The 144,179-nt window shown below is 38.6% G+C and overlaps 2 protein-coding genes across 6 annotated transcripts; one reads left to right on the forward strand and one right to left on the reverse strand.

Annotated features, from left to right (window-relative positions):
* Window positions 1–5,324: 5,324 nt before the first annotated feature.
* MPC2 (mitochondrial pyruvate carrier 2) lies at window positions 5,325–13,356 on the reverse strand. The gene is made up of 5 exons (XM_080613772.1): window positions 13,036–13,356; window positions 9,147–9,187; window positions 7,337–7,421; window positions 6,128–6,239; window positions 5,325–5,496 (listed from the first exon to the last, which is right to left on the reverse strand). The coding sequence occupies exons 1-5, from the start codon at window positions 13,139–13,141 to the stop codon at window positions 5,463–5,465; spliced, it is 378 nt and encodes a 125-aa protein (XP_080469898.1). The 5' UTR covers window positions 13,142–13,356; the 3' UTR covers window positions 5,325–5,462.
* A 478-nt stretch (window positions 13,357–13,834) lies between these two features.
* On the forward strand, window positions 13,835–99,113 carry DCAF6 (DDB1 and CUL4 associated factor 6). 5 transcript variants are annotated; one of them, XM_080612054.1, is made up of 21 exons: window positions 13,835–14,040; window positions 29,649–29,710; window positions 36,963–37,055; window positions 38,981–39,166; window positions 43,906–44,019; window positions 45,155–45,290; window positions 46,451–46,665; window positions 48,357–48,450; window positions 52,069–52,188; window positions 52,429–52,674; window positions 57,543–57,698; window positions 63,296–63,355; window positions 69,022–69,127; window positions 71,626–71,741; window positions 72,598–72,681; window positions 72,857–73,178; window positions 84,093–84,231; window positions 92,595–92,751; window positions 94,306–94,394; window positions 96,872–96,977; window positions 98,556–99,113. In XM_080612054.1, the coding sequence occupies exons 1-21, from the start codon at window positions 13,947–13,949 to the stop codon at window positions 98,618–98,620; spliced, it is 2,760 nt and encodes a 919-aa protein (XP_080468180.1). In that variant the 5' UTR covers window positions 13,835–13,946; the 3' UTR covers window positions 98,621–99,113. The 5 variants fall into 5 exon arrangements, 4 of the variants coding, with proteins under 4 accessions (XP_080468180.1, XP_080468182.1, XP_080468183.1 ...); XM_080612056.1 differs by lacking the exon at window positions 57,543–57,698; XM_080612057.1 differs by lacking the exons at window positions 57,543–57,698; window positions 63,296–63,355.
* The last annotated feature ends 45,066 nt before the right edge of the window (window positions 99,114–144,179 follow it).

The raw sequence follows: 144,179 nt of genomic DNA on the forward strand, positions 1-144,179 counted from the left end.
TATTCTTTTTTTTGTATCTAGTGTGACAAGAGAGAAAGTGAAAACTCGCATCACAATTTTAGAATATTTTTATCTTGATTATTAATGGAGAAACTGGAAGATGCCTGAAGAGTCTAGATTAACCTGGAGAGTTAATTTTTTTTTTTTCCCCTCCCCTCATAAGCCGTAATAGCTGAAGTGAGTATAAAGAAGAAATCTTCTTTATATTCAGAGTTCTTTGTCTGTACAGGGTATTCATCTTTCCTTGGTCAGATTCTCAGTGCAAGCTGTCTTCTCACATAAACTAGATACTGTTGCTTGGTTTTATAAACCAAAGGTGACTCCTAGCTATCAGAAGTGTATGTCTTAGCAGTATAAGTGAAGAAAATGTTTAGGCCTACCTGACCTGTGTAACACAAGTCAAAGAACCGTTTACTTCCATATTGAGCCCACCTATTCAAGCTCAGTCCTTTAAGATACAGGGATAGTGTTGATCTAACGAATTTTGTGAAATGGTATTTTACCTGCGAAAACTTACAAGCTAGTGAGTTAAAGGGATAGGAAGCTGTAGCTGTAGGTGGTTGCTTCAGACTGTTGAACTTTTCAGTGCTTCTTCCTTAAAGCTCTGTCACTTCATATGTGAAAAAGGGTTCCAAGGAACCTGGAAGCTGTAGTACTCCCTCACCTCTCTCCCATAGCTCCACTGTCACTTCCTTAGAAATGCGTTATCTGTTCTTAAAAGCCTTGTAGTGAAGGCTGAATGACCTCTGGAGGAAATCTAGGGCTGCACTCTTTAATCTTTTTAATGTGTGTTTTTGTGTAACCTATATTTGCACAGAGGATGCGGAGGGCAGTTTATTTCCTTCCTCTCTGCAAGTCAACTACTTGAATATAATCTTCCAGCTTCTTGTTTCCAGATTAAATTCCTTGTAGATTGCTAAGGATCTCTGTCCTCCTGTGCTGAAGAGGATCTTTCTTTAGCTGGCCCATTTGTATCCTGAAATCTAATGCTCAAAGCTAGAAGTGGCATTCTGGCTGAGATCTTAGAGTAGCATATAGTAGAAGGTGCAGGTGCAGGCCTTTGCACTTCTCCTTCTTGAACTTCATGAAATTCCTCTTAGCCCAGTTTTTTAGCCTGCACAAGTCTGTCTGAATGGCAGCACAACCATCTGGTATGCCAGAAACTCCTCCTGGCTTTGTATTGTCTGCAAATTTGTCTTTGCTGAAGTTATGTTATGGCTTTTTCAGACCTCATCTTCAATTTATCAGTTGAAAACTTGAATTCCTGTCCTCCAGTGAGTTTGCATTACTCGTAGCTTGATATTTGTAAACTTGATCCAGCTTTCCACTCTAACATCAAGTAAATAAAAAAGTTGTTTTAGGCTGATGGCAGACCCTTTCAGAACCACATTAGATAATCCTTTAATTATCACAGTGTAACTTTAAGAACTATTTTGTGTACAGTGTTAGTTTTGGTTTTTTGTTGGTTTTTTTTTTTCCCCCAACAAAGTTGGGTAAGCCAATGCTATATTCTTCCGTCAGGATCAGACACTTGCCTTTGTTAGAAGCCTCATTAAGATCAGGATGAATCCTGCTGCTGCTGCTTTCCTTATCTACAAGTTGTTACTTGCCAATGTTTGTTTTACACTTAGTGAGAAATGAATGCTTTTGACATGATTGGTGGGGAAATCTGATTTTGATCTGCCCGTGTTCATCCCTGTGCATCACCATCTTTCTCCCCAGACATTTTAGAGCAAGAGGGAGAAATGTGATTAATGTAGCGATTGAAAACTTGCTGCTACAATACGACAGGGCTGTCCTTGGCTCTGGGGTCTGCTGCTGATGTTTGTTTCTTTTCCTGCTGGAATATACTGGAGAATCTGAGCACAGTCCTCATCTGGTGCTGACTTTTAAAAACATGCTCATCTGGTGCTTACTTTAGGAGACACTCATCTGGCTGGTGCTAACTAATTTTAGGAAACCTCTCTTTTCATTACTTTTGTTTAGCTACAGGTATGTTCATATTGCCTATAGTGAGGAGGCTTTTGCAAGGCTGCTTACACCCTCTTTGTGAAGGCAGAATGAACTTGGAAGTATTTTCTTAAAATGTTGAACATCTTTCTAAAAAGACTTCTGAAGTCCTGTCCCCAGGAATAGCAAAAATCAGTCCAAATCCCTCTCCAGTGCAAAACTGTTGAATTATATATATATAATTCTTTTTTTTTTTTTTGTCATGGAAACATGAACAATGCAGCTGTTAAATCACTTATTTGGGCTGAAGTCAAAAGAACTTGAGGCAATGTGAGACAACACTTGGGAACTTTCTGTCTCTGAGGTTATCTTAGCTTATTTAATCATACCGTAACCTGTGACGATGAAAGAGACTGATGCTAAGTTGGCTTACTTAGTAAAGTCTCAGGAGATAGAGGACTTCTACTCCCTGATGGCCAGCAGGCAGAGATTAAAGTCAGACAGGGTCATCATGTCCTGATGTTATGATGACCAGAAGTTTAACTCTGCTCTGCTGCTCATCTCTTAATTCTCCAATGCTATTCTTTGTCAGTGGAGAAGAACAGCTTGGACTTTGAGGAGCACTGAGTGTGTTATCCTTGTCCTGTCATAGTAGTAGCGATAGCTGTTTTTAAGACCCTCTATTTTAAAAAGAAGTGCTGTGTGGCAGGCTTGCTCAGCTCAGCTGAGGAGTAGGCAGCCTCTCTCGAGGCAGTAGCAAAAGACTAAAACTTAGGTGGGTCATTGCTCTTGGATAGGGAGTTGAGGAAGGTCTGTGTGATGTTTCTCTTTTATTCATCATGCAGACAAGAGTGGGATCAATCTGAAATAAGTTTCTCAGCTGAGGGGGAAAGAAAAGGTCTTTTATGGGTAAAAGTGTCCACCTGCCCATTGTAGGAGTACAGTTTTGGATTGCCAGCCTGGGCTCTGGCAGCTAAGTCAATTGCCACCCTTAGAGCCAGGGATATGAATGGCATTATTCATCTCCCCTGTTCTTAACAGTACTGCTAAGTGGAACAGTTTCAGCTTATTTATTCTTGGCTTTTAACAGTAGATATATTCTTTCTTATTTTTGATTGCCAGAAATTAAATTTGATGATTACAAATAAAGTATCAATCTAAGTAAATTGGTAGCTGTACTCATTACATCAAATCACCATTGATCACAATCACTTTTGACTTCAGCAGTTGTTCAGTGAGGGAGATGGTCGGCATTTTATGAAATGATATCAAGAGCTATTACAGAGAGACAAATATGTCCCTGTAACTAACTGAATGACATTTCATTTATCCAAATGAAACATGTAGAATTGGAGACATGTAGAATTTTGTTTTCTCTCAAAGCTTTAGTGATATTTCAATTTGTGACTAGCAGAGCTGGAATTAGGTTTTTAACTTTTTAAACTCATGAGAATGGTTTAGGTAACCATCTGTCTTGTAACTGCAGTTAAGTGTGTATATGCAGTTTGAGAAGCTGCATTGCCTTAGAGTGGATTCATTGAGGTCAAGTGTGGGTCATTTGATTTATAACCACACCACCTTCACTCTGTATTGAAATCTTGTCTTGGAATTTTACGTTATTAATGTATCTACCTAGGACCTCAAATACAAATTGTTCTTGTGCAGTAGGTGATGGAAATATTTTCTCTTTAAAACCATCAAAACTGAGAAGGTGCATAAGACTTCTGGACCCCTGCAGTGCTTGTATTTGGGTAACATTTTATATGGGAGATCCCAAAATCATATTAATCATATGCTCAGCCATTATACTCTTCTTGAGGCTTCCCTTTTCCTTCTCTTCACTTATAAAGTTAATAAGCCCTTTCATTTAAAGGTATTTTTGCACTCTAAAATGCAGGTTCAATGCCTTTGGAGATGAGTGTGCTGTACAATCTTTTCTGTCTCCCTGCAATACCACTTGTTGTTATGTGGTAAGTGTAATTGGAAATACAGACTGGGTACTTCTCCTTTGTAAACCTCTGTCCTGGAGGTATGCCAGAGAACCAACACCTGTAAGACAGGTGTATAGTCTATGTAAGGGAGCTAGATATGCATTGCATGGCTCAGTTACATGAAGAGCCAGTTCACTGATCATGCTTTTGCCTTTACAGACTCATCTGGGAACAGTTATCTTGGATATTCTGTTCTTGAATTGACTTCCATGTTTTCTGTTGTAATCTTGTGAATACTTTAATACACTTCCCCTCCCCATTACTGGTTTGCTGCATGGGTCTTACCTGGTTAGGGAGTGTGAAGGGAGGGGGACTGAAACACACCACCTCTTTCTGGTGGTATTCTTCAGTCACTCTGTCAGCTCAACAAACAACACAGCTGGAGTGTTGACCATTTGAGAACTGAGAAATGCAAGTGCAATTGTTGGTTGCAAGCAGAACACGTAGGAGAGGAAGGACTGGAGGTGGCAGGACAGCCTCTGAAAAAAAGGGGAGCTGACAGTCTATCAGGTGCATTTTAAGAATGAAAAATGCTTTCCTTAAAGTGCACAAATACTTTGCACAGGATAATGTAACATTATACACAAGGTGAGAAAGGAGAGGACATCAGTGCTAAGCAAGGTGCTGTAGCTCTTACAACTGTAGAACAGTTTCCTGTGCACCTTTGCCATGCTGTAGTGATAACTCAAATGGCACTGAGGGAAAGTAGCAGGGAGAGACTTAGTAACAAGACTGCAAAACTCCAGTATTTCAATGCCTTCATTTTCCTGGATCCTGAAGAAGCTACTGGAGAAGTACCACATACATGTTTCCTGAGTGAACACCTTTAGAGAAAATTTGCATGTGTTAAAGGATGGGGTGGAAAGCAAGTAATAAAAGTTTTGGCTGTTTATTTTTCACATTCCCAAGAACCAGGTACTTAAATGCACCCATTTTCTCCCTCTAGTTGTGAAGGATGACAGAAGCTAGAACACCAGTGGCACATACTAGTTCTCCCTTCTCTTGGTAAAGATGGTAGTGGCTGGGAAACAAATGAAGATATACATAGCTGAGGCTGAAAAGAATATCCTTACACAACCAGGGAAGAGCATCAGAGAATGAAATGCAAATGCTACTACTGGTTACTGAAGTATGGTAAAACCCCACCCAGGTCTGACTGTGACCTGGAGGAAGATAACTGCAGTTGAGGCTCTGACAGACTTGCACTATGTCACTCTCATCACTGTTCAGTGGAGACAGGTAAGGTCAGGCCCAGCAACTCATTCCAGTCACAATCCAGAATCTGTTTCTTTTAAAGAGACAATAACACATGGATTTTTGCTTCAATTTAAAAGGTTGCACTTTATTTAAGTGTACAGAGATACTTTGTTATTTGTACTTAGAAAACACTTGCTCTCTAAACATTTCAATTTCCTCTTTCATTTTCTCAAAAAACATTAAAATTAGTGAAGCTAGGTCCCATGGGGAAGGGTTTGTGCATTGTTGGGTTTGACCTGTGGGTTAAGCATCTCTTTACTGCAGCTAGTCTTGTTTTGCTTTTAGCTCCTGATTATACCTATGGGGGGAAAAAAGAAAAGAAAAAGAGCACAGACTAAGAACACTAGTTACAATAACAGTGTCTTCCTAACAATGTGTTCAGCAGAGGAAGTTTAAAGTTACAACAGACTTGAGGGTGGAAACTCAGGATAGCATAGTTTAGTTCATGTAAGAAGTTTCTACTTAGTTGCTGCAACTAAGTTTGCCTTATTCCTGGCCAGTACTGAAGCCTCAAGAAATAATAATTAAAAAAGAATTAGAAAATGCCGCTAAACTAAAGAACCCTTCAATCCAGCTGGAACTGACATGATTCAACACTGAAAGTGCTGAAGGAGAAGTGCAAAGCTTATGAGGAGGAGAAAGTCTAGGCTGTCAGTCATACCTACAGTTTTTAAAGAATGCCTCAGACCCAGAAACTACAGCTTACATAGCATATTCCTTAAAATGTGCTCTAGCTATGCTGAAAATATTTAAAACTTCACTCCTACCCAACTGGGAAACTAACAATGAAGCAAAAAAAGTTCTGCAGTGTTTAATTGCTCAGCTCCTCTTGTCTGTTGCACTGACATGGAAGCTGGTAGAATTTATAAACTCCTGCTTAAGATGAGGTGGTGTGTCCCAGGATGTAGAAATTCCTGCTGAATACATACCTCCATATTCGGTAGAGTTGAGAACCACCAGCACAGCCAACAAAGAAGTTTACAGCAAACAGACTCCAATTCTTAGGAATAATAACTAGAGAGTACCTTGACCAAATAAGGCCTGTTGAATGAAAGTTTAAAGATGTTAAGTCTTTAAAGTGAAATATTCAGACATTCTCTTAAGTTTGGAGGCAGAATCACGGGCCAGTTTAAGCAAACAGATTTTATAACCTCATGTTAGACAACTGCTTTTCTTATACCTAGCCATTTCTCAGTTAAAAGCACATCAAGTGGCAGTGGGACAGCTACTGGTATAGAATCATAGAATAGTTAGGGTTGGAAAGGACCTTAAGATCATCTAGTTCCAACACCCCTGCCATGCATTTTTGCAAAAAACTAGATAATAGAGTCAATCATAGTCTTAATAGCAAAGAAAGATCCTCTGTACTCTGCAGCAGTCTAGACCTTAATTCTCCAGCACAGTTGCAGGGTAGTGTCATTTTGCTGTAGTATACCCAGCCTCCTGCAGGGTATTCAGTTTAGACATTACAGAATCCACCAGTCAAGAAAGGTCTACATATCATGTAAAATGCACAGATAAAATAAAGTCTGGAGAATGAAGGTGGCAGCTGTAATTTTGATTTTCAGCTTGAGCTGCTACAAGTCCCACCCCTGACAAGATAAGGTGGAACACTTTGAATACAGATTGTTGTTTCTGCCAGCATGAAAATGGATGACAGACAGCAGTGCAGCAGTCCGTGTACCACTGCTTCCAAGTTCACTTAACACATAGGAGTTCTTTCCAGTTATGTTAGTGTAATCGCCCTACCACTGTTTAATCCCTTAAACTCTGTTCTAAAAGAGTCACTATATCCTGGAGATTTTAGAATTGCTTCATCTGAAGCAAAGGAGGTCACTTAGTGGAATAAGTGGTATAATTGTAATTTAAGGGATGAAACTCAGAATTCTAACTCTTAACAATTTGCTCTGGACAATTCCAAATTAAGACACGTGCAGAAAACTAATATAATCACAGAACTCTTACAGTTTTAATAACAAGCATAGGCCTGTCCTGGAATTCTCATCTGACAGCAACACTGAAACTTAGTGTATTATAGTTAAGCCTTTTCTATAGAAGCAGGTTAGTACTGATGGAGGATTCTGGAAGAAGTTTTAGAGAGGGTGCTGCATAAAAGCATAGAGTAACTTTGGCTTTACCTGTGGCCATTAACACTGCAGACTGTGCTGTGCTGAGCTTTTCTGCTGGTCTGGTCATATCAGCCATTCCTGCACATACCAAACCCTGTAAAGACAAATTTGGTGAGCACCAGTCCAGTATCAGGACCTCCTTTAACAGACCTCCCTCTGCTTTACAAGGGGAAGTTGCTTCATAGCTCAGTACTTATTCCATATGCATTATGCAGGAAGTAGGATGCATTACACTAGCAGAGTAATTAGACTCTCGGAGACACCATCTACTTCTAATCCTTTGTGCAAGGAGTAAGAACACACTTATAAGGGGTGCACTGGAATTTTATTGGCTTGCAGTAAAATTCCAGACAGTGGCAATTTTGTATTAATTTAAGAACAAGGTTAATTTAAGCACAGCTGCTTAAGAAAGCAGCTTCCTAAAGCTCAGGCTAAGATACTGCTGTTAAAGATGTAGATGTAGTCTTCACTGAGGAAGTAAAAGTGCTGCATTTTAAATATAATTTCAGTAAAAGTAGAAAACATCTAGGTGAAGGGAGGAATAGCTAGGCTGATGTGCTTGACAACTTTGCTAGCAAATGTGCTTGATTTGATTCTTGTGTTATTGCCCTCTACTGGAAATACAATTTCATGCTACAGGAGTTCACAAAAAAAGAAAACAAAGTCTCACAAATAAGAGAGTCCTAATGCTTTTAATCCACTGACTGCCATTAAGGACTCCTTTGGCTCCAATCAAGAAACCAGGTTTTAAGGGTAGAAAAGTCCGTGTGCTGCCTCACTTATGGGATTGATGCTGTTGTAGCAGTGCCATAGAGGTACAGGCTTCCAGCACACATAGGTAACTGCAGTAAATGTACCTTTGCCATGTAGGGGAAAATTTATTTTAACTTCTCAGTGAAGAACTTCACCATTTCCTGCATGTTCATAAGAGAAAAAACATCTGTGTATATGCTTTTTTGATACAGCAGTTGTCGATACCAGCCTGCTCAGAAGAGTTGCCTGTATGCTTAGGCTCAGGAGCATGTCACCTGGAAGAGCCTCTGAGAAAGGGGAAGGTTAACCATGGTTTCTGCAGCTCCAGTTTAGAATGACAAAGAAACTAAACTACAGCTTAGAGCATAACATGTTGCCCGTGGCCTATAAAAAGTTGAGGCTCACAAATGGGAAACTTGGGAACCAGCTGGCAATAGGAAGAGCAGGTTATATCCTTGCTTGTTACCAAACACAGAGATCAAATTGCTTTATGATTTAGAGGTCATTTATCTATACCAATACAATTAAGAGGAGTACAGTGATTTAGGAGGAGACGTTTACTTCACCTGTGCACAAACATAGCTAGGGGGTGTAACCAAGTAGGAAGCAGAGAGCTACCAATAGCCAAAATGGCAGCTGCCTTTTTTTTGTTTTACTTTTTCTCAAGATTACCTTGCACTCTGACATGCTTTAACCTGTCTTCAAATTATGGTACTTTTCAAATTCCTCAATCTCAGACAAAATGCATACTTAAAGAGTTTTGAATTATGCCAATTCATAACTCCCTTAAGAAACTGTTTCACACGAGAAAGTCTTTGTGAAACTTTCAGCAAAAAGTACAGTTTTTTGACAAAGCATTTCCCCCCTCCCTGCTATCTCCCCTGCACGTTGTTCTGTATGTTATTAATGCTAGTTTTGTTCTTCCCTGCAAATTAAAAACTAAAGCCTCGGTATTAAATCTTTCTGTAGGTTCAGATATCTGCTGGGAAACCATTGCTTGCTCAATGGGTCGCTGCAGATTGCACTTTGACAGACATCCAGACACTAGCTGGCATTTTATACTTACCCATTTCATAAGAGGTGCCCAGAAAAAAACTGTTTTGGGGCCTGAGGGGAGGAAAAAGAAGTTAAATTATTCAGTGAGATGCGGCTGGTTTAATACACATAGTAAGTTTTGGTTTGTTTTTTTAAATAATGAATTGTGTATATTAGCAGTTTCTACCACTGTACAAGCTCTAGCATCATCCTTCAGCTGTGTAATCAGTCATCCCGTTTCTGCAACAGGTGAGTAGGATTTTGTTATTTCCATTTTTAAGAAAATAAGGACACTAGAGCAGGCAAAATGCATATATAACGAAGAAAGTTAAGATAAGTCCTAGAAATAGTGAAGACAGTGTCTGTAATGATTAAAAGCTACTCTGCAGCTACTCTAACAATTAGTATTTGAAATCTTTGTGAACTGAATCTTGTAAAGTAAACCTCCAAAATACCTTATTACTGGTACTGTAACAAGTCAGTCCCTCCTGCTCTTCCTAAATCATAGCCCACCTCTTCACACTGCAGAAGGCACGCAGCACAGCAGCATTATAAGTAAGGGTACAAATTGCAAACCTAAGCAGTAGTAAATGTCACAAGGAGAGCGTCCTCATTCACCTCCAATCTGCACCTCTGAATAACCATGTCTTTCTAGCAGAAACAATGCTTCCTACACAATCAACCCAACACCCCAATAATCTACCAATAGGCAAAGGAGGATTGTGGGTAAAGAAAGCAAAAACCTACAGAAAGAAGGGAGAAAAGTCAATGGAATAAGATCTGGGAAAACCATCTCTTTTGCAAATAGATCTCTTACAGCAGTGGCAAAATGGCAAATGGTTGGTTAAAAGAAGGTACTCTAATGCCATACCTACAATGTGCAGATGGCCAACCATGCCAGAAATCATTAATCCAGGACTCCTGACTGAGGTCTTAAAAGAGAGACCACAATCCAAAGTATCAACCCACCACACTGGGAGACAGTCGGGACACTCGTTCCAGTTTCATCAAAACATATTAAGGTTTAGGTCTTGCTAGGCCACTGCTCAGCATTCTGATAACATGCAAGGTGAAGCGAAGTTTTCACTGTAATATGTTACATATTATGAGTAAAGTTTTTAAATATAAATGACAACCGCTAGGACTTTGGTTGCTTTCTTTTTGCGTGAACTGATTTGTCACTAACATTTCAGCCTTAAAAAAGCCTTTCAGTAACTATTTATACTCCCTGGTTTAGGAACCCTCAAGTTTAAAACTATGATTTGGAGAAAATTAACTGTCACCTGTGAAGCAACTCATAATTTGGGGAATAACACTGACTTACAACTACCGGTTGTGTCATCACCCTAAAGCCAAATAAGCCCTATAAAAGGGCAGGGCAACTGCAGCACAGAAAGCAATAAAAAGAAGATTGGCAGCTTTGCATAAAGCCCTCTTCAGACCCAGGGCACTCATGACAGTGATCAAATTTCAAACTGCAGTTAGTAACTACTAGCATTACTTTTTGCTTGGGTAACTACACAAGTGTTTTTTTGTTTTTTTTCGTTTTGTTTTGTTTTGTTTTTACAATGTCTGGGGTTGTAAAGCTGCTAAAACCATCTAATATTGTTGAATAAATACAGCTGACTGTTCATCCTTTCAAGACATAAACTTCAGTTGCTGTTCTCTTAGCCAGCTACTTAGAATGTCAGTATCAGACTGCAAATACAGCTCTTTATAAATCAGTCTTACAGAGGTCCCACAGATGTAGCTTTAATTACTGCCATCTATTTTCTTCTAAACATTCAGATTTGGAGGATTAAAGAATGTGGGCTGAATATATATTATTAAATTGACATTCCTTAAACAGCTTGTACAGTTTTCAAGATGACTGACTAGTTTTTATTAATAATAGATAACCCGGTAACTGCTGACTACAAAAGTAAGAAACAATTGAAACAAGTAAGGTACAGAGCCAAGCTTGTTGTAAGGGAAGACTGTCAAATGCCTTAAGCAGATCACCTCTCCTGGAGGCATTCTAGTAAGCACAAAGCTAAGGCGCGAGCTCTTGCCAGATCCCGATACCTGGATGAATTTTTCAAGTATGACAGCAGCACATACAGCAGCAGGGGCATACCAGAGGCTAATCTGGATATCGTGGGTGAACAGTTCATAGAATTTATGACTTCTGTTAAGTATTAAGTCTTTGTCCTAGACAGTTTAGTTTAGTTAGGCAAAGTGAACAAAAGAGGCCAAAGGGGAGCATAAGCTCAACCCACGCTTCCCCAAGGCTGCCAGGAGCTCTGTGGCAGCCTGTACTGCAGGCCTTTCACTGCCCTCCAGCAGCCTCATGCTACACAATGCCAGCCAAAGAAGCAGCTTTTCAGACCACACATCAGTTATTTTACTGGAAGATGTCTGTGCCAGAAAAGAAGTAAACTTTTTCTTAATTTCTGACAAGTGATTTATAGTTCCATGATAATGATGCTCATATTCCTAAATTAGACTCAAAACTTGGATATCACCAGGGATAAAGTGTGAGCTTTTCATTTTTAACCTACTTGTTTTGCAGGCAGAGTGACATCTATTGCATAACTTTTTCACAGAACCTCCTTCAAGACATTTAAGGCTTAAACAGAAGTGGCAGAGGTTCAGCTTTGATGAAGCTATTCAGAGGTTCATGCTTCCTCTGTGGCTTTTCTCATGCCATCAGTATGGATTATAGCAGATATATATGTATGTATATATATGTATACATTCACACAGAGTCCCTAAAACTGGATTTTTTAAAAAAATTAATTTCACTATTAAGGTAGTGAACAAGTGGCCCACAGGCAGTACTGTGAAAAGGACTGCAAGAGAACATCCAAAGCCTTTTTCCATTAGTACCACAGTTCTGACAAAAGAATGAACACAGATATTGCCAGTGCTCACCATGTTTTGTTTTCAATAAAAGCAATTGGAAGCTGCCACATTTCACCCAAGATGACTGTGGCACTTAGACGCTTGGCACCTTTATAATGGAAGTGCTGGATGTACTGACTCTTTATACGTAAAAAATACTTTAATGTTAAATATATATATTGATCTAGTGAATTAAGTGCAAATCAGACATTCTGATAACTGCAGTTTTCACTCTTTGATTGTGACTTCTTTAAAGCAATAGTTTTCATTTCCAGAAAGGACTGTTAGAGGAAGACAGGACAACTGCCTAAAAACTAAAGTCCATTTTCAGAGTGCATATTCCAGGTAGGTGAAGAGTCAAGGATGCATACCCCACTGAAACAAAACAGTGGGAACGACAGCCTATGGAATTTCAGGATTTTATCGACCACTCTTTTTAACTACCCTATGCAATTTGTTTACATGACAAACATCACCTAAATGGCACTGAAGAGGATAATTTTACAAGAGGTTTCTCCCTAATAACACAAAATCCCATGTTTGCTCAAGTAAAGATAAGATGTAGGTCAGGTAAAGGTAGCTCAATTCAGGATAACTCAAGCCCTTCTTTTCCCACAGGAGTCTTTCAACTACAAGAGTGGCACCAGTTGACTTCGGTTGGAATGCCTGATTCGGCAGAAAGAAAATGAAGCAAACAGCTGCCGGACTTAAACCAGAGTACACTTCAAGATCAGAAATCCTTATAGCGCTCCACGCTATTTTTTCAGTGCATCCATTAGCAAGAAGTGACTGCTGAAGCCTTCGGGGCCCTTCGGAAACCACCACATCCCCTAGGCTGGGGCTCGGCTCAGGCAGCCCAGCCGCTCCCAGGGTTCAAACCGCAGAGTAACAAGCAGGAGCCCACTCATCAGCAGTTTTCCCCATATCAGTTATCCCCGTAACCCCAGAATCGGAGTAACGGAGGGGTACGACACCGCTGCCTCGCCCCCTGCTCCCCCCGCCTCTTCCTCCGCGATCCCAACTGGCGCGGCAGTTACCTGCCGGGTGGTTGTAAAACGGCCGGAACCGCGGCGGCAGCATGAGCTCGATGCGGTCGAGCATGCGGTGGTAAGAGGCGCGGAGCCCCGAGGCGGCGGCCGCCATGTCGGGAGGGCGACGGAGGCGCGGGAGCCGCGCAGCAGCAGTGAATCAGCGGACAAGCAAGTACCGACAGCTCCCACCCTTCACGACCCACCGTCCTTCCACAGACCCTCAGCCAGCCCCACCCATCTGTCACCCCCAGGCCGAGGGGAGGAGCGCCGCTCGCTGCACGCTGATTGGTGGTCTCTGCAAGAGGCGTGGTAGGGCTGAAGGCTTCGAGTAACGCTATTGGTTAGGGCGGCTTACTCCCGCCTCGTGAGGAGAGCTGATACCACCGCGCTCTATTCCGGCCGTCTTCGAGAAGGGCACGAGCGCCCGGATGAGGGATAACTGCAGGGAACCGCTTCACCCTCCCATTCAAGATGGCCGACGTGCGGAAACCGCAACCCGCGACTGTACGCCCAAACCCAAGATAGCCACTTTGTAGCTTTACAGCTGGGCTCTAGAGCCGGTTTGGCCGGCGAAGCCGAGCGCGTTGACGTTATCCGTCATTTCCACAACACCCCATTCGGGGAGGGAGAGTGCAGACGCTCACCCCCCCAGCGACGCTGCTACCGGCTCCCGCGAGAAGCCTGTAGTCTCGGAGAGCTGCCGCCCCCAACTTCGCGGCGGGGGCGGGGCTACGCGGGGGGCGGTGCCCCATGGAGAGGGGCGTGGCCGAGCGCTGCTGCTGGCGGCTCGGTTAGTTCACAACGGTGTCTCGGCGGTAGCCGACTGGGCGGTTTCATGGTGATAGCTCGGAGCGCCCGGCATCACCGGAGCGCCCGGCCTTACCCTGTCCTTTCGCCGCTCCCCTTTCGCGGGGGCCATGTCCCGCGGGCACTGCCACCACCTGCTGTGGGACGTGCGGAAGCGTAGCCTGGGGCTCGAGGAGCCTGGCCTGCTGCGGAGGCACTACTTGGGTAAGGGCGCGCGGGGCAAGCAAAGCCGTCCCCTGAGGTGAGGGGGAGAGGGAGGGCGGGGCGCCCTTCCCAGCAGCCGCTCCCACCTTTCTCCTATGCGGGAGAGCAGGTGGTAGCGAGTTCTCTTCCCCCACCCCTGCCCGTGGGGTGAGCGCACAGTGGCGGCGGGGGCCGGCCTGTCGGTGCTGTCCCTGGGGGGGCTGGGCGCAGCTCCCTCGTCCCGGTGCTGCGGGGTCGGTTCCGCCTTCACCTTCTCTTTTTCTTAGGAGCAGCTGGCTCCTAAGTTCCCTGTGTCGCGCATGGGGCTATCTCCTCACCGGACACGGCGGTACCCCCGCCCGCCCTCTTCCCTCCGCCTCTCCCTGAAGGAACTGTTGCGTGAGAGATCGCGGCGGGGAAGCTGGGCGTCGGGCCGGCGCCCAGGCGGTGGCGGCGCCTTAAAATAGACTGGGAGCCGCGTATTTGCTTCCCGGGGTGAACGGGGTTGACCGGCCCTGAGCCTGTAACGACTGCCTTACAAAAGCTTGGAAACGCCGGGATAACAGTGAAGATCTCGGAGTTCCCTGGGTTTTGGAAGCCGAGCGCTGGCCTGAGCCACTTGAGCAGCGTGTTGTTGAGCGGCTTGTTGAGCCGGGCTTTGTGTTCGCAACTGCTGGGCGGGGGGAGTGGTGGCCCTTAAAAGCGCTGCAGTTCCGGCTCCTGGCTGCTGCCTCTGTTAAACGCCAGTTACTTTCTTCACTTTCTAAGCTCTCCAAGTTAAAAATAGCGTTAGTTTCAGTTTACGAGGCCACAGGGAGGTTTCTCCAGCGTGACGAAGCTATTGATGTTCTTTGTAATGGCGCAGGTTGCATGTGTTCTGCATCTTACCCTTCCCCAAAGTATATATATTTAAAAATATTTACTCACTTGTTTTGGGGATGTGGTGATCTATCATATATCGTAATGATGCTCCAATCTGGGGGACTGAGATGGCTCTTCAGGAAAGACGGTTTAATGGTGGCAAGCATGTTCTTTTCTGCTCGTGTAGCAAAGTAAATTCCTGATTTTGAGCCGAAACATAGAGGAGGAGCTTATTTACAGTGTTGTAGAAAGTGTGTCTGTTTGTAACCCCATGGCACTTCTAACTGTGGTTAGTGTTGGTTTTCATTAGGTTTTCCAGTGGAATTTAAGATGGCATATCACATTACCAAGTCTAATTCGTTAGTTTTCTGTCTGTGGTCCCTGAGCAAACAGTCATCCACAAAAGGTAATTGAGAAAAGCAAGGTCATTGCTGGTAGACTTCCACCTATTATAGAGACAATGTTTGTATGTATAGCGCCTATGTGCACGTAAGTACTTTGGGAAAAAAAGAAAACAATAAAACAAACCAAAACCAAACCCACAACCAAAATAATGAGGCCCTAAAATTTTTTAAAAAAAAAGAAGTTGAAAACTAATGGTCTAACTGCTTTTGGCTTTTGTTGTGTCTTGACAGCTGGCCAAGTCCTAGCTGGGGATTGTTCTAACATTCAGTGATCAAACATGGATATCCTTCTGACTTGGTTCTTAAGTGTAGTGTGTAAATTTTGAAGAAGGACCGTAAAACTTTTGTTTTTCTTCTACATGATTGTGTCTCTGACAGTTGAAGTATTAAGGTTTGATCAGTAGAAATAACTCTCTCAGATTTAGTAAGATGTTTTTTCTGGACAATAAGATGTTTTTTCTTTCTCCAATAAAATGTGCATAACTAGTTAAAATCCCTTTGCTGACTGAGTTAAGGTCTCATATTTACTGTTTTCCATTTCATCTAAACATGCTCAGTAGCTTTATAGCCTTGAGAAAATAGGACCTGAGAGAGGCTTCCCACTGAATTGATGTTAAGATCTGCATTGGTGGTGGCAAGGGTTGCTGAAGCCTTATTGACAGGCTTTTAGCGAAAGAGGTTAGTACATGGTGTGCTTGCCTTGTGGAGCCATCACACTTGTGTTCAAAATGGCATTTATGGCGATATGGAGGGACTCTTCATTGGGGACTGTAGTGATAGGACAAGGGGTAATGGGTTAAAACTTAAACATGGAAAGTTTAGATTGGATATAAGGAAGAAGTTCTTTACTCTAAGGGTGGTGAGGCACTGGAAGGGGTTGCCCAGGGAAGTTGTGAATGCTCCATCCCTGGCGGTGTTCAAGGCCAGGTTGGATGAGGTCTTGGGTGGCATAGTTTAGTGTGAGGTGTCCCTGCCCATGGCAGGGGGGTTGGAACTAGATGATCTTAAGGTCCTTTCCAACCCTAACTATTCTATGATTCTATGTTACCGTTTGTTAAGAATTCCTGCTGTGGTGGTAGAGGGAAAATGCGAGTCTTACATACCTGTTAGCTATGTTTTGTTCTGCATTTGTAGGCTAATTAGTCTCAGTTTCAGACAGCATTTGTATCTGAAGTGTCCAGATAAAGCCAGGCCTCGGGGAGGCTCACAGTAATATTCTTTTCTTTGATTCAGTTTGGGCATTCAGTCCTGTCTGCTACTGGATCATGGATGGAAACTGAGTTTCAGTTGTTAAAGTCACAGTGCTTTTACAGAGAAAAACACTGGTAGTAAACTGGAGTATCCAGTTTAAATTTTGCCTTGAAACTGACAAATATTATTCAGTCATGATATTTTCCCAGACAACCCCGGTTCTTTGTTACAATTTTGTATCATTGTGGCCATATTTCAGTGACTAAAGAACATACCAGTTCCAATAGCAGGTAAGTGTCTGGTGCCATCACAATAAAGGCTTTTATGCAGATAAAGTATAGCATATCATAATTGGACTAGAGAAAGAGTAGCATGGGTTTCTTGCAAGAAAGAAGTGAGTCCATAATTCCTCTGAAATATTTAATGTGATAGGTTTGATGAGTTGGTTTGCTTTCCTATGAAGGGTCATGCTGCTGAGGATGGCTGTTTAGCCAGGAGGAAGATAGAGTGTGTGTGTGTATGTTCAGGGCTTTTTGTTTGTGTGTTTTGTTTTGTTAACTGACATGGCAGGTATCCAAAGCAAATCTGTTAGTCTAGTTTGCAGACAGGAACTGATTCCATTTTTTAGCTCAGAGTGACTGTTGGAAGTTGTGGTGCTTGACACAATGGAAGCAAGTATCAAAAGAAGTCAGTTGTCTCTAATCTCTGGTATCCTTTTTCACATACTATTTTCTAACACCATCTTTCCTTGTGACAGGTAATTTTTAGCCTTACCAGATTTCTTAAAGATAGTGTTGTGATGTGTCTACTGGTGCGTACTGGTCCGTACTGCTCCATACTGGGATGTGTAAATTTGCAGATGACACCAAGTCTGGTGGAAGTGTTGATCTCTTGGAGGGTAGGAAGCTCTGCAGAGGGATCTGGACAGGCTGGATCCATGGGCTGTGGCCAGTGGGATGAGGTTCAACAAGGCAAAGTGCCGGGTTCTGCACTTGGGCCACAACAACCCCCTGCAATGCTCCAGGCTTGGGGAAGAGCAGCTGGAAACTGCTCATGGGGAAGGAGCTGAGGGTGCTGATTGATGGAGCTGAGCATGAGCAGCTTGTGCCCAAGCAGCCAGGAAGCCACCATCATCCTGACCTGTGTCAGCACCAGTGTGGCAGCAGGGCTAGGTCAGTGATTGTCTGCCTGTGCTGGGCACTGGTGAGGCTGCACCTTGAATCCTGTGTCCAGTTCTGGGCCCCTCACTACCGGAGAGACATTGAGGTGCTGGAGTGGGGCCAGAGAAGGGCTGCGGAGCTGGTGCAGGGCCTGGAGCACAAGTGGGATGGGGAACAGGTGAGGGACCTTGGAGGATTTAGTCTGGAGAAGAGAAAGCTCAGGGGTGACCTTATCACTCTCAACATCTGCCTGACAGGAGGATGGGGGGGGGGGTGTCCTGGTCTCTGCTCCCGAGGAATGAGGGACAGGACAATAGGAACAGCCACAAGCTGCACGAGGGGAGGTTTAGATGGAGATGAGGCACAATTCCTTCCCCAAAGGGAAAGGACTCGATGATCTTAAAGGTCTTTTCCAACCTGGTTGATTATATGATTGTATGATTTCTGAGCTCCACTCCCACTCTCTTTAAAGACTGTTTCATATCTTACTAAGTTTTTCTCATCCAGTTTTTCAAGGTTTTGGAAAAGTTTGAAATCTGTAAATCAACTGTAAGGAAACCAGCAATTAGGTTGATTGTGGCCAAATTTTGTAAAGTTTCAAAAGCTGTTGCTAAAAAGAGAAAAGTAAATATATTATTATGTAGATAGTAGAGTAATCAGGTGTCAGTTGATCCCCTTCTTTACTGATATTAACCATAATAGACCCAGAACTAATTACAGTTTTGAAGTTAGTTAATTACCCTGTTCATAGGTAGGGCTGAAAAACAGGATAGTTGAGAGCACCTATTATGTGTATGGACAGCTGATCAGTTCTGATATTGACTGTGTTACATTCATAACCTTACTAGTTTATAAAACTAGTAGTGGCTCACTGAATGTAGACAGAATTGGGTACTGCTTTTGGAGCATTTAATTCTTCCTAAAATACATTCCCCAGGGTGCGAGAGTGAAACTGATTCCTTAAAAGATAGAAAAGTTTTATTCTCTGTTGCTTTTCTGTGGATAAATAAACAAAACCACAGGTGGAAATTCAATGTTAGGGATATCAACCAGAAAGAGATGTGTTATTTTCTGCAGTTTTTGATCCCAGCTGTATTTCAACCTGTGATATCTTAGTCTTTGAAAATAATGCAGAATAAGAAGGGTCAGCCAGCTTTAAAGAAAGCAAGCTGGTGCTCTTGCAGACTTTGAGATAGTCACAGAGCATTTAATCAGCCCTTCTTTAATTCTTTGCATAATACTTTTGATGTTTAGTTTTTCAGGTGCATTGTTACATTTCGTGTCCTAAACTTCTGGCATTAGTTTTCTTTTCCAGCATGAATTAAAAGCGCTCATCTGTCACAGCTAAAAACCCAGAATTTCGGTAGACGTGGTTTATGTTGGTTTTTCTTCTATAAGTTTAGCAAATTAACTTCTGCTTGAAAAAGGACCATTATAAATTCACCTAGTTGTCTGGTTCTGAGGATGCAAATGATTAACTGCTGGTTTAATGTAAACAATGTAGCTTCCTGATGTGCAGCATCTTCCACTGCACTTTGTTGTGTGCCCAGCATAGTGACGTATTCTGGCACACACCAAACGCACTTTGTGAAACAAGACTAACTGAAGATTTCAGAGAGATACAGGTGAACTCCCCATTTATTTTTTTTTTTCACTAGTGATATTTTCTAAATAATGGAAGTTGGTAGAGTCAGAATTGAAGATCACAGTGTAATGAAAGAGAGGAAAATACAACTTGGAAACAAACCCAAACATTCTTAACATTCTCAACCTAATATGTATTAGGCAATAAATGAGCTATAGTCGTTGGATTTTCAGCAGTTGGATTGAAAAGTTTAAGATGTATTGCACTGCAGAAAAAAGTGCTACTTCCTAATTGTAAAAGCCAGGAGAGAGTACAGGGATCAGGTATTGCCTTAAACTGGGTATGTTTGGGTTTTTTTTCATTTGCTAATAAAAGCAAGACTTGACAACTATAGTCCTTAAAAATTATGGATAGACAATTGAAAGCTGAATGTGTCATCAAGACCTGTTGATATCAAATTGAATTTGGAGGAGTTTAATGAAGAGGTTAGGTCTGAAACAAGTTTCCTGGTACCATCTCATTTAAATTGGTTTCAAGGAATAGAAAGGCACAATGCATGTGTTTAAAACAGCTTTTTAAAAGGAAAAAAAATAAATTGTGGGTGATCCTAGCACAGAAACATTAATATGTTCTTTGTTTTGTTTTGATAGTAGCACACTATCAGTGGGGTGGGGGGAAAGAAGCATAGCATAGCAGAATCATCTGGACAAGGCACCACGTACAGAAAAGCTGTCTGGTTACAGTTTGGTACATACCAGAAAACCAGAAAGAGGTGAAAGATGGGAGGCAAGGTTAAGCTTGGCTGGGTATTTCTGTGATGTGAGTGCTAAATACTTAATTTCAGTTTAATCAGTCTTCTGTTATTTTTGGGATTATTTCACTCATAGTCTAACTGAGCTGTGGAAGTGTAAGTGCAGAACCCAGCTGCACCTGCAAGTTGTACAGCTATGTAGCGCTATTTAAACTTGATAGCTTGATTTGCTACTGTCTCGGGAATCTTTGCTTGTAGTTAACAATATCATTGACCTTTTCTCAGTTGCATCTTTCGTGTGTCTTCTGTCATTTAATTGCTGTAGTTTGTGATACTGCTTCTCTCTTCTCAGTGTTGGCCCACCTTTCTCCTACTCAGTGCTAAAGTGTTGACAATCACTTTAGTATACTAAAAAAAATAAATCACATTATGTTCTTTGGTGAAATTGCTCTGCTGAAACTTGATTTTTGGGGCTTTGTATTTTCTTTTTTCGTTTTTTTTTTTTTTTTTTTTTTTTTAATTTTTATAGTACTGTCTATATCAGATGTTCCATGAACCTGCTTACTGAGTTTTGATTTTGAATTTTAGAAGTCACCAACTTTTTTGGTGCTGTTGTATCTTGACATATCTTGACGGGGGGTTTCCAGCATTGCACACAGACAGCTGAAGTGGAGCTAGAAGGAAGTGATCAAAAATAGGTACAAATGTATCAGATTATTGATCTTCTTCAGAAGTTCAATGGGCCTTTTATTTTGTCTGCAGTTTTGCCAGCTTTGCTTGCCAGGGGCTGAGTTACAGAGATACACTTTTTGTTTTAAGGGGTTAACCTTATGTGCAATATCTGTGCAGTAAACAATAATTATGTGTTAGTAGTTGCAAAGTATGTATGTATGTGTGTTGTAGTCCCAAGGCTTTGTATATATAATTATATTATTTGAATTAGTCTTAGAATGCAAATGTATTTGCTTTATATCCTTTCAAGTCTCAGTCTTCTCATGCCAAACAGCTGGAGACTGTAAAAGATTTGTGTGCACTTTAAGTATCTTTTAATTTTTGATTGCAGTATTTCATTGAATTTACATTTATGCTTTTAAATACAATCTTTGTACAAAGAATGCATTTGCTTTGTAAATAACTGCCAATGTTTTGACACAGAGTGTGTCAGACAGCTTCAGGGTTAAATTGCACCTTGATCTTGTGGTAATGAGCTTTGGATATATGAAAGCTGTCTCTTGCTGCATAAACAAGTTGGGTGCTGCATGCACTGGATTTGTATTTCAGGTTGAGGCATTCATGTGGGATCATTTGAGATCTCTCTCTCTTGTTTTTTAAGTATTTATTTTCCCCGTATCCTTCTTCCAGTTGGATTGCTTCCATTAACTCCATTAGAGTAAGAATCTCTGTGTTCAGTCACTTTGAAGTTGTTGCAGAGCAATGCTATGAGTTCTTGTGACTTTGCGTGTGATTCGTGATCTTCTATCCTTGAATGTCCCCAAAATAGTCTAGTGGGTTATAACTGATCATGTATCAAGAGCTTGTTGACCCTTGAGACTAGTCCTGTCTAGCAGTAAGGAAAAGATCAGATTTAAAGTATGCCAGCCTTCAAACAAAGCTGGACTTTTCACTGATTAAGTGCAAGTCACAGCATTTTTGTGTCTTTAGGGCTTAGTGAGTTGCTGATTCAGGTATGTCCCAAATACATGTGGAATCATTAAATATTGAAGGTGGATATAGTGAGATGGAATCTGAATCACATTAGTGAATTTTAATATCTCTTTATTTACCTCATTTTGTTCTTTGAGGATTTGCAAGCTTTTGTCATGAAAATGAAATGCATCATTAATACTGCTGTTTGCTACTTAGCAGATACCATGAGGAAGATGGGGATCCATCCTTTCCTGTAAACTGAATGCATTGTGGTGCTTGTTTAGTCTTTATTGGACTACTGAAATGTTACCAATACAGAAAACTATTGTACAAAGTCCAAATCTCCTCTTTGTTTAGGTTACGTGGCTTTGTTATTATATGTGTTTCCGTTGTTTACCTTTCCTAGGAAATAAGGAAAAATGTGGTTCCTTTTAAATTTGTTTTTATTTTAGAAACACTGCTATGTCCTGAAAACTCTAGTAAAAATGGAGACTCTTGAGTTAAACAACAGGGTTTTTTGGTCATCTGGGATGAATATGTATAGCTTAATGCAACAAAACTTTTAAAAGTAAGCTTTTTTCATTTGTTTTCAAATGCTCAATGATAATTCAACTTATGTCACAGTGTTAATTTAACAGTCATCTACTACCAAGACTCAGATTTCGGCTTTACCTTAACTTTTCATGTCATCTATCTTTAAACTCCTGGTCAATTTCCAAGTATTTATGCTTGTAATCTCAGGGGGTGATGTACCTATATCTGTTACGGTGTGTATGTCTATATCAATTTCACATCCTCCCCCAAACCTGGCAGTGTATAATTCCAATAGTACCCAGGATTAAATGATATGTTTGATTAGGTAGGAGTGCAGAATAGTAAATGCTTTAATTCAGTTCTGCCTTGTCCAAATTCTCAGTTTCATTGAGCCATCCTTGTGGGAAAGACAGTGCTTTTTTTGCTAGAAGACGTGTCTCTTTAGATATGCTGGTGTAAGCTTCTATTTAATCACTTCTTAATATTTTTTAAAATGAATATTGAGTCAGCTTAAACAATTTTACATAGTAGGCTTTTATTGGTCCCAGACCATTTTGTCCAAAATGGGCTATGGGATATTCATGTGCATAGTCCTGTTGGCTGATTTGATGAAGCAGTAGCCTCTGATAGACTCATAATGGAAGGATTGGCAGCAGTATTGGGTGCACACACCTTCAGCCGTAAGAGGATGTGTCTGCTAGAAATGTGCTTCTCTTAAGAGCAGGTTCCTGTAACTTCTTTTTCTTTCCTTCTGCTAGTGATTTTCCATGTTCTAGTATTATTTTGTCTGAGTGCTTGGAGATGATAGGTCATGGTTCTGCTGCTAGCTGTCTTTAACTTTCACACTGGGGCAGAGTCATAGCTGTTTCAGCTTCTTACACATTGTCCTTGCTGAGAAGTAGAGCTCCTAAATCACCTTGGGTGTTACACAGATAAGTAGCACTTGAGAAAATAAAGCAGAATACCTGATGCGATGTGTACTTCCCAAAGTGTTGTGAGGATTGTCTGGGTTCCTATGTTAATACCATTTTTACAAAAAAAAATTCAGCATATGTTACTGTTGCACATACTATTTCAGATGAGGACTTTTCAGAAAACAGCATTTCCAAAAACACATTGAAACCTATAACGCTGCATAATACTTTTTGCCTTCAGTTAATGGAAGCCTCCTTTGATGAGAAGAAAATAGGGCTCAGGTGTATTTTTCTAAATCTGATGACTGTTCAGCTTTGTGTTGGTGTATCTTTTAGAACTTAAAGTTGCTTACTTGGGGAGACATATTTTAGTGCTTGCGGAGAAAACAGAAAATGCTTTTCCAGTTGGTTAATCACACATCCAATTAATCATGCTTAAGCTATATCAGATAGTTTTGTGTTTAGAAGAGTAAGGTGCTATCTTTTTGCCTTTAGTTGCCTTTTACATAGATACAGCTCCCTTTTTTTTTTATCACATGGATTTTTGTCCTCTGCTCTGTAGAAATTAGATATATTAGTGCCATAATATAAAAAAGTCAGAATATGAAGTACTTGTGAATGTATTAGTCAGCGTAGCACACTCAAAAGCTAGCACTTGGAATATGCAGATAAAATGCCTTTGCTAAGACAGGTAGTCGTGCTTTATGCTACATTTTTGCTGCTGAGAACACCTTAAAAATTTGGTATTAATGCAGTGGAATTTTATGTATTATGTATTTTTAAAGCATAAAACATTAGGTAAATATCAAACAAAAATTAAACATATTGGTTTAAAGCTCAAAGGCTTGGAGTCTTACCAGTGATGAAGCCCAGTGGAAGCTTACATTCATGAGTGGGTACTTTTAGTATGTGAAAAATGTTTGCTAATTAATTACAGGCATTGCTACTAATGCAGACAAATCTTATCTGTGCTGTTACCTGTAATAACTTACTCTTTCAGGTTTGTTAGAAGGAAACCTAGACAGAATTCTTTTCCAAAATGCTTATTAATTATCTTAAGCCATAGAGCATTGCTGAACTTTGTTTTTTTACTTTAGCAGATCTCTTTGTGTTTCTTTTGAGATCAAATTTTATATCAATATACTCACCAGGATATATGATAGGCTTGCTGAATTGTAATTCAGAGCACAGTGTCTTGTCTTCCGTACTTTCTTAGTGTTAATATAATAAAAGGAAAGTTTTGTGTTTCTTACACTTCAGAATAAGCTTCATAATATTACCTTTGGATTTGAGTGCAAGCTTGGTTAGCACCAAGTTGTTTGATGCTGGGTGTTGAGTAGCAAAGCTGTTGACAATTGAGTCTTTTCATAAAAATGCAAATATTTTGTGTTTTCCATATAGTGTTCAGACCTTCAGGCTTGATAATGTATCATTAAGAGCAGAGAAAAATTTGGGTTACCTGTTTTGATCTGAAACAATAATGAAATAGTTGTCCAAAGTAAGTTGAAAGGTAATCTTGTAAACATTGACAGAACCAAGAGCTACCGTATTTTGGCATTTATACAATACTACAGAATAGTAAGGAGATACAACACAGAACCTTGACCAAAATACTGGAGGTCACATCAGTGGATTTGGTTTTTGACAGTATTTCTGATTCACTCTTTCTTTGATATATTGCTTCAGCTTCCTGTGTCACAGTTTCAGCATCTGTAAAATGGGGCCACTGTCAAGTCTATGTACCTAACAAATGCCTTTTAAAATTTTAATTCATCTTCAAGAATTTTAACATAGCTTGATGAAGGTTAATTCAGTGGATGTTGTGTATAGTTCTGTTTATTGTAAAGTGTTTGGAGAATTCTGTTTGCTGGATAAACAGCATGTTGAGACATCGATTGAAAGTTACCTTGGCTCATTCTGCGGAGTTTGATGTAGTCAGTCCAGAAATGTATACAATTTTTTTCTACATACAAATGAACTGGACTCACCATCTTTTCATGGAATGGCTTCAGGAATAGCTGGTTTTCTACCCTGGAAAATCAAGAGTAGTTTTCAAATGTTCTTCAAGTGCAAGATAACAGGTGCTCTGCATTGGGAACAGAAGCTGGCTCCATTTCAGTTTTAAACTAGGGCATTCCAAATGTCACATTAAGGTAGTGCTAAGGGACTTGGCCTTGGGAAGAGCCAGCTTGACATAAAACAGTGTTTGTTTGACAAACAGGATCTATTACTGCTTTTTTGAATAAGGGATGTCTTTTAATGTCTGGTATCATGGTGGTGCTGCTTTGGATCAAAGTTTCGTAGTACTTTAAAGCTAGACCTTCATCATGAGATGATTTGTACTTTTTCAATGGGAAATTCTGAAGTGCAGTTTAAAATATATGAAGGTTTTACATGCCTTGAAGCATTAAGCCTCACTGCTGTCATTGGTTCTGAAGCAGCATTGACTAAGTCACTTACAAAAGAAAGGTGCGTATATCTCTGCCAAAATAGCCGTGTAGAAAGCAATTCCTAAACTGAGCATTGTGACCATTTATGGTGTCTTAACTGCTGTGAGTTAAGGGACACTGTGGTATTTTGATATTGCTCCCTGAAGTAAGATTAGAGTTATGCGGTTGTGCCCATACACCAGAGTTAAGTAATTCTTCAGAAAAGAGTGCCAAAGCATCATTTGATTTGACATTGTGTGCAGTGGAACATTTTGAAGAAGAAAGTTACAAGAAAGCAGCTGCAGTTTTTCTTTTGCCCACTTCTTAATATATAAATTCATATTAGGAGTGACTCAAGGCATTGCTTGTTCCATACACAGAGTGTGGCCTTGGAAATGGTCCTCTAGTCTTTAGCTTAATATAAACTAGAAAAATTATTGATCAGTGTACTGAGGGAGGCATTGTACTTTAAGGCTTCAGTTGGTGCATAATGTCTAGTGAAAATTGATAGGTGGAGCAGTAGCTACATAGCTTTCCAAATTACACCTATGTGAACACTTCACTGGAAGGTCATCACTGCCATTTGAAATTCAACAGTGCTTTTATGTCTTGTTTTATCCCTGTTGATAGTTGCACCAATTTCAAAGCAAGCCTCATGTATGTTTCATTGTCCAGTGAGATATCATGGTGGTGACAGATTGAGCACTTGATCCCAGGCCTTATTTGAATATATGGAATTACATATTGAAGCATCCTCACAGAATTAAATTATCCATTTCTGGTGGCATTTAGTTAAGGGGAAAAGTAAACAGTTTCTGGCTCTTACAGAGCCTATACATAATACGGGGAAGAGGTGAAGATACAGGAATGACAGGACACACAACTTGGCAGAGGTCTTGATGCTGATTTTGGAAGAAAAAAAGTACTCTAAAGGGTTTTGTAGAAGGTCTGGGTCTCTTCCATCATCTTCGCTGGAGGCCTGCCTTCAGTGGAAGGTGGAGGGAACAAATATCCACTAGATTAGATGAATAAGAATTAAAGATTGTGAAGATTCTTGTCACCTGGGAGAGAGGAGTCCTTGATGTAAGAGAATTTGCTGTTAGAAAGTCTAGCAATGTAAGTTCTGGTGCACCTGAAGAGTAAAAAAAGGAATATAGCCTACTAATAAAGCAGTTAAAAGTAGTATTGTATTTTTATTTTTTTAATGTGATTAATAATGGGGAAGTGACAAAAATATTGAGGTGACACAAATATCGGAAAGCTGTAGTACTTACTGCTGAGCTTTTTTGCCAAATCTATGAACTTGTGGAAGTAGTTGCTGAAGTACAGAGAACACAGATTTACTGACTTTACTCAACTTTAACGGCAGCAAATGCAGAAACAGTATTTTCTTCAGATCAGTTTGATTAGTTCTGTTTTTTATTTTAGAAATAAAAACATTCAGGATCTGGTGGTTCTAGTTTTGAATGATAAGCTAGAATCAATCCATTCAATTGTATTATCATGTACTTTAACAAATAGGAAGGTTCTTTGAGGCAAAATATTTAAGCTGTTTGACCCTTGCCCTCTTTTCACTTCAGGGAATAAGGAAACTCACTGAGTTTGGCTTAGTTTTTTGCTTGTAGTTTTGCTTGTATTTATTTCCTCCCTCAGTACTTACATAAATAGTGATCACATGATAACTAATCATGTATGTAACAAATTACATATGGGAGCATGTGCAATTCTATTTTTTTTTTCATGTTTCAAATGGAGGAGTGAAAGTGTAAGAGACACTATATGTCTGTATTTCAATGTAAACATTTAATGCAACTCGTGTAGCTACTTTGTTCTTAAGACCAAAAAATCCTAATCTAACAAAACCAAGAAGTTAGCTCATATCTAATTTTGTCATTAGACTTCTTTAAGAAAATAAAAATTGCAATTCAAGATGTGATTAGAGCACGTTTGCTGTTTCTTGCTTGCACCCTAGAAGCAAATTTTTAGGTTTCTATTATGCAAAGTGATATATAAGCATACAGCACATGGTATTTCCCACCTCAGTATTCAAATTTACATACAAGCAAGCATTGTAGAAATCAAATTGATCTGAAAATAGGATCCTCCATTGAAAATACATTTATCGTTTGAATAAGAAAGTAGGATTTAAATTAAAAGTACAATAAACCAACTGTGAAGGACCTAAGTTCAAAATCTGTCCCTTACGAGGAAAAATGGATAAGGAACAATGGTAAATAGTAGTGAACTATGTAGATGTATTCCCAATTCAAGAATATACACATTCTTGCTAATAGTGCATGGTGCGTAAGATTAAGATTGTTATTTTAATGGCTCTCTGATGGCTTTCCTTGTTAATGGAAATTGTAGTACTTCTGAGATATCACAGTTTCAATGTCTATAAAATGGGGTATAAAAAAGTATGCTTTTCATCTTTTTAAAGCTAGATTATGTGTGCTTTAAAAGCAAGCACTCTATAACCATTTCACCCAGTCAGTACTTCCTCTTAAAAATGAAAAACTATTTTGCCAAATTATGATGCTTATGTAATGTGGTACTTGAGGTGTGTTATGAGCAGTTTTGAACTTTGGAGGTGACCTCTATAGTTCCAGGAAAAACTAGGTTACAAAATACACCTTTTCAAGCAGGGAAAGCTAAATGAGCACTGGACGAGGTGCAGGTGTACCTGTGGTATCTGGTACTTCTTGAAGGGTTTCCTGGTCTTTGGAGGAGTACAGCAGGGATGTTCAGTGCCTGCTTCTCAGTCTGAGGGTTGTGCTGTGGCAGTCCGTGACTGTGAGGGACCAAGTATGGGTATCAGGTGTTCTTTTTCAGTCCTGGGAGTATATGTGACAAATAAAAGGTATTAAGAGGAAACAAGTGGAGAGAGGAGAAATTACTTTTCCAAATCTGTGCTACAGTGCCAGAGGTGATACTGGGCTCTGAAATGCTTCTGCCTTGTGCTGAACCAAGACAAGTTCAGAACTGCAGGATTTTCATATGTGGAGAGAGTTCTGTTTGCAGTTCGTCTTTCCCTGACTCTAGTTTTGTCAGAGGAAGGCAAGAAGGTTAATTTTGTGTGAGTTTAGTAGGTTTCCTATTTGAAAATAGTGCAGCCTAACAGGCCTACAGTCTAATGTCTGGAATTTTTATTCTGAGAGCTGTACAAACACAAGGCAAAGAGATAGTGTCCTTGAGTTTAAGTGCTTTTAGGATTTAAATAAAAAGTTTATGTTTATAATAAGTATTTTTATTTTCTGAAAGTGCTTTCTGGGAATTATTAGGTTCACTATAACTGGCTTTCATAAAACGGAGGCACTCTAAATGAAAGTTGAAGCTATTTGTTTAGACATATAGTTCATGAAAGACTGCATTGTTTTCAATATACTCTATTTTTCCTTCTTCATTTGTATAGTGCATTAGTGGTTGTAAGTGCAGTGGTAAGTAAGCCTGTATATAAGGAATAAGGACATAAAGTTCCTGGATTCTTGCCTTACTTGATATGCATGTGTAGATTTCCTTTTTCTCCTTCATTTCTTCATTTCATGCCACCTTTCCAAAAGTTTCCTTTGTGTTTTTTCCCTTAAGTATGTATCAAATGGAATGGTACTGGCCTTCAGTTTTACTATTCAAAATGCAACATTAACGATGAGACTGAAGTTGGGTTTTCTCTGGTTTAAGAGGAGATGCAGAGTTGTAGATAATCTTGGAAGATCAACTTCCAGTTCCTTGCTGAAATTACCAAACCACATTTTACTTTCTACCTGAGACCTAAATACATTCTTCTTTATATTCCTATACAAAAAGTCGTACTTCTTGAACTGGTATACTTGCTTTCAGATAAGTTAACCAAATGGTTATTTTTCTGCTTGATAACTATTAGTTTTAGAGGAAACTTCAGCGTGTGAACTTATGAAATGTTCATTTTGCCATTTCTGCTCTCTTATTAGAGGTGGTGAAAGAGCTAGCAAATGTGATGCTTGTCTTATTGTTTGTAAAATGAGAACCATATGAATTGTTTCAAAATTTATGTTTGTATTCTGGTTCTTTATTATTTAGGTTTTTGCCCATTTGTACCTATTAGCAGGGTCTTCATTACTTCTTCAGTGTTATAATTTTTTTTGGAAGAGTATATAATTAGTGTTTTTCTTCACAGGGAGAAGAGAATTTATTCAAAGATTAAAACTTGAAGCAACCTTGAATGTGCATGATGGATGTGTAAGTCACTTTTGCTTGTTAAAAGATATTAAATTGTGATTTTGTTGCCACAGTAGTATTTCCTCAACTTAAAAGTGCAAATACCATGTATCAAAGCTGAGCTGGGAAACACTGCTTGTTGAGACCTAAATCTGAATTCTCTAGGTATTTTTCTTCTTAAACATCTGACACTTTACCTTTGAAGCAAAACAAAATACCATTCCTGTACCTTAATACTGTGTCCCACTGCTGAATGAATTAATCTTCTGTGCCAGGAAAACACATGTTTATCTTTTCAGTTAGAACTCACCTTAAATCTTTAAATGGAATATTTAATAGTTTTGTGCTATGTTAAGATTATTTTTTTTTTTTAAACTTTAAAGTTACGTTAGTATTTTGAATCATTTATTCTCCAAGTCTAAAAAGCAGATTATCAAGTACTTCATGCTTATTTAAAGAGACAATAAAATCCAAAATTGCCATCCAGAGGGGACCTTGACATGCAGGAGGGGTGGCCAATGCCAACCTCATGGAGTTCAACAAAGTGAAGTACAGGGTCCTGTACCTGGGTCGAGGCAATCCCAAGCACAGCTACAGGTTGGGCAGAGAAGAGATTCAGAGGTGGACTTGGAGGTGTTGGTTGATAAGAAACTGAACATGACGGGGGTTGGAACTAGATGATCTCAAGGTCCTTTCCAACCCTAACTATTCTATGATTCTATGAGCTGGCTTCAGTGTGTGCTTGCAGCCCAGAAATCCTCTGTGTGCTGGGCTGCATCAAAAGGAGCGCCACCAGCAGGTCAAAGGAGGTGATCCTGCCCCTCGGCTCTTGTGGGACCCCACTTGGAGTACTGTGTGCAGTTCTGGTATTCCAACATAAGGAGGACATGGAGCTGTTAGAGCAAGTCCAGAGGAGGGCCACAGGGATGATAAGGGAGTTGGAGCACCTCCCATACGAAGATAGGCTGAGAAAGTTGGAGCTGTTCAGCCTGGAGAAGAGAAGCTGTGTGGAGACTTCATAGCGGGCTTCCAGTATCTGAAGGGAGCCTACAAGAGTGCTGGAGAAAGTCCCTTATGAAGAGTCTGTAGCGACAGGACAAGGGGGTATAGGTTTAAACTTAAACAGGGAGACTTCAGGTTATATATAAGGAAGTTCTTTACTGTGAGGGTGGTGAGGCACTGGAACAGGTTGCCCAGAGAAGTGAATGCTCCACCCTGGCAGCGTTCAAGGCTAGGTTAGACAGAGCCTTGGATGACATGGTCTAGGGTGAGGCATCACTGCCTATGGCAGAGGGCTGGAACCAGATTAAGGTCCTTTCCAACCTGAACCATTCTATGATTCCGTGAAAATAAGCCTTCCCTGAAAGGCAATAACATAACTTGAAATATTGCTTAAGCACTTACTGAAAGTGGTCCAAATACTGAAAGTCATATTCTACTAGGTACAGAGCAAAGAGATTGCCATATTGTCTTTTGCAAACAGCAGAAATTTTTGATGGTTAAAGCATTGTCTTTGTTGTACAAGATACCTGAAAAGTGAAAGGATACTAGATGTGCTGTAAAAAGTGTAAATTTTCTGCTTTAATGTGTATTTCGAAAGATGCTCAAATGTAAAGACTTATCTTGAGTTACTTGCACTTTTAGGTTTAAATTAAGGTGTGTTATAATTGTTAATTAGCACAGTACTTTCGAAGGAAAAGTGTTAATAAAATCTAGCCTTTTGGCTTGATATCAGAAGTATGATTTTTGACTTTCATATGCTTTTGAAGGACTAGAAAGGCTGGAAAAGGCAAGGATTAGAATTGCTATATGTAAAAATTCAGCTGCTTTTGTTATACTAGCTACCATTAAGTTTAATGTTCTGGTACAGATGGTGTTTGACTTAAAACAAAAATCAAAGCATTAATTGCCTAGTCTTTTTCAGGAAATGTTTTAAGAATGACAATGTAAGGTCTCTTCAAGCCCAAACTATTCTATGATTCTATGTATAGAAAGTTATTTATCAGGTTTTGTATTAAAGATTGTAACAGTGATTTTTAATTTAGAATTTCTTTTCTGTACTTAAGCTGAAATTTTTCAAGTTGCTTTTCCTGAAGTTGGTTGGGATTTTTTAGTAATTTTTTCTTTGTTTTGTAAAAATAGTCAAGTTTGCTTGTAAAACAGAGGACACGACAATAGTAATTCTTCACTGCTAGTTAAAAATTGGCTGAATTTGTTGTCTGTTTTAGTTAATCTCCTCTGTGTCATGTAACAGAGATTGCAAATTTGGTGTTATCTATTTGGTATTGCTTGGACCTACCTGGTGGATAATGTATTTGAAAATTCATTTTGAATTGACTGCATTAGCTTTTAAAGTATGCTTTAACCTGTGGTCTAACTTTATTGTTTTAGTGGGTGGAGAATGTTTTAATTGTGAACTTGTAGCACTATATGTAGGTGTTTAAAATAGTGCTACAATTTGAAAACTGTCTTTAGAAATTAAATTTGCTCAGAACTATCCCCCTTTAAAGAATGGGGTATTAGGAATTCTTACCTCACTTACTATGTGGGGTTTTTTTTGAATAATCTTTTATAGCTAACAGCAATTCAGTAGAATTTCTTACTTCTTGCTTAGAAAAAAAAATCAGTGAAATAAAAGTAATTGAAATTACAATGCTCTTGCTGATTAAAATGCTTATGCCATCAATGGTAAATGATCATGACTAATGTCTTCCCCCCTCCCCAGTTGCTGAATCAGCATGTATTTCATGTGGGAGGAATGAATGCCATAGATGTCTTCATAAGGTGTTTCTGGATTTGGTTATCTTGGTGTGGTTTTTTTTCCGGAGGGCTGGAGGGTGGGGCTTAGTTTGTTTTGGGGGGGGGTGTGTGTGTTGTGTTTTTTAAGTTAAAAACATTTGCATTCTTCTGTGGAATAAGTTATGACTTGTATTTTCTATACAAAGCAAGCTGTGTAATTGGACACGGTGGACAACTTAAGGCAAGAATTTTTTTTTCTCATTGAGGATAAAAGTAAATTCGAACTTCCTACCTACCATTTGATCTATGTTACACCAAAGAGAGATCCTGTGGGAAATACAACTATATATAATCATACTTAGGTACAATATCTTTGTAAGGAATAGTTCTATTAATTACTTCAAGTGTATGTGCTTATGTAGCAGTAATATTACCATAGTATATTTTTGTTTTGAATATTTTCATCTCTGAGTTTAGGTACCATTGTCTTTGAAATAGTACAATTTTCCACTTCATTTGAAGACGCAGTTTCTAGCAATAGTATGTAAAGTAATTAAATTAGTTTCCTGAATCATTGATGTCTGCTTGTAGCCTTCCAGGGATCTTGTTGAAAGATTCACATTGTCCAATTCAGTGAGGTCATAATGCATGCCAGAAGTTGCCATTTTCCATGTATACTCTAAAGGAAGCGTAAGATGATGACAAAATCTAGAGTTAGGTGAGATGCTTTCTGTATGAAGTCGCTAAATCCAAGGGAGAAATGTTGGAATAGAATCACTTTGGACCAGCAGCAATGAAGTGGGAGGAAAATAGAGGGAGAAGCAATTCTTAAATTATATCAAATTGGAGTAAATTTATTGCTTATTTTTTCTCTCAGTTCTGTTCCCGTGAAAGCTGAGGAAGGTAGAACTGTGGAACGCGTAGGTGTATGGAGCCTTTGACATGAGCAAATACTACCTTTTAAAATAAAGGAAAAAATATTATCTGGAGGAATAATTTCTCATGTCTATGTATAGACAGTTCAGTAACAAACAAATACCTTATGTGCCATACATCTCCTTCAGGATGGCTGTTGTGGTTAAACCCAGCCAGTAACTCAGTACCATGCAGTCACTTGCTCACTCCCTGCTTCCCTTCCCCTTCCAGGGTGGGATGGAGAGCAGAATCAGAAGAATGTAAACCCCGTGGGTTGAGATAAGAATAGTCTAATAACTAAAATAAAGTAAAATATAATTATAATAGAATACCAATAACAACAATAATGATAACAATAGGAAACAACAAAAGAAGAAATGAAAGCTCAGAAAACACAAGTAATGCATGATACAATTGCTCACCACCTGCTGACTGATACCCAGCCCCACCCAAGCAGTGATCGGTCCCTTTTGGGTGACTCCCCTGCTGGGTTTATATACTGGGCATGACATGTTGTGATATGAAATACCCCTTTGGCTAGTGTCGTGGTTTAAGCCCAGGCCGTAAGTCAGCTACACAGCCCTCTTGCTCACTCCCCCTGCTTTCTTCCGCTCCCCCTCCCTGCTCCCGGAGGGATGGGAAGGAGAACCAAAAGAATGTAACTCCCACGGTTTGAGATAAGAACAGCCCAGTAACTAAGGTATAACACAAACCACTGCTGCTACCACCAATAATAATAATGATAAGGGAAATAACAAGGGAAGAGAATACAATACCACCCGTTGATACGCAGCCTGACCGAGCGGTGTGCTAGCCCTTCCAGGTAACTGCCCATTTACATCCTGGGCATGACATGCTGTGGTGTGGAATACCTCTTTGGTTAGTTTGGGTCAGGTGTCCTGTCTCTGCTTCCTCCCGGCTTCCCCTCCTCCCTGGCAGAGCGTGAGACTCACAAAGTCCTTGGTCAGAGTAAACATTTGAGCAGTAACTAAAACCATCAGTGTTATCAGCGCTGTTCCCAGGCTGAAAGTCAAAAACACAGCTCTGCACCAGCTACTAAGAAGGAGAAAAAATGACTGATCACTTACTAGAAAGTCAGTGAAGGTGGTGTCTTCTGTAAAAAAAAAAAAAAAAAAAAAAAAAAAAAATATCAAGGCTTATTCCAGTGAATGAGTTTGTTGATAGTAATGTTGAGAAGGTGATCTGGTACAGAACAAAAAGCCTGTTTAGTTATAGACCTTTAGTATACATTTGGTTATGTCATCTTCAGGATTTTTTCTGAAGCAACTTTAGCCTGGGTGGGGTGTATCGAAATTGCTCAACTGAGGCAATCAGTGGAATGAAATCAGAATTTAGAAGGAGAATGATTGATGTCTTGTGTAGGCTTGTGACGCTGTAATTTAGATAATTACGTTCTCTTTTTCCATCTTTTGCTTTCTCTGCTATTCTGCCCTTCAGATTTTGTTTTTGCATGCATACCCACACACCTTAATTGTTTTAATTTTTGTGCTAGCTGTTCTTTCTTATATCATATTTTTTATTTTTTTAGCAGCTTCCTTGGTTTTTTAGTGTTTTGCTCTTGTTTCTATTCTTGTATCCTTGTATCAGCATTTTGGGTTTTTCTATGGCAATGGTAATATTTTTCTGCCTGAAAGGAAATATAGATGAAAATGAACTTCCTTGGGTTTTGTGTTTGCACTAGCTGTAGTACTGTGCTGTGTTTGACAGAACTCCTTACTTCAGTGGTAGATGGATCTGGGGGCTAGCGGAATGCATGGTTCTTTGTGATTGGCAGCCAGGGTTATAAAATCATAAAAGCAGCCATGCAAGGTCATATGAATACTCAGTCGAGCCTGAAAACTTGGTCCTGAGTGGCCAGTACTAATTTTTGAGGAAAGCTGAGACAGTTGAGACAAGCAGATAGTCTTGAAGGGTGTTCCAGAGAACATGTCACACACTCTAATGGACAGAGAGAGGTGAAAGTTGCAGTTTTGTTCCTGATCATTTTTTGTTTTTCTTTGATGAATATATGTATTTTCCCACTTCTGATGTTTTAGGACATTCCATGGCAATAAATCCCAGTTTCATTAAAATGCCATGTGGTGGTTTTATTGAAGGCCTTCCATTTCCTGTACTGTAAAAATCCACAGAAAATTGTTTCATTTTCCATGTCATTCATGATTTCGTACGCTTCTGTCATACCCCCTCCCCAGAGTAGTACAAATTAGTTGCTTCCTGCAATAAAAGGTGTTTGATATCTGTGATCATCCTAGTAATTAATTTTTGTAATTTCTCTTTTCACATGGGCAGTAATAGGAATGGAGAATATGGGAGTGGGATATGAACCTAAACTGCAGAGTGTGGAAGACACAAATTTGCTATGCATGGATGTGTATACACTGACAGAATGATGTTTGCTTTTCTGTGCATTTCCTAATGATTCCTAATATTATTTGACTGCTGCTGAGCATTGAGTTAACTCTGCCATAGGCATATCTGTTGTAACACAAAGATCTCTTTTAAAGCTCTACAGTGAATATGTCAAGATGTTGCCCATATGATCCACATAAAAAAGCTAATTCTGATTTTGCAACGTTGCCTAGTAAAGGATAATAACTAAATAACTAAACTTGTGATTAAAATTGTAACTAAAATGAGTGTATTTATTTTGAACAAAAAGATTTTTGTCTTTTGGGCTCAGAGTGAGACATTTGAATCAAAAAAAAGGCGTAAGAAAAGAACAAAGTGGGATATTAACTAATTATGTAGTTCACTCTGATACATTACCCTGAGGCAGTTATTCTGCCAGCAGAATATAGCCAACAGAAGATGCTGATGGCTGCAGTTTGGCACTTAAAGCTATTTTAGAGGCTACTTGAAATAATAATGGTCATGCATGCAATCTTTGATGCTTGTGCATGAGCTGCTGCTTGAACTCAAGTTACTGTAAGGATACTTTCTGAGCTTTCTGGATTTTGAGTGCTTTTACAGCTTTATTTCATTGATGCATTATTAAACAGTTGTGTGAAAAGGAGAATTGATAAGGAAATATGCTGTAAAGTTCTCCCAATGCAATTCTGTACCTCTCTGTAGGATTCTTTTTTTCCCAGCATACTCACACTTCTCAAAAGGCATCTGGGATGGATTCTGCAGTGCTTTTCACATGATCCCTGAGAAGGTGTGGTCACTGAAAAGCATACAAAGTAATGGATGGTCACAATCTGGGTATGGTAAATATACAGTAAGGAGAGCATTGTTATGCCCTCCAGTTCAAATTTAGAGGACTAGATTTGGAACATTAAAGCACCTGAAGACATAAAATTTTGGCTACTGACGCCTTTGTGGGAAAGCTTAATAGCTTAATTTACCTGATGGACTCCTCAGATGTAGTGGAAGTACTGAAATGCCAGAGGTGAAGCAGGTGATTGATTCCCTTATCAATTTGTTTTAAAAACACACAATTATTTATTTTTTTTTTGTGCTAGCTGCTTAGAAACAACATCATTTCAATTGAATTTGTTAACTCCTATTTATGTAGTGTTGGATGAATATTGATGATTTAATATTCTGAAAATCAAATTAATGTATGTCTAAATTAATTTGTTGTTCATTCACACAGGTGAACACAATTTGCTGGAATGATACAGGAGAGTATATTTTGTCTGGTTCGGATGACACCAATCTGGTAATTAGTAATCCCTACAGCAGAAAGGTAGGCTTGTTTCTGGATAGTCAATAGTTTTAAAACAAGATTATTTTTCAAGATATTGAGACATTTTTCAAGGTATTTTTCAAATACTAGTTGTTACCTGACAGAGATAACATCAGGCCCTTTATAGTGTTTATAAGTGTGAATAAAACTTCACAGTGCTTTAAAGCCTTAGTATGCTAATCCCTTGTGACATAGGTATTATCCCATTTTACGGTATGTGGTCTGGCACAACAGGGACATGGTCTCACAACAGATTAGTGTCAGAATTAGGAATAGGATTCAGTCATTCTTGTGAAATCTTATAGTCAGATAAATCGTTTTCTGTTTCATTTTAGTTTTAAAATATTGTATTAGCTTTTGCTGTATGTAATATACGTGTTGTCTTTCTGTAATGTGGTTGAAGCACCAATCTTGATTAAAATACTTTATTGCCATTTGAAATTACATTGCCTTGTGTGTGGCTAAAGAAGAATTTGAACTGGAATAGGGGAAGCAGGCTTATGAAGGGGAAAGTATTGTAAAGAAAGGTCTCTGCTTTTCCACTTCCGCACTCACATGGGTTGTGATGCAGTCGAATAGCTTCCAGTAATGTCAGCTATCATCCATCACATTGCTTTTTAAGGAGCTGCTGATAGTGTGATAGAACAGATGCTCTGAACTGTGTCCTCCAGTGCTGGGGATGCTGTGCAGCAATGTTCAAGTGAAGTCCTTTCTTCTACACTTTCTCAGAGGTTGAGAATTAAGCCTTGAAGACATGCTGAGAAAGTAAATGGGGAAGGGGGAGATCAAATATGTGACTGGGGTGGTGGAAGAGAGTTTGAATAGAAAGTTATGGAGGCAACAAAATGTTACCTTCCTGAAGAGCTGTGCTTTGACTGGAGGTAAAGCTTTACCAGCTTTTATCTTGTGTATATTTCAGGTTATGTAGCTAGACTGTTAATCTTTTTTTTTATTTTGTTTTGTTTTTTGTTTTGTTTGTATGTGTGTGAATTGTTGAAAAGGTGTGAAATAGCACTCATGAAATATTAAATGTAAGCTTTCACTAACAGAGAAATTTCATCTACATAATGTTTTCTTTGAATTGAGTGGGAATTTTGAAGTAATTTTTATACTGTAAACAACTTAGTTATCTTTTTCCTATTAGTGGTGAAAATACAAATGGTTGGTTTAAATGCTGCAGATGGGAGAAATAAGGTAACAAGAGAATGTTCACTAGTAGGTTTTCAGTTTTGGTAGACTAGTAAGAAATATGTTAGGAAATACAAAGAATCATCACAAAGCATTTAAAACCAACTATGATGATGAAGTAAATTATATGCTTCTCTGCTGTACTGTAGATGAATGACACTTATTGAGACTAAGTCTAGTCTTAGTTTGCTGCCCTTTAACCGTGTTCTTAAATGCTTATTTATTTTTGACTGGTTTCAAAGTCAAAAATATGGTTCTCTCTCTTAAAGTGAGTTCTTTTTAAGAGTACTATCAATTTTTAAGCTCTATAAAGTTGGTTTGTATTACAATGTCTTATTTTCTTGACCCATGATATTTCAGATCTTCTAAATTTCTCCTCACTGGCATGCTGGCTGGCTGCAGTATCAGTCTGGACCAGTGTTTTACTTGGAAAAAAACCTGATGTGATATGTAACTAGCATTTTCCAAAATGTGGGAGTTGCATTCCAGTCCTTCCATTTTGCAGACTACTTTGTGCAAGTGCAGAAGTCATAATAATATCTTCTGTAGAACTGCCTTATTCTTAGAAGAAATTTGGTATAAAACCAGCTTCTTCATTCTATTGTATTAAACTGTAGATTACTAGCAGCCTGTACATTCTTGATGTTCTATAGTACTGAGTCTGTATTATTTTCCCATTTGTTATTTGCTTTGAAAGTATTAACCTGATACAGCATTCTTTTTGCTTTCTTCCTTAGGTTTTAACAACCATTCGCTCAGGACACAGGGCCAATATTTTTAGTGCAAAATTTTTACCATGCACCAATGACAAACAGATTGTATCTTGTTCTGGAGATGGAGTCATTTTTTACACTAATATTGAACAAGATGCAGAGACCAACAGACAATGCCAGTATACGTGCCACTATGGAACTACCTATGAGGTACCTCACAAAAGTATATGATAATTTTAAGATAGATGGAACACATCTTTTCTTGTATTGTTGCCCAAGATTTTAACCAGACGGCTGAGAGCTTTATTTCAGTGCAAATTAAAGAACCTTTCTTTTAGCTTTTTTGTTTGTTTTGTGGGGGTTTTGTTTCGGTTTTGTTTTTTAAATCTTAGAGTAGGATTTAAAAGCGAAATATGTTGACTAAATTAAACGGAAGACTTTCTCAAACGTAGTGCCATTAAGATCACTTTCTTTGCAAATATAATAGCTGAATACACCTTCAGTGAAAGAATCCTCTGCAGCGCAATACTGATTTAAATTGTACTGTGAATTTCTTTTTTGAAATAGGTTGGGAGGGGGCAGTGGTTGTGTTTTTCATTTTGATTTTTATTCTTCCCCTCCCCTCAAAAAACTTTTCAGCATCAATGCCTTTTTCACAGTTCTTCCAAGAAATGCTTATTTCAGCATGTGTGAATAACTTAATCTGGAAAATGTATTTACAGTTTTATGTAATTTCTCATTTGTATTCTGGTTAACTCTGTGTAAATTCAGAGCCAGTGTTTTCAGTCCTCCCTTGCAAGTTTTGTTCTTATAAATAGGCAAGTGAAGAAGCAAAGTGTTAATTAAGTTAGGAAGATAATCAGGTTTATTGATCTGTTTATTTTAATGTAAGCAAAATCTGCTGCTTGTAGAACTTACCATGCTTAAAGTGGAAAAAATACTGCTATTTCCTTCTCAGGTTATAACTATTCCAGGTTTGAGTTTGTTTGTTTTAACAATAGCATAGTGCACACACAGAGGGAAAAAAATCCCAAATCCATTGCTTTCTTAACTATTTAGCTCAGATTTCATAGTAAGCTTTTAAATCTTTTTCATGGTATGTTAAGTGAACAAAATATTTAAAAACCTATGCTAAAAAAACCTAGGGGGTGTGAAAAGGTTGTGTGAAAAAGGAAGATGGCCAGAGTCAATTTTTGATCATGTAGTAATAGTATCCTTATGGTTGTAATCACATGTGTTCCATTAAAGATTCTGTGAAAAACACTTCCAATCTGCAGGGTAACTTTGTAAGTCAGTTGAGCTAACCTTGTAGTATTCACTGTGTTTCTGGGATTTGTGGTTTTGGTTTCGTTTTGCCTGGGTTTAATACAAGACTACATTTTCAGTTTTGCAAAATGTGATTCTGGATCCCAGGCTTACATTGTCTGCTTTTAAATTTGAGATTTGTTTTGATTGAGAAACTACTTTCCTTTAAATAGCATCAGTCCTGATGGTTTCCAAACTGCATGAGTTCTCACTGAAATTTACTATATATATATAGTGGGTTCTGCAAGTTGATTGGATGTTCTCTGTATTTCAAATAAAACCTTTCTTATAAGAGCATCTAGAGACAGAGACGCTACATCTTAAAGCTGAAATGTCTGTGTTGAGAAGTCTATCAGGCATTGCATTGTAGCTTCCTTAGGAAACCCCTTGCTGGCTGGCTGCAGGCTTTAGGGACAGCCACTTACCGGCTCAAGTGGTACCTCTGTTTCCTTTTAGCTTGTGTGTTTTGAGTTTGAAAACAGGTGGTTATGGACACTGTGGGAAGGAGACATAAGGTAGTGGTGGAAGTGTCATTAGAGCAGTTGTTTTGAGTGCGTGAAGTTTGGGGTCGTGGGCTGGGATGATCAGAGTGCAGCAAATGAAAGAGTTGGTGACACCATAAAAATCACAATGAGAAGTCACTGTGGGTGTCTTAAGGTTTGATCTGCCTGAGGGTGGGTTGACCAACAGTTTGGTTGATTGCATGAAGTGCCTGACACCAGGTGGTGCTGCAAATCAATGATCAAACTGGCTAAATTCTATTAGGCAGTTGCCAATTGTGCTTGTGGGTCAGGAGTAGTAACACATGCCAAAACTAACACTTGTAACCTGTAATATGAGAATGACCTTTGTCTCTTTGCAAGGTGGTGTCCTCAGTGATGATGGTATGCACATTGCGAGCTACTAAACCAGATGATAAAATATGAATTTCATAGATACAACAAATTAAACTTGTCAAAACAGACAGTATGAGTTGGAAAAATATTTTAGAAGAAATATGGAGAGCCCAACAGCCCTGCAAATCAAGCTGCTAGTCTCGTTGTTGTCCATATAGGATGGCTGTAACTGAACAGTAACTAGTTGTACAAATACAGTAAATACCTTTGAAACCATTAATTGAAGAGAATATGGACATTTGACTGCTATATTGCACAGTCAAAATGGTGGTATTGGGGATGACTTTTATTCAGCAAGTAATGTTAACAAGAGGGCAGTATTGTTTTGAATGACAGTAGTGTGATACTGTTTTGGTTGTTTACACTGTTTTTAAAGACCATTAATGGGAGGAATCTCAAAACCCTTGTTTGACATTGACTGTTTTAATAACGGTGTCTCTTTTAGATGTTATTTTTCTTAGCCTGTTTTGCACTGAGCTTTAACATATCTAAACTTGAGCTCTCTTCAGAAAGTCTTTGAAAAGATAGGGTTATTAAAATATCTTGGAAGGTACTTTATAAAGATAATCAATTCTGTTACTGTGTCATAAATCTGATACTTGAACATTAAATACGTGTATTACTGTGTGACATAGCAGACCTTTTTTTGAGCCTCGGCATATGAAAGTGTAGTAGAGTAAATAGGGCTTTTCAAGCAAATGGCTGAAATGCAGCTTCAGCTTCTGACGTAACACAGCTTTGTCACTGAGAGGTTTCTGAGTGGGAAGATACTGTGATGTTACTGCCTAGCTGTATTGTAACCACATCATCATATTAAATACAGAACTTTGCTTGGATTCTCTAAATAACAAAAGCTAACATCATCTACCCTGAGGTATTAATTCTAAATGGGAGTGCGGCTTGAATTTATACTGTGCTTTAAACTTGGAGTTTGTGACAGTTCAAGATGTTACAAAAACATTCATTGAAATGGAGGAATGTGGAAATTTGTGTAGTGGTTATGAACTGTGAGAGAATCGGACAATTGTTTTTAATTGTGGGAGAGAACAGAATAAGTAGGGTGAGAGAAATTCTTGAAACATGTTTCTGAAGAATTGGTTGTTTATACAAGTATATATATTTATATATTTTTATATATTTTTATATTTATACATGTTAATTTTTACTCAGCCAAATGCTTTTCATTGCCCTTCATGTTAATGGCATTTCAGAAAGAATATACTTTTATGAATAACTCTTATCTTCATATTTTCAATACAGTATAATAATATAGCTATATATTTTTAAAGTTAAATAGAAAACAATTTTTTAGTGAAAAAGGATTTCATATACATAATGTGCATTTATTGAACATAAATATAGTAATTATTGGAGTTGTTGCATCTCGATTTCTCTATTTGTTTATAAAGTACTTAGTATGTTTTTAAATACTGTGTATAAAAATTGTTGTGCAAGTGGATGTATGTAGTGCACTACTACATGTGTATTGTGAAAATAGTATCAGTGTGAACAAAAATAAAATGTAGCTGCTAGAAACAAGAGCTTGCTGTGTTAAAATACCACATTTAGCAAGATTCTTGGAACAAAATAGATTATATAAATGAAAGCTCTGAATTGAAATATAGTAGAAATGCTTGAAGTATTTGGTGGATTGAAGAACAATTGCTGGCTAACTGTAACTACAGTAATGAAATCAATTTGAGTGAATGGGTAGTGCAAAACACTAATTTCCATATGTAATGCTAATTTATTGAGGAATAATAGTTATAGCTTAGATATTTGTTGTTCCATTGTTATTAAAACCTTGTCTTTGTTTAGTCTGTTAAACTTGTCTGGCAGCAATAAGATTTGGCATAGCACATGTTGTCTCAGTTAATATACTGAGATGACAGCAAGAAATGCTGAATCCTGCAGAGATTACATTTTAATCCCACTTTAGGTAGAGACTTACAGATATTCATAGTTTCTACAGCATTCTCTGCCTTGCGTTTAAAGGATAGAGTGTAAAAGCATGATATCTTGTGAATGGCCTGTGGAATTCAGCCTTAACATTATGGTTAACTTTTTCATTTTTTCTAAAGGAGGCCTTCTTGAGTAACACCATACATATGAAACTCCATCTGACTCTTCCCCAGTTTGAGTAGGGCTGAGGTCAGGAAAATGTTGCAATGCCATGCCCTCTTAAGAAGTAAAAATAAATCAAAATAAAAAATAAAGTGCAGGGAGGGGATAGGTTAGTAACAGCCTTTAATGCACAGTGCATCAGGGAACTAGTTTAAATGTAAAGGAATGGCCCAATGAGAATGAAAGCCATCTAGTATTTTCGTGTCATTCTGATTTCTGAGGGTTTTGTCTGTTACTGTCTTCTGTGAGTTGATGGAGAATAAACTGAGTGTCTGTTAAATTATTGCAGCAAATTGATTACTTATCTGAAACCTGATTGCAGTAAATGTGTGTTCCTTATTAAAAGATAACAGAAATATCTAAGTTTTGACCTAGAAATACTTAATCCTATGTGAAATTCCATAGCTCGTTTTAATTTCAGTAGTTCAAACCTTTTCTTGAAAATGAAGAAACATCAGCAGTTTTTCAGTTTTCCTCTTTATTTCAATAGAAAGTTTGACTTCAGTCATAATTGCTTCAGTCTTTACTGATGCTCAAGATGTTGATGTTTTTATTTTCAAATTAATGTTATTTCTGGAAATATTAATACCTTTTTTTTCTTTTAATCCTTTGGTTTTTTATCAGATTATGACAGTACCAAATGATCCCTATACTTTCCTCTCTTGTGGTGAAGATGGCACTGTAAGATGGTTTGATACTCGAATCAAAACAAGTTGCACAAAGGAAGATTGTAAAGATGTAAGAGTGAAATCTTTTAATAAAGATGACCTAAATGTAGAGCTGTACATCATACAAACATAGGATATGAATTCTGGTAAGGCTTTTAGAAATAATAGATTTCAGGGTCGTTGGTGGAGATGACAACATGTTTCCCGAGAAACAAAAAAAGTTTGGGGAGTCTTTTTTCTTTCTACCTTTTTTTTTTTTTTAATGTATTTTATTTTAATTTTAATATCTCCCAATTTTTTATTTTTTTTATTTTTTTTTAGTTTATGAACTTTGATGTGAGGCTTCAGATATGGTAGAAAGGATTCCAGTTGAAATTAAATCTCTTGGTCTGGTTTACTTTAGTTACTATGAAGTGTAGATTTGAAGGCAAAAAATGAGCCTTCAAAATCATCTGCAGCTGTGTGTTCTTGAGCATCGTTTGTCCGTGTGTGAGAAAAGATTTGGCAATGAATGATACTAGATCAAATTAGTCACTGGTATTACTCCCTGGAAGGTAAGGTATTGGTGGTGTCCACTGTGTTTGGGTTTCACGAACAGTTTTAATATTGAAGAAAAACTGATGCCAAAGTATGAACTACTACTCCAAATTAATTTTACTCAGCTTTGTGCATATTTATCAATTTTAGGGTTTTCTTTCTTTTTTCTTCCTCAATACAATTACCTATTAAATCTAAATAGATTAAATCTATTCTGATCCTTTATTTATTTAAGTATAAATTAATTTATACTGTTTCTACATATTTGGTACTCTTCTATACTACTTCTACTCTTCTAAAACAGTTACGTGTGTTTCCATAGGAAAATCCAAGGTGTGAGCTAGTTTATAAATCTGTGGTTGTTATGCTTATCTGTTCTTAAATGTATGTTGTCTTGTTTCTGTGGGTTTTGTTTGTTTGTTTTTTTCCTGTGGTTTGGTCGGTTTTGTTTGTTTGCTTTTTTAGTTGGTCTCATGCTATATTTCGTTCTATGATAGTTTTCCTTCTCTACAGTGGCTTTTTTGTTTGACATATTTACAATCTGTTTTCACAAGGCCAGAACTAGTTTTCTTAAAAACTCGTTGACTAAATGTCCTAAAGTAAAAATTAGAATTATACGTCACATATTCAGAGCCATTATTTGAATGCTATATTTCTGTTTGTTCCAGGATATTTTAATAAACTGTCGGCGTGCTGCCACTTCTGTTGCTATCTGTCCACCAGTCCCATACTATCTTGCTGTGGGTTGTTCTGACAGCTCAGTAAGGATATATGATCGACGAATGCTTGGTACAAGAGCAACAGGTAGGAACCTTACCTTACAGTAAGCTTTTATAACCATTTGCAGTTCTAGTTTCTATTCTTTTATCCCAAAATAGATGATTAATAACTGAAATGTAATATACCAAATGAAATGTAGCTTCCTTCTCTGAGAACTATGCTTTGTAATAATAGAGTAATTTCACTCTAATATTTGCTAATACAGAAATCTTAAAGTAAGTAAACTTAAATCTCTTAATCCATCTTAGAATACACTGTATACTGAATGCAGAAAAAGACCTTTCATAATGTCTCTTATCTTATCTTGAAGTGTGTGATTCCAAGATTTTAAAAGCTAGTGATAGCAGCCTGCAGTCATCCACCTGAATTTTAATGAAGTCCATATATTCTTGTACTCTGCCATGCTGGAATGTGTTGCTTCTTATGGGAAGGGGTCTTAGTATCATGGAATATGCTTAGCTTTGCAGTAGTTGTTGCTGTATCTAGCATAATTTCACTGAAGAGCTACAAGTGCTTCAGATGCTTATCCAAGGATTTTATGAAAAAGATATGGGTGACAAGCAAAAATGTGTTACATAGTTCTAACATCTCTTTCTTATAATGTATGATCAGTGTTTGGACACATGAATTAATAAACATAGCTGTGCACACACATTCATGCAAGTAAACTGTCACACAGTCGGTCATTTCTTGCAATGTTTTCCTGTTGATGATTGTGGTGGAAGAGAAAGGGATAGTATTATTATGTCTCAAAGAAAAAATAGTATTTTAAACAACATTTTGGGTAGCAAATATGTGTCCTAAATTTTCAAAACTTCATATAATGAAGTCCTTCCTAATTTGTGTGTAGATATAGATATGTATTATTACTCTGTAAATGTTCTTAGTTTCCAAAATTTCCATTTGTGCTACATTTGGCAGCACCAATATACCATCATTTGATAGGTATGTGTTCTCATTTTTTTAATTATGTATGTAGTGTTCGTAAATAAAAATACAAATTACTAGTAAGCTCTGCCACTATCCAGATCCAATTTAATGCAGAAGCTACAGGATACTTATCTTTCCCCTGATCATCTTTTGTTGGATGTTAAATAAGGAGTATATTGAAGTAGTTGGCAGTTTGCAATAGTAAATGTCATTTCTTTCTCTCTGTCTCTCCTCTCCTTTTTTTTTTTTTACAGGAAATTATGCCGGTAGGGGCACTGTTGGAATGGTGGCACGTTTTGTTCCTCCTCATCTCAATAACAAATCTTGCAGAGTAACATCTCTATGTTATAGTGAAGATGGACAAGAGATCCTTGTTAGTTACTCTTCGGATTACATATACTTGTTTGATCCCAAGGATGACACAGCACGAGAACTTAAAGTTCCTTCTGCTGAAGAGAGACGGGAAGAGGCAAGTGGTTAGGATGACCTGTTTTCATGGTTTTTGGGGGTTTTTTTCCTCATGGCACACTTTGTATTTCCCTTTAAATTAATCTTATATTCATTTTGGTTCTCATAGATGGAGATGTGACAGGTAGATTGTGTTACAAAATCTGCATGTTTACGATCTATTTATTTATATATTTACAGTATTTTGTCACTCTGGTTTTTTCTTGTCTGGTTTCCTTCTCCTAAAGATAAGTCCATCTGTGTGAACCTCAGGTCATAAGACCAGGAAAGGTGGCAGGTTACTTTGAGGTGTATTCTCTGTTATTTTCCATGACACCAGAAGCATGTTCCTTGAAATAAATACTCTTTGCTAAAAGTTGTCATATGACGACGGAGATGCGGGGGTACAGAATGTTTAGATTGAGGAGGTAAGCCACGGCCACTGAGCAGTATTAAAAAAGGCCTGTTACTAGCAATGACCATCCTGTATTTACTGGGCCACTAGGACAAATAATGTTGATGAGAAGGAGGTGTAGATTCATAGGACTGAGGAATAATGTCCATTTGAGTTACACCATTACCGCACTGAGGCAGGAGAAAGCAAAGAGGAACCCAGAAAACTGTGATGTACAAATTGTTCTGCACTTCTCCCTTTTTCCTGTGTAATGTTGATCTGATGCGAAGTAATTTAGTGGAGAATTGACTGCCTGGTTACTATGGAGAGAAGATTGTGACCACTTGTTCATAACACATCCTATACATTCTTTTATTTTGTAGGCACAGAATATATTCTGTAATCTCTTCTTGCTGGATGATTTCCCTTAAATGCTATTTTATTTTCACCCTGTCTTTAAGTTATATAGAGTAAGAAGGAATGTAAAGCTTTCTTCCTGAATCTGCTGGCTCCTGAAAGTTAACACTTTAATGTGCTTTCACCACAGGGGTTTTGCATTTAATTTAAAATTTTCAACACAACTGTTCACCTTTTTTTCTCTCTCTCTCTTTTTTCTTCTTTTTTAAGACAGAAGCATCCAGCCAATACACTTAATTTCAGGCTCTGAGCTGCCTTTCTGAATGTTCAAAGCACTAGCTGTTTCTCTTCAAGTCACAAAAAGTAATACTACTTATGTAGTACTTGTTTTGTACTTCTTGCTGCAAAAAACTCTGTTATAAAAAAAAAAGCCACAGGTTAAAAATAAACTGAAGTTTATTTTCAAAGTATTTCTTTTGTCAATGTCTAGTTGTTTTTTTCCTTTTGTTTAATATCATATCCATATTGCGTTAAACTGAAGCTTCATTTTTGACATGAAGAGACTTTAATTATTATTGTTCACTATGGAAAGCCTCAATTAACATAGTAAAGTTAATATTGCATAAAATAAAAGCTGTGTTAGTTTTGAGAGTCATTAGGTTAGACTGTTGAATTTCTGTGTAGCTGAAACTCATGAATTCTGTTGATACAGTGTTGTGCTTATTCATGAATGTTCATGAATGAATTTCAATGAAATTCATGAATTTCAATGAATTTCAAATGAAATTCAAGCTGACATTACATATTTTGTGATGGATACAAATTTATGTAACTTAAGAAAATGGAGATGCTGCACTTACATTTAGACTTCAAATTCTGTACTGTCCAACATAAATAACTTTGTAATACCGTTCTTGTTCTTACCCCTCCTCTTGCCCCCCCCCCCACCTTTTTTCTTCTAGTTACGGCAACCTCCTGTTAAACGCTTGCGACTAAGAGGGGATTGGTCAGACACTGGACCAAGAGCAAGGCCTGAGAGTGAACGAGAAAGAGATGGTAAAGTGTTTGCAGTTAGAGGGGAGGGTGTTACCTCTGCTTTTGTGTTTTGTTTTGGTTGGGGTTTTTTATTGTTTTACCTTTTGTTTGGCTTGGGTTTTATTTTTCAGTTCTTCTCAAATATTCCTGAAATATGTAAGTGCTTCAGATTAAACTGTCCATATTTTAAGAATCAAACAGGTCTTAAGATTTTTTTTTTATTATTTTTTTTTTAGTATTTAACACAGAACTGCTGTTCTGCAATGATTTTTTTAAAATGTCAAAGTTGAAAATATTCTTACCAGAAAAATTATGTTGCTTCAGTTAGGCTGATGTAAATCAAGGGGAGCTTACTTTATTGTCATTGGTCATGTAGTAACACAAATGCATATTTCTCTTTTTGTAGTGAAGACTCATGCAATCAAAATTACAAATGAAATGCTCTGTAAAGTTACATTAGGAGTCTGAAATTCAAAGCAATAGGATTCTAATATCATTCACTTTTTAATAAAATACATGTAGTAACTAAATTTTTATGTTTATCATTTCATGATTGTGATATATTACTCAATTCCTTGAGTATTTAGTAACTAGAACATTTCCAAAGCTATGCTTTAGTGTGAGAAAATGAGATACCAAAGCAGGGCAGAGGATAGTTTGTCACTTACCTTCCTCTTCGTCTGTTTTTCTGTTTAAATCTAACATTGTATTTGTTCTAGTTCCCTTTTCTGCTTACCATTTTCCTTTCTAGATTTTCTGTGTTGGTTTTCTCATCTTCCTGATTCCCTAAACTAGAAGCGTCTAGGTGTATCAGGCTAATGGTCCGTGTAGAGCAGGATTCTATATCTGACACTGACAATAGGAGATGCTGTCTGGGGAGAGAACATTGAGCCTGTTGTCTTATCTTAGTCTCTTGTCTTTGTTGCTCCCCCAGTATTCAAAATTACTGGATTAGAAACCTTAGAAAGTACATTCCTACCTGTTCCTTTAGAATGTGCATATGGTTCTATTGCCTGTGAGTTTCTGTAATCCTTTTTTGAAACTGTTGGTAATATTTCCAATGGCAAAAAAATCCAGAAGTTCACCCACTGTATAAGGGAGTACTTTCTTTGCTTTCTTTTAAACTGCTCTCTTAATTTCATAATTTCTTCATGTGCCTTCATATCCTAATGTCACAGGATTTGATTATTAACAGTTTTACATTCTGCTTACTTGATGCTTTCATTCCAGACACCATATTTGTATACTTCCTCATATTAGGGACACTTCAGCTATCATTTTTGTTGCAGGTTTTTCCCATCAAAAGTAGTGGTGGCTTTGCCTTTGCACAAAGTTGCTTTTGTTATTTTTTTTTTTTTTTTTTAAAATTCTTTGCACAGGGTTTCTGGCAGCAGAGTCTCAGATGCCTGATTCTTAGGAAAATAATCAAGCAGTACAGGAATAGGAACAGCTTGAGCTTGGGTGCCTCTGAGGAAGGAGCCAGAACAAAAAAATTCTGGGTCTCTGTACCCTTACATGCTGTGCACCTGACCATCACAAACTGTTCACATGCCTTGCACATGTCTTGGTCCAGTGGTGAATTTCGGTCTGGGATCTCCTCACCCATTGTTCGATTATTTTGTGTTCTTGAGGCCACCTGTAAATTACTTATCTCTCCCAGTTTGTTTCTCCTTGCTGACAGATGCAACTCCTTTATCTTCCAGTTTACACTGGTCTCGAGGCCTTTGCTTACATAACTAAGCACAGGGTGTAAATTAAGTTCAGCTTTATCTAGTTGGGAGTTAGCTTCTTGCAGCATAAGGCTCTAGCCACTTCAGCTTCCCATGCTAAGTGACTGCTCAATGCTAAACAAAACTACCCAGTAAAAAAAAAACTCAGTTAAAGGAATTCAGCTAAATAAACTTTATCTAAATTCTTTCTCAGCTAAATGTCTTCAGTGTCCTTCTAACTATCATTTCCCCATTATATCAAATAAATCTGCTGGAGAAAAGGACTCCTCTAATATAGACATTGTCTAGATTTTTATTTTCTCAAAGCAAAGCTTCAGTATCAAATAACACACAGTAAAGATACAACTCTGTAGTGACTGAGAGATAATAGCTTTATCACATTAGTTAGGCATGTGGTGCTGACCAGTGACTTACTTTCCTGTTCATTGTCCTCTCTTCCCATCATTAACTACCTTTTGTCTGTTTTCTTCAGCTGTTGCTTTTTGGTTTTGTGTGTGTGTTTTAAGCTTCCGAGGTCAGAGCTGCTCTGTGTGGGGTACAGGAAGGGAATGAAGGATCCCAGAGGAGGGTCAGAGACTTGCAGTGTGGAAATGAGGGTAGACAAAGGCATTGGGGCAGATTTATTATAAAGGCAGACAGATTCAGAGGCATTGTTTGGGGCAGGTGATGGTGGTGTGTTACCCTTCCCTTTTCCATTCCCAGTAACATCTTTTAAACTCAAGCAAATAATCTAAAAGCAAGGTCTAGTGAAGATATATTAAAGCTATATCCTAGCAGTGAAGATTATATGCAGTCCTAAAAGATACTCAGTTGCTCTGGATATTTGTTTAGTCTTTCAGCTTTTATAACATCCGTGTGGGTAGCAGCACTGCCATGTTCTCATGGTACATGTTCTTCCCAAATACGCTCCAGAATCTTTCAATGTTAGCTTTCGTATGCAGAGTGGTTGGGGTTTTTTTTGTTGGTTTTTTTTTTTCACATCTGTATTTTGATAAGTAATTGTACTTCACAGGGATTCTATTCCCTAAGGTCTTAAATTTCAAAACTATTCCAAAAGTTCCTTAAACACCATGTACTTCCAAGATGGTTAAGGAGGGGGCAGCAGAAGCTCTTACTTCAGTAAGAGTGGAATGGTCCAGTCCAGAGGAATGGGCTTCTACTGAAAAAACCCAATGTGTTAAAAATAATGTCAAACCAAATAACCTCTGCCAAAGCATCACATTTCAAGAATACAAAAAGCACTGAAAGATTAAAATATTCTATTTCAGCCCTTTACAAATGGAATTTTTCTTACAGTCTCTCTTGGAACAAATTTTGTTTCATATGTAATAAAATATAAAATGAGAATAAAATGTTTTATGTTGAAAGTATGTCAGAGGTTTTGCTGCTTGACAGTCTTTTGAAATCCTAAGATTAGATCCAAAAGGTGTGAAAATAAAAAACCCTAAAAGAACACTGCTATTGTATTAAATTGTGCTTATGAGGAAAATCTTAAGTCATGAGGAAACCTTTTGGAAATATTAAAAACCTGCCAATTTTATGTTAGTCTTTTTGCTCTTTCATTGTTTAATGATAAAAGTGGTTATTTTGTAATTAGCTGGAAAAAACATAAAAATCTAGGCTTTCTTATTTAACCAGCATTTAAAACTGAATGACATAAATTTCACAATGTCACGTGTACAAGAGCTCCAGATAATTGTATAACAGAAAAGGAGGAAGGACTGTTGGTTTTTATGTGGTGCTTTATTCAGCTGCCAATTCTTGCTGGACTGTTTTGATGAAAAAGGGATATGATTCAGGGAATTATAAATTGCAGTGTAGGGCTTTTTTTTAGTGGAAGAAAAAATAAGGGGGAAACTGAACATTTTGTAGACTTGTAGATAAAACTTTTGTATTACTTGTTTTACAGGGGAGCAAAGTCCTAATGTGTCTCTAATGCAGAGGATGTCAGACATGCTGTCAAGATGGTTTGAAGAAGCTAGTGAAGTTGCACAAAGCAATCGAGGAAGAGGACGATCGCGGTCCAGAGGTGATATCCTTCTTTTCAAGAATAATAATTTCAACACAAAGTATGCCTGTACTGGATGTACAGGCCATGAATATCAGCCTCTCTGAGGTGTGAACTAAAAAAAATGTAGTGTACTCTGAAGAACCAAGCACACTTGTTTGCCATACGAATAGTAATGCAAATGGATCTTTAGAGATGGAGTAAGTTTACCTTTGGGCTCTTTATTTTCTTCGTTTCTTTTAATTTTATTTTTAATCAAAGGTGGGACTAATCGGATAGATGCTCCTGCTACTAATAACGTGCCACCTACTACAGAATCAGAAACTGCAATGGAATTAGATGGTTCTGAACCACTTCCATCATCTTCCTCTTCTACAATGTCAGCCCAAGCTCCTTCAACGTCGTCTTCAACAGAAAGTCCCCCTTCAACTTCATTATTGTCCTCTCCTGATAATGAACAAAGGCCTTCTTTAGGGGCCTCAGCTCAACCTGTGCTCCATCAGTCTGGTGAGAAGAAATCTATCTTGTAATTGTTTATGTAAAATACTTTCAGTGAGAAGCAATTTTATTTTAGGATATTTTGGGTAATTGATCTCAATTTGTTTTCTTCCTTCCACATACTTAATGAGTCCAGGTATTTTATAATTACCAAGTGACTGCAGCTCTGTGGTTTAAAGAAAGAGCACAACCTCCAACTGTATACATTTATTTGAAGAGAGAATCCCAAAGGAGATAGCCAATATTGTCTTTTGAAGTAGAAATAAAAAAATATTGCATGATTTTTCTAAACTTACTGTTCTTGTCATGGAGTATAAGTAACATCATGGCTTCTTCATGGCTGTAGCAGCATCAGTGCAATGAATAGTAGAACCTAAGCCTGTTGTAATCAGAGGGAAAAAGAAAAAGTAGAGAATGTCTCCTTCAGTAGGAATCTACATCTTCAGAGTCAGCAATGGTATTTTTTGGCTTCTCAAAAGTGTCTGGATAGACAGGGATCACCTTGCATGATATTCCATTATTGTTTAATAAATTGTTGATTTTTAAGTTTGTGTATCTTGAAGAAACTCACCTCAGTTTAATACAGACTTACATTCTTATTGTGGGGAAAAAGAAGAAAGTGTATTCCACTGTTAATGTCAGAAACTTATTTGGATAGTAAAAGACAACCTTATGCTTTGACTTGTACTTTTCCATCTCTATTCAGTAAAAGATGCCATGCCCTTTAGAGTTAAGTATTTGCACAAGAGTTTACTTTTACTTTTTAAAAGTGACTTTCTAGGCCTCATAGTTGAGGTGGAAAGGCTCATGCAATCTAAAATGCCTACAGGTTTGGACCTGATTATTTTAAAATCCAGTGGTGTTTTCATACATTTGCCTTTTGTCTTGTAGCAATTCTGTTGGGGGTGGTGGTGAATAAAAAATAATCAAGGTCTTTGTCATTGGAAAAGGCCCTAAATTGGATGTTCTGGAGTAAAGGAGAGATGGAGATTTCCCAAGGAGATTTGCTACATTCAGTGTACTGTGGCTGCTGCAGCCAAAATCTTTGGGACAGGTGAGAAATAATTAGATATCTGGTATCTGAAAGACAGGAAAGATAAAAACATCAGATGAAATTCCTTAGATGTATCATTCTCACCCTTTCAAATCTTACCTTAGTCTGATACTTGTTTAGAAGAAATATACAGTGAGCAGAAGCATTTTAAGAAATGTATGCTGACCAGAAAAAGTGTTTTATTCTTGTCTCTGAGTCTGTCTGAATTTCTAAGTAAAAGTTTATTCTGCTAGCATGAAGTTGAAATTGTCATTTCTTAATCCTGCTCTTCTCTAAATGTATTTCCTCTTTCCCTGTGTTACTGTGGACTTAAGACTTTTCATATATTCAGTTTCAAAGGGGGAATGGGGTAATGGTGGTTGTTTTGGTGACAGTAGATACTTTCTAATTTACTGTATAATGTTTGATAGGTTCTTCGAGTACACCTAAACAGGCTGTCAGATTAGCCACTGGTTCTTAAAAGTTAAAAAAAAAAAGAAAGTTGCTATAGCACACACTCCAAACCCACAGAAATAAAGCAAAACTTCATCTGGTATTCTTTATTGCTGTATGCGGAATTTAGTATTAGGATCAGGTGTCACCTTTAAATTGTCTACAGGACTCCTGCAGGAGTAAACTTAATGTAAACTTATATGTTTGCACAGCTAGTAAGCATCTTATCCAGTTACACTGCTTTTAAAACACATTCCTATCAGGCAAGTCTTTGGGTAACACGGGCAAGTTCAGGGAGAGGGGAAGTTCCTGGGCAGAGGGAGCAGGTTATGGCAGAGCAGTAGAAGTGGGTTTATGAATGGGTAGGTTTGAATGTGAATTTCCATTTTGGAATATTTGCGTACTTACGTAAACCATGACAGTGCTCAGTTCTGAGATTTTATTTACTCACAGACTCTCTGTGAAAATACTGCTGGCTGCATCAAGAGCAGGGTTCCCTCAGTTTGTTCAGAGCTGAATAAAACCTTTTTGGAATGGCAGGATAGGGAAACTGATAATGGGAATAGTAGTTTAAATACAGTGGGGTTGAGTAGGAAGACTGCATAAAGCTATGTTGTAAAAGATGGATGACTGAGGAAGCATTTTGAGAAACAGAAGAAAGCAAGCAAGAGGCCTTCAGCCATCATTTTGCATGAAACGGTGGTAGATACAAATCTGAATATTGTAGCAAAGACTTAGAAAATGAAGAATATGCTTTTGGATAATGACTTGTTTAGAATTGGAGCATGAATTCGTAGTACAGAATGGAGCAGACTTATAGACAGCTTTCCATAAGTCATTTCTACAGATTTCTGTGCTGAATGCAGGTGCTGGTGGTAATTCTGTCTTTGAAGTAGCAATATCTTTGCATATGTATTATCATTCATATATATTGTTCCAGAAAAATATGCCATGTGGTGAGCATGTGATCTTCTGCATCTGAATTGCTTCATCTCTTAATGTTTTGGAAAAGTACATGTTCAAAATAGTACAAAGATGATTCAGTGCTGTAGCTTGTTGGAATAAGTCTATTAGAATGTATATGCTAGAAGAATAAAATTGAAACATTTGAGTAAGTTGTAAATAATCAACAAGATCAGTGCGAAATTGCAGTAGCCTGTTCTTGTCAGTATGTTTGAATAATCAATTTTTTTAATAATGAGACAACAATCGCTGGAGATTTTCATGCTTGTCACTAAGGGAAAAAATGAAATTTATTTTCTTACACAGCTTGGCCCATTCAGTGGAAACCGTTAATTCATATTTTACATCAATTTTAAGATGCTGTAGTTTTAAATCACAAATAAACATCAGATACAACAAACTGTGAAATATAGTATTCCCCCCCAATAATATTCCAGATACACATTGGTAACATTGGGGGAAGGTGGGGGGGTGAACGGAGACGGGGCACATGACATGGACAGAGGAGCAATTGACTAATTAGGACAAAGCTTAATTTTTATATATGTTCTGATATAAAGTAACTTTGCTTTTAAATTTTGAATGGGAAAGTGGTAATAGCTGGTTTTTTTGTATTTCTATTTCCTCACTCCATTTGTTGGCAAAAATAAACATTTGCTTAGAGATTCTGAACTATGTTAAAAGGTGTTGTCATTGAGCATATTCAGGATAGTAGTTACCTCTTTACATTTTGAATTGTAATTCCTTTTACATCTTAAATTGTAACTGTCTCTGCACTGAGTGGAACTGAATCCGCAGCAAGTATCAAAAACTGCAATTTTTAGACGTTATTGAAATTTCCTTAGAAATCCAAACAGTGTAGAAAATGCTTTTAAGTTCCCTAAATATCCATAGCGCATGAAAATTATTCATAGCAAATCTCTTTGATGCCATATTCCTTCTAGAAAGTATATCTTTTTCCTTCTTGCTAAACCTCATGAACCATGAACTGGCAGGGTGAGTTTCCCAGATGTGGTATTAGATTGAGGACATTAGAGCTCGTGGCTGTTTGATATTAACTGGTGTTTGCCATTGGTTTTTGAATTACTGGATTCTGTCTTTGGGTTTATTTCTCTTTATACAAGAAAATTGAAAATTTGTTTGCTTCACTGCAAGAGTGAGGGTTATGGAATATTTGTAAAGGTTTTGTTTGGATTAAAGGTTATATGCCAATGTAACGCTCCCTAGTATTTTAAGATTTCATAGTGCTGGTATTTTTTCCTTTGCAGATTTTTTCATACATACAGAATACTCCAGAGTGCCCTTGATAGAAATACTTCGAGGATAGGCCTAGGCTAGCAGTTCAAAACAGACTTTAGCTAGAGCATTTGATGTGAATATTTGAGTCTGAATTAGCTTCTCTACTATATTATAGATGAGAGTAGTTCAGTAGTGGTTCAGGTCAATGTTGTGCTCTAGCCATTGCTAATACAGACAGAGTCTGTGTTGTTTAAAGAGAAGCACTTGCTATCCAACATTTGTGTAAGTGGCAGAAATCTTCAAAGAGCAATGAAAGAATAAAAAATTGCTTGGACATCTAGTTTCATAGCAGTTAGCAAAAAGAACCTATTAATCAAACAGTATTTTGGACTGGTATGTGCCAAAAAGGGATAACTGACAAATTAATGAAGATAAAATGGTGAAAACAGTGAAGTCTCTAAAGATGGAACTGAAACAATAGTCTGTTAAGAGAATTATACTAAATTGTTTGTGATCCAATATATTACTTTCTCTGTAGAACTGCTTAACAGTGTTTCCAGACTTTGAATTCTCACCCACTGGGAATGTCTAAAATAAAAAATGTGTTCATAGTAAAGTGTATTTTGGGGTTAGGTGCTGTTCTGCCACCAATTTCTATAATCCTAGTTTACTTTTTTTCACAGGGTATTGTTGTGGTTTTTTGCTTTTTTATTTTTATTAATCAAAATTGTATTGACACACATACACACACACAGAAAGCTGCTGCATTTGTTTAAAAAATTTATCTGTAGACCAAAGTTGCATAATTTTATGCCACAGTTATTCTCATTTGTTATGTGTGTAGGAACATGAAAATGAGTGCTTCTGTTGTTTGCTTTATTTTGAATCAGTTGGGATCTATCTATTTTTGTTAAAAAGTTCTGTTAAATAGTTTAAGTGTTGGAGATGGGGAGGGAGATGTATGACATGAACTTTCGAATCCTGTGACTTATTGCATTTAAGAACAGGAAAACAATTTCAATATTTTGTTTTATAATTTCTGGGTGTTTCTGTTGCTTCTGTCTTTGGTGAGTCCCCCCACCCCTCCTCCCTGTTCTGTATGTTGTATGTTCAATGCTTCTTTCTTTTACATGCCTTTTTCTTTTTTTTTTTTTTTTTTTCCTTCCTCTCCCCCCTTCCTGTTTGTCAGAGTTAATGGGACCCGAGTTAGCTATAATCCGTAGGGGTCTGCAGCGACTGAGGCTTAAGAAGGCAGAACAACAGAGACATCGAGAGCTGGCTGAGGGTTCAGCTCCACAGTCATCCTCTTCTGATCAGGGCTCCTCACAGGACCCTCAGACATCAGGTTGTCATTTGTCAAGGTTTCTTAAGCAGCTAATGTAGTTATAGTTTGTGCTGCTGTTGTTTGCTGAGATGCTTCTCTTCCAGAGCAAGATAGTTAATGCATTTGCTGCTTTTCTTACCTTGCATGTGGTGGTGTTTATCATCACATGGTTAGGGAAAGAGTCATATTGACAGTTTTCATCTATCTAACATGTTTGGATTATATAGCTAAATGATACTATACAGAGAAAGTTTCCTGAGTGCATGGCATCAGGTATATGCAATGTTTGTTAGAGCAGTTGAGCAAGAAATTGCTGTGTCCTGAATAAAGTTCTTACACACTTGAAATTGCGTTTTGATGTTAACTGTATCTGATAGCAACATTTAAGATTTGGCTTTGGTTTAGCAGATGTTCTAAATGAGGATAACAATTCAGTAAAACAGAATTTTGGCACTCTTAAATACTATGGCTTTACAGTAAGTATAGTGAACATACTCTTAGCAGGACAAAGTCTCCAGATGTGCTCTTCTCTTTTGAAAAGAATAACTTTTATTTTCACCATCCCCCTTCCCTTATTGAGATTAAAAATTACTCCAAGAAGGTCTTGGAGATGTTTATAACAAAAAGAGACATATTTGAGAAAGTTAGGGTAGAAGCATGCATATGAATAAAGAGGTAAACCCTAAAGCATAAACTTGAAGTGAACTTTGTCATGGCACCATGTAAAGATTGAGTGAGCTGCATGCTTTGTGAAATATCAGCATATTTTGTCTAGCAATGTTTCTTCTATACATAAATTTTGTGACAGTTGAAGTGTGGCTAAATTGCTTACAAGGATTGTGTCATACATTCACAGCTTAACTTGCTATGGCTCAATCTATTCATTTATCTGGAGCCTTACAGAACAGTTTGATGGAAGAGTGGCTAGTGCTGTAGTTACAATGTATAGTTACCAAGTTTTGAATAACTTCCTACACAAGCAAATTCTACAGTGAGTTTTCAGAATGTTTGGAAATCAGTAAATCCTTGGAGGGCTTTGTGCTTAACCTAGGAATGGCAGCCATATTACCTGTAGGAGGAGAACAAGCAGAACAACTTTTTATGATTTCTGCACTCTGGACATGGAAATATTATTTGTATTCACTCATTTCTTTATAGGCAAATTATTTCGTTTGTTCCTTTTCTGAGCTCCCAAGGCTCATTTTTGGAATACATGTATCTGCAATCTGTTCCTTTGCAACCAGAGCTGCAAAATTTTGATCTCTCGCTTCTCCATAGAGGCAACTGTTTTCCAGCCCTGTGCTAAGCTGGTGTTTCAGAAATGTGGTAGAAGGAAGAAGTTCTTAGTTTGGGGTTGTTTGTTTGTGTTATTTTTTAATAATAAATTCCCATACAGAGACAATCTCTCCTTTTTTCTTTTATTGTTTTTCCCTGCAGGGTTTGTCTTTGCTCTGTCTTGAGGCAGATGTTTAGTTTTCAAGTACATACTAGTTGTGAATTTTTCAAACAGAAATTTAACCCCAAAATGTGTCTGCCACTATGTGAAATGGTATTAGTGCCTCTGGACCAGGGCTGCAAGTTCTCAATCCCTGCTTTGGTAAAACTTGTATAATTTATACTTGCAATTTTAGGGGGAATTCAGTGTGAGACTAAGGCCATTTCTTCTGACCTGTATTTCATTCTTAATCCTTATCTTTGCAATCACAGAAGCTCAATTATAGCTTTGGACACAGGCTGGAGAAAAAAGTACTTCAGCCATGTAATAAATTACCAGTAGAGAATGTCAAGAGCTGAAAGATTTTACAGGTTTAATAGAAAATTAGGCTGTATAGTAGTTATTCTGTCTCCTAGTCTAAGGACTTTTAATAGTTTCATGAGGATTTGTAAGCTGTTTCTGTAATAGTTAACCATCACTATTTAGAAAAATATGGTCAAAAGTTTGTTCTTGAATGTAAAAGTGTATTAACTGAGAATGATTCACAGTGGGCTGGTGTGACATCGAGGAAAAAGATATTTCATCCTCATGTGACTAAAAGAGTTTGTTTTAGTGGATACCTCTTAAGTATTGTGTAAATTTGGTTGAATTTTAGAAGCATTATATGCTGTATCAGGTCTCATAGTCTTCAAGCCTTTGCTTAGATATTTAACAGATTCAGCTTTTTGTGTCTTAGACAATTTAATTAGGGAACTATGGTAAGGTTTTGTTTGGCTTATTTTTATTATTATATACTTTCTCCAACAAAGTCTAGTTTTGACTTACATTTTTGTGGCATTTCATAACATTCAGATCACAGGCAGTATTTAAACAACAACATGTGTTATATGCAAACTACAATGAAGGTGAAACTTTTCAACCTATTGTTGTTGCCGCTCTGCCCAGTGCTGATATGCCATATGTGCATCGCAATTACCTACATCACTCTTCTTTTTGAGAACTTCAAGTGAACTGAATGCAATTTGAGAAGTTACAGAAACAAACATGAACCACCTGATCTTGAAGTGGAAAATAAAACTAAGTCAGTGTGCATCAGGTGTTTCTGTAGTGATCAGTGTGCATAATCTCGCCCACAAAAACATGAAGTAATATGAACCTTTATTCTTTGAGGAAAAATTAGTTTGATTTAGATTGCATTTATTGTGGAATAAAGATACATACATGTGTATGCTAGTATATTGCAGAACCTGTGATGCACATTGGCCTAACTACACAGTCAGTGTCTTTCAGTGGAACAAATTGGACCTTAATTTCTGTCTTAAAGCTTTCTGCAAAGAACAAGGGAATGATTTCATTTCTTATTACTAGATTCTTTGCATTCTTTGGAAATACCCGGATGTAGAAGTGTGTGTATTTGAAGTCCAGAATACCTAACCGAGAGCTCATTCACTCTGCAAAGCAGTTATTCCTAGTTATTAAAACAAGTGTTTCATTTCTTAGATAAGGTCCACTGTATGCACCATGTTTAGGACTTTAAAACCAGGTCTCACTGCATCAGACCTGACTGTCATGCTGGAGCTGCTGTTACAGTGATATAAGGAGGAAGGTGGATTTTTAACCAAAACAGTAGAGATGGCATGCTAGCATTTTGATGAAGTCAGGTACTTATTGACCACACTATAGGAAGATCCCTCAGCATGTAACTGTTGTTGAAATTATCTTCTATTTTCTGTTTGAAGTGCCTCAAATTTATGAATCTCCAGTTCCCTTTTTAAGTGGTGTTCCAGTTTAGAATGCACTGGTGACATTACAACCAGTGGTGAGCTGCACTGGGATGTAGACCCAGCCTGTGAAGGTTCAGGTAAGAGTTTGGATTTTTGTTCATTTTTTTAACTATATGGCACAGTTTTGGTAATACTTTTTTCAAAAGCTTTATCAGAAATGATGAAATTACTTTTTCAGAATTTTTACAAAACAAAGCCATATATTAAAAAAAGAGGCATTTACCTGAACTTCTCTAGGCTGGTTTCTTGCTGATGTTTATTTCCCTGCCTGAGGTGTGGGGTTCTAAACTGCAGTGCCACTTCAAGGGGTGCTGGTGATCTGTGGCTTCAGGTCATTTGGAAAAGGAAAAAAATTGAGTTTACAGTTTCTACAAACTGAACTCTTAACCGTGTTAATGGGAATATGTTGTTTAAAATTTCTCATATTACAAGTGAAATGTATTCACAAAGGTGTAAGAAGACGTCAAAATAATAGTAAAATGTGGGAAGTTTAAGCTTACATTGGCATGGACTGCTACCTAGAAAATTTTTCATTTTTGCTTACTATAATGGTATGATAAACATGGTAAACCACACATTTTACCTACTGTTATATAATGTTAAGTCTTAATAAAATTTAGAAGTGCCGATAAGGGTAGTAAACGTAATTTCTTGAATTTTTAATTGAAGTATTTTAGTTCAGGCGTATTTCTTCTGTTCATCTTGATCTGAATTAAACAGCTGCTGCAGTTAGCTTTTCCAGCCAAGTAAAATGTTTGGCGGCATGATACGCCTTTTAAAAAAGGACATACAGGTTTATAGAAAGAATTGGATTGCAAGAAGAGAGTGTGACTGAGAATCGCTGTCTTCTGTCATATTTCTCAGCTTGCTGTCCAAGACCTCGCCTCCCTTTAGCACTTTCGATACAAGTTAATCCAAATCACAGGCTTCATAACTGTGAGTCAGTGATCAAAGCCAGCCAGCCTTTGAGAGAGACATACCAGTTCCTGTGCTGAGTCAGCTGGAATACAAGTTGATGGTGACGTGGTGCATTTTTACACTAGCATTTTGCTCCAGTTTACATGCTAAAAAGTGGATTACTACTCCACTGAAAAAACTCCAGTGTAAATACTTCATTTCTAAATTAGAAATTATATGTAAACCACTCTTCAGTTTTGGAAAGTGAAATATATTGTTACAAGTCACAGATCACAGAGTCATGAGGGTTGGAAAGGACCTCTGGAAATCATCTAAATCAGCTTTGTCAATTTAGCAGGTTTTATGGTTATACTACAAAATAGGTCATGCTGGTGATCCTGGCCCAAACCTGGAAGTGAGCTTGCTGTAGGAGAGAGTGTGTTATTATTTAATTACTTTCATTGTGTAGGATTTAAATTTATGTTCAAATTCCTTCAGCGTGCTGTGATGGTAGCAAGTATGACTCAGTTTATAATACAGAATATTGAATCCTTTTAGCTTAGCTTGTATTTGTTTATAACAGAAGATTAACAAATGGAAGCAAGATATGTAGCCTAGCCAGTATCTTTGAAATACTGCACTAATTTATGTACATCAGCTTATTTTGAGCTCTTACTTCTGTATTATCTTGTCTTCAGAGGTGACAAGGGAAATAGATGCACAGAAGATGTTGAATATTGAGCCTGTCATTTGTCTGTACAATGAATGTAGTGCTGGTGATAGTTATTAGCTGGTAATGTCCAGTACAAAAAAATGCACTAACTGCTGGGGGTTTAGTTTTGTTTTGTTGTTGTTTGGGGGTTTTTTTGGGCTGTTTGTTTTTTGTTTTTTTCTTTCCCCAGTGATTATGATTTTTATAAGACTGGTGTAGTACTGTGATAAACTCATGAAAACATGTTCTCAGATGCTACTGATTTATATCATCTAGGAATGTAGAATTATCAAACAGTCTGTATGCTGTTATATCTATAAACAGTCTTATCTCTTTCATTTTATGCTTATAGGTTTACATATTGAGTAATTCATGTTGAAGTATAAATATTCTGAAATATACATTTAGCACATGGTTTGAAATACTAGTGTCATTTGGTAGTTATAGCAAAGGCTTTAGGAGTCATGACTCTTCAGTGTTTTTCCTAACATGTTAGAAATTTGAAGGATGTAGTAAAATCTTTGGTCACGGACAGGCATTTTTATTACTGACATTTCAGCAAGCTTCAGGCTTTTCAATAACTACCTAAAGTAATACATAATTATTTGACACAAGTGGCTTTGTTTCTGTCATGTCTAGAAAGTGCAATATGGCTGGCTGCTCATAAAACAAACCCAAAGCTTCCTTATGTTGCTGCTTTTTATTTATTTTAAACTAACATATGATCATGACATTGCTCTGCAGTTCTCTGCTGCTTATGTTTTAAGTTGAAATCTCGTTTTTGTTTCAGATTCTCCTTCTTCTGTGGTTAACAAACAGCTTGGATCCATGTCACTTGATGAGCAACAGGGTGCGTGTGACAGGAAATGCACTATACCCAGCTGTAGTTGATTGCAATGCTTCCTTTTAAAATTGCCTTTCATGATGATAAACAGTGTAAAAATGCTGTTCATCTACATAAAATAGAATTCTATAAGCAGATCTGCTGGAAACTCATAAATTATTTAATTCCCAATATGAGTAACAGAGTAAGGTTAATTGTTTTCAAAAGCCATCTTATTGTTAATGCATTCAGTGGAGGTACCGTAAGTGTCTTGTGTACTCTACCAACATTTAGAATATTTTTTCAAAATGCAAAGTAAAATTAATTATTTAAACAGTCTTTTTTCTGAATGGCTGTTCTTGGATCAAAGTACAAATATCAAGACTGAAGTCACCTTTAAATCATATAATGCCAAATTAATTTATCTTATGCAAGAGATATGTGCAGCTTTGTTATACCTGTATACAGTTTGAGTAACTCAAGAGCGCCTATTGGTCTTAGGTGCATCTTACCTCTGTAACCCGTTGTCCTACATCCCTCATGCTAAATAAGTACTAGTGTTTTTCTGTAGATACCCTATAGGCTGGTATTAGAAAGAATGCTTGTGAGGTTTCTCTCTGCCCATTATTCATTAGTCTTCAAGTTGTAAACAGTGAAGTGTGCCATAGGTGACCCTATACCAGCTGAACCAATGTCATCTGTAGTGAATATTTATGATTGAATAATTAATGAGTGATAGATGGTAATTTAAAAATAGATTTCCATACCTTCTGCCTTATGCTTACTTCCATATCACAGTCTTTGTAGAGATTTAGGAAATCAAATCCCACAAAGGAGCTGGCTGTTTGATCTTGTTTCACATTCTAAACTAGAATGCCGCTTTGAAATCCCATTTATGAAAAATTGCTTAGCAACTGTTGAGATTATGATTTTTTTTTTAAGATGCCAGAACATTGGGAAAAAAAATCAAGTTGTGTTTTATGTTGACAAAATATATTAATTTTGTGGGATTACATTTTGTGATGAAATATCCTTAAATATCAGTGTGTAAATTTGCCAATTATACATGGTTCAGTAGTCTATATCACTCTAATAGCCAGGTACAGCTGGAAAACTTGCTTATAATTAGTGGCCAAGTTGTACTCTTTGTTATTAACTCAGAATAAAGCATTATTTGATGAGAGTAGAATAAACAAAAATTAACACAAAAAGTCTGTATGTTTACTGAAGTTCTTACCACTGCAAAAAAATTTGAAAACTGATAAACTGTTCCATGAAGTTATGAATTAAATAATAACAGAGCAGTAATTTGCTGATGGATTTAATCAAATTGGATTTTTGAAGTTAAACTGCATTAATTTCAATGCATATTTGAATAGAAATTTTACAAAAAGGATAAGTAGCTAATGAAGGAAATAATACCAGTTCTAGTTAATGAAGTCGTATCAGTTCTTTTTGTATATAAGTGCTTCTTATTTCTAATTCCTGTCTTTCCTTAATTTGGTACTGAATCAGCTGTCTTCTGTTGAACCAGTCTCTTTTGTTGGCATCTTCATTTTAAGATTGTTTATGGGTTTAAAGATTTTTTGATACTTACCACATGGATATAAATTTATAATACCATTATTGTGACAGTCCAGCAGAAGCTGTAAGTCCTTCCCATCCTAACAAAATTATTTCAAGTGGATTACTGTGCTCTACACGTTATTTTTATTGTGCTTGTAATAACAGAGGGTTGGCTTTTAGATTTGTTGCAGTGCGAAGGCGATGTTATGACTGTAAGGTTATGCCTGAATTATGATTAAAGAGGAAACCTGAAGCCAGAGAGCTAGCTCAGTAACTTTGAAGTTCAAATGTGTGTGTGCATCCCACACCAATGTAATGCTTCTTCCTACATACACAGAAGCCATACTGATTACTGATATTTCTAGATATCCGCAAGTTAGTGCGGAGGTTTGGTAATCCGTTACGGCAATGTCCGTACCAGACTGTTCAGTGCCATATTATAGATATTTGATCTGGCTCAGAACAAGCTGGTTTGTCAGCTATGGCAGAGTTAGTTACTCATGAACAGTCCTGTAAGTCCTAGGAACTGTATTGGCATGTTGTGTCCCAGCTAATTAGCTCTGCATCCCAGTCAGATAAACTGGTTGAGTGTTGGTCTGCATATAGAGCTTTCCAGACCTATAGTGAGCTCTGCAGGTCCAAGCTCAAGAATTTCAGACCTGTGGTTTGTGCAAGGCACAGCATGGTCTGTACTGCTGCCTTCTTCAGTGAAGTGCAGTACTGCATCTGATTATTGTACAAGTCATCTAGACAAAGCGAGTGTATGCCTTGGGCTGTAGATTAGGTTGGTCCATCCAATTATTTGATTTTTGGTCTTCCCTTAGTCATTGTGCCTTATACTGACTCATATCTGTGTAACATATTCAGTCATTATTCCTTGCTAGACAGAAGGATCTCCACCCTCTCTTTCAAATTCAGCTGCTTCTGATGAATTTTCATGTGCTAAGCCTTCCCATAGAATTCCTAATTTCTGAAATACACCGCTTATTTTCTCCTTTTTGGATCAATTTTTCTTCCCTCAGAAGTAACTCTGTCTTGTTTTCACCAAGAACACAACCTTATCTTCAGAATGTACAAAGTTGCTTTTCTTATGAGATCATGATTAGTGCTGGATAGGAATTATTTGGGAAGTTTTTTGTGAAAAGTTGTCCGCCCCCTTCTTGTGGGGTTACAAATACAGAAGAGCATAAGGCAGCATTTGAGACGTGGGAAATGAGCTTGAAGTTCGTTATAATGTTAGGTTTACAGGTTGCATTACGTAGTTAAGCTGGCTTTATGCACTTACCGCTTTGTAGTTAAGAGATCCAATCTTTGTGAAGTTACACTTACATAAGTTCATTTTCTAAGAGGAAAATGTGTGTATGAGAGGTATTGCTTTCAGTGTATATGAGTGGGGTTTCCTGGTTTGTTGTGTTTTTTTTTTTGTTTCGTGTTTGTTTTTAATAAGGTTATGAATGAAATTTTGTCTTCAGTTTTAAGGGTGGTAGATTAAAAATACTTTCCTTCTGTAGGCACCTAGAGAACAAACTGTTCTTGGGAGTGTCTGTTCTAGAACAGGGTTGCTTATGAAATAAGAATACAAGTTGTTGATAATATCTTTACTTAGATTTTACAGCCAAGCACATTAAAGTTTCAGTGTTTTTTTGAGGAATTTGGAATAGAGTTCTTGTCTCATCTGTCTTTTTAAAAGTTTTTTGTTCTTATTAGTGTTTGATTTTATGCTCTAAAAGCTAGTTAAAAGAAGAAACTGACCCAATCCGAATTGTAGCTCATGTTATTGTAGATTTAAGACAAAGCTATTACACAATATAGTTTAACAGGTATTTCCAGAAATTTGTAAAAATAATTTCTCTGTCCATGTCCTCTTTGCTTAAATTTGCTTCCACCAATTCTAGCTTTTTGAGTGTGAATAAGTATGAGCATTCCTTCTACAGTAAGACAGGAAAGTGTTTTTATGATAATATGATCTGAGCTTTATAACACAAGCCTAATAGCTTCATTACAGGATAGTGATGTTTAGGTACTTTGGTCAGTAATATTAACTAGTTTTGTGCTGGAGCAAATGTTGCATAGCGGTATCAAGTTACAGTGTAGTCATTGTTTGGTGGCTGTCTTGGACTATTCAGCAAGTTGCTTTTCTTTACCTATCTGGGTTCCCAATTCAAAGATATGTTTTCTCGGTGCATATTGAAAGAAAGGAAAAGTCAGCTATGTTATTTTTTACTCTTTCAGTGTCCAGCTCCTGATAACTTGTGCAGTATGTTAGTGATCAGTATTTGTATGTGCTTAGGAAGGGATGCTCAAAGTTTGAACAGAAGTTTATACTAAAAGATGGTCGCGGTTGGATTGCCAAAAAATAGAGAAAGCACCTGTTTAGTTAAGAAAGAGCATGTAATTTTTTTCCGAAAATATCTGTATGTGCCACTAAAATATTTCCTGACATTTGTTTCTTTTCTTACTCAGTGTATTTCAGGAAATGGAAAACTTGCTTTTGATCAGGTTTTTTTTTTTTGCTCTACTCTTAAGTAGAACTGGAACCTTTATTTTAGAGAGTCTATGATCTTGTCATTGCATAGAATGAGGCCCATGCCCTATGTATGATTAGGATCATGGTTGTAATTGGTTAATTCTCATACACATAAATTATTTTTTTTTTTCACATGGGTTTTTGTGTTTTGGATTTTTTTTGTTTTTGTTTTGATTTGATCCCTCTTCAGAATATGTAGAAATAAATATTTAAAGTTCTTTGGTGCAGCCGATCACTGCTCTGATCCTCTGAGCGGGCTTCTGCCTGTCAGCAATTTAAAAATATGAGCATTGATTGTTCGGTTAAATTCTTATGTTCTGTTTCATAAATCCCGTAATTTAACTGTATTTTTAAAAATAAATATTCTAAGGCAGTATCATAGCCTTTACTGTTTTAATAATAGCCTTTTCAGTGGGGGAATTAGTAGGCTTGTGCTTTAATCAAAAGTTAGATTTTAACTGGTGTTTACCAAAGATGATCTAAAGCTTTTTCTGTATTCTAAGTGTCAGTGTGCTATCAGTACTGCAGGTATACTTGTGGTCAAATTTCTGTACTCTATAAATGACAGAAAATATGGTATGCTATTGCCCAAAAAGTCCTGAGATAAAAAGTTCAGCGTTCACGACAAGTGAGATTACATAGTCTACTTAGTGGTCATTTGAGTGACACCTAATACTAAGGAAACTTCCAACTGAGTTCTGAGAGAATGGCACCTCTGTAGTGAGGCTTAACCAGGTGGTATTTTCTGTTAACTATTTAGTATTGCCCAAGGCCATCTTCAGTATTAATGGCAACTGTGCCATGCATATAGATAGGCTGTGACCATTAATTTTATTCAAGGGTGGTGCATGGATAGATATCATTGAACTGTTTTGAAGTAGACCACTGAACATCCTTAAAACTATATATGCAGCAGATGCTTGTCAGACTTGCAGTGGTTTTTTATTTTATTCACTTCTATTACTTTTGGATGTTGTGAATAGTTAATTTTGCAAATACTCCCTTTCTACTTACAGTTGCTGTAATACGAAAGGTTTTTTAAACCCAGAGCTCTCAGAACATGAATTTACAGTGTTTTTATGACAAATAGCTGACAATTTAAAGCAGGTCTAAAGATACTTGTAGCTGACTAGTTTGTAAGAAGGAAAAAAAAAAAAAGGGGGTAGTGATTCTAGACTGTGTCTAGATCTCATAATCTTACATATGTATTTAATGAGAAAAAAAAGACTGAACACTTCCAAAACCACTTTTATTCTTAATATACTTAATAGAAAAGGGATCTGCTGATAAAGGATAATATTGTGTGTAAAAATGTCTATCTGCAATTTTATGTACCTGCATGTTGAAGGACAGCATCTTCTTTGTTTGCTCTTATAAATACAAATCATTGTAGATCATTTTTAAAGCATTGCAAATTTAATGTGTTTATTCTGAAACTTTTTAACTTTTTGCTTGGGCTGTAAGAGATCTTAAATTGATATTCTAGATGTTACTACCACATTTGGCCTTTGTTAAGATAATTAAGTGAATCTTCAGAATTATAACAGCTTTATTTATATTACTGATTGCAATCCAAACTTTATCAACCCCGTATTTACAGAGAGTGATAAGCCACGAACAGGAGCAGGAGAACCGGTTTTAAGTTTGCACTATAGTACAGAAGGAACAACTACAAGCACGATAAAGCTGGACTTCACTGATGAGTGGTAAGAAGTTAATTTTGGTTCTGATTGGTTATTTATCAGCACATATCACTAACAGTTGTCTAGCTTAGATACAGGTAAGTTATTTTTCCATATGGTATATCTGTATTCTTAGGTCTATATACATAGACAATTTGAAATGGCTTTACTTGTTAATACATTCAGAACATAAAAGACATACTTTAACATTAAACCTTTATGCAAAAGGGTGGCTTTTTTTGTGATACTGTAAAGCTTTTTAATTTGAAACATGCTATCTTCATCGTACCCTGGCATAAAATCAGTGTTCACTGTCTTAGTAGAGTAGTACAGTGATGGAAAGGTGGTCCAGGGGCCAACTGGCCTGACTGACTTAGTTTTATATCAAAGTCTATGACTAGAGCATCTCAGGATCTCCCAAAACAAGCACAATCTTTATTTCATCTCCTCTTATTTCTATTCCTTTGCTTATGTTTTCAAAATTATTATAGAAGATAGTAAGTAGAAATGCTTGCTGCATTTGTTACATGGCTGGAGAAAAAAACACCACAAAAACCAACCAAACCCACCAGGTTTAGTTACTTCAAAGTTCTGTGGCTGTAGACATAAAACATACACCTTGCCCATAGCAGTGCAGAAGCTTTAAACAGGGCTTTGTATGTTTTCACATCTGAAATACTACGACAGTTATGTTCAACCAATTTATCAGACTGTATTTCTATTTAGCGACCAAATCAAGCAAGCTTTCACAGAATTTTGCAAATGTTTTGCTTATTTGTTCTAGTTGGGTTTTTTAATGTAATAATAAAATATTACTGCCACTGTATCACAGAAAACAAATATTATTAAACATTGACACTTTGTTTCTGTGTTTATTTTAAAATAAAATTTGAAAAATGCATTTTACACTTCAAACAGTTAATGACTAAGTAATGCTGAAGATGGTAAATGTGCATGAACATCTGCCTCAGAAACAATATTAAGAAAAAGTAGAGTGAACAGGAAATGTAGATTAGGGACAGGAAAATTACCTGTTACAAAAGTCTGTAATTGTGGAAGTAAAGACTACTAGTAGTGAAAATTACTAAAACTTAACTTCACATATATATTCAGTCTAATAGCAGGTATTCTACCAAATCTCTTGGGCCAAAGGGTAGCACCATGTGAATGACAAGCATCAAATATACTATCAAAGGAGAATGAAGGACTAAACATCATGATCTTTTCAGACTAATGGTAGCCATATTCAAGGCTTTAGGACAGAAAGGCATATTAAAACAAGCAGAACACGGGAAATAAATTAAAATGATGGGAAGTAGAATGCACGTAATTCAGTACCTCTTATTTGACAGAATAATGGGTTATAGAAACGTACATGGTGTAATAGAGAAAAACTGTCTGAATTTCCATAAAGTATTTGATACTTTCCTGCATTATGAACTTCTATCCAAGGTGGGTCAGATAGATCAATAAAGAAACTGATCATAGTGGTAAACTAAGTTAATGGAGCTTTTGTAGTGGGTAGTGAGAGGAAGAAGCATTCTGTAGTGGAACAAAGTTGCATGGCATTGTCAGTTCAGAGGCTGACTAAAAATATTGTTCCAAAGAATACAATAATTAAGTTAGGATGCAATTCCATATAACAAAATTATGCAGTTGAGGACAAATATCAAAAACCTGATCTGAAATTTAGGAGTGTTGTGAAAATTAAATGCAGGAAGACACGGACCTACCAGTCACTTCATTCTCAATATAATGCAGCTACTCGAAGGGCAGGTATGATCCTAGATGTTACCAGCTCGGAAATCTCAGCAAAGAATGAGAATTACTGGTGCTGCCGCTCAACTCTGCTTTGCTTTGTGACTTAAAATGCTGTGTGCAAACTTTGTCATGCTTTCAAGAAAACTGATTCAAATTGGCAGGGATTCAATGAAGGGTTATAAAGGGAACTGAAGAAACAGAAAACCTGCTATGGAAGCAGACTGTAGGGCTTAATGTAACAAAAGCACAAGATGTTATTTGGCTCTCTCAAAAACATCTTTTTCACATAACTGCTAGTGTGAAAAATAACACTGAAGTAAAAATTAAAATGCTCAAAAAGTACAGGAATGACTATACCTGGAGAATTTTATCTGAATCAGATTTTTAGTTGGGTCGGTTAAGATTATGTATTAGTGCTCAGCTGACAGCTTGTAATGACTTTAGTTCTTTGAACACTTACACTTGTAAAAAAATGTGTAAGTAGTGTAATCCTTCTAAGTTCTAACAATATTTTGAAAAGCAATGAAGAAATCCTTTAAAGATTCTGTGATGCAGAGGAATATGGGGTGAGTAGTGACGGACGTAATAAAAGAAAATTTTGAAATTGCTGTGAAGGTTGTTAGTTGTAGTTGCTGCCAGGAGCTATTGAATTGTGAGGTTGCAGTGAGAATGGTGATGATGGGTGGGCTGTGCTACTGTAAAGATCTCATCTATTTATATTTCTAAATTTCATTTTTATTTTTCACATGTTATGTTGCCAGGAGCAGCACAAATTCAAGCTCTAGAGGAAGTGGAAGTCATTGCAAAACTGAAGGCCAAGACGACTCTGTAAAAACAAAAGCCTCAGAAGAATCAGTGCCTGAAGATGAGGAAACAAGTAAGATACAGCATTATTTCTGAAACGCTAAGGTAAAAATTCTGCTTTCATATGTTCATGACTATCATTAAGCAAAATGGATTTCTCATATACATGCATATGAAGGCAGAATACAGCCATAATAGAACATGAAATTTTTTAGGAAAGAAAAAGGTACCAATCTGAAATAGTTGCAAATAAATATAAAGAAACTAAACTTATCCTTTCTTTAGTTCTAAAACCCTTATTCTTTTTTCTTAAAGATGTATGCTGCCCCAATTTGTGTAGAAAAATAGAAAACTGCATTTTGAGATCATAAATGAATACTACGTATTTTGTTACATTTCTTTCAAGCTTTCACTGTATTTTGTTACACATGGTTGTCTTGCTCAATTTATTGCCAAAAGGCAAATGACTGGTTCCAACAAAGTCTTTGTCTTCTTAAATCCCTTTCAATAAAGGGGTAATTCAGTTTCTGTCTTGAGAAATAATAGCTTTCAGTAAGCAATCAGCTGTTTCAACAGTATTAACGCTATTTTTGCAGCTAAAGTTCTCATAGCATAGGATATTAAGTATATTAAGGACAAAAAAATAAATACTTCTTTTTCTTTGTTAGCATATTCACTTGGGCAACTAGATCAATTTATATCTATACACTGACTTTTATTAGTATCAGATTAGTATCTGAAATTACAGTAAATTAATACATGGACTTTGGAAGGAATTGATCTAGGAGTGCTAGTATCTAGGACTAGTATCTAGGAGTCTAGTATCTAGTCCTAGGATCTACTAGGACTCCTAGTATCATTTAGATTTGCTTATGTTATAGATGTGCATCTAAATGAAATGTGATTTACTATGAAGTTGTTTAATTCAGGAGTTCCTGATGCATCTCCCAAGGAAGACGCAAGTGCTGAAGAACTGAAAACTACAGATGAAACTGTAGAGACGACAGAAGCATGTATGTATCTGTACTCTTTCAAATATAGTTACATGAAGAAGTAGAGAATGAAAAACTAAATTTTCAATATAATCTCAGTATGCATAATTTAACTTCTGTGACCATTTATAATGTCTTCTGAAATAGGTTAGAATCATTAATGGTGTGACTTATTTTCCCCAATATTTTCTGTTAGCTGTATCAGATAAACCTGGTCCTGAGCATTCTGGAATCGTTCCAGAAGAAAATGACCCCAGTGTTGATGCTGTCTCTGGAAATGTAGAGGAAGAAGCCTCCTGTGAAAAAAGTGTGAATCAAGAAATGTCAAGTCAAAGTACTGACTCCACTGCCAACTCACTTGCTGCAAACAATGAACCTCAGCCACACCCAGAATCCTCAGGGCTTGCACCTCCAGACGAGTCCTCTACTAGGACCTCAGCTCTCCAAGAAACTGATGATAGTGATGATGATCCTGTTCTGATCCCAGGGGCAAGGTATCGAGGAGGACCAGGACACAGGTTAGGGGAATACCAATCTGTTACTGCTTGGCAAAATTTTTTTCCTTACGGAATATCTAGAAACCCATGCCTTATATCCTTAAATAAAATAAGTTATTCTTTGACAATTAGCCAACAGTTGATGGCAGTCTAATTTGCCGATATGTAAGATATTGATATATATCGCTATGTTTTCCCTAGGCAGGCAAGTTCCTACAGATCTAATACCTGCTCTCTTGCCTGCTGAGTTTTGCAGTGCTAAATATTGGTAGTTCATTTTTTAACATTCTCCCTTTAGTGGGAAATACAGAAAGTTTATAGATTTGCATACAGGTACATTTTCTTTTAACCGTACTTCAGGTGTTCTTCAGCAAAGCAAGAGCTTGTAACTGTTGTTCAGCAATGCTGTTTGTCTGTAGTACATACATTAAGAGTGATTTGTTCAATTTTTCATTCATCTTTTTTTCTGAAGGAGAAACTAATACTTTTCCTTTTGTTGGTTAATGAATATCACAATGTACAGCAGTAAAACAAAAAGATAGATTACTAGTTGTTGTGATTAATAAAAGACACATTTAGTAAGCTTGATATTTTTTTTTTTCTTGTAAAATATAAACAACTGGACATACTTGCTTGATCATTCAGTAAACCCCCAATTTGGTATTGGTTTGTTCACTAAATTTGATTCTTGGACTTTGTAAAAGCTGAAATAATTATTTAAGCAACATCTTTATTTTTAGACTTAAGAAAATACCTCCTTTACTTGTTTCAGCTCTTATGTAACATAGTGTCAGATGCTTTACCTTTGCTCCTATCCTGTTCAAAGGCAGCATTATCTTGATATTAATTTCTTATGCTAGCAATGCAAAATCCTTACAGGAGGCATTATAATATGTATTCATTAAAAAATCAGAAAGAATTTTATAGTTGTGTTTAGAAAAGGTTTTGACTAATATGCAGTTATAAAATAAAAAGTCATAAGCCACTACATTGTCAGTAGTGACAAAAATAAGTCAGTGGTTGCTTATTTCATAGCATGAGTAATTCTGTTCAATATATGACAGTTTTTATGAAAGCCAATATATACAGATTCCATCATAATCCATGAATTTTCCATGCAATACTGAGTAATTGTAGGTAAACACCTAATGGCAGAACTAGTTTCCACTACAACACCAATATTCATTACGATCTAACGACTGGAAAGCAAGCAGTGAGAAAAATGTGTAATTTTAATCACGTTGTTTTCAGGCAGGATTCTTAGCTTCTCTTCATGCACCTTATGTTGTCTCTATAATGTAATAATCTTCATAGTAATGTAGTAAGAATGACACTTCCAGGTATCATATAGCTGTTACAATTTCCCACTAGTGGGGATATCTTAGATGAAGTTATACTTCATCTGACATGCTTCTTTTCCTCCTTTATGTGCAGCAAGATTTCTTGCTGTAGCAGTTGAAATTTACTTATATAGGAAAGATCATTCCAAGAAAATTAATGATATTATTAGAATTCTTTATGCAGCCTCCTGTTCTCTTATTCTTCCCTCTGATTTCTGACAAAAGTTGCTGTGTTGTCAGTACTGGTTTAGGATTGCCTCCAGGCTTTCATTATTCAGGTTTAATGCTTGACCAATTCATTTTGTTCTGCTTTTGTATGTGTGCAAGCAGCAAATTTTTCTAGTTTTAAATTCTGAGCAGTCAGATATTATTTACACTACATTCCCTCCTGTTTTTCCAGTTTCAGGAGTTTCTAAATACCCTCTGAGATGCTGAAGTAAGGCATCCTGTGTGTGATCAAAGGAATTTGGATTTCCAGAGGGAAAACAGGCACTGGTGGTCCTAAAGGCTAGCTATAAGCCCTCTTAGTATTTATATCCCGTATGAAATAGAGTGAAAGGAACTAGATGTCTTCTACTACTACTGTGAATTCCTTTCATAAACTGATTAAATTTATTTAAACTCCCTCTGGATCATTAACTAGTGGAAAGATACCTCTATAAACATTGTTGCTATAATGGATGTAAATTGACTAAAATTAGTAATTTTATTTTGTGCTAAGATACAGTTTTGATTGAAATACTTTTTCATGCCTAGCGCATATCATTTCATTAATGTTCATCCTGTCCATTTTCAGCCTGTATCTCACTAGACTGATTGCCAAGTTTTTCTCACTCTTAGCAGTAAAAAAATTGTGGTTTTCCTTCAATCATGCTGATTCCTGTCTGTTCTCCTCCATGTTCCACTTCTTTTGTGAATATGGTAGACCAGAATTTTATGCATACTGCACTGTTTGGCTTTTGCTAGGATTAATGGTATTATTGACTGTCTAAGAGAAGATTCTGTGAGATACAAGTAAGCTGTAGTTACTTACTTCTCCTCTCTTGCTGTCTCATAGTGGTGGCTTGTGGTTAGGCATAAGATCAGTTAGCATACTGAAGTCTTCCTTATTTTGTAATTTCTAATTAATGTGTTCTTATCTTTCACCAGAAGGAAGCTCAGCAGTATATGACTATCGATTTTTATACTACTGAATTTCTACCCACCTCTTTTTCTCAAGGTCCTACAGTGCCCTCTATATTCATAAAGTTACCCAACCTTATGTCTTCAATGCACTGCATGAATACATTCCTACGTTTTGCTCAAAGACTATTAGCAATATATTAAACAAAATTGCCTGCAAGACTGGTGCTTAACTCCACCAGGATGCTTCCTATAGGCTTACATTTTCTCTTTTCTCACTTAGTAAATTGTGTAACCTAACAGTTCCTTTACTAAATCTCATTTTCTGAAGTTTATCTAATAATTTAGTTTCCAATACATCATCCCATAAGATAATTAATGGCATTAATATAGAAGTAATAAAGTAGATTTTTCCCTTGAATGTCTGGAGAGGAGTTGCTTTGGGGCTTGTTTGTTTGGGATTTTTCCTTTCTGGACAAGGTTATAAGACTAGCCTGCAACAGTCTTACTTTTTGTGAGCCTATTTTATGCAGTGGTACAAAAAATATTGACTTCTAAATTTTGTCTGTGACATAAAAAGTAGGCCGTAGCCTTCTGAAACTGAATGCTAAAAGCTGTATGACTAATAAGTCTTTTCCAGTATATGTCATTACTAGTTTTATCAATAACCAATTTTAGGTTTCTTTAGGTCGTGTTTTTTATATACCTAATAACTAGCTATTATCTATATTGAAGAGAAACTGCACAGTTGGGGAAATGAGTATACAGGAAACTCTGAGTCATTTTCCCACTGTGAAGTACAATTTTCTCCACTGAGAAATGAAGGATAGGCTTCTGATTCTCTACTCTGAAATCATGATCTTAAACTTCCTCTTAAGGAAAAGAAATGGCTGAAACACACTTTTTATAGTTCTGTTGACAGTACCTGCAGTTAAATAAATTGAGAACTTCCTGCTGCATCAACTCCACTGGTCTCAGTTTAGTTGTAGTAAGATGGATATAGATTTCAGATTTTTGAATGGAATGTTTTCAATTTTGCAAATCTAATATTTACAGAGCTTCCATTATTTGAATTTTCTCTTGGTACAAATCCAACTTTTAAGGTTTTCAAACCAAGAGTGTGGTCTTTTTTTTTTTTTTTTTTCCTATGGCATAAGCTAAGGATAGATATGAGGGACAAATTATTTTTATGGATGCTTATTAATCTCAAAACACAATGAGGATAGGTGGGTTTTCACCAACTAAGCTGAAAGTGAACTGTCAGGAAAGACTATGCAACAGAAACACAAAGTTTACACCTGCTTTACTATTTTGAGCAGGACTTGGAGTAGTAGCAGCAAAACATGGAAAAACAGCACAATCCTTTGGTTGATAAATTTGCTAAGTCACCTAATGTTGACTAGGAATCAGCTAGAAATAGTTTTAACACTGGAGGACATTTCTTCAAAAGAAATAATTGAGAATGTGACATCTGACTTTTCTGAAGCATTTCTGTAGCCATTGAGCATTGCTATAGGAATGGTGAAGATCAGTAACTGAAAGAAGCTAAACAGTTATTTATTTTTTTTGTCATTGGGCTAGTCAATACATGCTCTTTTCAACAAAATGTATAAGGAGCTGTGCAGGTTATTTCTAAATGAATAATAATAAAAAAAAAAAACAAACCAGAACAAAAAACCAAACCAAACCTGTTTTGTACAGCAGAGCAGTTTAGCTAGATACTCAATGGAGAAAATAACCTTCTGGGTATTTTAGGGAATCCATAGGAAAAGATCACTTTCTTTACAAAGACGAGAAGATATGCAGGTATTTAAATCCTGAAGTATGCACATAGCATATCATATCTTCTTCAAAATTGACAATGTCCAGCAAATTTAGTTGGAAGAGAGATACGTGACTTGCCTTAGCACCATACTTTGTAATCTGGGGGGGAGGGGGGGAATCTATGCAAAATATATGTTCTTCTTAATGCATCGATCTTAATTTTTACAAATTAGGAAAACAGCCCTGATTTGTTTTGACTACTTCAGTGACTGAATTAATTGTGTTTGGACTTTGACAGAAGCTGGTCTATGAGCAGAGGCTAAGCCTGGCAAATGTTAAACTAGTAGGTTAAAATTTCAAACAAAAATGAATGTGAAATGAAATGGTTATGCAGCTGCTTCCACTTCTGCTATGATCTATAAAGAATGACTGCATTTCTAAGATCAACTTTGTGTACTGTTATGTAATCTGAATACTGGTTTTGCTGAATTCAAGGTAGTCTCATATACTAGCACTGAGGAGGAGTCTTCTCAGTTTGAAAACGTAGAGCACATTTTGTAATAGATGCTGACCTTTTAAAAACATGATACCCAGCATTTTTGAATGACTTCAGTTGTTGTTCCCTTTACTAGATATAATATCAGAGGAACAGCGATAGGTGATAGAATAATGAGGTAATTAATTATTTTCTTCCTCCCCTCCTCCTCTTTATTTCCATGTAATGGATTTATCAGGTTCTTGGTTTTCATATCTAACTGGCATTTTAAGAATTGCTATACTTTAAATGCTATGAATAACAGAGCATATTGCTTGAGTTATATGCAGCTGCATGTATTGCATGGAAATTGAAAAGAAATGGCAGCATATATATTTAACAATCTATTAACCTTTTTATTGTGTGCCACAGAAATTAATGCAATTTGAAAAGTGTATAGTTTCTGAAGAGCGAATACCTTTTTTTTTTTTTTTATTTAGCTGCTGAGAAATGTGTTATATTTGCATGTGCCACTGCTGACTTGCTTTGCTTGGTAGTAAAAGACACCCAGTTCTGGACAAAAATATACGAATACATGTACCAAAGACTGTTTCTATTTTTTTCCTGAACAAAGTTATGGAACTGAGCATAATTAATAAAGCTATATTTTATAATAAATATTTAGCAAGATACATGCTAAATCATAATATTTCTTTGAATGAAATTAAAATGTCACTTGCTCTCATATTCCATATTGAAATACTTGAATGAATCAATTGTAAGAACATGTAAAGCAATTTGAGCAATTGTGTTTGGCCACACACCGTAAAAGGAAGAAACTAGCTACCATGATTTAATGCCAAAGGCTATATATAAGGGAAATAGCACAAAACTTCTGATAATGAAAATTAACATCTTGGCTTTGTGTGGCTGGAAAGGAAGAGGCTCAAGATTTGATTAAATAAAAGACTTAGGCCAAGTCCTATAATTTAAATGCCTTCAGGAAAATAGCGCAGACATGTATTTCTTTGTCTTATAGTCCAATCTTAGCTGCAGTTGGAATACATGGATTTAACTTGGCAATTTTCTTAAACATTCAGGAATCTGTGTACTTTCTGTGCTTTTAAGTTTCACGATAGGCATTCTTTCTATATAAAAATGTTCACTATGGAGTTATTTAGCTGTTCAGTACAATCCATGGGCATATTTGTTTCATACTGCTATAAATTTAATATAAAAATAAGTGATGCAATCAGCCAAGAATTTCTTATCAGTATATTTTTCTCTGATTTTCATTGTCATTCTGCAGTATATCAGGTGGAAATTTAAAAATGTTTTGTAGCTGAGAATACTTGAAATATTGATTGTGTTAGAAGGCTGGGAAATGACTTAGTGCATTACAGTAAACATTTTATATGATTAGTGGTGAAATAACTTGGGCTTCAGGGCAAAGTCAGTGTCCTGTTAATGTGATGGTTTTGTCCTTGGTTTTGAGCTATCTTTTGCTTGAAATTTGACAGCAGCAGTAAGTCTTTTCCATAGGTTCAGAGGCTTCTAAAGGAACATGGTTGCCTGGAATTAGAAATTTAATAAAATTTTGATATTTAGGAAAGAGTTCTATTTTAACATCTCAGCTGTGGGTTAACCCCAGCAAGCAGCTCTGCCCTACACAGCTCGGTCACTCTCCCCAAGTGGGATGGGGAGAAAATCTGAAAGGTAAAATAGTGAGGGAACTCATGGATTGAGGTAAAGACCAGTACAATGGTTTATTAATTAGGCACCTTCCTGAGTTGAATTTGACTTTGGTGATGAAAGACAGCATGTTAAGACACATGGTTGGAATTCTTGGGCAGGAACATGGTAGCTGGCAGGTGTATTCCTCTACACATACAGCAAAGAAAGTACTATAAGGCATCAGAGAATTAGGTTCTAAATTAGTAGTTATAAGCCCTTAGGTTCTGTGCAGTTGTTTTGGATGGGGAAAACATTTCAAATGAGGTCAACAAGAGGGGGAGAAAAAAATTAATTGAAAGAGCAGAGAGAAAGAACCAAAGTTTCTGGTACTTAGCAAAAAGAGACAATGTTTGTGTGTAAGTAAATCTGGAAAATGAACAAGTTACAAAAATCCTTAATTCTGGAGGAATCAATACTGTGCTCAATACTCGGTACAGAGCTAAGAGGGATGGTAAAAGGAAGCAAGTACAGGTGAGCTTTGCAGCAGCAAAGGAGATGATTGGTCTGCAATAATGGTGTTTGGAAGAAGCAGGGTTATCTAGGGTATCAGATTAATTTTACGGCAGCCACTACATCTGGACCTTTAGTGAAACAAAATTTGTAGCCAAATTCCTGTAGATTCTTTACAAATTGAGTTGATAGATAATTGTTTGGGTTTCCCTCTATTGGAAAACATACCAGAAATTTTTACTATCTTTCTTCTAACTAGTAGATGATTATAGTTATTTTAAAATATGCTGGGCTAGTTAGCCAGAAATTTTTGGGTAATATAGCTTGGGAACTGAGGCCTGCAGCGTGCTCTCTCTCAAAAAAAATTTTTTAAAGGGCAATATGTGACATACTGTGCTTTAAGAAACTAGTTATTTAATTGTGCAAATTGCATTGATTTTAGTTTGTTGTTGTTTGGTTGGGGTTTTTTTAATCTTTATTTCACTTCAGAATTTCTAAACATACAGAAAATGTCTTACATGTCAATTTTTTTAAGGCTTACCTTACATGTTTACATTTTTTTCCATTTCTCTCTGTCGTGGCTTAAGCCCAGTCACACAGCCTCCCTCTCACTCCCTCCCTTCCTCCCCGCCCTGCTCCCGGAGGGATGGGGAGGAGAATCGAAAGAATGTAACTCCCATGGGTTGAGATAAGAACAGTCCAGTAACTAAGGTACAACACAAATCACTACTGCTACCACCAGTAATAAGGGAAATAACAAGGGTAGAGAATACAACCGCTCACCACCTGCTGACCGATACCCAGCCCATCCGAGCAGTGATCTAGCCCTTCCAGGTAACTGCCCCCAGTTCTACATCCTGTGCATGACGTGCTGTGGTATGGAATACCTCTTTGGTTAGTTTGGGTCAGGTGTCCTGTCTCTGCTTCCTCCTGGCTTCCCCTCCTACCTGGCAGAGTGTGATACTCACAAAGTCCTTGGTCAGAGTAAACATGACTTAGCAGCAACTAAAAACATCGGTGTTATCAGCGCTGTTCCCAGGCCAAAAGTCAAAACCACAGCACTAAACCAGCTACTAAGAAGGAGAAAAATTACTGCTACTGCTGAACCCAGGTCACTCATAGCTGCAGATCAGCCTGCATCACAGGGATTTTGTGGGGTTGTTTGTTTTGTTGTGGTTTTTTGAACCTGTGTTTAGTTGAAATAATATAATGGCATCACTTGTAAATCCCTATTCTATTTATCTAAGGCTTAATTTAAACATTTCATTATGTATGAATACATAATGCAACTATATCAATTGATGGAGTTGCCTGAGGAGTGCATAAATTTCATTATTTGGCATTCCATGCTTGGAAGAGTATGCAATTTGGAAGAGAAGCAGCAGCTCACAGTCAGGCTTAAGTTAGGCTGAACTTCGGAACAGTACAGACTGCCTGGTGTGCTTCTGTTATCTACTTGATGCTTCAGGTGATTAGTCTACTATCTTAGCTTATGTTGGCAGAGACAGCAATTGCTTATCATAAATACAAATGAAAATTAAAAAGCCACAAAACCAAATATGTTGGATTTCTTAACTGTTGTGGGTGTTTTTTGGGTTGCCTTTTTTTTGTGTGTGTGTGTGACTTAAAAAAAAGCATCGGAAATCTGTAGTTACGCAAAAGTTGTAATTCTCAGAGAGGATCCTTTTTCCTGTAATGTTCTTTGTTCTGAAATGTCATTAGATTGGGCTTATATTTGTATTTTCTGGAGAAGACTTGCGTCTGCCAGGTTCCTGCCCTTAGCAGTGTGTTACTAGAGTGCCTCAGAACAGTTTCACAGTTATATGATAATATATCAGCTATATGTGTGTTTGGCTTCATTCTCCTGTTGAAGGTAATCATTGACTTTACAAGGTAACTAAATATAAATCTCTTCATGCCTTTTAAAATAAGACCCCAAATCAGGATTTCAGATTCACAGCTGAGTTTACTCAGTAGATAGTTTTTACCAGAAGTTGCTTTGTGCTTCTACTTTTATTTAAAAATGCATGATTCTCACTGCTGAGGGTTTTTTGAATATCTGTATTCAAGCCTAAGGGGATTTAAAGGAGGAGATTAATTTTACTAGAGATGCTTAGATGAAAAATTATGCCAGAAATGACATTGGGTTACCAATTAGTTACTTTAATGCCATCTTGTAATCCCAAGATTTATTACTGCTATCTAGCAAGTAACTCTTCTGAAAGAGCTAGACAAGTCTACTGCTTTGTCAATCCTAATGATGTTTAACTTCTTGGCTTCTTCACTGCACATATTTTATTATGTAATTAATGTGGATAAATACACTTAAAATACAAGTAGCAATCATAGATAAGTGTAAGGCTAGCAGGCATGCTCTGAAACCAAAAGGGTCAAAGGATCTTACTGTGCTGAAAAGCTGTATGCGTTGTTCCCAAAGCTGTGTGATCACTGATGGGGTTGGTAGGAGAATAGTTCATATCGCATGCTTCTTGCTTTTACTTTCTCACACAAACCATTTTTTCTAAGAGCAAGTGCAAAAACTTGCTTTCTAAAAGCAAGTGCAAAATGTACAAATAATTGCTTAAAGTTTGTGTGTTATGTAGTCGTATCATATAAATGCCACCTTTCTTTTTCCTTCACATAGAAGTAAACTGAAGAAGAGAATAATTATGTGATCTTTAAAGCACAGTAGTGTGGTCAGTTTGTGGTTTGTTTGGTTTTTGCTTTTTGGTTTTTTTTAAATATATATTAATGACTTAAAATATATATATTAATGACTTAAAATATAATTTTAAATATATATATTAATATAAATATATATTAATTTGCATTAATTTTCCTTCTCTGCCTAGCTGTAGGATAACACTTTACCTTAATATTTTTTGGTCCAACTTTCTCCTATGACAAAAATGAAACAAAAATATAAGCAGACCACTGGCTGGGAGAATTAGGTATGAGATGGATCTGGTGGGGGTTTTTTTTCTGGAAAAGAGGACTTACTGCAAGAGTCCCCAGGATCAGTGGCTAAAACACCATACCACATTACTTGTAGACAAATTCAGTTTACTAGCTTTCTGGTAGCAGTGTACTGAGGTTGCACATCTATTCAGTTTTGGCTAAGTTTACTTTTCAGGATCATATAAATTCCTGTAAAAGTTTGTATCCTTGCATCCTGCTAAAATCTGTACTTGCTCCTTCTTGAGAGTGACATTCCCCTTGGACTGTGTTCAGGATCTTCTGTGCAACCCTGACATGCAATAAAAGAATAAAAGAGTTAGGTGCTGGTGCTGGGATGTGATAGTTTGGTTACAGCTGGAATAAGGGGGGATCTGCAAATTTAAGAGATAAACAGGAAAAATTTGGCGCCAAGGTCTTTTCATAGATAATTCAAAAAGTAGATTCCTGGAATTAAACACTCACAAAACTAAATAGACAATTTAGCTATTTTTATTTTGTTATGCTGGGAAGTCTTCAGCTGTATCCCTCACTGCTAATGTATAGGATAGTTGCTATCATAATTTATCTCAAATCATCTCTTTTCTTAGTAGAACTTTTTTAAAGCTGTCTAAATCTTGAGTCTTGTCATATAGAAATAATGAACAGAAATACATGTAACAGAATTTTTGGGAAAAACCAAATCACACTGGAAGGTGCACTAGATCCTTAATAACTTTAAATTTTTACAACTTCTGTTTTGGCATAGATTTTTCGCTTCAAAATTTTGTTACCTCATTATGGTTGGAGGATATCTCCTGCACTGAAGAATAAAATAACATGTGAATTTTGCCAATAGCTGAAGTTTGTTCTTCAGAGGGGGAATAAAATCTGGCATCACTTGACACACCCCTGTCTTGCATGCTATTCTTGTTCGAAGCCAGGATGGAAAAAGTTAGTCTGTAATTTTACATTTGGGATAATGTTTATGTCTGTTCCAAACTTATGGATACTGTGTTTGAGTGCTTAATTATTATGTTAAAGTCTTTCTTGATAGCCCATTTCAGTGTTTATAGAGATGGACTCTCAGTAGTGTTCTCTGTCTGCAATTTTTAGACGATCTGCTGTTGCCCGCATTCAGGAGCTCTTCAGGAGAAGGAAAGAAAGAAAAGAAATGGAAGAACTGGAAACATTGAATATTAGACGTCCTTTAATAAAGATGGTTTATAAAGGTCATCGGAACTCCCGAACAATGGTACAAACTCTTTGTCTGTTTTGGGAACTCAGGAGATTTTATGGTCTGAATCAGTGTAGCTGCCACATGCTTGCCAAAAAGGATGCTGTAATGTATCACAAGCACTTTATTCTTTTATATTCAGTTGGAAGCCACACAGCTTGCTCTAAATGAAAATTAAAATTAGTGTGACTTATGTGTCACCATGCTAGGCATTTAAGTTTCCTTGGGTTTAAGACTCTCTTCCCTTAACTTCCTTTGAAAACTTTGGTATTTTTCTTAACTTCTTTTTCATTTTGTCTGTCGTCTTCAGTGGTATAAAATGTGCCTGCCTTCAAAATTATGATTTAATCCTCACTTTGCCTTACAAGCTCTTTAACATTAAAGATTAAATAATGATTTTGAACAGCTTGGAAGGCAAAGTGAGGATTAAATCACAGTTTTTAAGAGCCTTGACATCTCTGAATTATATAAAAAGAAAGTAGTGCTAGTCACTAGATCATAATCTAACTACTAGATACTCTTTTTCATACAAAATGCTGTATTTTAAGGAAAATAGTTACTGTGTTTGTAAAGCTATGGTGCATGAGAAGCAAATGCTGTTTTCCTTGCCATTTCTTTTTTCACTTTTTACAGTATTTTGAAGATGATGTTCTGAGTACTAGGTAGTATTTTGTAGAAGCAGCAGGTGTATTATTTTGCAGATGTTCTAAGATGTTCCCTCTACCTGCAAAAGCTGTTTTCTAGAGTTTGCTTGAATGGCTTTGATGACACTGAGAAGAATGCTTCAGTAAATGTCTATTTCAGTCTACATAAGCAACAGACTTAGAATAAACTTTTATTAATGACAGAGGTTTGCAATTAGCTTAGAAGTCATAGCATGAAGCACCTTGTAGTTAAGAGATATTAAGACTAAGCTTGCCCAAGTGGTCTTAATTCAGCCTGCATCTGCATATGTGTTGTTACACAGATTACGTCACTAATTTTGTTGTTTGGTTTCTTTGGGATGTGGGTTGGTGTTTTTGCCTTTGTTTCACATGAGCACCTATGACAAGGAACACACACAATGAAAAACAATGGAATTTTGCCTGTTGGTTTCTGTGGTGACAAACTTCCTTTTGATCGATGCCCTCTCCTGCAAGGCAAGGCCTGATGGTATTTCTCTTTTTAAATTTGTGAAGGAGACAGCTTAGAGAGGTGTTGTCTCCTACACACCTAAGCAGCCCAGGGATAAATTTTCAATTACATGAACTATTTTAATGCATACAGATATGGAGAGTGAATTAAGGTACTGCAGACAAATTGATTAATTCTGGTACTTTTGAGAACTTAATTTTGCACTCTTACAGTTTTTTAAATAAACATATTTAAAATGTCATTCTTACATTGTCAGAAAGCAAAAGCTAAGTAGCACGCATTGATGTTTCCTTGCACCATTGGCAGGGTTGGAATGTTTTCCTGTTCATCACACAGATCCTTCATATTTAACCACTCAAATGATGTCATTAGATTCCTGGGTGTTACTGGATTTTCATGAACCAGACCTGGGAGTGTGGCAGCAGGGAGTGTGTTCCTAGTGGGGAATGATGGGGAGTGATATTTCCTGTTTCTCTTGGAGGTAAAAAATGCTTTTGTGAGCCCAAACTTCCTTTTTCTTCAGAATTCATCTTTTGCCATGTGCCTTTGGTTGTTTGTCTCTTCCTCACTATTATGCCCTGCAATCTTAGTCTTACTTCCTTTCATATATGCACTATTCTTCCTCTATTCTGCTCACCTCAAATCCCCCTTTTAAAATGTTGACTTTGAAGAAACTTTTCTTCAATAGAGCATCTTTGTGTAATGAATAAACGGCATAAGTGGTGTATGCATATAGTAGAAGTGTGTATATGAGCTTGAAAACAAAATTTTAAAATGTAGTTTCAAATCTGTTTATTTACGTGGTGCTAAAATTAGGTTTTATGAATATTAGAAATGTAAAATCAGTAGGTATGTAAGATAATAAAAAGGAAGCAGGAAAAAGTTGTAATTGCGAACTAAAATATAAACTTATTTATCATTAGAGATATTTTTGATATACTTCTAATAGGATAATGAAAAATATTCACTAAGAGGAGCTGTAAGACAAAGCTGCCGAAAGATGAGTATATTGGAAACACGTCTTTCACTACAGAATCAGGAATGCAGTTTCTCTGGCTTATTTTTAGACTTCAGGATGACTTTATTGCACTGACTGCAATCATTGGCGCGTATTTTCTATAGACAAAAATCTAGCAAGCCTGAAATTTAAAACTGGGCACACTCATGCTGGAAATAAAGTACATATGTTAACAGCAGTAAGGATTAATAATATGCTTAATAATATGATTCTTTATCATGATGATTTTTAAATCAAGATAGCTGGGGCAAAGCACAGAGCAAGCCAATGTCTCTGTCCTTTTCTTCAGTGCATTTACTGAGAAAACTGTGCAGAAAGAAAGATAAGGATGCAGGTGCTGTCCTCTTTAGAGCTGTATTATGATGTGTTGCTTTGGAAATAATTCCATAGTAGAGTTCTGTGTAAATGGTTTCAAACTCAATTCTCTCCCTTATGCCGGAGATATTATAGAATCATAGAATCATAGAAGAGTTAGGGTTGGAAAGGACCTTGAGATCATCTAGTTCCAACCCCCCTGCCATGGGCAGGGACACCCCACACTGAACCATGTCACCCAAGGCCTCATCCAGCCTGGCCTTGAACACCGCCAAGGATGGAGCATTCACAACTTCCCTGGGCAACCCATTCCAGTGCCTCACGACCCTCTCAGTAAAGAATTTCTTCCTTACATCCAATCTAAACTTCCCCTGTTTAAGTTTGAACCCGTTACCCCTTGTCCTGTCACTACAGTCCCTGATGAATAGTCCATCCCCAGCATCCTTGTAGGCCCCCTTCAGATACTGGAAGCCTGCTATGAGGTCTCCAGGCAGCCTTCTCTTCTCCAGGCTGAACAGCCCCAACTTTCTCAGCCTTTCTTCATAGGGGAGGTGCTCCAATCCCCTTATCATCCTCGTGGCCCTCCTCTGGACTTGTTCCAACAGTTCCATGTCCTTTCTGTGTTGAGGACACCAGAACTGCACACAATACTCCAAGTGAGGTCTCACGAGAGCAGAGTAGAGGGGCAGGATCACCTCCTTCGACCTGCTGGTCACGCTCCTTTTGATGCAGCCCAGGATATGGTTGGCTTTCTGGGCTGCGAGTGCACACTGCCGGCTCATGTTCATTTTTTCATCGACCAACACCCCCAAGTCTCTCCGCAGGGCTGCTCTGAATCTCTTCTCTGCCAAACCTGTAGCTGTGCCTGGGATTGCTCCGACCCAGCTGTATGACCTTGCACTTGGCATGGTTAAACTTCATAAGGTTGGCATCAGCCCACCTCACAAGCATGTCGAGGTCCCTCTGGATGGCATCCCTTCCCTCTGGCGTATCAACCAAACCACACAGCTTGGTGTCATCGGCAAACTTGCTGAGGGCGCACTCAATCCCACTGTCCATGTCACTGACAAAGATGTTGAACAAGACCAGTCCCAACACCGATCCCTGAGGGACACCACTCATTACTGGTCTCCAGCCGGACATCGAGCCATTGACCACAACTCTTTGGGTGCGGCCATCCAGCCAGTTCTTTATCCACCAAGTGTTCCACCCATCAAATTGATGTCTCTCCAATTTAGAGACAAGGATGTCATGTGGGACAGTGTCAAACGCCTTGCACAAGTCCAGGTAGATGACGTCAAGTGCTCTGCCCTGTCCATCAGTTTCCTAGCCCCATCATAGAAGGCCACCAAATTGGTCAGGCAGGATTTCCCCTTAGTGAAGCCATGCTGGCTGTCACCAACCGCCTCCTTGTTTTTCATGTGCCTTAGCATGTCTTCCAGGAGAATCTGCTCCAAGATTTTGCCAGGCACAGAGGTGAGACTGACTGGACTGTAATTCCCCGGGTCATCCATTTTCCCCTTCTTGAAAATGGGGGTTATATTTCCCTTCTTCCAGTCGTTGGGAACTTCACCTGACTGCCATGATTTTTCAAATATGATGGACAGTGTCTTAGCAGCTTCATTCACCAGCTCCTTCAGGACCCATGGACTTGTGTACATTTAGGTTTTTAAGATGGTCTCGAACCAGATCCTCTCCTACAGTGGGCCTAGGGTCTTCATTCTCACAGTCCCTGCGTCCGCCTTCCAGGACTTGGGTGGTGAGTTCAGAGACTTTGCCAGTGAAGACTGAGGCAAAGAACCTCAGCCTTCTCCAAATCCCGGGTAGCCAGTTCTCCCGATATCTTCTGGAGGGGGCCTACATTGTCCCTAGTCTGCCTTTTACTCGCTACGTACCTATAGAATCCCTTCCTGTTATCCTTAACATCCCTAGCCAAGTTTAATTCTAACTGGGCCTTAGCCTTCCTCACCTGGTCCCTAGCTTCCCGGACAGCATCCCTGTATTCTTCCCAGGCCGCCTGTCCCTGCTTCCACCTTCTGTAAGCCTCTTTTTTCCTTTGAATTTTCCTGAGCAGCTCCTTATCCATCCAAGAAGGTCTCCTGCCCCTCCTGCTGCACTTCCTTCTAGTTGGGATGCAACACTCCTGAGCTTGGAGCACGTGATCCTTGAATAACAACCAACAGTCTTGGGCCCCCCTGCCCTCTAGGGCTGTATCCCATGGAACCTTACTAAGCAGGCTCCTGAAGAGGCGAAAGTCTGCTCTCTTGAAGTCCAGGGCAGTGAGCTTGCTGCACGCTCTTCTCACTGTCCCAAGGATCTCGAATTCAACCATCTCATGGTCACTGCAACCAAGGCTGCCCTGGAGCGTCACATTTCCAACCAGCCCTTCCCTGTTGGTGAGCACGAGGTCAAGCATAGCACCTCTCCTTGTCGGCTCCTCTATTACTTGCAGAAGAAAGTTGTCTTCCACACAATCGAAGAACCTCCTGGATTGCTTGTGCCGGGCCGTACCGTCACTCGAACAGAAGTCAGGGTGGTTGAAGCGTCCCATGAGAACAAGAGAACAAGGGCCTGTGAGCGTGAGGCTGTTCCTATCTGCCTATAGAGCACTTCATCCACAGATTCCTCTTGATCAGGCAGTCTGTAACAGATCCCCACAGTAATGTCCCCCATCGCTGCTCTGCCTTTAACCCTGACCCACAAACTCTCTGTCGACTGCTCACCTGTCCCCAGAGTTCCATACTCTCCAGCCTATCCCTAACATAAATAGCAACGCCCTCTCCCCGCCTGCCAGGCCTATCTTTTCTAAAGAGCCTGTAACCTTCCATTCCAACACTCCAGTCGTAGGAGCCATCTTAAATGGCGTAAATTTGGTATTCTTAAATACCAAAGATTAGGAACTTACTTCATGCTAAACTTCGAACATTGCCCGTCATCTGTGTGTTCTATGAAAGCTGCTGCATAGGAGATTTCTGTTCACATAGGTATCTCTTTTTTTGCCATTACCTTTTGTAAGAGGTACTGGTAACTGTGTGAAGTGTAATCTTGTGTGTAGGATTACATTTTTAACTTCCAAACTCTTTTCTCCAGCACAAATATCAGACTTTTATGGAGCTTTCAGCTCATATTTTGGACTGAGTTTTGATGGTTCTTGAAGCAATGTGCTTCCTCCCTCTGCCACTTCATCTAGCCTCTCACCCTGTAGATGATATAAGACAGCAATGGAGAAAGATACTGCTATTTAGTCTGTTCCTCTTTTAAAACAGCTTAACAATGGCTATTTTTATGTCCTACTCTGAGTAAAATCAAATTATTTCTGAAGAAGATTGTAGTCATTAGTGAAGGAAGTCATCTATTCTTCTTTGCTGAGACTAATCATTCGAGTTACATCTTTCTAAGAAGAGAGGGCAAGAGATATCTTGGCATGGAAAGATTACATTTAACAAACTTAATAGTTGTTTTTGAAATAAATATTCAAGGGTGGCTTTTTGGGGCATAGAAATTAAATAAGCCACATTATTTCAGGCTGTAATCAAAAGGGTATCTCAAATGTAGCGGGTGTGGAATAATACCAACATTATATTTCAAGCAGATAGATACTGCCACTTTTTCTGGCCTGCCATTTCTCTGTCTTTTATATGATCATTTTCACTGTAATTTTACTCTGTTTCATAGGACACACTGCTTCAGCTACCTTCAGTTCCAAAACTCATGCAGATCTTTGAAATACTCAAGGAGTCTGGGTTTTCACACTGAATTATTAAACACACAATTAATAAATAATGCAGCATTTACTACACAAATAAATTATTTATAAATAACATCTAAGAAATTAAAATAGTGTGTTCTAATATAAATAATATATGAATCCATAAAAAATATAAGTAACATGTGTAAATGATTATCAGATAATACATTATTCTCATAATCCTATGACAATACCATGTTTTGGGGAGAAGGATGGAAAGAAAAAGTTTCAGATTTATTGATATGCTTTTCTCCCAGAGACTTTGTCAAGTTAGCTATCTTGTCATTGACTATGTCTGCTATTCTGTTCTCAGAGGCGGGGACAAGACAGTCTAGCCAGTTTGAGGGAAGGGATGGTTACTTCAGTAGAGAAGTGTTCACAGTGTAGTTAGCAAATGCATATACAGATGAGACTATGAATATTTGTGACACTTAAGAGAGTAGGTTTAAATACCTACTGAATTATAGCATTTCACAGAAGGGAAATAGATGATTTAATAAATCTTCATTTAGTATACTAGCCTAAAGCATGAGCACACTGTTCCCTAAACCCCCCTCTTTTCCTTTTACACAGATGATGTTGTTCCTCTCTTCATTGGATGAAGAGAAGACTTGCGTTGGTGGCAGGGAAAGAAAGGCAGAATGTGACAGGAAGCCTTTGCCGTCTGTCCTGAGACGGTTTGACTGCACCAAAGAAGGCTTTCCATCAGCCTCCCTTAGTGCTGTCGTCTTCCTGGAGAAGCTGCCAGAAGGGAAAAGCCCAACTGCAGGTTGTCTGTGTTATTTCACTGACAAACTATACAGTTGTGGTCTGAGGTGGCTGGTTTTCTGGAAGCCTTCTGAAGGACCATGGATCTTTCTTCAATACCCTTCAGTCAATGGCCCAGTTGTGTTCACTTACAAATAGATATCCAAACTTGCAATGCCATGTTTGTGATATTCCTCCCATCTGTTCCAGTTTATGAAAAATTCTTGAGTAATTTATGCATCTTTTTAATAAAAATTATTACCATGTCATTTTCAGAGGTGTACAATTTCTTCCTTCAAATGTAAGATGTACAGATGTTCAAATGGACAGTTTTCCAGTAAGAGAAGTCTTCCTTGAATGTTTTAATTAATTTGATTATAATCCAGGGTCAAATTACCCTGTGATAAATAACATAATAGTTAGATGAGTTAGCTGTAGGCCAAACCCAAAGATAATCCAATTATAATTTCTGATGGGTGATTTAAAAACTAATATAATTTGTGTGATGCTAGTCAGATCAGTGCAAAGTAAAATTCCATAAACTGGCTTAAGATGACATTCATTGTTAACAGTAGGCCCTCCAACAACTCACTGCCTTTGCAAGATAGGCTTTACCTCGCTCTCTATATTTATGCGCAGCAACATGTGTATTAAAAAAGTCCATGTTGGCCATGTATTACATGTACTCTTTGCTGATAGTATGGGAACATTACCGATATGTGACAAAAGTTAGCCATATCATTTCAAACATTTTGCAAAGGTGCTTGAATACCTCAATGAAGTAATGATAAGAACAACTATATAGAATAGAATGCATCATTGCTGTGTCAAGAAAATGATGGTATTATTTGTTCTATTTACAGGGAGAGATGCTTCTACTTTCATCTATGATTACTGTAATAATTGAAGCTGAAGGGTCACTTCTACCTGGATGCCTTCCTTGTTCAGTGGCTTATAACTTTAATTCCCAGTGCACACACCCCACCCCACCCCCCCGAAGCTCATAAACCTCTGTCTCATGTCCTCTTTCACTCTAAATGGAAAATGCCCACCAGTGATTAACCCGTCACACACGTTAACTTACCAAACTCCTCCCAAAAGCTGTTTCACACACCTCTGTCTCCAGTGTCATTTCTTTCACTTTGGAAAGTGACAAATCTGCTGTCATTTATTTCCAAACTTCAGTCTGTCCCAACACTTCCTTTTTATTTTTAGCAGCCACTTTGCTGTGGAGATCTATAACCTTCTGGATTATCTTTTTTGATAATTATTTAGTAAATGTATCCTTTAAATTTTCTTAGATGTTGTTTTTGCAGATGTCGAGCTCTTACTTCAGAGCTAGTGTTACTGCAGAAATGGGAGTATACTCTTTGATGTGCTTTCCACTAGATAGCCTTATAATTTTCATTTTTACTGCAGATAAAAGAAGCCAATTTTTGGGGATCTAACTTTGTCATGAGTGGTTCAGACTGTGGCCATATTTTCATATGGGATCGACATACTGCTGAACATCTCATGCTGCTGGAAGCTGATAATCATGTGGTGAACTGTCTTCAGCCTCATCCGTTTGACCCAAGTAAGATAATTTCATGTTCAGCTTATCAGTAGTAAAGCATTTTAAAATCTCAGTTTAAATTCTTTGGTCAATAGAGGATTGTAATGATTAATGAACTGTTGTTCTTTTTTCCCACATAAATTAGATAATACTGCTTTTAATTTTGTCTTTTACTAATGACCTTTGGCCCTTACTCAGTAATGACTTGGAATGACAATGTTACCGACACAGCATTTAAAAGAAGTGAAGATGTAATAAGAGGAATCTCCCATTTCTCCCCTCAGTCCATTAAATGTTTTCCATTACACTAATGAGGGAAGTATAGGGTCACTGAAATGCCAGAAACACTTTGGGAATTGATACTGGAATCTCATCTCTACTTGGCTCTATTCAAAAAATTAAGTAGGTGTCTCAGTCTCATTGGCTTCATGAGATTAGAAGAATAAATAAAAGTCATAGAAATCTATTAATTTGTACTTACAGAAAAATATTTAATGGGGGGGAAAAAGGATCAAAGTAGTAGAAGGAAATGTGTATCATCTGACTTGTAGATGGAAAATCTGAACCATTCTCCAGTTTCTGACACAGTCAAAGTATTCATGTTATTTCCTTTTTCCATAGCTTACATAGCTGTAAAGTAACAGTCAGCCATAAATAAATAAGCAAATAAAGTTGTTATAATAATACCAGAAGAGGATGGGGCTTTTCAGGCAATTTGTGGAAACATGGTATACTGCCCTGCATTGCATAAGCTGTGAACTTTTAAATGCTTAATTGAAATTGTGTTCCTGTACATGTTCAGCATGTGTGGCTAGGTTGAACGCTTGTCCTCGATTCAAGACTTCTTTTGGAAGTACATTTCAAATGCCCTGTATTCTTGATGGAGTGCAACTGTCTTCCTGTCACACACTGAAAATGCAATGAAGAGGTCATCCTTCTTGTAGGACAGTTAATCTTGTAGAGTTTTCCAGATCCTGAGAACTTCCTATGGAATTTTTACTTTTGTAGCTGTTCTGTGCAATGATCTAGAGAATGTTCTGCACCTCCTTTTTTTTCATATTTTAACAAGTTGGTTATAAGAGCATCCATTGCTTTTTTTATATTTGAATATAAAATAAGTTTACAAAAAATACGCTGAAATTGTCAAATACCAAAACACATTTGAAATTCTCGCTTCTGTCTTTGCTTCTGGGTCTACAAATTCTAAGGCTTTGTTATTAATGCATATATTTATCAGGCTGTCAGCAGAATTATATTAGTAGTGGTAGGAAGGTTTGTTCTTACTTTCTGCTCCTATCTTATTTGTATTCTGGTGCACTTTTTATTTAAAACAGAATGTTCTTGCTGTTTGTGTTTTCTTCTTATATATATATTAAAAAATGTACTGTGTATAACCTGTGGTTCAGATCTTATACAGAGAAGTAGTAATTATGTAGCTGTTATGTATGTTCAACACTGGAAATGACATTTGCAAGTAAATGCTTCAAGGAAAGTATTTTTCTTCAACTCCAATTAAGTGCAGAAAATACTGGTAAAGGCATCACACATTTAATACAGAATTACTATTACTTCTAGTTCTGGCCTCTTCAGGTATTGATTATGATATAAAAATTTGGTCACCACTGGAAGAATCCAAGATTTTTAACAGAAAACTTGCGGATGAGGTAAGAACATTTTCTCCTTTTTCACAGTAATGTTGAATCTTCCAGTTCTATAAAAGCATTTGGTGCAAATAACTCACATTGAATTAACAAAGTTTTTAATGTTCAACAAATGAGCTACAAATAAAAAGCTGCCCTTTATAATAGCTAACTTTCCTATCATTGGCAATATTTCGTTAACTCTCCTAGAAATTATACGATATGATCTGGTATTATATACGTGAAAGAAGTTGGAAAAAGTATGAACAGTCAAATATAGAAGGGAAACTGGCAGGAACTGAGAAACTAAGGTAGTGCCTGTCTTTAAACAAACAAATTATCTGAAGGAAATACAGTGGTTGGTATATACAGAAGAACAGGGAATGCAAAAATCAATCCCAGTAAATATTCTGTGACATACGGTTAAGGTTGCAACTTGAGAACTTCATGGAATAAAGCAAACATTGCAAGCCAAATCAATTATAACAGTCCATATGTAACACATAATTTTCATACTCTTTAAGCAATAACAGTGTATAAAGCCTACAGTGAACTTATAGTTGACTGCTGAATAATCACATTTTAGTGATTTACATAACAATCTATTAAAATGTTAGATGATTTTCTGTAAGTTATATATTGGGGCAAATTTGGCTGTGGGGTTGTTTGGTTGGGGTGTTTTATTTGTGCAATCTCTTGGACAGCAGGGTATATAGTAGACTAGGTTTTTTAAATTATTATTTCTCTGTATTAGCACTATATATATTTAAAACAAACAGAAACCCAGAACCCTTAGCCACAAGCAACCATATTCCCCTGACCTCCCCCCAACTTGTGAGTTTTGAACATTCGCCATTATTTTAATAGTAGTAACACTGAGTGAAGTGATACTTCTTTGTATATTGTATGATAGTTTTAATCTATGACATGTTTTGGAGCCTTTGGGAGTTAGTTAGAAATATTGCTAAACATAAATATGTGCTTAAAGCAATTGTTTCACTGATCTTTGTAAAACATAATTTTTAATAATAACAAATTATTTAGAGATGTAATTATTTTTTAATTAAAAGATGTAGAACTTTCAAACGATTTGGCCACAGTATGGTTTGTAATTTTATATAGTTTTTGTTTTTTAATTTAATCCTTGTATTGAAATAGCTATGTAAAAGACAAGAGAGTTTCATAGAAATAAAATAGTTTTCACCATGTTACATTTGGCTAGAGTAAGTGTCCAATTCTTAAACTGAACTTTTCATAGAAGAAAAGGTTTAGGGAGAAAGCATTGTGCTTGAGTATAGATACAGTATAGATACACAACCGTAATTAAAATTGAGAAGAGGCCATGACTTCAGTGAATAGGAAAAGACAGTGGGGATGGGAACAAATCTCTTAATAGAGAAAAAGCATCAGAAGCAAGTTGTCAGTGCACTGGAGAAATAGGAGGTGAAAGAGGAAAAATTTGCAGCCTGCTGTCTTCTCAGTTTGCTCTGTTTAGGGAGTGATCAGCTGTGCAAATTGCCTAGTAAGCAGAGAAGAATGACAGAAAACAGGTGCTTTGATTTGGCCAGGAGAAGGCCACTGCAGACATTTGCAAGAACATGTTCCTCACAAAAGGAAGAGGCCTGAGAAGGAGTCTCAGGGAGGTAAAGAAATGCATTATTTTCCCACCTTACAGCAACTGATCTGGGAGGAAGGACTGAATAATAATCAGAACTTGTCTCCACCTAAAAAATTTTATACTTAGTGACAGGAAAAGAAGGTAGCCTTAAAGGTGAGAGGCAAGCTGAAGTGTGGGAATCAAACTTAATGAGAAAGCAAGAAGGATGGCAAGGAAGTACCACAAGGAAGGAACTGAGGCAAAAGAGCTTGAAGTATTGGTTAGTGGATTTTTTACCTTGAAACTAAGGTAGAAGGAGCTGGCTTTTTCAAGTCATTTAGAGGCAGATAGTAGAACTGTTTAGAAAGAATTATGGAGCTGAAGAATCTTCCTGAACTAGAATAAAGAATTTGCTTGTGTTCTGTGGATTTTCTCCAGAAGTTTCAAGCAGCATGAAGGCAGGAGTTTAGGGTAACCTCATCTCTTTTCCTTCCCACATCCTTGGCCAGAGACGGTGCTAGAACTTTTTTCTGTACAGTAGTTGCCATCTGTAACAGCTTTTTCTCTCATCAATCCTCTTCATTTCTTGCAAGGTCTCATTTCCAAAAGTTTTTCTCAGTTGCTCATCTAGCATGCATATGGACAACAGAATGAGGATCTTACTAGAACATTCTTTAGATAGACAGTTAGATATCTGTAGGCAGTCCACTGTCTGACTTTTCTTACCACATACAATTGGTGTAACTGCAATTTAGTAACAGTTATTAAAATATTGCTCCCTTATTGTAATTTTGGACTCTGTAAATGCCTTTTGCATAGGAACATTGTATCTACAAACCCATATTGTTGCGGTACAATGTTGTGTTTATTTTTGATGCTGTTTGTATCCCTTCTCTGCCTCCAGGTTATAACACGTAATGAATTAATGCTGGAAGAGACCAGAAACACTATTACTGTTCCAGCTTCTTTTATGTTACGGATGTTGGCTTCATTGAATCATATAAGAGCAGGTGAGAGGCTTCTGAAGAGCCTGTCCACCACATTGGTCTAGGAAATAGCAGATGGATTGGCAAACCATCAAGATCTTCAGCTGTCTGGGGCTATACTTGGGGTTGGTGAGAAGATTCAAGGGTCTCTTAATGGAAGTGCTTAGGAATTGCTTCTTTAGCGTGAGACTTGCAACATTTTTGCAGCTGTTCTTTTTTACCTTAAAGAGCAAGAAAAGAACAAAATATATATTTAGATGTTACCATACTATCCACCCTGAAATAGCTTATTTGTAATGTAGTACTAATTAGATGTTGAAAAATACTCCCTTTACTAAAGAATGATTCTTATAGTGAGTGCTGTGTGATTGGAAAGCTATTGGGGATGACTGGAATGAGCTGCAAGATAAACTGACTGTCATTGTGGACTTGGAATTGTCTAGGGTTGAAGGAGAGGTTCAAGATACAAGACTGGGGGAGATATTAATGAGGCTGCTGGCAGATGTTCTGGGGCAGCAGGTGCTAGGCTGTCCCTTCAGCGAAAGGGCAGTTCCCCAGGGCTGAAACTGGTGGTTTGAGGGATTGCATGGAAAGTCATTGTTGGGAACTGATGTTCCTGGATGTTAATGCTGGCAAAGTTAATTGCAGTGAAAATGAAGATGTAGGAGAATGGAGAGACATCATACTGGGTAGGAAGCAAGGAGATTAAGTTTTAGGACGTTGGTGTGACATGTGGGGTGGAAACCTAACAGAAGTGTAGATGAAGGTGAAAGTGACTGTAGATACTAAATATGGGGACTCTGGCACTGGCTTAGCAGGGCAGTGGGCTTATAGTGATAAGGCAGGAAGGAAGCTCTTCCTGGTAGCAGCTGCTGCTCTGCTTTCACCTCTTGCTGATCTGTGAGAATAAGAGAGCCAGGAAGATGACACTGTATCCAGCCCAGTGCTATGCCTCACCACTGCTGTAACTGAATATGTAAGTTTGGGTTTTCATTTGTTATGAGTTCTATGGAGTAAAATATTCAAAGAACTGCCCAATGCTTGAGTTAAAATAGTTTCAGCTAAAATCTGTGTTATGGCTGGGTGAAGTATTTCTTAACTTGAGCGATCTTGAGCCAGTCATGTTCCCTCACACATTTCTGTATTTGCCCTTCTGTAAACATTCACATTAACAGGTACTTTTTCTGATGTATGCAGTGACAGTGATTCCCCAGTTTTCTGGAGTATACAGATTTCTAACTTGCAGCTATTCTAGTTTCAGTTCCCCAGAGCAGTGTTTCAATCCCTTGTATTCACTATCTCTTTTTAATATTATGCTTGCATTCACCTTTCCTTGTGCTGACAGCTATTCAGCAGCTACAAGGTTTTTCCTTTTGTATACAAATTTCACTTTTATGCCTTATGGAAATCCTTTAGAGCTTTTCTCCTGTTCTCCTTTCTTGTGGTAACATTACTACCCAGTCTCTGCTGTCAGTCCATATAGTCTTTCTTCTCCCAGTCAGTGTCCATTGTGTAACAGCCCAGGGAGATGGCATGTTATAAATATTTACCAAGAAATGAAAACTTTGGAAGTTCTCTTTACTAAACCTGTGTGTTTTACAGACCGTTTGGAAGGTGACAGATCAGAAGGATCTGGTCAGGAGAATGAAAACGAAGATGAAGAGTAACCGGCAGTTGTGTCCAAGCACCTAGACATTAATGGAATTTGTATAAGACATTGATTATATTTTTCCTTACAGAGCTTTAGTGCAATTCTGAGGTATTGCTTTTGGATAACCTAACCTTTTGTTTTTGAATGACTGTGTGCATGATGTTGGGAGAGTGTGCAAGTTAAAATAAGCAAAAATGTTTTTAAAATGTTTTGGCATGTATGAGGGATGCTAGAAGATGCAAAGTGCAATATTTTCCTTAACCTGCAGATGTGGGAGCTTGGATCAATGTTTTAAAGTAACTTTCATTATAGTAATAAAGTTGGTTCAAATAAATTTCTATACCTGCCATTTGCATGTTTGTTGCTTTCTAATTAAAAGATTTGGTTGCTTTAAGGAGTTTTCTGGTTTTATTTTGTACAACCATTGATTTATCACCTTGTAACTGTAACACCATTACTGCCTTCATGTGCATTTTTTCTTATAATGTTTGTGAAGTGAAAAATACAGTTATTTCTTACAGTGAGCACTGGGATTCTTTGTGACTTTGCGACCCCCCGTGGCTCTTGGTTCTTGCATCTCCATGGACAACCCACACATACGTACACTACATTGTCTTTCCATCAGAATTATGATAGTGCCACTTTATATTCTTTATGTGTGAATCTGTAGTGTTGGTGAAATAGGTGTGTTTCACTAATAGAACCATGAGTATGCATTCTTTGCAACAACAGCAGATACATCTTAATTTTCATTGGATTTAGAGCAGAGAAAGTTTAGTGCAAAGGAACATGAATTTGAAAATTCCTGTGCATCGCTTCCTAGGAGTATTTATTCAGGAAGGAAGGCAGGTCAGTCAGTGTTACGGGCTCTGCCCTTCCTCTATATGTTTTTTGGATGGTATTTTGGAAGAGGAAGTGAAGGAAAGAAAGGAGCAGGGAAAAGAGCAGCTTTGCTTAACGGCTGTTCTTGCCAAGGGTGGCAGACACTGAGGGGCTCTATTGGAAATTGCAGAATGCTGGGAAGAATTATAAATCAGGTGATGAGGGTACAGGAGGCTTCATTACCCTGCTATCAATAAATGTGCATTCATCACAGTCTTCATAAACTTTGCTTATGTCCACAAAAAGAATTCCCCACACTAAATGAAAAAGAACATTACCACAACATTCTGATACCCTGATTCACAATGCAGGCAGGCTGAAAGGACTCAGGGAAGGGATATAAACCACAGAAACAGATGGAGATGGATTGGAGGAGATGGAGAGATTTGTGAGGAAAGAGAAATGAGAATTATATGGAACTCAGCTGGCAGCAACAGTGAGGATACTTGGACAAGGGAAAAATTATGAGAGGAAAAGTGTGAGATGGATAGGGTGTCTGGGTGTTAGTTTGGGTTTTTTTAAAAGAGAAGGTAGGAAATTACTGAAGAAGAGCAAAGTATTGAAGCTTTGAAAGTGATCCAGTGAAGTGAGTTTAGGAAAGGAGAAAACTTGGGGAGAGAAGGTTTTGGAGGCAGAGTGTGCTGAGAAGAGTGGAGGTCTTGGAACACTGGAATGTTGCAGAAAACTGAGGAGGTCAGTGCAACAAAGAATGGAAATACGGTAAATTTTTGCGAACATATCTACTGTGAACAAGGGGGAGTGAAAGAAGTCAAGTTTGTTGTTAAGTATGGAGTGAAAGTAATAGTTGATGCAGATGCTTGTGTTTTCTGATGACATGAGAAGGACTAAGTGGCCTTATTGGAGAAGGGAGCAAAACATTAGTTTTTTCTCATGACATGACATTTTGGGCAAGCATTTTCAGACCAGCAAAAAATAAAAGATTATTTTATGGTTTTGTTGTATACCTATTTGGGGAGGGGGAATGCAGTGGTCTAGAACTATTCAAACTATTCAAACCTTGCACTGCACTGGGCAGTATTTTTACTGTCATGTGTAAATTAGCCTTAAATATTATAAGAGAACAGAGTACTCCTTTTACTACATTTTAAAGAATAGTACAGTAAATATATATAGTGTACTTAGCATATACGTAAAGTAGGGTTGCCTGCTCTACCTTAGCTGTTAGCAGTAAGAGGAATAAAGCCGTGTTTCTGTTCTGTGGGGCATCTGTTGCAATGGTGGACCTCTTCCACAGCTCGGGGTCCTGAGCAGTTCTGTGAATGAAATACACTAACATAATGTTTTATGCAGTTAGGTCGTCTATAGATGATATTTGAGATGTATTTGCTTCCAAAAAGAATGACCATGGTGTTTCTACAGAAGCATGGCTTGCTTGCTTTATTTTAAAATTACTAACCTTTGCCTTTTGAAAACAAATCTGTTCTCAAGGCAGTAAATGGAGAGCATACCCTTGGTCTTCACTAGAGAAGTTTTATAAATCATCATTGTGGATGTCTGTCTGTCTAAAAATAAAAAAGCTGCTTCTGCCACTTTCTCTTTAGTTGTAGTAATTGCCAGCAAAAAGCAGATAACATAAAACAAAAGCATCTTTCTTGTAAATGTCTTTTTTTTTTTCCCTCAGAGTTCCCCAGTAAGCACATTATTCCCATAAGGTCTCTTATTAATTCGAAGTCTAAATAGTAGCTTTAATTCCAGATGCTTAGCCATGGGTATACTGATTAAAAGGAGGGCAAAAGATTAATATTTGAAGATTTTTCAAACTTCAACACAGCTTTTCAAGCAGTTTTTCTAAAACTAAGATATCCATAGTGTTTGGGTTAGTTTTTTCATAAACTTTTTGGTAATGGACCAAGTCTCAATTACTGTAACCACACAATAACAGGAGCTGTTGGTAGGAGCAGGAGGGATGCTGGTAATTCTGGAGTTCGTAGCAGCAAAAGAAAGTTTGAAAATGTTATTCAAATGTGCATGGAAGTTAATAAATTTGTAATAAACCAACCCACAATCCAAAACCTCACAATTTTAGAAGCAAATCTTGTGATCTGGGTCTGATTTCAGATTGGGGGCTTCAAGGTGGGTGATACTGCAGGAGCTCCCTCTAGTGCCACCATTCATACTGCATTTGTGCAAGTATGAGCAGAAACAAAAATATGGGGATGTGTACTTCATGCACCATCATTCTTCATGTACCATCATTCTTCAAGTAAGCCAATGAGAGGAAAAGACCAACACGCAATGGACCATAATACTCCTGTTAAGCATCAAATGACCAGTTGATGTAGCTCGCCACTGAAAGACATGGTTTGGACTGGAAGGGACCTTAAAGCTCATCCAGTTCCAATCTGTCTGCCATGGGCAGGGACACCTTCCACTAGAGCAGATTGCTCCAAGACCCGTCCAACCTGGTCTTGAACACGACCAGAGGTGGGGCAGCCACAGCTTCTCTGGGCAACCTGTGCCGGTGCCTGAGCACCCTCACAGGGAAGAATTTTTTTTCTAATATCAACCATATTCAAACCCTTTAGTTTCTAATTACAGTAATAACAAATTCGTTGGACAGGACAGTGAGCGGGAATTTCCCTGCTTTGCAGACTGAAATTGTACATATGCTCAAGCTATTTTTTCTGTCCCACAACAGCCTGCTGTTGATGTTTACGTCCTACAAAGATCACTTACCTACAGCAAGGGTTCAGGTGTCATTGAACTCAATTCTATGAAGGATATTTCTTAAGACTGTTGCAAAGATCAAAAGCAACTTATTTGATGTGTTGCTACGATTCCTGGTACATCATCTAGTGTTTTGAAGCTTGGGCAGATGGTCACTGTAGGAAGCAATCTCTTGTTTAAATTATGAAGATGCTGAGCCTGTTCAACATGTGGTCTCCTTAAGTTCTAGTTCTTTGTTCTTTCCCCCAGTGGAGGTAGGATATGGATCACTAACAACATCCTGCATCACCTTTAGTGTGAAATTTTCTTACCTAGCTAGTAGATAAATGTTAGAGCAGGCTATTGTCTACCTCTTAAGTTCTTTCAGAACATTCCAGAGAATGTTTTTTTGAGACAGAAATTCCAAAAGAAAATGTAATACAGGTTTCAGTGTCCTTGCACCAGCTAAATAGCTATCATTGAGGTGCGTGTAGTTGTATGTAAGGGATGGGAGCCTGCTGCCTTGGAAAGCTGAGTGGTTGTGTCTACAAAGTCATCCTATTTTTATGGAGAGATGCCACTGATCCAGGTTCAGTCTCTGATGCTCAGGCCTATTGCAAAGGCCATTCATTAACAATTCTTGGGCATCTTCCATACTGAACTGTTACAGGGGCCAGACTTTACTGCACTGTTGAAAAATGAAGTGCCAATTAGCAACAGTTAGCTGGTATTCCTGCTGCTCCACAATCATGCCCCTGCAAGAGGCCAACTCTAAAAAGCCTCAGCTGAAGTACAGGAGTGACACAGAAGGCATATGTGAGGTCATTTGCCCTGGCTAAACAGAGATTCTTTGAAATGTGGGGTTAAATCAATTAATTAATTTAATTAATTAATTTAAGTAATTACTTTAATGAATTAAAGATGTCCAAATGCTTTATCTGTGTAAGCATCCAGTTTGTCTTCTCAGCGATATTCTCTACTGTTGAGTCTGAGTGGGTTTTGTTTAGGGTAAGAGAGATTTCCGTAGTTTTAAATGCTTTCATTATTTGCAATTGCTTTGTTCTTTTGATGAAAAGGTACCTTCTCAGTGTCTTTTCAGAGCTTGCTGTCAATGCTCCCCTCTAATTTGCCTTTGCTGGTAGAGGAAACTGAAGTCCGTAAAACAACTACTACTACTACTGCAAATACTAAAAAACACAACAAGGTGTTTTGATGGGGAAAATGGGTAGATGCTACTCTTAAGGCACACTCTTTTTTTCTGATTGTGACTTACCATATTACCATGCTTCCCTTTTTTTGCAGGAGGAGGGCACTACACTAGTATAATCCATGGAATTTGACAGATTCACCATCAAAGTCAGAACTGATGGCTACTAATTCAGGAAAGTCTCACTTAAGTGAAAAACCCTCTTACCAGAGTTTCTTAATAGGCTTTGTTACTAATTGGAAAACAAATCCTATGCAAATGCAGATCCAGGGGTCTGCAGATGTTCTCAAACGTCACTGTGGATCTTCCCCTTTCTCTCTGTGACCCTGTTTCCAGTATTTTCTCCTTCCTAACCTGCTCTTAGGCCCATGCGATCTGGTTGCCTGTAGCTACTATTTCTAGTCCTGGTGAGCAGTGAAAGGAGAGCCAAGAGGGAGGAAGACCAGACTGTGGGAATCGGGAGCAAGGCTCTTTTCATTAGCTGGGCAGTGCTTTTGCCCAGCCAGTGAGGCAAACCAAGATAAGTCCCAAATATCTTTCTAGCTCGTTCATCCCCAGTAGCTTCAGAGCCCTTACCTCAGCTCCCTCATTCCTGTCTCCTAGTTAACCTGGGGATTCTTTCCCTTCATCAGAAACTTTTCAAACATGAGTGGTGAAGCTTGTGCCACAAAGATTAAGAGTTTCGGTGGCCAGTGCTACAGCCCAGCCCTTCTTCCCAGGACCCTGCTGCTCTGATGACAAACACAAGTGAACCTCCAGTTCTACTGGAGGGAATTCATGTGCTCACCTAGTCTGTCAGTTTTTCTCTCACATAATACCCTGATGACCCCTCTGAGCCCAGCATAAATGCATCTTTACCTTGATGTGTACCAACCAGCTCATTCCACTGATCTGGTGCAGCTATGGCAATGCCACAGCCCCATAACAAAGAGTTCTGGCCTCGCTCTGCACTTCTGAAACCAGCCTGTTGTAGACCTGTCTTCTAATAATTACTTGGCTGGATTTTTTTTAACTGAATACAGCTGCTTCATGTTCTATAATTAGTACACTAGTTATTAATTGGCCTTTTTGTTCTCCAGTTCTGATTTGTTTCCAGGGATGAATACATCACTGAGCAAGACTCACCAGTGCTCAGACTCTGATCTTCCTTATCTATCATTATACAGAACGTTTCTTGCATATCTATGATCCATTTTTGTACTGGGTCCCCATGCATATCTGAAGAAATATGATTAAAAACAATGTATGTTAAAAATGAACCTGTAATTGTTAAATCACCTAACGGAATAATAGTTAATACAAGGTACTTCTTACGGTGAGTTGAATGTCACACCTTCCAAGTTGCCAGATGGGATTTCTGTTCATCAGAGGGTGATGACCATTTGGTAGTAGGTGCAAGATGAGCTGGTGCTCTCACTTCAATTCTTGCTGACTTAATGTTGTCATAGTTGTCAGTAGCTAGCTCTTAGGGCATGGGATGCTCATTCAGTGCTTTTGTTCATGGAAAAATGTGTCTGAGATTATCTGTCTCATTTCATGAGCATTTCAAAGAGAAAACACTGCTCTAAAATAATCTGTGGTTACTTTACCCAAGATTGTAAAGAACAAAGAAGGTTTCCTTATATTTTTAAGTGAATATGGCTTTTTAAAACAAAGATGCTGTGACAAAGCCATTTGGCTTGGATGTTGGTTTAAGGTGTAAGCTTTACAGGTTTAAGGGTGTAACACACAAAACTCACTTTAAAATTCTCTCCAATTTTTCTCAAGTTAATTTTTTCTTTAAAAACTTAATTATATTGTGCATCTGCTGTCATTGCATGTAAGGGTCATGCAGTGAGTATGCTGAAGAGTGCAACCCTCCCTGTGGCAGGAGCTATGGCTCAGTCGAAGCACAGAGACTCTCAAACACTCCCAGTGTTAGAATCACCACCTACTTCAGCAATCCCTCACCATAGCTGGAGCAACCCCCAGCACCTCACCCCTCCACCACCACCTTGCATGTCCCCTCTGTGGCACCTCACATGGTGATGGGGTGGGTGTAGTTGCACACTTTCCCCACCATACTGAAAATCCATGTGATTGCTCAGAAACTCAGCCTCATTCATTCACACCACGTGAGTTTCACATCACTGCGCTGAATGGAATTGATGGCAATCTGGAGGTTCTAAATTTGGCCTGTTACATACTTTATAGGGGAGAGCTGGGCAAAAGGTACAGAAATGAGAAACTGAATGAGTTTCATAGTTTAATTTGAAGAATCATTTCTTTTGTCCTTTTCATAGTGTTTCCTCTCTGCTTCCTATCTATCAAGTAGTTCAGTGCAGGGACTAAGAAGGCATAAGAAACTGAGTGCAAGATGCAGGGGGTAGCTGGACCCCTGGCCTTTTCGACTGTCAGTGGACAGGCAGAGAGTAGATAATGTAAGAAGCAGAAGGAAGACTCCACTTCCCCTTTACACATTCATTCCCTGAAAAGCATACAGAGAGCAAGGATAAATGAAAAGCTGAGTTAGACCCAAGGAAAGGGAAATATTCAATGCAGCAGTATCTTTTTGGTTCACTGAAAGGTAGTCTAAAAACAGAGAGTGTTATAGAACAGTCTGTGAAGCATGGCTGAGCTGCAGGAAAATACACAATGCCACCTGCACACAGTATGGCAGGGCGTATCCCACATTAAAAGCTGACTGCCAGATTAATGCAACCTCTTGTGTTGCTGTGTAATGGCTGTATGACACTGCTATAAGAACGTATTTCCAAGGTGTAGGGCAACGGAGGAAAATAAACTGCATTGTGTTACATATTCTTGAAAAGAAACTGGCTTTTCTCCTTTTCATGAGAAGGCAGCTGCCATCTCAGTGAGACTTCAGGTTGAAAACCACAGGATATCCACTAGGATATATTCCTGAAGGAAGGGTAGACAGGTGAGTGAAGCTGGGCATGAAGGAGGAAACAAATTGCCTATCAGCCCCAAAAAGCCTACTAATAAAGCTAGGCTTCAGATCCTTTAACACTTCTGAGGTGAGTCCCCTTCCACCAGCCCATATTATGCCTTTTAAAAATAGGAGGCAACTCAAAATCCTCAGAGATATTCCTCCACCCTGGCAACTTCAGATTCTCTCTTGAGGTAAAGGAGTGAGTGTATTGGTAAGCCATTAGTGGCATTATTGTCGCACAGATACACTGCTGGGTGATCTGTGTGATGAGAAATTTGAGTGCTCCTAGAGCACTTTCTCAATATAGTAAATGTAAAAAGGCTGGTACAAAAAAATGTAATTATTTGTGATCAATATGAGAATAGCAGCTCTGAATATGGTTAGTTTGTGCAGGTATGATGTGAGCTCTTTATTCACCTCAGATAAATAAAATAAAGACCATAAAATGTATCTTCCCGCTATGCTAATTAGTTCTTCAGTGATTTAGCTGTATGCTAACAGAAGAAGGATAGGCATCTGACAGTGGGTCCCTGGGTTGCCATGGTAACTGCCTAGGAGGTGTGCTTAAGAAAAATGCCACTTTTGGGCTAAACTGTGGGCTGGAGGGTGGCAGGTAGATGGGATTCAGTGTGCTTCAGAGGGTGGTGCTTCACAGCCAGACATACAGATTCAGAAGTGGATGAGTGGGCATGTGGGGAAGCAGAGGGGAGATCCTGTCGGAAGCAAAAATTCCATTTAAAATGTGATTTTGTTCCCAGATTTCTCGCTGAGCCATGAAACATGCAGGTTTCAATGAACTCCCATGTGATCCAAGCCTGCCTGAAAGCCTTGTGTATTGCCTTGAGCCTGGGACTTCGTGCTCCTACAAGCCTTTCTTGGGAGCAGCCAGCTGAGAGAGGGAGGGCTTCCCATTTTGGTGGGAGGTTAAGCTCTTTAGCAGCCTTAGATACACCCAGAGCCAAGCACCTGGGATCCCAGGCAGCTGTGAGCTGGAATTAATGTTGGTGGGGTCACTGAACCCTTCTCAGAACACAGGCAACATATTTCGTTTCAGAAATGTTTCCAAAATGAAATGTCCTTTGAATTTTGTGTTCGCAAAACAATTTGAAATGAAAAAAGGAAAGAAGAAACATCTTGTTCCAGCATGATCCGAGACCATGTTTTAACAAGAACATTTCTTATAAGGGAGAGTGTGTGCTTTGTCAGCCAGCTGTATGCAGTACACAGAATCTGAACATGTGTAAACTCACGTATCTAAGGCAGAAATCAAGGTAAAAACCCAAACAAACAAAACTAAAATACAGCCAGCATCATCAGTGTATAAAATGTCAACTTAGCTTTAAACAATTAATACTTTGTGGAGTTTTTTTTGTGAACCAGATTTACTGTGGCTCCTTTATACCAAGTGCAGTGTAAGTCCTTTATAACAAATGTGTTGTTAAATTAAATTAATTTTCCCAGACTGTTTTCAGGAACACAATATGCCTCAGTATCTACAATCTACAGGCAGCTTCTGTGCACCTCGTTTTCCCTGAGCTGCTCAGCTGTACTGCTGCTTTCCATTTGCAGCATTTCTCATTTTTTCCCTGTTTTACTGGTATCTCAGTTTCGGTTCTTCAGGGTGTATCGGAGCACCACTTCTGATAACAGATTTATCATAGTTCAAAGGTAAAGAATTCATACGTATTTAACAGATCTGAATATACTTCCTATAAACTAAACAGATTCTGAACAATATATTCTGTGCTTTTGAAACTGTAAATAAATTTTAGGTTGAGCAAGCAAATACTTGTTGCTGACAGGTATTTAAATTCCTACTCATATTCTCTGTTTCTAAGGAAGAAGAGGAAGTGAAACCTCTTCTCCCACACCTCTGTTTTTCCAAGAAATTTGATATTTCTAATCATGACAGAGCAAAGGGTAATGAAAGTCTATTGCAAGAGATGATTCTTCCTGTAAATAGTGCCCGGGAACTTCTGCCTCATCTCATTGCATTTAGGCTGCCAGATGAGCACAATAAATAACTCCTTCTTTTTTTCTGTAGCAAATACTTCTCAGTTCCAGTTTTTGCCTGCATGTCACTGCAAGACTTCCTAAATGGCAAGGGTACATGAGCCTAGGTTTAGCTGGAGATAATTTTAGAATCATAGAATCATAGAATAGTTAGGGTTGGAAAGGGCCTTAAGATCATCTAGTTCCAGCCTCTCTCTTTCAACAAAAATTGCCCAAGCTAAATTTGGACATTGTTTTCTTGCAGAACTAATAATATTTATCTTTTGTTGTGTTTTAATTTTTCATTTGTTCAACAGTCCTAGTTATTTATTTAAAAGTATTTATTTAAGAGACACCATCAGTATGTATGGGGTTTTTTTAAAAAGAAGTATCTAACTATTTTGCCAAGGAACATGATAAATGTTAGCAATTCCTAATGCCCTTGCCTGGCTCTACAAGAACATTCTTTTAAAAAAGTCAGCTTCACTTGCTGAAAAATGCAGACTATGAGGAAGGGATTTGGCTCTTCAGCAAAAACAAAATATCTTTTTTGTTTACTCAGAAAAACAGCAGGGTGAACTTCTCTTTCCAAATTTTCTAATTGTACTTAGAGCTCAGTGAGCTCACCTGTAACCCTGCACACATTACATTCTTTCAGTTGAATTCACTTGCATCTCTTGCATGTGAGAGTCATCCTAGGCTCTGGGTTACAACACAAGCCCTCAGACAACTGAAAATGCATTTCATGCCTAATGATTTTAATGCCTTCCCAGAGACAGACTGTATTAATAAAAACCTGACATCAGGTGAGCTATAGATCTCCTGGATCTTGTAAATATAAGTGTAGGTCAAGGAACTAGACCAAGGTATCCCTAGGACTGCAAAACATCAGGATAATGCACAAAAATCAGTGTCATTAGATAAGCCCTACAAAAATGATACATTGGATGTTAAAATTGTGGTGGATGCTGCAGAGATCTCAAACTTGTATTATACAATAATTGTTTGTCATTGTTAAACATCAGATGGAGGATCAGCAAGACAGTGTTTGGTGTGGGTGCCAGCTGCCAAGAGGTCAGGGTGTGCTCATGGAGATCAAGTCCCTGTCTCTGATGAGGTTCGTTTTGAGCTATTTTTGAACACCCATTTATTTCTGCTGCCTTTCTTCTCAGTATCATCCATTTGCAATTTCAGTATCAATCTGCTTGAAGGTCCTCAATGCAGAATCACTTCAGAAGTCCATACCTTAAACCATGCAAAGCTGTATATAGTTTCCTATTTCCTTAATTTTTACTCCTGGGGGGGATGGGGAGGAGAAGATTGACACAGAAAGGTGACTGTTGTAAATACTCTCTAAAGACTCCACTCTGGTTTTCTGCCTAGTATAAACATCTTGAATTAGAAACCCTGCACTGCTAAAATCTGACACGTCTCTCTTTGCTTCTTGTTTGAAGCAGTTACCATCTGATGGATGCACTGCTTTTAAAGGCCATGTCTTTGAGCTGTAAGGGACAGTGGTTGTAGGACATGTCCATTCGTTCTCGGCTCCATTTCATACGTTTTTGTGATACAACCTGAAAAGTCCAGGATGAATGTGCCAGTTTTACTCATTTACCCACAGCCTTGCTTGAGGGATGAGTTCAGGGATTTTGTGTAGCTGAATCTGCAGATTAATTAATCTGTATTGAGTGTGTAGTAATTGAATTCTAGGCAGCTTTTACAGATCAATGTTAAATCCAATAACCAAGATATATATTGGGGGGAGATCTTAAAAATCAGCAGTTAAAATAAAGAATCAGTGTTTCCTAATGTTATATTGTAGTTTGGCATACAATGAAAAGTGAAGAATGCACCTGATTCCTTATCATATAATACACAGAAAAAAAAGTACTTGGTGTTCGCATGAGATAAGAATTTCTGCTCAGTTTCACCAGGGAGATCATCAGCAATATTTTTCTAGGCAGCAGAAAATTCTGCAGCTTGACATTTTTGCTAAACTGCCAGTTTTTAAAGGCACAGAATCAAAATCCTGCACCTACTCAGAACAAATTTGGATCAAAACCCAGGATCACCTTTTTTTGTCATTTTTGTGACAAGGCTGTTGTTCAACTCTTCAGGCTACTAGGAGACATGCTGTTCTCTTGCATAAAAACATGACTTGCCATTAGCCTCAGGGCACTTTAGTGAAAATAAAAGACAACAGTAAAAGTGGGGTGTTTGTTTGTTGTGAGCTTATTTGTTCCTGGTGGTTTTGTTTTTTTTTTTAAACCATACATAACACTTTATCAATTTAACAACCCTTCAGTTATCTCTCTAACTTCTGTACTGTTCAGGGTAACTTCACTTAAGAGGCCATTATGGTTGTGTGATCTGACCTGTGCAACAGCATTTCACTAAATCACTGGGACCTGTTTTCATTGCTACACACACACACACACACACACCCGGGATTCAGGGTTGTTTTCTCTCTTTTTATGAGATGAGCATGGTTGGTTGGGTGGTTCTTTCTGCTATAAAATGCATGCGTATGCAACTTCATGTCTGTGTGTTTTTTTCTGGTCTGTTAAACACTGCCTATATAGAAATGTCACTGTTGAATGTTTATACTGCTGATTTGCATCAAGACATTCATGTGATACCTCCAGCAGAGAAACGTTGATATCAGCTGAATTCCCAATGTATTTCGACTCTTTCTGTTGTACCACCAACTTGGGCCCACAGGGGTAGCAGAGGCCATAATAAGTGGTGGGCTGAAGTCCAAATTCAGTCTCCTAATTATTTTCTCCTTCAAGACAAGCTGTGGAAAAAAAAAGATAATTTTTAAAAATTAAAAATGGAATGAAATGAAATTAAAAAAGTATAATTGAAGATATTCTGCCATATTCCTTCCTGAACACTTTCTTCAGCCACTCCCAAGCTGAGTTGATGCATTTTGCTTAGATGAGTTGAATTTCATTCAGAAAGCATTAAAGACAGTATCCTTAATATCCTCATTTTCCTTGATGAACAAAGCAACATTTCTTCTCACTTTCTTTTGATGTCTTTGCAGTAGCTGGAAGACCTGGCTCAACGGACAAAGAGCCTACTTCCAGCTCTAGTTTTCAATCAGACCCTCTGCAACAACCGTTATTACTGCAATTTGAGGTAACTATTGTGGCAGAAAAGATGATCAATGAAGCAATAAGTAACAAGAGATTACTTGTATGCAACCACTTGTAATACATTTCCTTTTCTCATTCTAGTTTCCTGTGTCTTGGAAGGAATGCTTTAAGATATCTTATAGTTTTCCTAATTGGTGTACAAGTTTAATAGAGTTTAAAGCTTGAAAGTGTCAGGATGATCAGCTTTGTCTGATCCTCCTGCACCAGACCACGGAATTTTTCACCAGTTTTCAGCCATGGGACCTTGCATGCATTTTTCTCTCAGATAGAGACCTATAAGGAATGAAAAGTCATCTTTGTGTTGGAATACCCTCACTGCAATATTTTAATGTGTTTTTATTCTTCCAACACCATATAACAGAGAGAAGTTGGTACTTTGGACCTGCATTAAATATTCATATTAAATATGAATTGGCATATGAATGCAATTACCACTCTATTTCTAAGGAGTAAAGGATCAACTCTAGATTTTTATAGAAAATTAGCTTTTAGAATTATATTTTAATTACTTGGATTGTATAATGCATGATTTCTTGGGACAGCTGTAATAGGATTTCAGAAGAAAATTGAATGAGACAATGCAATTATCACCCATGAACAAACTCCTTTCGTTTTTGTCTTAGTCAATTCTTGAGGGGAGAGAGGGCTTCTTGTTTAGTGTTTCATAAATTATCTCCTGTTGTAATGGCTTTAAGGCTGAATATCATTGCATGAATCAAATAGGTGGAGGCTCCAACAGAAAATAACTGTATTCCAAAAAGTATGTATCAAACACAGAGGACAATTAATATGAAATGTAATATGCAAGTAAAAAGCTGGTACACAATGATAGCTAAAGAAATGCATACATTAGAAATAATAATTATGCACTGAATGATGCAGATTAACACCATTGTTACAACAAAAATAAAACAAGGTAAAGTACACATGTTGGGTTTATAGATATGTATACATTTTTGCATGTTAGACATGATGCTCTCAAGTGTCTGCAGCACTTGACTTATGGTATCACCATCAGTACTCTCAAACATCAGCAGTTTTACAAATTCTGCCAAAACCTTGCAAACTGGAAACTGCCTGTGGTCACACCTGGCCACTGAAGAAAGGTTCCAGATCACACCATCACTTTTCAAGCCAGCAAGTTAATGCCAAAATCAGCAACCTAAGAACAGGATTTTCTAAGCTTTTTCAACATCTCTGAGCCAGCTGGTCACCTCCTCATCTTCCCTTTCAGCAAAACAGGTCTCTGGAGTGAGACAAGGAGGCACAAAAGCACAATGTAATCAGTTCTAAGTAACGTTAAGTTTGATGGCTTTGTAATGGAAAATAACTGCGGTGCTTGAAGGTAGCTGACATAGTTTTAGGTCCTTAGGACCTTAGTACAAAAAGTGTAAGAAAAGCAGAACAGAAAAACAGGACCTGGGGATGGGGAGTATCTGGGACTAGCAGATGTCCAGGATGGGAGCAGTTAAACTAACTGATAAGTAGAAGGATGATTGCTATGTCTGTAATGTTAATTAAGTTAGTGCTTCAAAGACTGCCAGAAGTTATGGAGATTGCTTGGAGAAGTAAACGACCCTTAAAGACCATCATCACATTTTTGTATGCATGTAAGAAACTTTCTAGAAAATTATGTAATCCATGTGTAGCCTCAGGGATATGTATGTGTGCCCAGTGACTATATAAGAATGGCCTGTATAGCAATACGGGGACACACGGTTAGGAGGAGCTACCCCCGCGTCTCCCAGCGCCGCAATAAAGAATACCTGCGTGTCAACTTGAAACTCTGTTGGCAAGTTTATTCCTGGAGTTTTCTCTGAATCAGGAGTCAACACAAAGCTCTTTCAGTGCCACTAATGCTTTCCCCAGGAAAAACATTCTCATTCATAAAAAATCCAAATGGAATTTATTTATAATTTACAGAAACATTCTAGCATGAAATTTGTATAATTGCTGGTCCCAAAATACTAAACTGTCAACGATATCACTTGTGTGGCTTGTTATAGCTACTAATAAGTACTATTTACTGGATGTGGGTGACGGATAGAAATAGTTAACAAAATAGATCCAGGCGATATTGCCCTGGTCAGGCTTAAGCCCTGGGAAAGGTGAAGAAAATACCAGGTGTTAATGCCCTGCTTGGGCCTAAGCCTTGGGAACTGTAAAGAGAACAACAAAGGGTAAAGATCGGTTAGCAAAACAAAGCAGGTGGTTTGCAAGATAAAGCAGGATGTGCATGTCAAAGATAGACAAACCAGTGTATTTGTACCCCTTAGCAGTTTTGCTAAATCGGGTTGATAAGACAGTAAAACAGTGGCAAGTTATTGCTTAGCACCTAGTAGACTATAAAAGGGATGTGAGATGCAAAATAAAGGTATTCAGATTTCACCAGAACTGGAGTCCATCTTTGATATGCCACAACTGGAGTCTTACGTGCCTCATTTTTCTCCATCTTCTCAAATAACCATCTTCAAGAATTATTAGTGATAATAGAGATTCACTAAGACAAAGAAACTATATACTAAGACAAAGAAGCTTTAAGAAAAAGAAGAAGTTAGCATAAAATTGTAAGGTCAGTTAGTTAATTAAGCAACTTTGTTACTGTTTGTCTAGGCCTAAGCCAATAGGGACTGCTTGTGTGCTAAAGACAAAGATGTATACCAGTTACAACTGCTTTGGTGGTTTGGGAAACTGCCATGAACGTACTGCACATACTCCAAGAGAAAAGGTAAAAAGTTCAACCTAGAGGAAGACTTTGGGCCTTCATCCTCACGACCACCATTGACTACCACCAGAGGACATTACACATGCTCAAGGAGGAGAGGCAGAGTTCCAAGTAGGCCTCCTCCTCTTCTCGAAAATCTCATGAATATGTGTATCTATAAACATAAATTTGTGACAAGCTGGACAGTGAGTGCACGTGTTAGGAGGAGCGATACCCCACATGCCCACCACTGAATAAACAAATACCTACTTAATAGTTGTATTGACTATTGAGTTTCTTTATGATGCTTTTTTTGGCATCATTGGTGGAGAAAACACACTTTGTTGTTAGAAGCTTGCAAAGATACTGAAGGGCCTTGAATAAACCCAAGACAAAAAAATATATCCAGTTAAAATAACTTGGATCTATTACTGCCAGGACAAAAGCAATGTAAGAATATTTCCTTTTTTTCTTTAAATAACAAATGCTTTAAGCCCACTTTTCCAAATTACGCCAGTTCTTCCAAAGCAAGCACTGGGAAAAGTAAGGTAGTTGTTTTGTTTGTTCTGTTTGTTCTGTTTCTTAATTTAAAGGAAAGAATTTTTTCCCAGTGTCTGCCCAGGAGATATGAAACATGAAGAAATTTCAAGAAGGTCATGACTGTCTCACTTTTTTTGTTTGTTTGTTTAGCAGTACTGGCAGTTCACAGAACTATCACTTTGATGGTTTCTTGGACACAGATTGAAAAAGATGTGACATTATATTAGAATGGGAAAATACAGATTGACGTTAACTCCCACTCTGATATTAAGTGCCAATAACCTGTTTACATTCTCATTTGCAGTGCACGGGTAATTGGAGCAGACAACATTTCTTAATTTCCCCTACAAAGCACTGTGCAGTTGTGTTGCTGTGCAGCCTAAGGAGAATTGGGACATCCAGATGGGGGAGAGGTCGGCATACATCTGAACTACACTTCACATGTTTGCAAGCTTCAGGTAGCCATGCCCAGGGACTGTGACTTCAGAGTGGCAAACCCAGTCCTACCTGTGTCTTTCAGCATCCAAATGGGTAAGGAAGGAAGGGAAACCTGTCCTGTCTTTGCCTGAACAAGAAAAAATCAAGTATGTTTTAGAGGGTTTTTTCAGAGGTTAAATTTGTATCACTTTCACCTGGAAGAAAAATGGGGCTTGAGTGTGGGAGCTGGGAGTCACACATGGGTGTATTCTGTTTAGTAGAAGTGGTGAGTAAAGAAAGTCTGTGCAAGAGGGAAAGAAGCACAGAGCAGTTGTGCCCCTGTGAGAGGGAAGCTGTGTGGTTAAGAATAAGGCAGAAGTGAATACAAGTGTATTTTTAATTGAAACTAGAGCCACCTTTCTAAGTCTACAGCCAAATTATCTAGGCTTCTCTTATGCAAGGCAACAACTATCCTGGGGACATAGCCTCGTGGTAACAAATATGAACAAGTCATATGAACACAGTCATGTACTGTTGAATTTGAGCATTGTACATGCATGGGTTTTTTTCTGTTCAGTCTCCAGGAGATCCACAAGTCAAAACTTGCCAAGAAATAAACAGTAAGCCAGCATATTATTTCTAGATTTCCTAAACTGAGGAGCTGCGCAGGACTATTCAGATTTCTGTGGTGTGGGAATGTCAGCTGAGAGCCGTCCAAATGTGACACATGGGAGCTATTTAGAGCACTAAGAAGCTGATAGCTGCACAGCTAGTGGCAAGGAATTTGTGGTGTGGCCATGGATGAAAATTACCATGTGTGTGGAGCAGGCAGAAACTTGCTGATTACAAACAGAAATTTCAAGTGAGTTGCAATGCATTCAGAAGAAAGGACATACTGATGTCTGAGGCGAGAGGTACTGAACCAGGCTAGGGCATCAACACAGACCTTCTAATGGCTACCTCTCTTGGTGTGAGTGTCTCTGTTTTCCTTGAGTTAGCCTGTCTGCAAGGTTTCTCCTCTTATTCAACACTTCTTAGTGCTATCAAAAGATGTTTAGAACTGAAATACAGTCTCCAGAAGTGGAAAATAAAGGAGATTGACTGGAAAGGGGATTGACAGCTGTATAGTACTAATGCAGCTGTTGTAAACCACATAGTTCCCTAAACAAAGATAAAAGCTCAGCCTCATGCCCATAAAAATAACTAGTAAAGCAGGAGTTTGGAGGGGTTGTTGGCGTATTTTGGTTTTTGGTTGCCTTTTAATTTCTGGGGGATTATAATATGTATTGCTCCTGTCATGGGTTCAGCAGTAGCAGTCATTTTTTCTCCTGCTTAGTAGCTGGTGTAGTGCTGTGGTTTTGACTTTTAGCCTGGGAACAGTGATGATAACACCAATGTTTTTAGTTGTTGCTAAGTAATGTTTACTCCGATCAAGGATTTTCTCAGTCTCATGCTCTGCCAGTGAGGAGGGGAAGCCGGGAGGAAGCAGAGACAGGACACCTGACCCAAACTATCCAAAGGGGCCCACGTCATGCCCAGTATAGAAACTGAAGGGAGTCACCCGGAAGGCCCAAATCGCTGCTCAGGTCAGGCCAGGTATTGGTCAGCAGGTGGTGAGCGATTGTATTCTCCTCTCATGTTATTTCCCTTATTATTATTATTATTATTATTATTGGCGGTAACAGTAGTGGTTTTGTGTTATACCTTAGTTACTGGACTGTTCTTATCTCAACCCGTGGGATTTACATTCTTTCCATTCTCCTCCCCATCCCTCCAGGAGCAGGGGGAGGAAAAAGGAGGGGAGTGAACGAGCAGCTGGGCTTAAACCATGACTGGTCTACAGAGGGTAGGGAGACAGCCTTGCTGTCCATGGCTCCTTTTCTAACTCTAAACCAAAGGACTTTTTCACCCTTACAGGAGTAGAGCCTACTTCCTCTGCTCTGAAAAAATCTGATCAATCTCTGATCTACATTTGGACAGTGTGGGCCTTGTTCTCCTTCTGCTCCGTCAAAGTAGTCTGAGCTACTGACTTGACATCAGTGTTGCATTCCCGCTGTCTGCAGAAATACAGCTACAGAACACCTCATTCTGAAAGGACATACCCGTATAGTTCAAACAGTGCTTTGCTAGGACAAGGCAGTTGATGAAACAGTCAATGATGTTTTACAGGCCTCCCAAGCCAAATTACTTCAGACTAGATTTCACTCATAGGTTGATACTCCAGAAAGCTAAAGCTAAATAGTACATATTTTGGTAGTCTGCTCACCTTCCTTTTTTTCTACGTTCTACTAGGTAAGAGTATCCAGATGATTATGACGATGATAATAATTACAATTACACTTTTTAAAGCCTTCTCAAAGTGCTGGTTTGGCTGAAGACCTGAACATTAGAAATGGCTGTTCTTCTGCCATACCACAGGTTTGCAGCCAGACACCCACATCCTTTGTGGAACAGTTAGGGCTTTAAATGATGTAGGAAAATATGAGAAGTAATGTTTCTCAACTGGCTCAATTAGAAAAATAAGAAATAAGTCTACAACATTTGGTTGTAGGAATCTGTTGCCTGACTTGTTTGAGCTGTTTAAACTGAGAGGAAGGAGTGTAAAAGCTGAATTACCATTTTTGCTCCACACCTAGATGTAAAAACTAAGGATCTTTTAATCCAGTTTTGTGGGAGAAACAGACAGGAAGACGTTAAGCAAATGGCTGGGTGTACAAAGCTATCCAAGGCAGTGGAGATGGGTTAAAGAGAGATGAATTTGGCAGTTGGCGGCACCGAGCTGCTAGGTGAAATTAGAGAGTGAGAAGGCTCCAATGAGAAAATGAAACAAGTAAAAGCCAGGGGAAACAGGGATGCTGGTTAGAAACCAAGTAAAGTTTGTTTGTTGCAAAACTTGAGAAACTTGAGATCCATCAAGTCAAAGCAGTCTGTGAAGCAGACAGATTTAAAAGAGAGAAATTACTGACAGCCAGTGAAGGAAATGTTCATGGAAGTGGCAGAACAATCAGGCTAAACAGCACCAGAAATGTCTCCTTTAATTTAGCAGTTGCTGTTGAAGCCTACTGGAGGAAAACCAGGAAGCAAGCTGTCAGAGAAGACAAAGGTCCATGAACAGACACCTTGCCTGAGACCTATGGAGACAGCTTGAGGAGATATGATCAAATTTTTTGCCACGGAGGCACCAGCTACTTTGTTAAAAATCAGAAAGGTAGAGTGGGAGGAAGGGCAAGATTAGAGAAGTACAGCACTTGTAAGCGAAGAAGATAAAGCAGCTGAAAATAATGGAAAGAACATGAAAAACAAATGAAATGAAGAGACAGTTTCAGAGTGCAAAATGGATTACCTTCCCCTGAGGTGCTGCAAAGACCAAGCTCTTAGCACAACTGACATCTTTTTAGAAAGCTGAATCTCCTGCAACATCTAGCAAATCACAAGTTGCTAGAAAATAACTGTTTTACTGGGTTTCAAGAAAAGCTAGCAATACTCTTAACGTATGGATGCTGGGATGGCTGGACTGTCAGAAGGACCAATTCCACTTCCCACCACCCCCCAACTCCCTTAAGATCCTGGAGCCTTCATCTGCACTTCACAACAAAGAAAAGCAAAAACTTGTGGTTTTCCTTGTGAGAACTAGAAATTTTGCTCTGAAAAGCAAATTTTCTCTGCCTCCTTTTCACAGTGATGCTGGTGGGTAAGACCAATCTCTGATTAAATAAGAGCTACCAAGATTAGTTTCAGGAGTCAAGCATGCCTTAAGAAAGAACCGTTATTGAAACCAGAGCTTGTACTAAGAATGTAGCTTGTACTAAGATGTTCAAAGCAAACATCTTCTGTGATATCATCCAAATCTTTATGTTACTGCTGTCCTTTTCATCAGCTTCTCTCTGAGGAGTGCTGCTTCACCTCCTCTGCTTGTGGCACAGGATTTCATTCTTTTAAGGTCTTGTGGGCATTCAAACTTGGCAGTAAGAAAGAGGGACACTAAAATTGCATTTATATAGGGCTTTTACTCTAAAAAAGTAAGACACGGAAAAAAATGAAGCATTACCTTTAAGTTTCATTTGTCTCACTGCAGTTAAGGATAGTGGTAGTAGGAGGATACAAGGTCTTAATTGGAGAGGTTTAAAAATCCTTTGATGGCCCAACAGAGAGGGGCGGATGTGGCATTTCACGACAAGGACTCAAGTTGATGCAGAGCCTCAAATCCTCCTTTATTATCACCAAGCCCTTTTTATCCCCTTGTTTGGTACTTTCCAACCTGCACATACATGCAACGTTCAATCTCACTGGCCACTGTGAAACTCTCCAGGTAAATAGTCCAATCACAATGCTGCAGACCCTCTCACAACCCCCACCTCCTCTGGCCTCCAACTGAGATTCCCAACACAACTACATCCTGGCCCATTCTCTCAAGGCTCTTTGACCTTCCCTGTCCTTCAGTGTTCCAACTCATCCCCCCAAGGATTGTCAAGCACCAAGGCCTCAGAGCTCATTTGCCTTCACTCCCCACAGACGGAAGCAGAAATGCCAGACTTTGACCATTCTCCTTTTCCTCACTAGCTTTTCCTTCTCAGAAAGGAATATCTTCCTCTCTAAAGTGACTGGCATTTCTGCAGCCACTGAGGGGTCACTTTACTTCCACAGCATTTCCCTTTGCAGTTTAAGGGTGCTGCTCTACAGCTCACATCTGCCTGGCCTGTGAGTCTTGTTCCTCCTCCCTGCCTGCCTGGGAGCTGCCTGCTTCTTGACTGCAGCACAGGCTGTGACTGCAGAAATGAGGTAGGAGTAGAGAATGGCAATGCCTCCTGTAGCTTTTCAAATGCTCAGAACAATTTGTCACTCATGCAAATAAATATCTGATGAACATATGGCTAGGAATGAGCAATAGACCCCCTATGCTCACTCACACGGAAGCTAGCAGGGCTGCTTGATGTAATAATGTACAGAAGAAAGCGGGAATGGGAAATACATTTCTTCAAAACTAGGGAATTAGAATGTTCTCAAAAGTGATCTGTGCAAAATGGCTGCCAATTCCAACTGTTTGTGAACGGTGTTTCACTCTCTCTCAAATTCTGTCTCTCCCAGCCCACCACAGCCTAACTATTGCAGGAGTCATGTAATCAATTTCGCCATTGTATTTGTACTTCACATTTAAGCTGTTGATCCTTGCCGCACCATTTAGTTGTATTGACTCTTCTGACTGTCTGCTGTCCAGGTGCAGAGTATGTCTGTCATCCTCTTCCTCTGAGTTTTACTCAAACACTCAAAAAATTCTTATTCTTGCAAGGTCAATTATGGTCATTTTTTTGTATAAATAGTAATGGTCTTCTGTATAACTAGGAGAGACAACTGCTGAGATTCAAGCAAGAGGTGAATAACAGCTTCATCTCATCAAGTCTTGCCATAGGATTAGCCAAAAGACAGACACCTCCAAGGGTCTGAGAGAAGAAGATGCTGCTGGAGCAAATGGCCTTGGGCAGCCCCAGCCCTCAGGGAGAGACATGAAGATCCAGGAAATATCCATCAAGAAAATTCCACTCCACATGGCTCATCTCCTTTTCCCTGTTTTATCTCAGGTGCTAACAGGTTAGTTTATTTTTAAGCCAGCTTTCCTAAAAAGGCAGAAAATGTTTAGGGCCATCTAAAGTAATATCTACAGGACAAGGAGAAAATGTCAGCTGGGAGTCATGGGAAAAGTCTTGGTGCTGGAGGCTAGAAAGGGCATAATTTGTGGCAGCAACTCTAAGTGGTCTTTTGAAGCAGGGGAGGGAATGTCTGTTCACACCACTGCATTTTTAAATCTCTATCTGTTAACTGGTGGAGGGAGGGAGGCTCTGAAACTAGGTGCTCCAATCTGTTCTCCAGAGTAGTACCTCTCTGCCAATGCCCTGTCTATGAAGTGTTGATGATAAATTAAGATCTGATGCTACAGGCATGTGAAATGTGAGGTTATCAGGGGAGAGTCACACAACCCATCTACAACTGGTTTTTCAGGATGTCATCTTCTCCCTCCTGCTGTAAGTAATGTTGTTCAGAGAATTAAAGTTTTTTTAAAAATAAGCTGGTATTTCAGTGATTTTTGCACAACCACAACTCCCGAGTCAACTATGCCTAAAGTGACTGCATTCAGAAGACTCTCTTTCCTTGCCCAGGAATCCTGCTGATTCTCCAGCATAACTGGTATCATCTTGAGGTCTGAACAACCACCTTGTAAACACAGATAAAGAAAACAATAAATAAACAATAACAGTCAAAAATAAGGCAAGAGGACAGTATAGCTTTTTAGACTCTTTTATTTATATCTTCCTGATTCAGACCTTGAATTCCTGGGAGCACTTATTTAAGATTTCAGACCCTGGGTCAATGCTCTGTATCTGGTTTTTATAGCCTGTTCTTCATTTATGGTCTGTACTGACTCTTCATAAGGAATATACCTGCCTGCCTATTGCATCTCATGTTTTCAACCTTGGGATGACAAATTTCTTTCTGGATCCCCAGTAAAAGACAAGACCACATTCTCTGTATCTTTAATCTGCTGAGATAGATAGCAGAAAATTCTTCCCCCCAGACATAGGGTTTTGTTGCTTTCTCATTTCACAGCAGTCACACAATACAACCACTTCATTTTGATTTCTGGAAAGTGAGCACAGAAGGGTGGAGCTCCTGTAGTACGCAGTGGATCCTCCCTGGAAATACAGAAAAACTGTACTTTCTCAGTTTCAAATAGGGTGTCAAGTGATGAGTTTCAACATCAACAAAGGAAGAGGAACTCATACCTGCAGCACCAGGTAAGATGAGATTGGCTTACAAAGAAATGTAACACGCACCTGTATGACTAATTAAAAGCTATAAAACCACCAAGTTTCCACTTAACCAAACATAAATAATTAGGACATCAGATTAAAAAATAGAATGGGTCTTTTAACCAACTTGTAATCAGTGCAATTCCCACAGAGAAGGTATAAGCATCCCTAAGTTTTCATCCACTCATTCACCTCCTTAAATCCACTGGGCCCAAAAACTTGCAGTGAAAGTTGAAGGGCTGATCTGGAGTATTTGCATGACCCTGGGGTCTGAAGGATTCCAGGAAACTGTGTCCCAGACTTCTCAATGCTCATTGGGTGCTGTGCTATTAACTGGCAGGAAATCTCACAGAGTTGGTGGAGAAACTATGTCTTGGTTTCAGGCCAGACTAAATTTAGGAAAAATTCTAAATAAAACAGACTCCACGTTTTTCAGGACAACCATGAGAAAAAGTTTAGTTCTGAGGAGACATTGTTCTCAATCATCCTTCACAGCTGAACAGATATCCCTAGTAGAACATCAACACTTTATTTTTATTTTTATTAAACATTAGAGCTAAGTAACTTATGAAAAACTGCTATTATTTTGATAAGCATTTATTTAACAACCCATTTCATGGTGGAAAGCCCTTTGTATCAGATACATCTGAGAACAGTCTATTTCATCAGCCCAGTTTGGTCTCCAGAAAAGGTTTCTCCTTTTTGATGAAAACTGTTTCTGTTTTTGTTTTTTTTTTAAATAAAGTAGAAGTACCTTTCTATAACTCTTTTTAATCTTGCTGGAGGTATAATATCAGATATAAGCAGAAATTTAATTAATTTTACTCTAGATGCTAGATTTAGGCAGTCATGTTGTGACTGTGTTGCCTTCAGCTATAAGCTAAGTTCAACACATGATGTGTGTCCATTTGATGACATTCTCCTCCTTCCCCTTCCCCTCACTGCTGTTGGGTTCACCACTGATCTCTATGCCTGGGACACACATGTAAGCCCTGCCATGCAGTGACAGTAGCACGGCTTACCTCCATCCCTGGTGTTAAGGCAGACAGCTGCAATACCCTCCCTGCCCAGCCCCTGCAGCCAGGCTGCTCCAGGACACGGTTAAGGAAGCAACAGCATGAGCTGGGCTCTGGCAAAATATTTTCGTTGACAATGACAGAGAGGGAATGTTGCAGGAAAAGGGAAATCAGTTTCCCCTTTTCAGATTATTCTAATGAATGGCCAACAACTCCTGCACAGTCTCACTTTCGTGAGGTGCTAAAGCTGGCCCAGAAGCCACAGCAGCAATGACACAATGACAGCCCAGCCACGGTGGCAAGGAGGCCAATGGCAGCTCATTTCCACTGTTCTGCCTGTGCTATGCTCTGCCCAAGCTGCCAGGCTGCTCCTGGTAACCAGCCTCACTGACAGTCTGCTCTTAAACCTCTGCTTTTGGGATCTGCAACACTGAAGTAGTTTTAGGCTGTCTAATAGACAGATATATAGATGAATGGACCACATGCTTCATGGGTCCATAGGCAACGACACTGAGGAAATAACGCACTGCAGGCAGCACTATACTTGGCTCTGCCTGTCAGCTCCACTTTTATCTCTTTAATTTCCTGTTGCTGCAAACGATGGGGAAGGGCTGTGCTATCATTTAAAGGCGCTGCCTTATACTACTGTGATTTTGTGAAATGGAGATTATATTTTTTTTATATCTATTCTTAGTTTCTTGATCTGCTGCTGCTCCTTGACTATATCTTTAGAAACTTTCCTAGATTAAAAAATATTTTTTATTAAGTTTTTTTATATATTCAAGAGGGTTTGAGGACCTGAAGAAAATCACTTGCTGCCTTCTAATCCAAACAATGTTGAGAGCCATTTTCTTTTATCTCTAAAATTCACTGCTAAAGAAAATAAATAGGAATTGGGTTGGGCCTATATTTGATTGTACTGGCCATATGCATGTAGCTATTTAGATGAGGTCTGTTTCCATTTGTTCTCTTTCTCCTTTCAGTCTGCTAATCGATCCAGTGGATTTTGTAAAATGGAAAAAAATAGAATCGTACATTTGTTGTGAAATGAAAGTCAGTGGCCCTTTTAGGGTGTTTTAAAGTCTCCCTCTGCACCAGAAAGAGTAAAATTATTATTTTTTTTTTATGATTCCTTGTTTTTCTCTGGATTTTTTTACATGGATAACAACTACTTTGTCTTCACATTAGAAAAAAATAAAAAAAATAAAAAAAAAATGTTTCAATACTGAGTAAGCCACACTGGAGATGGGTCACAAGCTTTTACTTTAGTATGACTATTTCTGCATCTTGACCTGTACTTCTCAGTTGAATTTTAATTATCCTAGCTGCATCATGGTAGAAATTAGCCCTTTGTCTTGTTGGCTTGTGTAAGATTTTAGAAAAAGAAGGATCTTCCAGTATAATGGAAATGCATTATTTTCAGTGATAACAAAGCCAATAATAACACCCTTTCCTAATCCATTTTTTTACCTGGTGGTGTTGCTGAGAGTTACAGCCTTTATTTGACTAGTTGTGTTTGGGGCCAAACATGAAAGTAAGAAATTGTCTTCTAAAAGCACATGGAAGCACATGTCCCCAAGACAAAATTTAAGGCAAAAAGGATTTTCAAAGTGTAAACAGAAGTGTGAATAATTGCCAATTGATGTTAAGCTTCATGACTGCTTTTGAATTTGCATAGCTGCACTTTCAGACTGACTCTAGATGACTAGGTACAATCTAAGTCCTACATTTTCCTCCTGTAGATAAAGCTTCATATCAAAGCATTGCTGATCTAGTGTTTAATAAGGAAAAATATTTAGCAGTATTAATATAGCTGCCTACCTCACTCTAGTTCTGGCAGAAGTATTAATATATATTCTTGTACCAGTTTTATACTGGTAGGAATTAAGATTCTGCAGTATCAGGGAAGTGACACAGAAGGCGTACAAACTCTACAGACACAGAGCAGTGGATGTTTGCCCAATGCTTTCAACTACAAACACGATAAAAAATGCAAAAGCAGGTATGTTAATTTAATGCTGCAGGAGATAAAGTAGCTTTTCAAACAGCTTTCCTTACAAAATGCTGAAAATGCTGCAGGCTGCAGAAAGCAGCTGGTTTAATAATTGACCCTGTCTCTCTGTTGCATTGAATTGTGATATGTTGGACTCTATCCTTTCCACCATCCTTTTCTCTATTGCTGAACACCTTCATCTGTAGCCTGAAAAGCAAAGAGGTAAAAGAAGCCTTGTGAATAGCAAAGAGAGAGAAATAGCTTTTTGTGGAGGCATGGTTAGCAAGCAAGGGTCATGTTCCCATGTCTGAGCTTAATTAAGCACAGATTCTGTGAAAGTGAGAAAAAACACCAGTTGTGTACAGTTGCCAGCAGTGTAAAAACCCTGGAAGTTAACCAATAGAGATAGAAGACCAGCTGGCCAACCTTGTAGCTAAAACTTGTCTGTGAACTAGGAGCAGAGACCTTGAGGGGAGGATGTGTATATGAGCAGGGGAAATCACCAAAATGCACCTGGAATGTACCCAATGCTGTATATGCCAACCAATCACTACGGGAAGCTGTGTGTACGTGGCAGTTTGACACTATATATACCCATTATTTGAGCACAATAAACGGATCACTTTTATCAATCATATTGATTGTGCTGGTGTTCCCTCCGTGCGCGACGACATATTGGCGCCTGAACAGCGACCAACAGAGGAACCTGGGTACCCGTAGTGGCTGGGAGAATTGCGCACGGAGCGGGAAAGCACTAGAGAAGCAGCATCCGGAGGGCTGAAAGAAGAAAAAATGCTCGGTTTTGCTGGTTGAAGATGCCGGGCAGAGAACGGGCAGTGAAAGAAGAAAAAAGAGGCCAATCCTGAAAGAGAAGAGGAGCCTATGATTAAAAAAAAAAAAAAAGAAAAGAATCGGACTACTAAGTAGTCCTAAGGTAAAGCCCGGAGAAGAGACAGAGGTCAATCCTGAAAGAGAATAGGAGCCTCTGAGCCTGGAGGACGAAGAGGGAGCCTCCGCCGCCCGCTAAGTTGGCCTGCTTGCTGGTGAGCTGCATTGGTACCAAAACTTAAAAAAAAAAAAAAAAGAGAGAGTAGTGAAAAATGGAAAGACAAGCGGCCTTTGATTTATTTAAGTGCTTCTTAGAGAAGCGGGATCTAGGAAAAGGGCTTACTGCCCTTTTTGATTATGGAAGGAGACGTGGGGTGCTATCGAGAAAGTTATCTCCAGGAGAGGAGCTGCCGGAGCGCTGCGAGCAGAGGAGCCGCGGGTGCAGACCTTTGCGCGGGAGCTGTGGAGGAAGGTGCCCCGGGAGGCGCGGCCGGAGTCCCCGGGAGGCGCGGCCGAGAGGGCAGCGCTGGAGCTGCAGCGCGACTGCCAGAAACCGCAGCAACAGCAACAGCAACAACGGCAGCCGCAGGAAAACGCGAAGTGGAGTCCTGGTAACACTCCCCTTTGTGCGACAGGGCGAGGGACAGGGGGGTTCCCCACAACGAGTGACAGCAACCCTCAAAGCCTACCCTGGGGGAATCCTCCCTGCTGACAACAAATTGGCCCCTACAGAAAAAAGAAAGAAAAAAAAAAAAAAAAAAAAAAAAAAGAGTACCTTTATAGCCTTTTGAACATGTTATATGAGTAATGTGGCAGGCTGGGGACTTGAAACCCCATATACAACTCATTTGATAGTCTCTTTGTTATCCACATGTACTAGAAGTTGGGAAATATATATCCATGTATATTTATGTTTCTATTAGCCCTTGGAGACTTTTTAAGGATATTGCTGACCACTTCTTCCAATGTAGGCTGGCCACCTGCATCGGAATGAGTGTGCATTTTAGTCAGTGTAAAAGCCCAAGGCTCATGCGATGTGGGGAGGCAGAGCCTCTGCGGGGACGCCCGCTAAAGTTGAGCCTGCAACCTCACACTGTGATGATGCTGCTTGGAGCTGATTTTTGATTGTCTTCACAGGGTCCTTACGCCACGTTCCGTATGAGGGACTGTGTAGTGGAAGCAATGATTGTGTGGGCTTTGTGTTTTGAACATTGTAGTTGTATGGAGTTTGCTTGTGGGATCCCATGCATATGTGTGTGTGTGTGTGTGTGTTGAGGGCAGACAGTGTTCTGTGTATTTTTTGTTGTTGGGTTTGTGTAAAAGTTTTAATGGGTAGCAGATTAACATTTTGGACAAGAAAGGGTTAATGCAAAAGTGTGGTTGCTGGCAGGTATTTATGGCTGCTGATAAGCAGGCAGGCAGCTGTAGCTTCACATTCCTTTCCCATCAGAATGCCTTTGAATCACTCTAACCCAGCTCCTTCTCAGGAGCTGAGAGGGGGTATATGTTTGTATCCTCCTACCTACAGATCCATGGTGGCTACCTGCAAAGTTTGTTAACCCTTACCATAAGCTAGACAGATAAGTGGAGAAACCTGATACCTCAGCTATAGGAGCTGACAGTAAACACCCCAAGCAGAATGAGATAGAGGAAGAGAAAAATCAATGATTACAGGACATCACTTGGGGGTAACTGAAAAGTAACCACTTGAATATGTGTGCTTGTAACGTAGCTATTATTAGAGGCTGTGATTTGTGTATAAAACCACCTGTATTTACTAGCCAGTTACTAATGAGAAACTATACCTTGTGTTGTGTGGATTTGTTACTTGTAAGAGATGTTAGAGCATGCAAATTTGCAGCAGCTACTAGAAAATGCTAAGACAAAAACTAGAAAGATTGTAATACAATGGTAGTGTAGAGGGTGAAGGAAAAAAAAAAAAAAAAAAAAAGCAAGCCGTCTTCAACATGCTGCACAAGAAGCTGCACCAGTAGACCTGGACGAGAGCCTGAACATTTGGACTCTTATCAACCATAAACCTTGAAAGAAGTGAGAGGGACAAGTTGGGAAGAACCAGAGAAAGAACATCAGGTGGAACCGAAGAGAGAACAGCAAGATAATTTCTGAGGACTGTATGCTTAAGACATGATAAAGAATGTGTAGTCAAGGGGAAGTGAAAGTTTCGATATAATGAGTAGTGATGGCAAAGAACTATCTTTAGAAATAATTGGTCAAGCAAAAGTGCGTGGACAGTAATGTGATTAGCTGAGAAAGTGTGTGATCAATAAGATTGTTTTGTGATGCAAAAGTACCAAAGGAACTAACCCCTACTAACCGTTAGGCAGAATACTATAAAAGCCTGAAAGCTCACTCAATAAGGGATTTTGTTTGTAGCCAGAAACGGAGTCTGTGCCTTAGTTGCCACAGGATCGGGCCTGGCAGGGGGTGCCGTCCCATATAAAGTCCCATATAATTGCCCATGTACAGTAGGTATCTTAGGCATGTTTATCCCTAATAGCACTATGATAATATACAAAAGAGGATTGTGTTCTTGAAGGTCAAAGCATGCTTTTCATTTGAGCTGTGATGACAAAGTAAATTTTTGGAACCTGGGTGAAATAATAGCTGCCTCATTTTTAGCTCCCAAAGTAGCTAGAGCTCAAGCTTTAGCAACATTAAATAAACTAGGTTGTTGACTTGTGAAACAGACAAACGCTGCTATGCTTGCACTAAGTGGACTTTTAACTGATGTCGATAGTATTCGTCATGCCACCTTACAGAATAGAGCAGCAATCGATTTTTTGTTGTTGGCACAAGGACATGGTTGCGCAGAGTTTGAAGGAATGTGCTGTATGAATTTGTCAGATCATTCGGAGTCAATCTATAAAAGTATACAACAATTAAGAGAAGGGGTCAAGCGACTAATGAAGGATGATGGATTGGATTGGTTGACAAAACTCTTTAGAGGATGGGGAATTTCTGGATAGCTTAAAGATTTGCTTATGCAAGATGCAACTATATTATGTGCAGTAGTCTTATTCGTATTAATAGCAAGTTGTATGCTGCGATGTGTGATATCAATGCTTAAGAAAAGTGTAGCATCCGTCTGGATTGCTCAAAAAGAAAAAGGGGGAATTGTGGAGGCATGGTTAGCAAGCAAGGGTCATGTTCCCATGTCTGAGCTTAATTAAGCACAGATTCTGTGAAAGTGAGAAAAAACACCAGTTGTGTACAGTTGCCAGCAGTGTAAAAACCCTGGAAGTTAACCAATAGAGATAGAAGACCAGCTGGCCAACCTTGTAGCTAAAACTTGTCTGTGAACTAGGAGCAGAGACCTTGAGGGGAGGATGTGTATATGAGCAGGGGAAATCACCGAAATGCACCTGGAATGTACCCAATGCTGTATATGCCAACCAATCACTACGGGAAGCTGTGTGTACGTGGCAGTTTGACACTATATATACCCATTATTTGAGCACAATAAACGGATCACTTTTATCAATCATATTGATTGTGCTGGTGTTCCCTTCGTGCGCGACGACAGCTTTTCAGGAAAACAATCAGAATCAGTTTATTTGTCCTTGACATTTCACATACCGTGATTTTAAAGCCCTGAGTTTCTTGCCTCTTGTTCAGCTCTCTCTTGGTGCAGTGGGGTGAGACTCACATAATGCACACAGGGATGCTGTCACATGTACTTTCAGTGTGATTTTTTAAAAAAGAGTTATGAATAAAATCCCCCATTATTGCCATTAGTGGGAGCCATCCACATACCCAGTAATCCACGAGTGCATACAGACATGATGTGTTTGCGAGTAGTTCATGGGGCTGGACTTGTGGGGTGTTGATTGAAGCTGCCGACTGTAACTTTGGAAGCCTGTGCATGAGAGTCTGCCTACACTGCGACTGATTGACACCTCCTGCTGCAGGCGGGTCACAGTCTTCAGAAGCAATCAAACCCGAGTGAGTTACATAATGTGCATTGATAACAGCTGCACGTTGCTGTCCATGTCCGCCTCCTTTGTTACAGAAAGAAAAAATATCAACTTCAGAAATAGCGGAGAGGGTTCTGTAGTGAGTCTTAGATGCCAGGTCTCTAAGCCTGTGAAACCCAATGCTTTGCTACAAGTTTTAATCAACTCAATGTTTGTTCATAAAGAGGCATAATAGCAGGTCCCCTAAAATTTAACCTGATTTTTGACTTGGACTCAAGGTCAAGTTAGCTCATAATTCTGGAAATGTCTCAGCCAAATTTTACATGGATTTTCCCTCAGCCAGACAGTATTAATCATACTCCTTCCAGCTCTGGTGACAGAATATCTCTGCATTTCCCAAGCATAAAAGATTTTCTTTCTTTTCTAAAAGTCCACATACTAGGGACTGACCCTCACATACCTAGCAAGTTCATCACCTTCCTTTCTATGGCATTTTCCTGAACTCTGTGGATCTAGAACAGGCTGTAATTAAGACTTGGCAGACCCACACTCCCTGTAAAACAAAACTTTGTTTACTGTTCGTATTGGAAAAGCTTTTAAGTGTAACCACTCCAGACTAATCAAGTGGAAGGCAAGCAAACTGGTATTTCATATCTGCTATTTAAAATCACTTACCTTCAAGTCATCCTGAAATTCTGCACTTTACAGCTTCTGATATTTGGGGGCAAAATGCCTCTAAATTGGCCCCCAAATTATTTCCAAACCAGCAAATCTGTGGTCTTTATTTCCACCATATATATCCTGAAATTCCTTCTAATACTGATGACAGATGAAGGCCATTGCTGAGTCTCTAGGAATGCCTTGTGCTAAGGTGATCAAAGTGAAAAAAGGACATGGGCTGTAAAGAACCTCTTCCCCTTCTTATGTTACAGTGATGCCACCTGCATCAGGTCACAGACATAAGCGCAGATGGTGCGTCACCTTTACATAATCTGGCAGGGCCCATAGGATGCTCCATCTGGGTCACGTTATACAACAGGGGATGTGTTTCAGTCTGACGGCACGAACCAGAGCTTGGTCTGGGGCCTGTGTCCCTGCACATGCAATGTGAATTGCAAGAATTCAGAGAAACTGGGACCTCTCATAGTCAATCGATTAAAATATTTTACTTAAGATCTCCAACACAAGCAATCACAAGTAAAAATAATGAGCCAAAGAACACACAAAGAATGACAGTAAAAGGTGGTGCCAGTGGCACGTTCAAGACAAGTACAAGCTGATATTTAACCCAGGGCTGGGTAAGGAGGCTGTGGAGCTCGCTGCTGGAGGTTGTTATGCATGCTGATGTTCTAGGCTGTGTCTCTGTAGCCAGGAGCACCATTTCTCAGCACACTTCTCCTGTGTATTATCATTAACTAAAATGTTCTTAATCTACATAAGGTAATTAGGCTATTACCAATACTAAATTATTTGTGAAGAGGTGTGCTTATTTCTTACTAATGAACGTCTTCACTTTTTTCTGTTATTTCTGAACAATCTGACTAAAGTCCATCCATTCTTTTTTTGTCATACTTTATGAAGCTGCTACCTTTATTTCAATTTTAAATGTCTTCTAATGGTGTCTTGCATCACATAATATACCAAGGACTACTGAAGGAAGTAAGATTAAATTACAGTCACCAGAACTTATTTTTCTTATGCTAAGGAGAGGGAAATCAGTCGCTGTAAAGAATGTCAGGAAAGTTGCTCTGGACAACTTATGACAAAAATCTGCTGAAGAAAACCAGACTGCTGAAAGTGGACTTTTCTTGGCCAAACTAGGACATCTGACAAGGCTCAAAACAACTTTTAAGTTTCTTCCCTCCTGTGCTATCCCCTTCTCTTTTTATCAGCTTATACTTCTGAAAATTCTCTGCTCAGCCCACTTGCCAGCGTTCATGCGGCTTTTGTCTCACACCGTCCTCCGGACGAGCACCCTCTCCCTGAGCCTGTTGAAGAGCTCCATTTCCCCGCCAGCAGCCTCTCCCTCTGCTCCAGCCATCAACAGTAGAGGCCATTTTCCCTCCCTTCCAGCTCTTGAGACCTTCTAGCCCCTCACAACCCTCCCCATCGGAGCCGCGGGCGGGGAAGGAAGTCTGCGCCGTCTCGGGGCCGAGGCCCTCTCCCACAAGCTGGTCGCCGGCGTCTGCGGCGGTCTCTCGAGCCGCCGGACATCCGCACCTGTGGGTAGCCAGAGCCTCTGCAGGCTCTTGGCGCGGAAGCAGGAGTGCGGGTGGCGCTGCCATCTTGTGGCGGTTTGCCGGGTGCGACCGTTACTCCATAACCGCCATCTCATACCGGCGTTAACCGCCGCTCAGGAGATCGCCGCGCTCCTCCCGTCTCACGGCAACGGCGGGGTGCCGGGTTCTCTGGTAGTTTTTTGGCCTCTTTAAAAAAGATACCCAGGCTTTCTTTAAGATTTTTCCAGAATGGGGAAAATATTTGCAAAACAGTGACTGACCATAGTTTTTATCTGTCAAAAATAGAAGAAGAAGAAAGGGCGAGTTCATCTGTCTTGGGTCTCTCATCAGTACCCAGTGGTGAGGAGACACAACTGGAAGAAGGAACTGCCTGTCGATGCACATTTCTCTGCATGCTTGTTTTTTGTTGGTTTTTTTTTTTTTTTTTTTTTTGTCTTCCTCTCTCGTTTCCTGTGTGTCTGTGCATGTCCTGATAGCTTTCCATATTTTATGTGTATGTGTTTGTGAGTGACTGTGCATCCTGATGTCAGTCCTTGTGTGTATCTGTCATAATGTCACGTGTAAATAATCCATCTGTGTGCTGATAGCCTTTAGAAACTTCCACTGATCTTGGAACATCCTTACACGGTTATGAAGAGGTATATTTTTGTGTGTGTCCTGGCTTTGAAAAAGCTGATGCTTGCGTTCTGTGGGCATCTGTTTTGTCTCTCCTTTTGTGAAAAGGCAGGCACTTGATGCTTTTGGGGAAACAATGTACACACATTCCAGTATTCTCCATAGCTTTTCCTGCACTTAGAGGCAATTACTCAGTCAACATTTCTACATTGAAAGCATCACAGCAGGGATGATCTTGGTGCTCCATTTTGTTTGTGATCTCAGCTATACCTTAAGTATCTTTTACAAGTGGAACATAGCATAGTCAAGATACCTGTACTGTAGCTCACAGGCCAAGCATTTGTACAGCGTTTTCTCTACATTAATAGGTAAATAACGAACAGGAGAGCTACAGCTTGGGCAAGGTCTTGAACCAGATTTGGTTTAATGCATGTATTCCTATTTGGCTTCACCTGTCAATCACAGCAGGGCAACAGACCTGTGGAATACCTGTATCACTATATCTTTCAGTGGATGCTGTAAGACACTTGGACAGGTGGTGTGATAAACACATAAATGTATTGGCTTTTGCATATCATAGGTGTTGCTATATGAACATAACTGTATGAGTTTGCAATAACAGAAACAAAGCTCGCTAAGGACACAAGATTAGACAACAAGTTGAAAATGGCCATAACTCTTGAGCAAAATGGAGTCACATAGCAAAAGAATTTGTAAAGGTAAAAGAAAAGGGGGAGGGGGGGACTTGATATGAGGAAAGCTAGTGCCTGGAAAACATAGGGTTAAAGTACTTTTAGCTTAACTTAGGTTGAAGATAAAGAACAATGTTTGTATTGTGAGTCTGTGGTGAGATAACAGGATTTAGTGGCTCCACTGAACATGACTGAATTATTTCACACCATCCTTCTACTTATCAGTTAGTTTGGAGACAGTGCTTCCCAAACATCTGCTAGCTTAGAATACTCCTTGTCTGCCCGTCCTGTTTTGCTTGCAATAAATTTTGCACAAAGGTCGCACTGTTCTATATCTTTGCCAGCTATCAGAAAAATTACAAATATGGCTGGTTTCAGTTAGTTTTGTGATTACTGGGGCATCCAGCTGTGCCAAAGGTGAAAAGTACACCATGAGGAAGACTGCTTCATCTTGAAGACCCCTGCCCACATGAGGAAAACTGCTTACTTCATCCTCAAGACCACTGCCCATGATCACCGGAGAGCAGTGTGCAGATGCCAAGAGGAGAAGACTTATGATAATAAGTTCCTGGAGCTAGTTATAATATTCCCCACCTATAAGCTGGAATTATGAATATGTATATGGTTAATGCAATAGTGAACGTATATAAACCTGTAACAAATGCTAATCAGTGCTCCTCTGGCTACGGTAATGTGGCCAGGGCTGTTGCTTTTGCTTTATTGACTTTGTCCCTCAATAAAACCCTGTTATCTCAATTAAAGGAGTGAGCTCGTATTTCACAGGTGGGGTGGACTGAAAAGTGCGATAAGCAGTGTCACCATTCTTGTGACCTTGTGGGACAGCCTGGCTTGAGGGTCTGGTGACTGGGAAAATTACTTGCTAGCACATGGAAGTTTTCAGCAGGCAGAATAAACATTTTTGTTCTCCCACTTCCATCATGGTTGTGTCTGCCTTGACTTAAAGAATTTTTAGGGAAATTATGGGAAGGAGCAGTTCCTACAGGAACAAACATTCTCACGCAGCAAGCAAATTTCAAACCAACCTTCGTTGCTGCTGTCTGTCAGTTAGCTTCTCTCTCCTTCAAGATTTTGTTAATACCAAAATATCAAGAGTGTGTGAAAGAAATGGAAGAAACTCAATAGTAAATTCTGCAGGGAAATATTCTTGCCATACACTTAGATGCTTCCTCTTGGAACTAGTTCTGCAACTCACCTACATGATTATTTTTAACAGTTGCTTTATTTCAAATGTTGCTTATTTCCTCTGTTTCTCTATGTGCCTGTCTCAGTTCTTTGTCCATTCTACCTTGCAAGGTATCCAAATATTAGATAAAAATAGTGGTTTTCTTAATTCAGTGACAGGAAATGTGTATTGTCCAAATGTTTATTGATTTAGAAACATTCTTTGGGCAGCCATTAGGAAAACAGAGGTGGTGAAACCTTAAAAACCCCAGTTATGGTTACTCTCTACTAAGTCTTAAGTATATAAAACTTAAATACATATTTACTTAAGAATACATAAGGTAGGTAGTTTCCCAGTTTGAAATAAGCACCTGTTCTGTGATGTTAACATATGTTTCCCTGAATGTTATCAATGGGAAAGAGAAGCCTGGAAAACAGCCATACTGAATTGTGCCTGATGGCTTCTGAAGCTGTTTTATGACCAGTAGAGATCAGACTTTAATCAATAAATCTGTCTCTTGTTTTGACTGTAAGACGGAAAAAGTTTGCAGTGCCAAAGCTGAAAGGCACATTTTTTTCCACTATTCAGCATTTTTTTTTCTCCTTATGTTCATTTGTGACAGGAAACAAGTTTTCTAGCGATGCAATACATTTCAAAAATTAGTTCCCATCAGAGATATTGTTGATTCCTGGACAACAGACTGGGCACATTTTGATATCCCCTTTGCAGAAAATGCTTTATAAACTTCAGTGTCGCAGCAAGAAAACAGTAAACACAGTTGCCAAATTGGTTTTTATTTCAGTCTGTGAAGGGAAATGAGCCAAAAGGACTTCAGGTAGCAGTTAGGATCTGACTGGTTAGTGCTGCTGAGGAGCAGTGGTATTTGCCAACTGCCAAGGAAGGAAGGAAGAAAGAAAAAAACCTGATGCAGAGTATATTGCTTTTCAGATTGAAGCACAGCGTTCAGGCCATACCATATGACAAACTAACTTCTTGTGGGTATGCCATGCTGTTACAAACCCTCATTTTCAGTGAATTGCCCAGGCTTATGTATTATCCCTATGATCTTCCCTCACTTGTGAAAGATGCTAAAAGATTTTTAAAGAAGACATAAGAAGTATCTTGAAATTCCTCCTGGGAAGAGATGGACATGAATGCAGGAGTAGGGGAGCTATATCCCTCCTGTCCCTGCAATGGCCAGCACAAGGTGGTGGAAAGGCAAAGTTTACTGCTACTGAGTTTATGAGAAGTGTAAACCTAGGATGTATGTGGCTGCTTGTTTCCTTCTTTTTTTTTTTTACCAGAGCTCACCCTCAAGATGCATAACAACTATGTTTAGGCAATTGCATAGCTGTCCATCACTTTTTAATGAACTGCACTTTTATCGTAATGAAATGTAACAAATTATTGTTCTCTAATTAGAAGAAAAGGGAGACCACTAATGTTACATTTGAATTCTAGAATTTTGATCTCTCATCAGCACGTCTTGCTGACTTGGCTGTGTTTCATTTACAGAATACTAGTTTTAAGCTACGTTGACCACTTGGTAATGAAGCCAACTGGAAGCCAGATATTTTGTATTTCTCCTAGTGGCTTCTGAATTCATGTTATTTCCCGATTGTGCTTTATAGTTTAGATTACAATTTTAAGATTTAACTTTACTACTAATGGGAATGTTAAGGGTTTGGAAGAGTGGAACAGCTTCAGGTCTGTGGTTAGAGGAGCTGTCAGACCAGAGGATTTCTTAGGAAAACATTCTCAAGACTGTGTGTTCAACATGCTAAAGCAGTTGTAAGCTGAGCCAGACTTCACAGACCATCAGAACCAAGACCAAACTCAAGCTCACTCTGGAACCAGGTGATAAGTATATGCAGACTGTAGGTGGTGACTCTGAATCCACAGATGTTTGTGTCTGGTGTCAGGAAGGCTCCCTTTGATGATGTAATTCCATAGACAGTAGGATGTTAAAAAAATATAAGAAACAGTACATTCAGAACCATAGTTTCACATGAAATCTGTACTGAGATCACAAAAATGTTATGTCCCATGAAAGGGAAAAGGAAAATAATAAGGATTTTCTTTTTACAGTAGAACTAAACACTCACTGGAAAATATTATGTGCTTACTTCAGTATTACTGCTATTTTTTGTACTGCTTAGCAGAAGTTAAGGGTACATTTTCAAAGCTGGCTTAGGCCAGTCTAGCTGTGTCATCACAGAGAGGGGGCAGGCCCTTCCTCCCACACTGCTGCCCATTCCTTTAACTACTGGCTGAAGAGTTGTTAATGGTGAAGCAAGGATAGTAATTACTTGTGCACTACAGGGATGAAGAAGGGCAGAACAGTGTTTCAGCAGTAGTCTGATAGTTCTGTTCCAGGTGGTTGTAAAAGCCGAGGGTGAGTCTCCATCTCAGTAAGCACTATGCAAAAATTCCTGCACAGATTTTGAGATGAGCTGTGGTTTTTGCTGGCTGTTGGATTCTGTTCTCTTTTACTTTACAGTCCTTACTGCCCAGTTTGTTACCTCTGATTATTTGGGGCAGTGGTAAATGTACACTTGCCACCGCAACTAAGAGACTTCATAAAGAACTGGGTCCCACTGCATGTGTTAAGTAAAGCATTTAATCTGTTCTAAGGTGTGGGGTGAGACAAGGAGGCACAAAAGCACAATGTAATCCGTTCTAAGTAACGTTAAGTTTGATGGCTTTGTAATGGAAAATAACTGCGGTGCTTGAAGGTAGTTGATATAGTTTTAGATCCTTAGGCCCTTAGTACAAAAAGTGTAAGAAAAGCAGAACAGAAAAACAGGACCTGGGGATGGGGAGTATCTGGGACTAGCAGATGTCCAGGATGGGAGCAGTTAAATTAACTGATAAGTAGAAGGATGATTGCTATGTCTGTAATGTTAATTAAGTTGGTGCTTCAAAGACTGCCAGAAGTTATGGAGATTGCTTGGAGAAGTAAACGACCCTTAAAGACCATCATCACATTTTTGTATGCATGTGAGAAACTTCTGGAAAATGATGTAATCCATGTGCAGCCTCAGGGATATGTATGTGTGCCCAGTGACTATATAAGAATGGCCTGTATAGCAATACGGGGACACACGTTAGGAGGAGCTATCCCCCATGTCTCCCAGCGCTGCAATAAAGAATACCTGCTTGTCAACTTGAAACTGTTGGCAAGTTTGTTCCTGGAGTTTTCTCTGAATCAGGAGAGTGAAAGCAATAAGATTTCCATGAAGAACAGTTTGGGAATGAGCTCCGAGGCCTTGGTGCTTTGACAAGCCCTCGGGCGATAAGCTGGGGCATTGAAGGCCAGAGGATGTGGGGGTTGTGAGAGGGTCTGTAGCATTGTGATTGGACTATTTACCTGGAGAGTTTTACAGGGGCCAATGAGATTGAACGTTGTATATATGTGCAGGTTGGGAAAGTACCGAACAAGGGGATAAAAAGGGCTTGGTGGTAATAAACGAGGATTTGAGTCTCTGCATCAACTTCAATCTGTGTTGTGAAATGCCACAAATGGCGCCCAATGTGAGGCATGAAATGCAGCTAGTTGTTGATCCAGTGGTGTGGCTCAGCTGAACGGTTTGCTAAAAGTAAGCAAAGGTGTACACTGAAAGGAGGTGAATTCAAACTGTACGGATTGCCTCTCGCAGGACAGTGATAAGCGGCTGAGAATTATGGGGTCTGCTTTAACAAAAGAGCAGGGAAAGGTTCTAGAAGTTTTTGCTATGATTCCTGAGCAGTATGGAAAAAATGTTGACAAGGAAGAATTGAAACATATCCTTCTCTGGGCATCAAAAGTCAGTCCGTCTAATATTTATACCCTGGAGATTTGGGACAAAATTGGTGTTAATTGTTTTACTGTGCTACAAAAAATGATAAAGTTGCCACCACTTTATTGAGCTCTTGGTGAGTTATTTCTGAAACTTTAAAAGTTCATGTTGGCTAACAAGCACAGGTGGCAGAAGCAGCACCCTCGGCTCCCATACCACCACCCTCTTTGTCGAACTCTGCTGTGAGATCAAAAAATCAGTCTACTGTTGTTGCTCTTGTGGTTCTGATGTCTGATAATTCTGATGCTGACCTGGATGGTCCTTTTGACCCAGGGCCTATGGATCTGGAAAAGGAGCCTGATTTATGTCCCCCAAACCCTTATGATATATGGGCAGCTGTAAAGGGAGAAGCGAGATGGGCAAGGGATGCAGATGGATTGCGTGCTTTCCTGGTGGTCTTTGTGCTGGATCAAGACCCATGGTGGGAAGGTCTCTCTTATGCTCTTATCAAAGATACCAGGTGACGGTGACAGACCATGGACTCGGGGCCCCATATGCAACTCATTTGATACAGTCTGTCTGTGATACTCATGTATTTATCTCAAGTGATTTCAGAATGTTGTTTCATTTGACAGTGATGGACATGCAATATACTATGTGGGAATCGAAAATGAGGAAGCTCGCAGGCGCTCAGGCTGCTGAAAACTTAGCATTGAGGGTGCGTGACCCACTGCGAGCGGTTACTGCCAGTGTATTACTGCGTCAAGCTGATTTTGGTGCCAGTGCTGTGCAAGCTAGGATTTTCCAGGCGGGCTTGCAGCAAGTTAAACAATCGGCACTGCGGGCTTTGAAAACTGTCCTTAACGCTGGTAGAACAGAGACAGCTTTTTGTCCGAATCAAACAAGAGGCAAACGAGCTGTTTAGGAAGTTTTCAGACTGACTTAATGAGGCTCTGGAGAAACAGATTGATAATGAGAAAGCATGTGAATATATTTTCAAACAGCTTGCTGTTGAGAATGCTAACCCTGACTGACAGAAAGTATTGCGGCCATTACAAGATCCGAGCATAGATGGTATGTTAAATGCTTGTATGAACGTCGGGTCTAGACAACACAATCTGTCTCTGATTGTGGAAGCATACGTGGCATTGTTGGCTAAGTCACAGCAGTGCTTTTCGTGCGGTCAGTATGGCCATTTGAAAAAAGACTGTCTGAAAATAAAAGTGATATGGACTATTGTACAAGGGGGTTGTACAGGAGGGTATTGCTTAGAGTACATTGCTTGCTTAATGCCTACCATGCCTTACCATTATTTATTAGGGGCTACAGCTATTTGCTAAACAATGTACACTGCTTGCTTAATATTTACTGTGCTTGCCAAGGCAGGTTGGAAGGGTGCAAGGCTATTGATAAAAGGAAAGGAACCGTGACTTGGTTCCTGCTCCTTGGACCCCTAAGCTGGCCGAAACCAGCCTCTGAGCGTGGACCGAGACCAAGGGACTAGGGAGCATGCATGACCACTAGAGGTGAAAAGTTCAGACCCGAGGAAGACTCGTTTACTTCATCTTGAGACCCTCGCCTACGACCACCAGGAGGCACTGCGCAAGTGCAAAGAACTTTTTTCCTCATTATAATATGAAGCGGAGATAGATCATTAATATGTATAGGCGTGTTGTGTAACCTGATTAATATGTATACCTTTAGAGAATAAATATAGAGGGAAAACGACACTGGGTTGTGCATGCCTTTGGAGGAGCAATCCCCCATGCGCCTCAGCTGAATAAAGCCATAGCTACTTTACCACTTTTAACGAGTTGTGGAGTCTATCTGTGTATCAATTTGGCGAGCCAGCCAGGAGACATCTGTTAAGCTGCAGGATCGGCGGAGGGGCGGACATCCTAGGCGCCCCAGGCCACTTGCCTGGAGGAGCTCCACTCCTCGTCCGCTCACTGCGGGGACAGACAACAACCTGCGCCGGCAGCAGAAAAACGGTATGCTTAAAATTTGTTGATAATTTTGAGGGTCTATAAGTCGTACGCTTGACCCGGGGCTGCTGGTAAGGTGCGCAGAGATGTCTGGTGCACAGCGTAGTTCCCCTGGTAGGTAGGGCTTGCAAGCAGGAAGGGATTCACAGACCGATACAGTGGCCGCTAGTGATCCTGAGGGTGGATTGGGTGAACCCAGGGATTCATCTGCTGATAGAGTGGCAGTTTGTATTGGACAAATCCTAAGAGCTTGTGGGCTAAGAGAGCCTGCTGATAGAGCGGCCAAACATCAATTGAGCTCCAGGTTTCGCTGAAGGGTGCAAGAATCCATTTGGTGGTAAGCAAAACCCAGTATGAATGTGAGGGATCCTGAATGTAAGTGGTTTGTGTGACTGAGACGTGGCATAGCTATGAAGCGAGTGTGGAGTCCTGATCTGCGGTTCCATATTCTCCGCGAGGGGAATGGCCGGAAACGGACGAAGTGTTTATGTTGTCTTCCTGTCTGCGTCATATATGTTATAACTAAAAGCTGGGGGAGAGGAAAATTACCCTTCCCTCAGTGAATAATACTGTGAAAAAGTACCCACTGATTCAAGGGAAGAAGGGGGATTGTTTCATGTCTTGGAAACCCTATCTGTAATCATTAGACAGCTTAAGAATTGGGGAAGGGTACAATTACCCTTCCCACAGTGGTTAGCTTTACGACAGATCTTGGTGCAACACACAGAACAAACCCTTAGATACTCGAGAGGGATCCCGTGTGTACCCTGTGGGAATATTACTGTGTATTATAAGTGGCATTTTACATGGATAATAAGGCAGTGTCTACTGTGTGAGTTTTATTTTTATAGTAATTCGCAAGAGCAGTGGATTTGGAGATATTGTTTTGGGTGTATTTGGAGATACAGGAGAATTCACCACACTCACCCTGAGGGATATCATTTGGGTTCCAAAATATACAGCCTGGTTTGTGGAAATAGTCACAAAGTCCCAAAAACTTGCTGGGAAGTAAGCGCAGATTGGTGGGTTAGAATTTGCAGAAGATATCAAAGGGAAACTCCCCCAGAAAGCCCAATTTCTTCCTGAACATGACATAAACAAGTTTTGCAGGCACCCCTTCGGGAAGCAGTGGGACCAGAAGGAAATACCATAAGTAGAATTTTAACAGATACTGGGGCAACGTATTCGGTTCTGAATAAGGCATTGATACCTGTGGGGGGAGAATATATTATTGTAAGAGGGGCGACTGGCCAAAGTGAAAAGGCATACTTTTGTAAACCATTGAAATATCAATTGGGAAAGCAATGGGGCATTCATAAATTTTTATATATGCCCAATTCCCCAAAGGCTTTCCTGGGAAGAGATTTATTGGAACAATTAGGAGCCACTATTACTTTCAAAGAAAGCAAGATCACCTTGAATAGTAAATGACCAGTTAAGCTTAGAGCTGATCGCACATCAAGCAGAGGAAAAAGTCAGGAAAGATGTATTGGACCAGATATTCCCAGGAGTATGGGCTACATACGTACCTGGGAGGGCCAAGGATGCACCCCCGATACAGATTAAGCTCAAGGAGGGAAAACAACCAGTTAGGGTCAAACAATACCCTTTGAAAAAGGAAGATAGGGAAGGAATCTGTTCAATAATCGAAAACTTTCTACAGTTAGGATTACTAAAGGAGTACCAATCCGATTTTAATACCCCTGTCTTACCGGTCCATAAACCTGATGGATCATATCGGGTGGTACAAGACTTGAGAGCTGTTAACAAAATCACTGAGGATCTTTACCATGTGGTAGCAAATCCATACACCTTACTAACTTGCTTAACTCCAGAACTAACTTGGTTTACCATTTTAGATCTTAAGGATGCCTTCTTTTGCCTCCCTCTCCATGAAGCCAGAAAATGTTTGCATTAGAATGGGAAAACCCCAAGATTGGGCACAAAACCCAATTCACATGGACTGTGTTGCCTCAGGGATTTAAGAACAGTCCCACCCCATTCAGAGAACAACTTGCCAAAGATTTAGAGTCTTGGGAAGCTCCACCGGAGGAAGGAAGATTACTGCAGTACGTGGATTACATCCTAATTGCCACCTGGACAGAAGAAGCTTGTGTGGCTTGGATGAAATGAAGGAGAACCTGTACATCGTGACTGCTTGGAAACCGTTGAGGCCACATATTCTAGCCATCCAGATTTGAAGGATACTCCTTTGGACAGCATAGAAACCTGGTTTACTGATGGGAGCAGCTATGTTGTCAGTGGAAAGCGACATGCTGGATATGCAGTTACTACCTGCAGAGAGGTAATAGAATCTGGACCTTTGCCTATAAACACTTCCACACAGAAAGCAGAATTGATTGCTCTGACCAGAGCTCTGGAATTGGCAAAAGGAAAGACCATAAAAATCTACACAGACTCAAAATATGCATTTGGAGTCGTGCATGCACATGACGCTATTTGGAAAGAGAGAGGACTGTTAAATTCACAAGGGAAAAACATTAAACATGCACAGGAAGTATTAAGATTGTTGGAAGCGGTCCAACTACCTGAAAAGGTAACGATTATACACATCAAGGCACACCAGAAGGTGAGCTCCGAATTGGAAGAGGGAAATGAGCTGGCAGACAGAAAGGCAAAAGAAGTGGCGAAAGATGAGGTACCAACTGAAGGAGCACTAGTACCTGATGGGAAGATTTCCTTAGAAGGTAAGCCAAATTATAATAAGGAGAATCCAAAACTGATTGCAGATCAAAGTGGGATATTCAATGAGGAAGGGTGGGCTAGCACACCACAAGGAAGAATAATTGTTCCCTCATCAGTGTTATGGTTCTTAATAAAGAATGAACAAAAAAAAAAAAAAAAACCCACACTGGAGAGCAGACAGGTAACTCGCCAGTGTAGCCTCTGCCTTCAGACAAATCCCAAAAATACTCCTAAGCTCAAAATGGGTCAAATTGGAAAGGGTAATGGACCAGGACAACAATGGCAGATCGATTTCACGGAACTGCCAAGAAAAGGAGGGTATAGACATTTGTTGGTATTGACAGACACCTTTTCAGGTTGGCCAGAAGCCTTTCCAACTAGGAGTGCAAAGGCACCAGAAGTGACCAAAGCACTATTGCAAGGTGAGAATAGACAATGACTACGAAATTGTAACTGCTAAGAACCATTCAAATATTTGTGTTTGTAACTTTGCTAAGATTAATGGATGTGACTTTACGTATTCGGCACCAGTTGTATCTCACCAACTGCGACTGGTATCCTAAATATGTTGTGTCACCCCATTGTTGTTTTTTTTAGTATTAGTTAGTATTAGTTTTGTATTATCTATAGAACGGTTTATTTGGAACTGGTGAACGTTACAATGTATAATAGTTCTGACCTCTCTCTCAAATGCACACGGCAAGATGTTAAAAGATACCTTTTGCAAGAATTGGTTAAAAGAAGAACATGCCTGAAAAGTAAAAGAATTTACTTATTTTATAGAAAAGGGGGGACTTGATATGGACTATTGTACAAGGGGTTGTACGGGGGGTGTTGCTTAGAGTACATTGCTTGCTTAATGCCTACCATGCCTTACCATTATTTATTAGGGGCTACAGCTATTTGCTAAACAATGTACACTGCTTGCTTAATATTTACTGTGCTTGCCAAGGCAGGTTGGAAGGATGCAAGGCTATTGATAAAAGGAAAGGAACCGTGACTTGGTTCCTGCTCCTTGGACCCCTAAGCCGGCCGAAACCAGCCTCTGAGCTTGGACCGAGATCAAGGGACTAGGAAGCATGCGTGACGGCTAGAGGTGAAAAGTTCAGACCTGAGGAAGACTCATTTACTTCATCTTGAGACCCTCGCCTACGACCACCAGGAGGCACTGCGCAAGTGCAAAGAACTTTTTTCCTCATTATAATATGAAGCGGAGATAGATCATTAATATGTATAGGCGTGTTGTGTAACCTGATTAATATGTATACCTTTAGAGAATAAATATAGAGGGAAAACGA

This window comes from Psittacula echo (genome assembly GCF_963264785.1).
Source record: "Psittacula echo genome assembly, chromosome: 3".
NCBI classification, from domain to species: Eukaryota; Metazoa; Chordata; class Aves; order Psittaciformes; family Psittacidae; genus Psittacula; species Psittacula echo.

Coding starts and splice junctions, on each gene's coding strand:
- MPC2 (XM_080613772.1), bottom strand. CDS start 13,141: ATGGCGGCCGCCGCCTCGGGGCTCCGCGCCTCTTACCACCGCATGCTC. Junction 7,422..9,146: donor GGGCACCTCTTATGAAATGG/GTAAGTATAAAA, acceptor TTGTCTTTACAG/GGTTTGGTATGTGCAGGAAT. Junction 6,240..7,336: donor TGCAGTGTTAATGGCCACAG/GTAAAGCCAAAG, acceptor TTCATTCAACAG/GCCTTATTTGGTCAAGGTAC.
- DCAF6 (XM_080612054.1), top strand. CDS start 13,947: ATGTCCCGCGGGCACTGCCACCACCTGCTGTGGGACGTGCGGAAGCGT. Junction 71,742..72,597: donor GCCTGAAGATGAGGAAACAA/GTAAGATACAGC, acceptor TGTTTAATTCAG/GAGTTCCTGATGCATCTCCC. Junction 96,978..98,555: donor ATTGAATCATATAAGAGCAG/GTGAGAGGCTTC, acceptor TGTGTTTTACAG/ACCGTTTGGAAGGTGACAGA.